The 144,179-nt window shown below is 47.9% G+C and overlaps 1 protein-coding gene across 1 annotated transcript; it reads left to right on the top strand.

Annotated features, from left to right (window-relative positions):
• The first annotated feature begins 71,222 nt into the window (after positions 1 to 71,222).
• On the top strand, positions 71,223 to 131,252 carry LOC141170093 (armadillo repeat-containing protein 1-like). Its single transcript, XM_073655140.1, has 6 exons — positions 71,223 to 71,372; positions 90,245 to 90,336; positions 91,518 to 91,695; positions 91,880 to 92,021; positions 130,801 to 130,877; positions 131,175 to 131,252. The coding sequence occupies exons 1-6, from the start codon at positions 71,223 to 71,225 to the stop codon at positions 131,250 to 131,252; spliced, it is 717 nt and encodes a 238-aa protein (XP_073511241.1).
• Positions 131,253 to 144,179: the final 12,927 nt, after the last annotated feature.

The raw sequence follows: 144,179 nt of genomic DNA, 5'->3' as shown, positions 1-144,179 counted from the left end.
GGCTGTGGGGATTCCAGACCCAGCAGCAGATACCGCAAGGCAGGAGATTGCAGGTCTCCTGGCCCCTATCAGACGCCCGGAGGCTCAGCAGCACCGAAGGACCAGTACCACCAAGGAGGAGCGAGGCATCCACAAGGCCCGAGCTGCCAGCCATACTGGTGAGCACAGCACTTTACACTCAGGGCCGTGGGCTACAACATAGCTATAAGCAAAGAAGCCAAAAGAGTATAGTAAGAACAGCAGGCCTACAACTCCACCTGGCCAGGAGGACTCTATGCTTGCTCCCAGACTGACCAGGCTCTTATCACTAGCCAGTACTCCAGTCCAGGCCTGTCCAATTGCTACCAGTAAAGACCCTGGGACTGCACCATTCGGACTCAGTGGTTATTTCTGCACCGCGATGCCCTGCACAACCACCATCATCCACACACACTGCCCTGAAGCTAATGTGGCACCCCAGGTCTGGTCGCCACAGTGGCAGCAATGTCATGTCTGAGAGCAGGTGGGAGGTTCCCTGGTTGGGGACAATTAGCAAGCAGCACCTCCTGCTTCAGTCCAGGGAGGGGAGAAACCTGCCCTTTATAAACTGGATTTGGGATGGGGTTAGACAGTGAAGCCAGAGACAAGTTCCAGTAAAGTTGCAGATAGGGACAGGTCAGCAGCAGGCTGAGGAGTCCCTGTAGGCAGAGGAGGAACACGAGGCCAAGAGGGGAGCAAGCAGAGCTCATCCTGGCTAAAGACTTGCAAAGCTGGACACTGGAGTCCGAGGCTGTGAGGGTTATAAGCCCAGCAGCAGAAAACCACCACGGAGGGGACTTCAAGTCCTCTGGCCCAAGGAAGCCCGGAGGCTCAGCCACACGAGAGGGACCACTACTGCCCCGGAGGGGTGAGAGGTACGGAAGGCCCGAGTTGCCAGGCATATGGGTGAGAACAACATGGTACACTCAGAGAAGTGGGCTACCACCACACTACAGTGGGATAGCCAACAAAGAGTGAAGTCAGCACGGTAGGCCTGCAAACTCCCCCTGACCAGCGGGATTTCCCAGTTGCTCTCAGACTGACCAGGCCTCCATTGTTAACCTGTATTCCGGATGGGTCCCTTAATACCACCAACAGTAAAGACCCTGACTTGCATGACAGACTCCGTGTGGTTACTGCTGCTCCCGCGCACCATCACCACCAAGATCCCTGTTTACTGCCCTGAGGCTATACTCCTCCCGTGGGGAGTTGTACTATCCTCTGCTGCACCCACAACACTAGCCTCAGCAGTCTGCCCTGCAGCGGCGGTTCACTCTGACCGAAATCCACGGGTGGCGTAGTCGGACATTCAGCATATAGACTGCCATTTGGGGTTGACCACCCTGAGCCACGGGACCGGGTCACCGCCACGGTGACTACAACCCCCAGCATCTACAAAAAGGCCTGGTTCCGGGTTCTCCACGCGGCCCAGGGGGTGCGTCAACTTTGGCGTAGTCGGCAGGATTTCGTGTCCGCCACCAACGGGTACTGCGTGCCTCTGGAAAGACTGTAAAACTTACTTTGGTGGAGTTTCCCGCCATCCGCAGCTGTTTCCCGCCATCCGCGGCCATTTTCCCACCATCGGGCGCCATCTTTGGGACGCCGCGCGGGAAGAAGAGGGGCGTGGACGACGAAAGCACGCGAGAACTGGAGCCCTGCCTTACGCACGGATGCTGCACAAGGTCCTGAAAGGAGCCCAGCGGACGCTGACGTCACCAGGACGCGACGCAAGGTCCTCAACCCCGACGATCGCCTGCGGAGTCGCGGCCTACAGAAGAAAAGCAATGGAAGGTAGGCCATGGTTGACTAGGGGGGAAGAGGATGACGGAAGCAGAGGGAACTGTCACCGCCAGCGCGGCTGCTTCCGCAGTAATGCCGTTCACGATGCCTTATATCCCCGGAGCGGCTTGGTTGCCCCAGTACTCAGGGGAGTCGCACACCCTGAGTGACTTTAAGGAAAGACTGAGCAGTTTGTTTAAAGTGTACCCCCTGTTCGAGGAGCAGAAAGTGAGCATCCTCGTAAGTCAGTTGATTGGTGCAGCCCAGAGAGAAGTAAAAGCCTGGTCAGCCAGAGACAAAGGGACTGTGAAAGAGATACTGGCCCGCCTAAAGGACACTTTTGACACCCGTACTACAGCTGAGATAAAAATGAAGTTTTATGGGTGCAAGCAACGGGTGCAGGACAGTGTACGGGACTATGCTTTGAACCTGCAGGAGGCGCTGAGGGCCATCAAACAGGTAGACCCCGACAGTGTGCGAGATGAGAACAGACTGTTAACTGAGCAGTTTATTGAGGGTCTACTGTCCAGCGCTCACCGGACACAGCTGACCATACTGATAGGCCAGTTAACCGGCGCGGCCCAACGAGAAGTAAAGTCCTGGTCAAGGGACAAGGGAACCGTGAAGGAGATTTTAGCCCGTCTAAAGGACACTTTTGATACCCACACCTCAGCAGAGATCAAAATGAGATTTTATGAGTGCAAGCAGTAGGCCCAAGACAGTATAAGAGACTATGCTTTGAATTTGCAAGAGGCCCTGAGAGCTATTAAGCAGGCAGACCCTGACAGTGTGCGGAATGCAGATAAACTGCTGACTGAACAGTTCACTGAGGGTCTGCTGTCCAACGCCCACCGAACCCAGTTACGCCTGATGGCCCTGCAGAACCCTGAGTTAGACTTTGCACAGTTTAAGGACAGAGCCATCCGGGTGCTCCGAGAACCGGCACCAGGTGGCGCTGTAACCCACAGGCACCCTGCTATCACCTACCACCAGGCGCCCTTGTCTGCAGAGCCTGTGGGAGCTGATGCACAGGCTTTGGACAAAACCCCGGCAGCAGACCTGCACCATCAGGTCCAAGAACTGACCAAAAGCGTTGCCGCACTAACCAGAACTGTGCAGTCGTTACCGGTATCCTCTCCAGGAAAGATCCAGCTGGCCACCAGTCCGGAGGACGTCCCGTGGCGCCAACAGAAGAGGATCCCACCATCCAGAGGGAAGCCAACGGACCGCTACGACCAGGATGGACAACACATCTGCCGCCGCTGCAGCCAGCCAGGACATATTGTGAGGTACTGTAATTTAAACGGGCAAAACCTGGGGCAGAGGGCCAACCCCCAGGTGTAAGATCATCAGGCCCGTCCAACTGGCGTGACAAGTATGTGGGGGGGGGACCGATCTTGCCTGTGGTACTGGATGAGTGCACTGTTGGACACCGGGTCACAGGTAACCACCATCCCCTATGTACTTTTCAAGCGGTACTGGAATGACACAGATATTACCCGCTACCCAGATAATCACTTGAGCATCGTCGCCAGCAATGGTCAGCCCGTGCTGCAGGTGGGGTTCAAGGAGGTGACCATCAAAATTGGTAAAGTCGAACTGCCGGTGCAAGGACTGATCATTGTGGACATTGACCGTCGTGAAAGTCACCCTAAAATAACCTTGGGTACTAACGTTATTGAAAATTGTCTTTCAGAGATAATTGGTACATTACAGCAGGTTGCAATGAATGCCAGCTCCAGCCAGCAGCGTGTCTTACAAAAAGAGATCAGAGCCCTGATGAAGCGGCAACAGGTAGAACTGTCTGGTGGTGAGATTGGTAGCGTAAGGATGAGCGACCCGTTCCCTATCTCCATGCCCCCAAAAAGCGAAATGATGATCTGGTGCCGAACTGCAATCGGGTTAAGAGGTAGAGACTATCAAGCTATGGTAGAACCCATTTACTCAGACAGTTGGCCCACCATTTTGACAGCACGGGGGGGTGGTTGATGTCCGCCATGGGAGGGTACCAGTCCGCATCCTAAATATTGGGGAAAGAGAAGTACACTTGCCCCGGTATGCCACTCTAGCCAAATTGTTCACCATTAACCAAAACTCTGTAGAGGCCGTGGAACCCTTGCCTCCATCTCAACCAGAGGAGGGTAACGGCTCCAAGAAACAAATGGAGGACTGGTGTCAGAAACTGCATGTGGGCACCGACTCCACTCCCTCACACCAAAAACAGGGAGTCTACCGGGTGGTTCAGGAGTACGAAAGAGTCTTTAGCAAACACCCACTAGACTTTGGGCAAGTAAAGGGAGTAGAACACCAAATCCCCACAGGAGACCATCCACCCATAAAGGAGAGATACCGGCCTGTACCCCCTGCACACTATCAGAATGCCAAGGGTATGTTACGAGAAATGAAGGAGGCTGGGGTGATCAGGGATAGCTGTAGCCCGTGGGCAGCTCCTCTAGTTCTGGTAAAAAAGAAAGATGGCACGATGAGGATGTGTGTAGACTATAGAAAGGTCAACAGAATAACACACAAGGATGCGTACCCGTTACCTAGGATAGAGGAGTCTTTGGCTGTATTAAGATCTGCTAACTTCTTCTCTACTTTGGATCTCACTAGCGGGTACTGGCAGGTTCCTGTAGCAGAGTCAGACAAGGAGAAGACTGCCTTCACCACCCCGATGGGTCTCAGTGAATTCAACTGTATGCCGTTCGGACTCTGCAACGCACCAGGGACCTTCCAGAGGCTGATGGAGTGCTGTCTGGGGCACAGATATTTCGAGACGGTCCTACTCTACCTGTACGATGTAATTGTGTATTCCAAGACCTATGAGGACCATCTAAAGCACCTGGCAGAGGTGTTCGATGCCCTGGCAGGTTGCGGCCTAAAGGTGAAACCCTCCAAGTGTCATCTACTGAAGCCAAAAGTACAGTACCTGGGACACATGGTGAGTGCTGACGGAGTAGCCCCAGACCCTGACAAGATCACGGTGATTAAGGACTGGCCAAGATTCTCCAGCATAAAGGAAGTGCGGCAGTTCCTCGGGTTGGTAGGCTACTACCGAAGATTCATCTCTGGGTTCACCAAAATGGCAGCCCCTATGCAGGACCTCCTGTTAGGTCAGTCAAAGACTAAAAGTCAGAAGCAGCCCTTTAAGTGGGACAAGCGGGAGGAGGAGTCTTTCCGCCAGCTGAAGATGGCCCTCACGGGGGGATGAGATCCTGGCCTACCCTGATTACGGCCAGCCTTTTATCCTCCACACCGACGCCAGTAACGTGGGGCTAGGAGCCGTACTGTCCCAGATCCAGCAGGGCAGAGAACGGGTAATTGCTTATGCTAGCAGAAAGCTGAGACCCACAGAGAGAAACCCTGAGAATTATAGCTCCTTCAAGCTAAAGTTCCTGGCAGTGGTGTGGGCAGTCACCGAACGCTTCAAGAATTACCTGGCATCTTATAAGTTCACTGTGTACACGGACAACAACCCATTGACACACCTGGACACTGCAAGACTTGGTGCCCTAGAGCAGAGATGGATGGCCCGGCTGTCCAATTTTGAATTTACCATCAAATACCGGAGAGGGAGCGCAAATGCCAACGCAGATGCATTGTCCAGAATGCCTCACTTGCAGGATGGGGGAAAGGATCCAGAAGAACTGTAAGAAATTGAACTCCCTGCATTCCACCGTCATGGGGTCACCCAGTGTTCCCACTGCATAAAGGAGAAGTGCTCTGCCACCGCTGCGTTCAATCCCTTACCCCACCACGGCTGGGCAGAGACACAAGATAGTGACCCTGCAGTCCACCTGATGAAAGAAATGCTGACCCAGGCTGATGCCCACCTTGATCCGGATGCTCCAGAAGAGACCAAACAGCTGTGGAAGGAGAGGAGCAAGCTGTTTCTCTACAAGGGGAGGCTGTGCCGCAGGACCGTCAACTCTCAAACACACGAGCTGATCTGGCAGGTAGTGGTCCCAAGGCAGGATGCAGCTATGGTCCTAGAAGCATACCATGACAGAGAAGGGCACTTTGGATGGAAGAAGCTGGAGTACCTGTTGCGTGAGCGGTTCTTCTGGGTAGGCATGAGAGGGGCTATAGAGAGATGGTGCAGAGACTGTGGCCCGTGCAACCTAAGGAGGAAGGACCGCGCCAGCCAGAAGACTCCCCTGCAGCCCATCATCACAAAGCAGCCCCTTGAGCTGGTGGTCCTGGACCACGTAAAGCTGGCTCCAAGCAGATCGTGATACGTCTATGCCCTCACAATCGTAGATCACTACTCCCAGTTCCTAGTGGTGGTCCCTGTCAAAGACTTAATAGCTCAGACGGCCGCCAGAGCCTTTCAGCAGCATTTCTGCCGTCCACACGGGTATCCAGAGCAAGTGTTGACGGATCAAGGTCCAGCGTTCGAGGCTGAAGTCTTCCAGGAATTCTGCAACCTGTATGGCTGCAAGAAGATAAGGACAATGCCTTACCACCCCCAAACCAACGGGATGTGTGAGAAAATGAACCAGGTAGTAATAGACCTGCTCAAGACGTTGCCCCTGGAGGAACGCAGCCTGTGGCCTGAGAAACTGCCGGATCTGGTGGACTTGTATAACCATATCCCAGTGGGTTCGACCAACTGCACCCCGGTTTACCTAATGAGAGCAAGACCTGGTAAGCTGCCAATTGACCTGGAGATGGGAGTCCTGACACCCGAGGACACCTCACCAGAAGCAGACTGGAACACAGAATGACAGCAGCAGTACCGGAAAGTACAGGAGAGTGTGGAGCGAAGTCTTTCTCAAGCAAGGGAGAGACAAGAGAGGAATTACAACCAGCATGCTCCTGCTGCTCCCCTGGCACCTGGAGAGCAGGTCTTGAAGAGGAAGAGACGGCTCCTCAAGTTGGATGACGAGTGGGAGAAAGACCCGTACACCGCACTGCCCTCGAGCCATGAAAACCCAAAGGTATGTGTCATCAGTAAGGATGGAGGAGAGACCACAACCACTGTCTCCAGAGACCACCTGAAGAAGTGTCCCGAGCAGCTGCAAAGCGCTGATGAAGACCAAGATAGCCCTCAACCCGCAGAGGAAAGGGAAGAAATGGTCAGTACAGTGCTCGGAGAATTTCCCCGGTCCTGGACACAAATCAACAATGCTATAGTGGTACCCATCCTTACCTTTCTCCAGCCAGCTCCTCAAGGGCCTGCAGAAGAGCAAGTAGTGTTGGAAGAGCAAGTGGCACCGGAGGCAGAAGACTCCATACCAGCAGCCCAGGAGAATCAACCCTCTGCTAGTAGCGAGCCTGCCATGCCCGTGGTGAGCCAAAGAGTACGCAGAAAGCTGCCCAACCTACCCATAACATCTGAAAACACCTCTAGTGCAGACACGAGCACACCCACTACACAGGGAGTGGAAACAGGGGACCCGAGTAGAGTACCACCAGACAGTGGGTTACGTAGGTCCACCAGGAGCACTAAAGGTCAAAGGCCCGCTCGCTGGAGAATCTAAATGCAAAGTATATATCTACCTGTATATTGCAAATGTTTTATGTTTGTTGCCTGGTTACTAATTATGTTTTTCTAGTTACCCGACAGGGTTCATGGACTAACAGGTTATGGACAATGAATAACCGGAACTGTACCTTGTACATAGTTGCACCTGGTAAGGTGCCCTCTTTTGAAGACGACCACAGAACACAAAACCCGTGGAGGTGGCTGAAGACGTGGTCCAGCTCGGGATCATCAAAGCCCTGTAGCCAACCCCAGGGCCTACGTGGAGGGTTTGGGACGGGTCCCTCAAAGTGCATCTTGGGTGACAAGGACACCTGGTCACGGAAGCGCCGTGACCTCTAAAGACTAAACTTCTTGTACATATGTTGTTGTATTATTGTTTATACCCTGTTATGTTGTGTTTTTGCAAAATGTGTTTAGTCCCGGATTACTAAATTTCACTAGGGGGGAATGTGGCACCCCAGGTCTGGTCACCACAGTGGCAGCAATGTCATGTCTGAGAGCAGGTGGGAGGTTCCCTGGTTGGGGACAATTAGCATGCAGCACCTCCTGCCTCAATCCAGGGAGGGGAGAAACCTGCCCTTTATAAACTGGATCTGGGGCGGGGTTAGACAGTGAAGCCAGAGACAAGGTCCAGTAAAGTTGCAGATAGGGACAGGTCAGCAGCAGGCTGAGGAGTCCCTGTAGGCAGAGGAGGAACACGAGGCCAGGAGGGGAGCAAGCAGAGCTCATCCTGGGTAGAGACTTGCAAAGCCGGACACTGGAGTCCGAGGCTGTGAGGGTTATAAGCCCAGCAGCAGAAAACCACCACGCAGGGGACTTCAAGTCCTCTGGCCCAAGGAAGCCCGGAGGCTCAGCCACACGAGAGGGACCACAACTGCCCCGGAGGGGTGAGAGGTAAGGAAGGCCCGAGTCACCAGTCATACGGGTGAGAACAACACGGTACACTCAGAGACGTGGGCTACCACCACACTACAGCGGGATAGCCAACAAAGAGTGAAGTCAGCACGGTAGGCCTACAAACTCCCCCTGACCAGCGGGATTTCCCAGTTGCTCTCAGACTGACCAGGCCTCCATTGTTAACATGTATTCTAGACGGGTCCCTTAATACCACCAACAGTAAAGACCCTGACTTGCATGACAGACTCCGTGTGGTTACTGCTGCTCCCGCGCACCATCACCACCAACATCCCTGTTTACTGCCCTGAGGCTATACTCCTCCCGTGGAGAGTTGTACTATCCTCTGCTGCACCCACAGCACCAGCTTCAGCAGTCTGCCCTGCAGCGGCGGTTCACTCTGACCAAAATCCACGGGTGGCGTAGTCGGACATTCAGCATATAGACTGCCATTTGGGATGACCACCCTGAGCCACGGGACCGGGTTACTGCCACGATGACTACAACCCCCAGCATCTACAAAAAGGCCCGGTTCCGGGTTCCCCACGCGGCCCAGGGGGCACATCACTAACTCTTCCTGTGGGGAGTTATTCTACCTTTGCTGCTATACCACTGGCTTCAGAGGACTGTTCCACAGCGGCGGTCTCTATTAACCGCACTCCACAGGTGGCGTAGTCGGACATTATAAAACCTATATACATCTACTACCCTTGGATTGACCACCTGGGTCACAGACCAGGTCACCGCCACGGTGACTATAACCCCCAGCATCTACAGGCCCAGCTCCGGGTACCCCACCGCCTAGGGGGCGCGTCAACTTTGGCGTAGTCGGCAGGATTACATGCCCGTTACCACCAGGTACTGTGCGCCTTAAAGAACTGTGTCGCATACCGTGGTGAAGTTTTCGCGCCAAATTACCGCTGTTTCCCGCCATTGTCCGCCATTTTCAGGTCGCCGCGCGGGAAGAAGAGGAGCGGAATCGCTGGAAGCGTGCGAAGCCCAAGCCCCGCCTCACGCACTGACGCAGTGCCAGGTCCTGGAAGGCGCCCCAGCGAGCGCTGACGTCAGACGCATGCGACGCCAGGTCCTGGAAGGAGACCATCACCTGCGGAACTGTGGTCTACGGAAGAAAAGTGAAAGAAGGTAGGCCACAGTTCACTAGGGGGGAGGAAGATGCCCAATATGGAGGGAGCTCCAGCCGCAGGCGCGGCCGCTGCCGCGGTAATGCCATTCTCCATGCCATATATACCGGGGGCGGCGTGGTTTCCCCAGTACTCAGGAGAGTCACACACCCTGAGTGACTTTAAAGAAAGACTGAGCAGTTTGTTTAAAGTGTACCCCCTGTTCGAGGAGCAGAAAGTGAGCATCCTCGTAGGTCAGTTGATTGGTGCAGCCCAGAGAGAAGTAAAAGCCTGGTCAGCCAGAGACAAAGGGACTGTGAAAGAGATACTGGCCCGCCTAAAGGACACTTTTGACACCCGTACTACAGCTGAGATAAAAATGAAGTTTTATGGGTGCAAGCAACGGGTGCAGGACAGTGTACGGGACTATGCTTTGAACCTGCAGGAGGCGCTGAGGGCCATCAAACAGGTAGACCCCGACAGTGTGCGAGATGAGAACAGACTGTTAACTGAGCAGTTTATTGAGGGTCTACTGTCCAGCGCTCACCGGACACAGCTGCGCATTATGGTTCTGCAAAACCCTGATCTGGACTTTGCACAATTTAAAGACAGAGCCATCCGGGTGCTACGAGAACCAGCACCAGGGGGCGCCACATCCCACCGGCGCCCAGCTATCACCTACCACCAGGAGGTGGCCCCCTTTTCCCCAGAGCCTGTAGGAGCTGATGCACAGACTCTGGACAATGCCCCGTCTACCGACCTGCACCTTCAGGTCCAGGAGCTGACTAAAAGTGTATCTGCACTGGACAAAACGGTGCAGTCCATGCAAGTGTCCCCTAAGGAAAAGAATCAGCTGGCTTCCAGTCCGGAGGACATCCCGTGGCGACGACAGAGGAGGATTCCACCAACCAGAGAGAGGAACAGCGACCGCTACGACCAGGACGGACAACCCATCTGCCGCCGCTGTCACAAGCCAGGACATTATGCAAGGTACTGTAATTTAAACGAGCAAAACCTGGGGCAGAGGGCCAACCCCCAGGCGTAAGATCACACAGCTGGCGAGACAAGTACGTGGGAGGTTGGCCGGTCCTACCTGTCGTGCTTGATGGCATCCCAATGAGTGCGTTGCTGGACATTGGATCCCAGGTGACCACCATCCCCTACATTCTTTACAAACTATACTGGACTGATTCGGACATCACCCGCTGTCCAGATGAACATTTAAGCATCTATGCCAGCAATGGTCAGCCCGTACCTCAGGTGGGGTTTAAAGAAGCGACCATAAAGGTTGGCAAAGTAGAGTTGCCATCACAAGGAATGATAATTGTTGACACTGATCGCCGATAAAGTCATCCCATGATAACCTTAGGCACTAATGTCATTGAAAATTGTCTTTCAGAAATTATTGTCTTGCTACAGCAGGTTTGCGGAGACAGGCAGTTCCAGTCAGCAGCTGGTTCTGCAGAGAGAGGTCAGAGCCCTGATGAGAAGACAACAGGTAGAACTGTCTGGTGGTGAAATTGGCAGTGTCAGGATGAGTGACCCATTCCCCATTGCCATGCCTCCAAGAAGTGAAATGTTGGTATGGTGTCGGGCAGCAATCGGTCTCAGGGGTAGAGATTACCAGGCCCTGGTAGAGCCCGTATACTCCGACAGTAGGCCCACCATCTTGACAGCCAGGGGGGTAGTTGATGTCCGCAATGGGAGAGTGCCAGTCCGCATCCTGAATATTGGGGAAAAAGAGGTCTATTTGCCCCGGTATGCTACCCTTGCCAAACTATTCACCGTCAGTAACAATTCCATAAAGACAGTGGAGCCCTTACCTCCATCCAAACCGGCGGAGGATAATGGCTCCAAGGGACAGATGGAGGACTGGTGTCAGAAGCTACATGTGGGCACTGACTCCACCCCTCAACACCAAAAATATGGAGTATACCGGGTGGTCCAGGAGTATGAAAGGGTCTTCAGCAAACACCCACACGACTTTGGGCAGATGAAAGGGGTACAACACCATATCCCTACGGGAGACCATCCACCCATTAAAGAAAGGTACCGGCCTGTACCACCAGCACACTACCAAAATGCCAAAGGGATGTTACGAGAGATGAAGGAGGCTGGGGTGATAAGAGATAGTGGTACCCCCTGGGCAGCTCCATTAGTTCTCGTAAGGAAAAAAGATGGCACAATGAGAATGTGCGTAGACTACAGGCAAATTAACCGCATTACACATAAAGATGCATAACCATCACCCAGGATTGAGGAGTCACTAGCTGAATTAAGATCTGCTAATTATTTCTCTACTTTGGATCTCACTAGTGGGTATTGGCAGGTTCCTGTAGCAGAGGCGGATAAAGAAAAGACCGCATTCACAACGCCGATGGGCCTTAGCGAGTTTAACTGCATGCCATTCGGACTCTGCAATGCCCCAGGAACCTTCCAGCGGTTGATGGAGTACTGTCTAGGACATAAGAACTTCGAGACAGTCCTGCTGTACCTGGATGACATCATAGTATACTCCAAGTCCTATGAAGATCACCTGAAGCACCTGGCAAAGGTGTTTGAAGCCCTAGCTGGTTTTGGCCTAAAGGTGAAGCCATCAAAATGCCACCTGATGAAGCCCAAGGTACAGTACCTAGGTCATGTGGTAAGCGCTGAAGGTATAGCACCAGACCCTGACAAGGTTACAGTAATCAAGGACTGGTCAAGACCCTCCACTATCAAGGAAGTGCGGCAGTTCCTCGGGTTGGTGGGCTACTACCGAAGATTTATCCAAGGCTTCACTAAGATGGCGGCACCCATGCAGGACCTCCTAGTAGGCCAATCCAGGAAGGCCAAAAACCCGAAGCCTCCATTCAAATGGGATAAGCTGGAAGACGAATCCTTCAGCAGGGTGAAGATGGCTCTCACGGGAGACGAGATCCTGGCCTACCCTGACTATGGCCAACCCTTCATACTTCATACAGACGCGAGCAACGTGGGGCTGGGAGTGGTGCTGTCCCAGATGCAGCAGGGCAAAGAAAGAGTGATTGCCTATGCGAGCAGGAAGCTCCGGCCCACAGAAAGGAACCCTGATAACTACAGATCCTTCAAGTTGGAGTTCCTCACCGTGGTCTGGGCCGTGACAGAGCGCTTCAAGCATTATCTCGCCTCCTCCAAATTCACCGTCTTCACAGACAACAACCCGCTGACGCACCCAGACACTGCGAAACTTGGTGCCCTGGAACAAAGATGGATGGCCCGACTGTCTAATTATGAGTTCACCATCAAGTACCGGGCTGGGCGCAAGAATGCGAACGCTGATGCGCTGTCCAGGATGCCTAACTTGCCAGATGCGGGAGAAGACCCGGAGGAACTGGAGGAGATAGAGATCCTCGCTTTCCACCATCATGGGGTAACCCAGTGCTCCCACTGTGTAAAGAACAGGTGCTCCGCCAACAGAGAGGCCGCGTTCAATCCATTGCCCCACCATGGATGGGCAGAAACGCAAGATCCGGTTGTCCGCCTAGTCAAGGAGTTGCAGACACAAGCTGACTCACACCCTGATCCTGATGCTCCAGAGGAGACCAAACAGTTGTGGAAGGAGAAGGGCAAGTTCATCTATGAAGGGAAGCTGTGTCGAAGAGCCATTAACTCCCGAACACATGAACTGGTCTGGCAGGTGGTAGTCCCGAGGCAGGATGCGTCTATGGTCTTAGAAGCGTACCACGATGGAGCAGGACACTTCGGATGGAAGAAGTTGGAAGTCCTGCTACGTGAATGGTTCTACTGGGCTGGCATAAGGAAGGCAATCGAGAGATGGTGTCGAGAATGTGGACCATGAAACTTGAGACGAAAAGACCGTGACAGCCAGAGGGCTCCCCTGCAGCCCATCGTCACCAAACAGCCACTCGAACTGGTAGCCTTGGACCACGTGAAGCTAGCCCCAAGCAGGTCAGGCTATGTCTATGCTCTCACCATCATAGACCACTACTCCTGGTTCCTGGTAGTAGTGCCAGTGAAAGACCAGACGGCTCATACAGCAGCCAGAGCTTTCCAACAGCCGCACGGTTACCCTGACCATTTACTTACTGACCAAGGTCCAGCCTTCGAAGCGGAGGTGTTCCAAGAATTCTGCAACCTGTACGGCTGCAAGAAAATCAGGACAACGCCGTACCACCCCCAAACCAACGGGTTGTGTGAGAAGATGAACCAGGTGGTGATAGACCTGTTAAAGACGTTGCCCCTGGAGGAACGCAGTCTGTGGCCAGAGAAGTTGCCAGATCTGGTGGACCTATACAACCATATCCCAGTAAACTCTACCAACTGCACACCTGCCTACCTAATGAGAGCAAGACATGGTAAGCTGCCCATCGACCTGGACATGGGAGTCCTAACACCAGAGACCGCTTCACCGAATGCAGACTGGGATACCGAGCGGCAGCTACAATACCGTAAAGTGCAAGAGAGTGTTGAAAGAAGTTTGTCTCAAGCAAGACAAAAGCAAGAGAAAACTTACAATCAACATGCACCTGCTGTTCCCCTGTTACCTGGAGAGCAAGTCCTTAAGAGGAAGAGGCGACTCCACAAATTGGATGACCAGTGGAAGGTAGAGCCGTACACCATCCTACCCTTGAGTCATGATAACACCAAAGTGTGCCTCATTAGTAAGGATGGAGGAGAAACATCAGCAACGGTTTCAAGGGACCACTTGAAGAAATGTCCCGAGCAACTGCAACACCCTAAAGAAGACCAAGATAGCCCTCAACCCACAGAGGAAGTGGAAGAAATGGTCAAAACAGTACTCGGAGAATTTCCCCGATCGTGGACACAAGTGAATAATGCAATTGTTGTTGTGCCAGTCCTTACCTTTCTCCAACCAGCCCCTCAGGAAGCTGCAGAAGTCCCGGAAGAGTTGGAAGAACAGTTGGCCCCGGAGGCAGAAGTTTCCCCATCAGCAGACCAGGAGAATCTACCCTCTGCTAGTAGCGAACCTGTAGTACCCACAGTAAGCCAAAGAATCCGTAGGAAGTTGCCCAACCTACCAGTGTCACCTCAAAATACTAGTAATGCAGTTCACACTGATCTCACCACACCAGGGGTAGACACAAGGGACCAGGGTAGAGCACTGACAGATAGTGCATTACGTAGATCTACCAGAGCTACAAAAGGTCAGCCCCCTGCTTGTTGGAGAATTAAAAATGTAAAATTTAAGGTATAAGAGAACTAAATTGTATGCTGTATATAGTTACCCGTAGGGGTAAGCCAGAGACATTGCCAAATTTGAAATGTTTTATATGTGTGCACTTAACCTGTTTATCCAGTTACCCGAAAGGGTCCAAAGACTTTTAGGTTATGGACAGTGAATAACTAAGAACTCTCTATTGTAAATAGTTGCACTTGTTAAAGTGCCCCCTTGGTGACAGACCACTGAACAAAAACCCATTGGAGGTGGCCGAAGAAGTGGTCCAACACCTGGATCATTTATGCCCTGCAGCCACCCCAGGGCCTCCGCTGAGGGTTTGGGACGGGTCCCTCAAATTACGTCTTCTTCAGTGGAATGGACACCTGGTTGCAGATCATACTGTAACCTGTTAAAGACTTTAATGCTTGTAAATATTCTAATGTACCTTGTTTATTGTTACCTGTTATTTTGCAAAATATTCCCAGTCCCGGAGTACTGAAATTAACTAGGGGGGAATGTGGCACCCCAGAGGGTCTGGTTGCTACAGTGGTATTGCTTACCTCAAAAAAAGAGGTAATACCATGTCTGGAGGCAAGCAGGGGGTTTCCTGGTCAGGAACACTACACATGCAACACTTTCCTGGCTCCAGGCCAGCAAGGGGAGACCCCTCCCCATGGCAACTGGTATCTGGGGGCGGGGTTAGTTTAGTTAGTGTCAGGGAGTCGAGTTTAGGACATCGAGGAGAGAGGAGCTAGGCACTGGAGCTAAGGAAGCTCGTCCTAGCCAGAGTACACAGAGAACCGGACACCAGAGTCCAAGGCTATGGGGATTCCAGACCCAGCAGCAGATACCGCAAGGCAGGAGATTGCAGGTCTCCTGGCCCCTATCAGACGCCTGGAGGCTCAGCCGCACCGAAGGACCAGTACCGCCAAGGAGGAGCGAGGCATCCACAAGGCCCGAACAGCCAGCTATACTGGTGAGCACAGCACGTTACACTCAGGGACGAGGGCAACAATACAGCTACAAGCAGAATAGCCAAAAGAGTATAGTAAGAACGGCAGGCCTACAACTCCACCTGTCCAGGAGGACTCTATGCTTGCTCCCAGACTGACCAGGCTCTTATCTCTAGCCAGTACTCCAGTCCAGGCCTGTCTAATTGCTACCAGTAAAGACCCTGGGACTGCACTGCATGGACTCTGTGGTTATTTCTGCACCGCGACACCCTGCACAACCACCATCATCCACACACACTGCCCTGAAGCTAACTCTTCCTGTGGGGAGTTATACCACCTTTGCTGCTATACCACAGGCTTCAGAGGACTGTTCCGCAGCGGCGGTCTCTATTAACCGCACTCCACAGGTGGCGTAGTCAGACATTATATAACCTATATACATCTACTACCCTTGAATTGACCACCTGGGTCACGGACCGGGTCACCGCCATGGTGACTACAACCCCCAGCATCTACAGGCTCGGCTCCGGGTACCCCACGGCCCAGGGGGCGCGTCATATATACGTCCTGTCACATCACGTGCCACAATAGTCAACATAAATGAGAGCAGCTGCGCCCTGTTGCTTATCCTCGGTTAATATCGTGTTTGACCAGCAGGATAAGGGGACGCCAGAGGGCTGCAAGGTCCGACCAAGTGTTTTCGTGACAGGCCCCCTTCAGAATTGGAGTGGTGTAGTGTTGAGTGTGTGGTTGGGGTCCTGTGTAGTACTCCATCCTTACCTGGGAGAGGAGATACCACACCTTGTTCTGAGGTGCAGTACCCCTGTGGCGACTGAACCCTCAGGGGCGCCACATATCATCATCATCATGCTCCTCACCTTGGCACTCTCAACTCCCCTGATGGAGAAGCCAGGGCCCACCAGAGGAGTCTGGTTCTCTGGTGGGCTCGTCCAATGCTGCCCTAAAGCAGGCCAGGCTAAAAAAAGTGTGTGGGAAGGTGACAGGAGAAATAGGGGCGGCTGGGGACCGTTTATGGACACCCGGCCGCCCCCAGGTGGCTGGGGACCGAGTGTGGATGCCCGGCCGCTGGGCGGCTGGGGACTGAGTATGGATACCAGGCCGCCGAAGCAGCCATGAGGTAGTGGCCAGCTTCGGCCTACTCCAAACTAAAAGGCCCCATTTTAAGTGCAAGCTAGCAGTTTGGCATTGCAGCCTGGGGGTGGGTGGGTGGCAGGCTGCACACTTACACTTGCATTAAAAGAAAACAAAGCAGATGCTAACTTTTATCATCATCATCATGCTGCTCACCTTGGCACTCTCAACTCCCCTGATGGAGAAGCCAGGGCCCACCGGAGGAGTCTGGTTCTCTGGTGGGCTCGTCCAATGCTGCCCTAAAGCAAGCCAGGCTAAGAAAAGTGTGTGGGAAAGTGATAGGAGAAATAGGGGCGGCTGGGCACCGTTTATGAACACCCGGCCGCCGGGCGGCTGGGGACTGAGTATGGATACCAGGCCGCCAAAGCAGCCATGAGGTAGTGGCCAGCTTCGGCCTCCACCAAACTAAAAGGCCCCATTGCAAGTGCAAGCTAGCAGAATGGCATTGCAGCCTGGGGGTGGGTGGGTGGCAGGCTGCACACTTACGCTTGCATTAGAAGAAAACAAAGCAGATGCTAACTTCTATCATCATCATCATGCTCCTCACCTTGGCACTCTCAAATCCCCTGATAGAGAAGCCAGGGCCCACCGGAGGAGTCTGGTTCTCTGGTGGGCTCGTCCAATGCTGCCCTAAAGCAGGCCAGGCTAAGAAAAGTGTGAGGGAAGGTGACAGGAGAAATAGGGGTGGCTGGGGACCGTTTGTGGACACCCGGCCGCCCCAAGGCGGCTGGGGACCATGTGTGGACACCCGGCCATGGGGCGGCTGGGGGCCGAGCATGGACACCCGGCCGCCGGGCGGCTGGGGACTGAGTATGGATACCTTGCTGCCGAAGCAGCCGTGAGGTGGAGGCCAGCTTCGGCCTCCTCCAAACTAAAAGGCCCCATTTCAAGTGAAAGCTAGCAGTATGGTATTGCAGCCTGCGGGTGGGTGGGTGGTTGGCTGCATATTTGCGCTTGCATTGCAAGGAATGGGGGAGGTACAATTGAACACTGCCCTGGGACAAAGACTTGCACGGGGATAGTTGCAAGTCTGCATCTTCTGATGCGGCAATGATGACTTCTGATGGGCACACTTTTAGGCAGTGACCTGGGTGTCAGATATGCTTCCAGGGGTCTTCCCCATGCTGTTCCCATGTCTTTTCAGCACTGTATGCATGTGCTACACAGCACATGGCCAGATAAGGTTGTAAAATGTTAAAATGACATTTCCCGGTGAATGCATTTGTCACGGTTGAAAGCAATACAAAAGTGCAAAAAAGCATGAAAAATCCTACTTGTGAACATAGCCCAAGGTGTGGAGGAGTATTTTTATTTTTGGTTATTTATTTTACCTTATACACAAGTCTTTACCCTGGAAAGGAAGTTCCTTAACATATTTCACAGGAAAACCGTTTCAGTTTCGTTTTTGAACGTTTTATTGTGAGCCTGTAAAAGTGGCTTAATACCTCTGACCACGTTGTTGACAGCAGTGACCTGGGGGGCAGAAATGCTTCCAGGGGCGATCCCCATGCTGCCCCCATGTCTTTTGAGCACTGTCACTATAGTTTTGGGCACTTTTTAGACTTTCTACAGACTGCTGGGGGAGCCGCCGCAAAAATGCTCGGGTCTCCCATAGACTAACATTGGGCTCGTTGCTCGGGTCGAGCACCCGAGTATCACGGTGAGCTCGACCCGAGCTTCGAGCACCCGAGCATTTTAGTGCTCGCTCAACACTAATGAGAATATGTCAATCATTCAGATCTAGGATGTGTTATTTGAGTGTTCCCTTTATTTTTTTGAGCAGTGTATATACAGGGTGGGCCATTTATATGGATACACATAAATTAAATGGGAATGGTTGGTGATATCAACTTCCTGTTTGTGGCACATTAGTATATGAGAGGGGGAAAACTTTTCCAGATGGGTGATGACCATGGCGGCCATTTTGAAGTCAGCCATTTTGGATCCAACTTTATTTTTTTCAATGGCAAGAGGGTCATGTGACACTTATTTCATGAGTTTTTTACAAGTTTATGACCACTTATAAAATGTGTTCAAAGTGCTGCCCATTGTGTTGGAATATCAATGCAACCATCTTCTCCCACTCTTGACACACTGATAGCAACACAGCAGAAGAAATGCTAGCACAGGCTTCCAGTATCCGTTGTTTCAGACGTTGATACCTTGATATCTGCGATCTGATGGCTTATTCCAAAGAAATCTACATTTTTCTCAATATGTAAATGAGCTGTGAAAAAAAGTGGAAAATCCAGCAACCACAAAATTCATTAAAACATCACATTTATTTGTAGATAAAAACATGAAAAAGTAAAATTTAAAACATGTTAGCCCAACGGTCTACACGAGCTCTTAATCATGGCCCCAACATAGATCCCCTGGAGAATCTGACTCCAGAGCTCAATTTGAATAAAAGGTTCTGTTACCAGTGTGAGACATGTAATGACTGACAGTCTGCTCTCCTGATCTACATCTCTCACACTGGTAATGTGTCCTTTCATTTAAAATAAGCTCAATAAACTCTGGAGGCATATTCTCAGGGAGATCCACGTCCAACCCACAGCTCATTTACATATTAAGAAAAATGTGAATTTCTCTGGAATAAGACATCAGATCGCAGACATGAAGGTATCATTGTATTCTACTTTCTATGACCTACACGCCACATAGACGGCTTAGGTTGGTTGATCCTTCTGACAGACTCCCTTTAAGGCTCCAGAAACAGTGGTGATGCCACAAGTATAGGCACTAAATCATAAGGGATGGCAAACCTTTAGATTCATTTCTGGAACCTCTTGGACATTCGTGATGACAGAAACTGAGAACAAGAGTGGTATATGCAAAAAAAGAGTGGTGTGTCCTCTTTACAGTGGATCTGTCAACGGATTTCACAATTCAAATCATATACATTATTAGATAGATGGCTTAAACCTAGCGAAACAGGTCAGAATGGCTGTATGATACTGATATATTAGGATGGTCATTTTTATGAGTCCACCTACAGAGTTAGAGAGCTCAGAAGCTGTAGTGTTTTTAATCTCCACCCAACCTGACTTGCAGCTGCATCTCAGCAGCAGGAGGAATAGATCCACTTTAAGCCTCTACTGTGAATAATGATGCTACCTGATAATTCACAAGTGTTGGCATCATGGCTTGATTTCACATTGGAGGCCACAGTCAGTGATCTGGCCAGATAAGTTCCATTTAAAAGGATTTTCCAAAAAAGTTATCCAAGATGGCAGCCTTTACATATTTCAAAATGCAACCCATCCTGGGCACGCATTGTTACAGTTTACACCCCTATGACTGAAAGCGGGAGGCTTCCGGGGGATAAACTTAATTTCCTCCCGGCAGACAGGCTCCTAGTGCAGTGGCAACACATGGTCAGAATGCTATTTACCTGCAGATTAAACCCATATCGGCAGGTTAATAGCGTTTTTTCACACAACAGGTTCATTTTAATACGCTGTGGATTCACATGACTTAGAAGAGCACCAACCTGGAAATGAGGTCGAGGGCATGATTCCAATGGCAGTAATGTTCCAATAATTTGAACCACACTACGGGTCCAGCCATATTTCTTACGCTCCAAAATTTGGATACACTACAGAGGAATAAGCCAGAAAAACATACAGTTAGGGAGAAGTCGGCACAGTCAAGTGACCACGCTGGCACAGTTCTGACCTTCTCAGTGGGCATGACATTTCGGTCAGGACTGTGGGAATGAAGTTATGTTACAGGAGCCCCGGGAGAGCTAATGCCGACGCCAAGAGGTGAGTATAGAGGTTATTAACCTCTTTATGACGTGGTACGTAATAGTACGCTCCACGTCATAACCCCCGGATCATCAACCTCATCCATACAGCTGACATGTGCCCGCAACAGCAGCGGGTAGAATCGCGATCTACCCGCGGCTGTTAACTAGTTAAATGCCGCTGTCAATCTCTGACAGCGCCATTTAACCGCGCCGGAAGCGCGTCTTTTACCTGATCATGGGCCACCGATGGGTTGGCATGACAACTCGGGGTCTGCAGCAGACCCCAGTGATGGTCATGGCCAGATTGCTATGAGCTCATAGCAAGTGAGCATTTGTGCTACACAGAGGCGATCTGCTCATTGCCTGTATGTAGCAGAGCCAATCATGCAAGTGCTGTTTCTAGTTTCCCATGAAGACTATTGAAGCAAGCAAAAAGAAAAAAAAAAAAAAAGTTTTTAATAATATTAAAAAAATATAAAAATGTTTAAATCATCCCCCTTTCGCCCCATTTAAAATAAAACAATTAAAAAAAACAAAAAAAAAAACATATACACATATTTGGTATTGCCGCGTTCAGAATTGCTCGATCAATATAAAAAAAGGATTAATCCGATCGGTAAGTGGCGTAACAAGAAAAAGCTTATAAACGCCAGAATTATGTTTCTTTTGTTGCCGCAACATTGCAATAAAATGCAATAACGGGCAATCAAAACATTGGATCTACCCCAAAATGGCAGCAGCTCGTCGCGCAAAAAATAAGCCCTCACCCGATCAAAGATCCTGAAAAATGGAGACACTAGGGATCTTGGAAAATGGTGCCTTTTTTTTTTTTTAAAGCAAACTTTGGATTTTTTTTCACCACTTAAATAAAGAAGAACCTATACATGTTTGGTGTCTACGAACTCGTAATGACCTCGAGAATAATAATGGCAGGTCAGTTTTAGCATTCAGTAAACGTGGTAAAGAAAAAAAAACACCTGTGGAATTGCACTTTTTTTACAATTTCACAGCACTTGGATTTTTTTTCCTGTTTTCCAGTACATGATATGGTAAAACCAATGATGTCGTTCAAAAGTAAAACTTGTCCCACAAAAAATAAGCCCTCACACGGCCATATTGACTGAGAAATAATAAAGTTATGGCTCTGGGAACAAGGGGAGCAAACAACGAAAACGCAAAAACGGAAAATGCTCCAGTCATGAAGGGGTTAATATATTTGGGGGAAACATAGTGATGGAGAAGGGGTTGTCAGAGTAGTGATTCTTCAGTCACCTTCCTGCTCTGCTGAGATTTCACACTGTCTTTGCCATGGAAGGCCCAGGCCCAGGCGCAGATTAAGTTCCCGGCTGACCTACAATAACATGGCTCTATCATTGCCATGGGCAGCGCATGTAGTCATCTCTAAAAGACGTCATTGAGCTGAAAACTCAATCTGCGCATTCGCTGCCCATGGTAATGATGGTGCGAGATTTCAAAAAGAGCAGGAAGGTCACTGAAAAAGCAGGGTCCTATTATTCACAGACCAGAGGGGCCGGGAATCACAGACAGGGAGGAGAAGACAGAGTGTACAGTCCAGCCCCTGTGAACGAGATCTGATTAGAAGAAAACTTCAAATGGGGATTAAAGCACCACTCCAGCAGGTTTTTATTATTGCAGTGCTAATCTAAGGTCCCTGACCCTAGTATAATACTTACCCGCCGTCGTCCTCACCTTTCATCGACGCTGCTCTAGTCCCGCGGCGCCACCTTGTGACCGCAACTTCTGACTGATCGGAAGTCAAAAGGTAATAGTCATAAGATCTTGCATTGAAAATTGACATCCGGATTGTCCAGCAAACACTGGAGCGATCCGGCAGGTCACAAACCGCAGAAGACGACTGGAGCGGCGCTGATAGAAGGTGAAGACGGCGGCTGGTAACAAAAAGATTGGGGGCAGGGACCTTAGATTAGAAGCACCACTACTAAAAAAAACAAAAAAACACTGATGTGGTGATTTAAAGAAGAACAAAAAAGCGGTTTTCTTCACCAAAGGTATCAATTTAATCAATATTACAGCACCATCTAAAGTATGTCTTTACTTTAAATTCCAATTTTGTGCTGACAGCTTCTCTTTTTGGCCCACTCTGTCTTACATGCCAACTACAGTCCCAGTTGGTTCACCCACCAATATGTTTTCATTCAATCATACAGAAATAAATATATACCAGAGCCATATATTATATATCAAAATACATGTCAAATTGTATTCATTACAACAATGCAAAAACATTTTGACTTATTAAAACATGTTGAAAAGTGGGAAACCACAAGATGGCGCCACAATCCCAGCAGAAGTATGAAACAACAGCCTTTTGCATGAAAATGATCTAGATTATCGCTCAATTCCACATATGTCTAACGTATCCATCTCCTGCTGGTATCATAGCTTTCTATGGTTTATAGGGATCTTATCTTGTGGTTTCCCATTTTTAACATGTTTTATATTTTTTTTGTATTGTTGTAATTAATAATATTTGATTATGTTTTCTGATATATATGGTCTTGGTGTACATTTATTTCTGTATAATCGTATGTTTCCATTTGTACTGAACCTGTTACTCCGTCCATGTAGACAATATAGGCTGGTACATTCATTTCTGTTTTTGTGTATTTGTGCTGTGACTGTGGACACATTTGCTAACAATGTGTTTTCATGTCTACTGTGCTGGATATGTACATATATGTGTTTTTTAAACTATATTTAATAAAATCTATATTTTATTCCTTTTATGATTGAACAGCATCATAGTGGGTTGAAAGTACATGTCCACAGAGTTGAACAAAATGAAACGTCAAGTTGAATGAGAAGAAAATGGGCACCAGAAATTGTGGCACCCTATATCTCCACAACAGAGCACGGAAGAAGAAAAATTATAAAATGTAACTTTTTCATCTAAACTTCTGCCATTACATGCAGGAATCTAGAGTTTATAATGCTTAAAGCAAACCTGTCAGCAGGATTTTGCTAAATACCGTATATACTCGAGTATAAGCCGACCCGAGTATAAGCCGTGGCACCTAATTTTACAAAAAAAACCTGGGAAAACATATTGACTCGAGTATAAGTCTAGGGTGGGAAATGTAGCAGCTACTGGTAAATTTCTCCAACCTGGTATGCATAGCCCCCTCATCCCCAATCCTGGTATGCATGGCCCCCTCAACCCCAATCCTGGTATGCATGGCCCCCTCACCCCCAGTCCTGGTATGCATGGCACCCCTCATCCCAATCCTGGTATGCATGGCCCCTTCATCCCCCAATCCTGGTATGCATGGCCCCTTCATCCCCCAATCCTGGTATGCATAGCCCCTTCATCCCCCAATCCTTGTATGCATGGCCTCCTCATCCCCCAATCCTGGTATGCATGGCCTCCTCATCCCCCAATCCTAGTATGCATGGCCTCCTCATCCCCCAATCCTGGTATGCATGGCATCCTCATCCCCCAATCTTGGGATGTATGGCCCCCTCATACCCCAATCCTAGTATGCATAGCCCCCTCATCCCCCAATCCTAGTATGCATGGCCCCCTCATCCCCCAATCCTAGTATGCATGGCCCCCTCATCCCCCAATCCTGGTATGTATGGCCTCCTCACCCCCCAATCCTAGTATGCATGGCCCTCTCACCCCCCAATCCTTGTGTGCATGGCCCCCTCATCCCCCAATCCTATTATGCATGGCCCCCTCATCCCCCAATCCTAGTATGTATGGCCTCCTCATCCCCCAATCCTAATATGCATGGCCCCATCACCACACACATAAAAAAATAAACACTTATACTCACCTTCCTTCCTCACCTCTACTCCAGCACTGCGTCCTGTTCTCCTGCAGCAGCTCATGTCAGCATCTGAGCAGCGGATGGTGTCACAGCCATGCGCCCTCAGACGCTGATGTGAGCTGCTGATGCCAGCATGTTCACTCCTCTCCACGCCGGGACTATGTGCGTTGTACTGCGGTGGTATTCACACTGTGCGGTAATGAGGCACTGACCCAGTACAGTTTAACTTAAATGTCTTTATTCTTGAAAAACTCACAAAGTAAAGGTAAACAATATCCTCCTGATCACAGCCGGGTGGTAACACAGTCCTTCTCCAAACCCGTTACCATGGGCGACGGCACCAACGTGTCACGCTGAGGAGTGCCAGGAGTTTTGCTTCTCTTGGCTCTGTGCTCAGTTTCACACAGGCCTGTGTTGCAAAGCCACCTGCTCTGCAGCTTGTAGACAAAACACTGACACACCCAAACCTTTGCTGCGGGTTTTTAAATGAGAACTGTGGACATGAGCCACATGCAAGACCCGGGCTGGAGGGAGTGGACCGCCCCACTGTCATCCTGTAGTCTACTCCAAGAATAAAAGCCCATGCTGGGTTTTGTTAAATTTAACTTAGCCAAATAGCTTGACCAAGTTCAAACTTTACTTTTATCCTGCACTGCAACCACGGCTATGTCTGTGATTGCCATGCACTCCAGCGGGTTCAAAATGCTTCTATGCACATCCTAGGAGACACATGTCGTCCCTCGCATATGATCCCTCTCACTGCCTCGCAGTGTGGAGAAGAGCGAATATTCATTCTCTTTAGTACTGTGCCCGCTACTAAAGAGAATGAAAATGCTGAAAAACTCGGATTATACTTGAGTATATACGGTAAACTACAGGCATTGTCATGCTGGTGCCGTTACACTGATTAATATGATACCTGAGGTGAAGAAATCCGTCTTGTGGTTCTTGTGTAATTAGTGTTTGCAGTTTTTAGTTAATGATATGCTCGTGCTCTGGGGCAGGACTGTAGGCAGGGTCTTATCCTGGTGCTCAAGGCCAGATCAGCAAGATAAGACCCTGTCTACAGGCCGCCCCTATCTGTCTCTCTTTCTGGCTGTCTCTATGATACAGAACATACTTGTCCTTTGGGGTGGCCTGTGGGCAGATCTGTTCTTGCTAATCTGGCCCACAGCATCAGGATAAGACCCTGCCTACAGTCCCGCCTCAGAGCACAAGAATCTCATTAACTCAAAACTGCAAACAATGATTACACAAGACCCACAAGACGGATTTCTTCACCTCAGGTATCATTTTAATCAGTGCAGCAGCCCCAACATGACACTGCCTGTAGTTTACTTAGCAAAATCCTGCTGACAGGTTTGTTTTCAATTTGTGAAAGGTCCTCTTTAAAAGGAATTTGACACAATTTTTATTTTTGTATTAATGATTATATAATTCATAATAATAATTTACTTTTAAAAACAAAATAAAATGTCGTATTTTTTTTTCAAATTTTTTATTTTTTATTTTAGAATCAAAGAAGAAATACTATGTAACACAGAGACAAATATCGGTTCCATTAATAAAGAAAACATAATCACTGCGTTACACAGTCTTAATACAGTAAATACAGTATTTAACAATTTTCTTTTAACAAACAGAGAAATAATACAAATCGAAACAGGTCAAAACATTCCCAATTACAGGAGAGTATCAGTAATGCGTTAGCGCATCCCTTAAATTTAAGCAATTCCTGAAGTATACCGATGTTGAGTATACATAAGAGAAATCTGAACTACCCGTCCCCCATCAAGCTAGCGCCCACAGGGAAGCATGCACCCGAATCCCCCTACAAAATTTGGCAATATACAGTACAGACCAAAAGTTTGGACACACCTTCTAATTTAAAGATTTTTCTATATTTTCATGACTTTGAAAATTGTACATTCACACTGAAGGCATCAAAACTATGAATTAACACGTAGAATTATATACTTAGCAAAAAAGTGTGAAACAACTGAAAATATGTCTTATATTCTAGGTTCTTCAAAGTAGCCACCTTTTGCTTTGATGACTGATTTGCACACTCTTGGCATTCTTTTGATGAGCTTCAAGAGGTAGTCACCGGAAATGGTTTTCACTTCACAGGTGTGCCCTGTCAGGTTTAGTAAGTGGGATTTCTTGCCTTATAAATGGGGTTGGGACCATCAGTTGTGTTGTGCAGAAGTCAGGTGGATACACAGCTGATAGTCCTACTGAATAGACTGTTAGAATTTGTATTATGGCAAGAAAAAAACAGCTAAGTAAAGAAAAACTAGTAGCAATCATTACTTTAAGAAATGAAGGTCAGTCAGTCCGAAAAAGAAACTGACTCACATGAGGACCGCCCCAGGAAAGGGAGACCAAGAGTCACCTCTGCTTCTGAGGATAAGTTTATCCGAGTCACCAGCCTCAGAAATCGCAGGTTAACAGCAGCTCAGATTAGAGATCAGGTCAATGCCACACAGAGTTCTAGCAGCAGACACATCTCTACAACAACTGTTAAGAGGAGACTTTGTGCAGCAGGCCTTCATGGTAAAATAGCTGCTAGGAAACCACTTCTAAGGACAGGCAACAAGCAGAAGAGACTTGTTTGGGCTAAAGAACACAAGGAATGGACATTAGACCAGTGGAAATCTGTGCTTTGGTCTGATGAGTCCAAATTTGAGATCTTTGGTTCCAACCACCGTGTCTTTGTGCGACGCAGAAAAGGTGAACGGATGTACTCTACATGCCTGGTTCCCACCGTGAAGAATGGAGGAGGAAGTGTGATGGTGTGGGGGTGCTTTGCTGGTGACACTGTTGGGGTTTTATTCAAAATTGAAGGCATACTGAACCAGCATGGCTACCACGGCATCTTGCAGCAGCATGCTATTCCATCCGGTTTGCGTTTAGTTGGACCATCATTTATTTTTCAACAGGACAATGACCCCAAACACACCTCCCGGCTGTGTAAGGGCTATTTGACCAAGACGGAGAGTGATGGAGTGCTACGCCAGATGACCTGGCCTCCACAGTCACCAGACCTGAACCCAATCTAGATGGTTTGGGGTGAGCTGGACCGCAGAGTGAAGGCAAAAGGGCCAACAAGTGCTAATCATCTCTGGGAACTCCTTCAAGATTGTTGGAAGACCATTTCGGGTGACTACCTCTTGAAGCTCATCAAGAGAATGCCAAGAGTGTGCAAAGCAGTCATCAAAGCAAAAGGTGGCTACTTTGAAGAACCTAGAATATAAGACATATTTTCAGTTGTTTCACACTTTTTTGTTAAGTATATAATTCCACATGTGTTAATTCATAGTTTTGATGCCTTCAGTGTGAAAGTACAATTTTCAAAGTCATGAAAATACAGAAAAATCTTTAAATGAGAAGGTGTGTCCAAACTTTTGATCTGTACTGTATATGGGGAGTTAACATTGCTACACGCAACACCCAACGGTGATTGGCTACTCAGTCGACCACTGTGGCGCCCCCCAGACACCAGGGACTAAGAGGCACCCCGTATATTGTGTCCACGGTGCCCAGATCCTCCTAAACTTCTAATGGGTCAGAGAGTCCCAACTCGTCAGTTCCTCCAACCTGAATAGGTCTCTCATTTTACATTTCAATTCATCCAGTGTCGATGGGGTTCGCTGCTTCCATTTAAGGGCTATCAGTGGGGCCAACTCATGCTTTTTGGGGTGGAAGTTATTTGTGGGAAGGGACAAGAGCACCTCTACTGCGGTCAAATCTGTCTCAAGTGGTTTGAGAGAGCCCATAACACCCATAACCTCAGACCAAAATTGTCGAAGGGCCGGACAATACCAGAAGACATGGGACAAAGTGCCTCGCAATCCTTCACACCTCCAGCATTGAGGGGAGCTAATTAGCCCCAAATTATAAAGTTTATCCGGCATGAAGTACCATCGCGAGAGCAATTTGTACGCCATTTCCTGGGATACCACGCATCGTGAAAAACCATGTGAATTGAGGCATATCATTTGTTTATCATGTGCAGAAAGATGGGTGTTCAGTTCAGTCTCCCAGGAGTGTAAGAATAACGGTAGGGCATTGTCTGCCATATTCGTGAGATTAGAGTAAAGTTTAGATACAATTTTCGGAACAAGATGATTGACTTTTGTTAGAATCTCCAACCAAAGCCATTTGGTATGGGGTTGAGATAATTTTTTGGTCAAGTTCATATAGTGGGCAACATGTAGATGTTGTAGATAATTGAGAGGGCGTTTCCCTGCCGCCAATGGCCAACCGTTAACACACGGAATTTTCCCCTGTAGCAAATGTAAAATGGGTTTATGTGGTAGGGAGGACCTGGCTAGACGATAGCTACGACTTGGCGGTAAATTTATTAGATTATAGTTTATTTAGAAGGGACTGGAAACAGGGGAAAGGTGGAGGAGTCTGCTTATATGTAAAGTCATGTCTAAAACCCAGACTAAGGGAAGATATAGGAGAGGGAGAAGAGGGGGTCGAGTCCATGTGGGTAGAGATAGAGGGGGCAAAAAATAATAATAAAATATTACTGGGGGTCTGCTATAAGCCACCAAATATAACAGAGGAGAATGAGAATCTGCTATTAGGACAAATAGACAAAGTAGCAAAACATAATGAAGTGATTGTAATGGGGGATTTAAACTACCCGGATATTGACTGGGAAACAGAAACCTGTAGATCTCAGAAAGGAAAAAGGTTCTTGACAAATATTAAGGATAATTATCTCTCCCAACTAGTGCAGGAACCAACGAGAGGGAGGGCCGTGTTGGACTTAATATTGACTAATAGGCCTGATAGAATAACTGAGGTACAGATAGGGGGGCACCTAGGTAATAGCGATCATAATATTATCGACTTCAAAATGCCCTTCAGTAGGGTTATCAATAAGGGAACAACAAAAACATTAAACTTTAGGAGGGCGAAGTTTGATCAGCTGATAGAAAACCTTCAACTTATTGACTGGGACAAAGTACTTAATCAAAGGAATACGAATAGTAAATGGGAAACCTTCAAAAGAATTCTGAATACTCAGTGCGAGAGGTATATACCGTATGGGAATAAAAGGGCCAGAAATAAGAGGAAACCAATATGGTTGAACAAGAACGTAAAAGGGGCGTTAAATAGCAAAAAAGAGGCATTCAAGAGATTAAAACAGGAAAACAGTAAGGAGGCACTAATGTGTTACAAGGAAAAAACGAGAACCTGTAAAAAACAAATAAAAATAGCGAAGGAAGAAACAGAGAAACGTATTGCTAGGGAAAGTAGATCAAATCCCAAACTGTTCTTTACGTATATAAATAGTAAAAGGATAAATTCGGATAATATTGGACCGATAAAAAGTGAGGAAGGCAAAATCATAGAGAAAGATGAGGATAAAGCTAATCTATTAAATAATTTTTTTTCGACAACTTTCACAAAGGAAATAGAACTAACAAGCGAAATGAGAAGTGACAAGCTTAATCCTCCACTAAGTATAACTAATCTAACTCAAGCTGAGGTACAGAAACGCCTCAGTAACATTAAAATAAACAAATCACCAGGACCTGATGGCATACACCCACGGGTACTAAGGGAACTAAGTAATGTGATAGACAGACCGTTATATCTTATATTTAAGGACTCTGTTGAGACTGGGTCTGTACCACTTGATTGGCGACAGGCGAATGTAGTGCCAATATTCAAAAAGGGAGCAAAAAGTGACGCCGGAAACTATCGGCCGGTGAGTCTGACGTCCGTTGTGGGCAAAATTTTTGAAAGCTTCATTAAAGAGGCAATTACGGAGCATCTTGATGCTAATAATCTTTTAATCCCGAACCAACATGGATTCATGAGGAATCGCTCCTGCCAAACAAACCTGATTGACTTCTACGAGGAGGTTAGCTCTCGAGTAGATCAGGGGGAACCAGTGGATGTCGTGTATCTCGACTTCTCAAAAGCGTTCGATAGCGTGCCACATAATAGGTTGGTATACAAAATGAGAATGATGGGGCTGGGGGAAAATGTCTGCAAGTGGGTAGCTAACTGGCTAAAGGACAAAAGGCAGAGGGTGGTTATAAATGGAATATTCTCAGATTGGGTAAGCGTCACTAGTAGGGTACCACAGGGGTCTGTACTAGGCCCAATGTTATTTAATATCTTTATTAACGACATAGTCAACGGGATAAATAGTAAAATATCAATATTTGCAGATGACACAAAGTTATGTAAAACAATTAATACAAAAGAGGACAGTGCAGACCTACAGAGGGATTTGGATAAGCTGGGTAGGTGGAGCATTAAATGGCAAATGAGGTTTAACGAGGAGAAATGTAAGGTCATACATATGGGAAGGAAAAATGGAAGTCACCAGTACTCACTGAATGGGAAATCATTGGGGAATTCAGAGATGGATAAGGACTTGGGCATCTTGATTGATAGCAAACTAAATTGGAGTGCCCAAAGTCAGGCCGCTGCTGTAAAGGCGAACAGGGTAATGGGATGTATCAGAAGAGGTATAGCTGCAAAGGATGAGAACATTGTTCTTCCACTGTACAAAGCACTGGTCAGACCACACTTGGAGTACTGTGCTCAGTTATGGGCCCCAATATATAGAAAGGATATAAATGAGCTTGAAAAGGTACAAAGGAGGGCAACAAAATTAATAAAGGGAATGGAGGGACTGCAATACCCAGAGAGGTTGGCAAAACTAGGACTATTCAGCCTGGAAAAGAGAAGGTTGAGGGGGGACATAATAAATGTGTACAAATATGTTAGGGGACAGTATAGAGATCTAGCCAGGGATTTGTTCAAAAGGAGGGATATTACGGTAACAAGAGGGCATTCACTAAGACTGGAAGAGAAAAGGTTTCAGCACCAGCATAGGAAGGGGTTCTTTACGGTAAGAGCAGTGAGAATATGGAATTCACTGAGTGAGGAGACGGTAATGTCGGATTCACTACACCAGTTCAAGCGGGTACTGGATGCATTTCTAGATACCAGGCAGATTTCAGCATATACTTAAAAATAAAATAAAATAGTAGGTTGATACAGGGATTTATTCTGACTGCTGGTTTCAGAGTCGGGAGGGAATTTTTCCTCAGGTGAAGATTGGCTAAATCATTTGGGGTTTTTGCCCTCCTCTGGATCAACTTTAGCAATTACAGAACTAACAGGTCGAACTTGATGGACGCAAGTCTTTATTCGGCTTTACAAACTATGTTACTATGTTACTATGTTGCAGTTCATAGGGATCTGTAAAATCCGGAGAGAAGAGGTAGGGGACAAGTCCTATTGGTATTTTATCTAGAAAATTACAAGTTGGTGCTTGGATTGGAATCAGTGCACGTCTGATTTGTAGAGTGGCTAGAAGAATATCTCCCAATCCCTCTCTTGGAAGGGGGCAGTCTGTCCATAAATATTTCAATGCATGTTTTCCAGGAGTTGCATTTCAATGTGCGACTCATGACCCTTCTCCGCCCATCTTATTAATTTTAGCCAATTTGCCAGAAGGATGGCTAGATGATAAAAAGCTAGGTTAGGTAGACCCGCACCTTCCCCGCATTTTGAGCGCATCAAGAGTTTCAAAGGCAGTCTGGCTTTTTTGTATTTCCAAACAAATTTGGCTATTAATTGGTTGAGAGAGTGTATAAAAGAAACGGGGAGCTGGATTGAGATCATGCTCATCACATAGAAAATCTTGGGGAAAACGTAGGACTTAAACACGTTAACCCTGCCGAGCCAAGACAGGAGAGGAGTATCATAGGAACGTAGGAGAGTTTGAGTTTGTCCTTTTCAGTGGGGAGAAATTGTGTTGGAAAAGCGTACTGGCATCGTCCATTATATATATTGTAGCATCGGCGTCTCTGCCCTCTGACAGGCAGAGACGCTGTCCCTCTCACCTCCCCGCTCCCCACGTGGCGTCCTCCAGCGCTCCTCTTCCTGCAGCGGCCGGCGTGCGCTCTATCCCGGGCACTGTGCTTAGGGCGTGCGAGCGCTCCCTCTCTCTTAAGGGGGCCGCGCGCGCCGTCCTAAGGAGTCCCCGGCCAATAGCCGGAGGACCTCCCATATTTAAGGCAGCTCCTCCAAAATGGAGGTGCCCGAGCAAAAGTTGTTGCACAAGTATACTTACCTCTGCTTCAGCCCTCAGGTCCCGTTGCCAGCCTGACTACCTGTCCTGTCTGCCAGCTTGTCTACTCTCCAGCCCGACAGTCTGTCTCCTGTCTCCGGTCATCCGCCAGTCTGTCTATGGGCAAGTCCATCTGCTTACCAGGAAGCACCTGCCAGTTACCTGCCTGCTACCTGCCGTGCCTGCTAACCCGCTCACCTGGGAGCGCTCGCCCGCTACCCGTCTGTTACCTGCTGTGTCTGTCAACCCGCTCACCTGGGAGCACCCGTCTGTTACCTGCTAGCCTACCTGGAGGCTCTGCCGTCACTTGCTGTGACCACCTGCCTGGTAAACCTAGAGACTACTACTTGCTCTGCTGTCACGTACCATGACCACCTGTCTGCTAACCAGAGACTTCTGCCTGTTTGCTGTGTCCATCCGTCATACCGGTCAGTCCCAGCCATCTGACCCATGGGAGCCACCTGCTCTCTTACAAGGTCGTCCCCAGAGTAGCACCTGGTCCCTCTGCCTGGATCCTCCCTGGTCACGGAGTCGTTAGCCGCCGTCCGACCAGGGTCGGTTCGGGTTGATACTTAGTTACGCCCCTCTGGGTCCCTCCTTGCACCGCGGCACAGAGGTTCCACCACCCGGGCCCGTAACATATACCCCAAGATATTTAAGTTTGTGTTGTTGCCATTTAAAGGGGGAAAGGCCCTTCAGGATTTGTACATCCTTTCCGGACGCCGATATATTCAGAGCCTCTGATTTGTCCAGATTAATCTTGAAATTGGAGAGTTCTCCAAATAAGGAGAAGAGCTCAAAAATCTTTGGCACTGCCATTTTTGGGATGGATAGGAGGAGCAAGAGGTCATCCACGAAGGCAGCTGCCCTCAACTCTAAATGGTTGATCCTAAAACCCTCAATCTCAGGCTGTTGCCAGATTGCTTGGATAAATGATTCCATCACTAGGACAAATAAAGAAGGGGAGAGAGGGCAACCCTGCCTAGTGCCATTAGTGATATTAAAAGGCACTGATAGAGTCCCATTCACCCTGACCCTAGCCGTAGGGAAGGTATGTTAAAGATAAGATTCTAAAATCTACTAAAAAACATTATATGAAACTCTGATGTATACTAAATATCTATACTGATATTTTTTCATATGTTATGAATCTTGTTTTGCATATATCTGTTATATTGGATATCATTTATTCATATATACCCACACTTTACTGTATATATCAAGGTTTTCATAATATATTACACACCAAAAGTTTGGACACACCTTCTCATTTAAAGATTTTTCTGTATTTTCTTGACTATGAAAATTGTACATTCACACTGAAGGCATCAAAACTATGAATTAACACATGTGGAATTATATACTTAACAAAAAGTGTGAAACAACTGAAAATATGTCTTATATTCTAGGTTCTTCAAAGTAGCCACCTTTTGCTTTGATGACTGCTTTGCACACTCTTGGCATTCTCTTGATGAGCTTCAAGATGTAGTCACCGGAAATGGTCTTCCAACAACCTTGAAGGAGTTTCCAGAGATGCTTAGCACTTGTTGGCCCTTTTGCCTTCACTTTGCGGTCGAGTTCACCCCAAAACCATCTCGATTGGGTTCAGGTCTGGTCACTGTGGAGGCCAGGTCATCTGGCGTAGCACCCCATCACTCCCCTTCTTGGTCAAATAGCCCTTACACAGCCTGGAGGTGTGTTTGGGGGTCATTGTCCTGTTGAAAAATAAATGATGGTCCAACTAAACGCAAACCGGATGGAATAGCATGCTGCTGCAAGATGCTGTGGTAGCCATGCTGGTTCAGTATGCCTTCAATTTTTAATAAATCCCCAACAGTGTCACCAGCAAAGCACCCCCACACCATCACACCGCCTCCTCCATTCTTCACGGTGGGAACCAGGCATGTAGAGTCCATCCGTTCACCTTTTCTGCGTCGCACAAAGACACGGTGGTTGGAACCAAAGATCTCAAATTTGGACTCATCAGACCAAAGCACAGATTTACACTGGTCTAATGTCCATTCTTTGTGTTCTTTAGCCCAAACAAGTCTCTTCTGCTTGTTGCCTGTCCTTAGCAGTGGTTTCCTAGCAGCTATTTTACCATGAAGGCCTGATTCACAAAGTCTCCTCTTAACAGTTGTTGAAGAGATGTGTCTGCTGCTAGAACTCTGTGTGGCATTGACCTGGTCTCTAATCTGAGCTGCTGTTAACCTGCGATTTCTGAGGCTGGTGACTCGGATAAATTATCCTTAGAAGCAGAGGTGACTCTTGGTCTTCCTTTCCTGGAGCGGTCCTCATGTAAGTCAGTTTCTTTGTAGCGCTTGATGGTTTTTGCAACTGCACTTGGGGACACTTTTTTCTTGCCATAACACAAATTCTAACATTCTATTCAGTAGGACTATCAGCTGTGTATCCACCAGACTTCTTCACAACACAACTGATGGTCCCAACCCCATTTATAAGGCAAGAAATTCCACTTATTAAACCTGACAGGGCACACCTGTGAAGTGAAAACCATTTCCGGTGACTACCTCTTGAAGCTCATCAAGAGAATGCCAAGAGTGTGCAAAGCAGTCATCAAAGCAAAAGGTGGCTACTTTGAAGAACCTAGAATATAAGACATATTTTCAGTTGTTTCACACTTTTTTGTTAAGTATATAATTCCACATGTGTTAATATATAGTTTTGATGCCTTCAGTGTGCATGTACAATTTTCAAAGTCATGAAAATACAGAAAAATCTTCAAATTAGAAGGTGTGTCCAAACTTTTGGTCTGTACTGTATATATTAGATATCTGCACTTGTGTGTCACTATATATATATATATATCCTGAAAGAACTAGCTGGAACTGGTTATAGAAGTGGACTTTCAAACTGTTTACAAGAGGAAGACAAAGCATTCAACATGACACCTCCCAAGAGAATACCCTGGCGAATGAGGAGAATACCTGGGAGGAAACACTTAATCCCATAGGGCAACATAATAAGACTTATCTATACAATGGGCCAGAGACTACTGTGATTGCTCAATTGCCTCAGGGCGACACTCTATTGGGACCTTCCTTTATGCTGAATATATATATATATATATATATATATATATATATATATGTTGTGCTGGAATAATAAACACACCTTTTTCTGCGCCATCTCTCTTCAAGAGAAGTTCAGTATCTGACCCTGTCTGTCCGATATCAAAGCTTCACGTATACACTTGAATAAGTTAATTTGGCAAGGGATAAGCAAAGAGTTGGGGTCCTTTGAACCCCACTTCCACAATTGGCGCAACCAACGTGGGGCACCACACGGGTACCACACCAGGGCAGACCTAATGAAGGTGTCCAGCTGTGGATCGTGGATGACTGGATGGGCCTGCTCACCCCCCTTACACGGTAAGTCTAGTTTTAATTACACTGTAATTACAGGCTTGCTTGTGTTTCCAGTCATTCATAGAATAGCAGAGGGCGCGACTTGGTCTGTTGTGGTAGTCCTTAAGTGGGGGTTGATGTGACCCTGTTGGTGCTATCGAAACCCACTCACATTCCAATCCACTGTAACCTTTGCTTATTCTAATTTGTTTGTGTTTGAGACTGTGACTTAGTGGATGGGCTGTTGTGTGTGACTTATGAACAGAGTACTCTCCTGGTTGTACTCTCACATTGCATCTCCATATACCTCCTTTTCTTGAAAAAAAAAAAGAGAACGCAGGGGGGATGATGTGAGAAAGGGAAAAAGTTTTGCAGTTCTGTATCGCTCCCTAGACAACGTCCTGTTCTTGGTCGATAGAACGCACGAGGGTGGATACAGAAGCTAGGCTGGCCAGCTAGCATCTGCCGTTATTGTTTTTTTTTTATATAAGGATATTATTCTGTTTCATTGAGTCATACTGACACAAGACTTCACTCTGTCTAGTCTGTCTTTCTGTCTGTACTGTGTTAACATTTTTCAGCCATGCAGAAATTCTTGAGACTGTTCACAAAGAAAGCTGAGGTGTCAAATAACAGCTATAGCGCTCAGACCCTAGTGGCTGAGAGGGAAGGGGTTAAGCATATTGCTAGAGCTAAACAGTTAATGGACATTGTAGGAATGAATAAGAGGAAGAGAGAACAGATGATAATGATGATGTATATTACATGTATGTTAAGCCCCATGTTTTCAATGTTGCTTTGAAAACTGTTGAGCCACCACCTTATAATGGCCTCAGGGGGTGGACATGTTCTAGGAGTGATGTGCAAACTTTAGACTCTCGGGACAATTGTTTACATTGTGGAGTTCATAGATCATCCCCCCCCCGACTGACTTTGTAGCCACAGCTCCTTCTCCTCCTCTTGACTGTTCTCGGACAGACACACCACCCGGCTAGAGATATTGTTATGGCAGGGGGAGACAGTATTCAAAGGGAAAGTGATAATATTGTATGACGACATGGTCCTTTCCAGCCAGGAATGGTCACGGTTACAGAATCAGGCGATTTACCCTGTAACACTATTATTCATGCAGTGGGGCCCATCTATGACCCTTCCTATCCAGATAATAGTGCACGAATCTTGCGCCAGACTGTACACGCAGCATTAGACACTGCAAACAAGACTGCTGGCATTAAGACTATAGCACTTCCTTTAATTAGCTCTGGTATCTTTGGATACCCAGTCAGTGCATGTGCAAGGGAGCTAGTACAGACAGTGATAGGCGAGGCCTCTAAGCCTTCTTGCCATCTAACCGAGATCAGCTAGTCAGTAAACAGACTGACACTGTAAGGGTAATGAAAGATGCTTGTCAAACAAATGTGACTCCCATCACACCAGTACCAATTAAAAATGATGTGGATGAAGAATAGTTGCTGCCAGGCCTACCTAGACGACCATCTAACTTAACCCCTAAGCCTATCACGCCACCACCTGCTCTTGGCAAACCAGAACCTATCATGTATGTAAAATTCACACAGACTCAGGCCATGACACTCTGCAACCAATTGCCAGACCCAGAGAAACAACCCATGCCTTTCTACCATGCAGTTTTGGCTATTCAGAAGATATATTCAGCTACATGGCAAGATTTGTCTTCTCTCGTGTATGTTAAAGCAGGAGATGCATATTGGCCTGTAATAGAAAGATCTCTGGATGATGTCCGGTTAGTCTCTGATACTACATGGGAATCGTGACAGGATTTCTGCCAGCAACTTAAAACATGGGCCCAGGAGAAATTAAGCGACCAGTCAACCAATTTATCAGATATTACACAGTAGGAGAAAGAATCAGTGGAAAGGTATGCAGCCAGAATGACTCAAATGTTCCAAGACATGGGCTTCAGTGAACAAATTAAAGTTCAGCAGGGTATTTTAGTTTCTTCCTTTGTTCATGGTCTTAGAGATGATCTTAAGAAATCACCGCAGTGCTCATAGCTAAAGGATTCCAAAAGATTACTCCAAAGCAGAAGAAAGCAGTCACTGCCATGTTAACTACAGATGAAGAAGATTATCCCATGATGCCCAATATCTCAGCTGACCCGTGCTAAGTTCCCTATGGCCAGCCACAGGGACAGTAATACTCCCAGCACCAGACTCCAGTTGTTTATTACCCACCACAACATTCTTATCAAGGAAGGCAACAAAGATCTTTTACTGGCCCCTGCTATAGGCTATAGATGTGGCAAGATTGGCCACATGAGGAATGATTGTAGAACGCCCAGAAATCATTGTAACCCACTCCCGAGATCAAGACAACCCACAAGACAAGATTACAGACAACATCAAGATGCGAGGAATCAGCCTCACTCCCAACAATAGGAATTTGGCGTTCTCGTGTCAACAATGATGTCTAAATCTGGCTTCACGTTTCCCAAGGTACCCTTACAGGTGGAAGGACAAACGCTTGAATTTATTGTTGACACGGGCGCTGCCAGGACTGTTATACGCCAAGATGAGTTACCATTTTCTAATATGACTACTAAAGACTTTATTACGTGCATAGGGGTGGATGGGAAACCTACTAAAGCCCATTTGACTCAACCGGTACAGATTGGACCCTATGAAGAGGTGCTCGCCAGGTTGGTTGTCTCCCCCACCTGCCCTGTTAATCTCCTTGGAGCTGACCTACTCGCCAGATTACGAGCAAATATCCAATACACTTCTACAGGTCTCCAGTTGATTCTACAAAACCCGCGCACAGAGGATATTCTTCAAGATGAAGATATGTGTGTGTTCCAAGCCGTGCCTCTGCTTCTTTTTGAACTAACAATGAGATATGGAGTACCAGACCACATTGTATCCCAAGTACCCGTTCATCTCTCGTCAAAAGGACCAGATGATATTGGGTGCCTCAGGGTACCCCCTGTTTCTGTGCGACTGAAGGAAGGGGCACAATTACCCCGAGTGCCCCAATACCCTCTCAAGTAAATACATGATTCTTCTGTCAAAGAACAGATCTTGGCCCTATTAAAGAATGGTGCTCTCCTCAGATGCGTTTCTCCCTGCAACACACCCTTGTTTCCAGTAAAGAAGAAACCAGTGAAAGGTCAGCCAGATAAACTTAGACTTGTACAAGATCTCAGAGGCGTTAATGATGCAACAGTGTTGGAATCTACAGTGGTCCCAAACCCACACACTCTTCTTTCTGGAGTACCCCCAGATGCCACGCACTTTACCGTTATTGATCTTGCAAATGCTTTTTTCAGCGTACCGCTCCACGAAGACAGCCATTTCTTGTTTGCCTTTACTTTTCAAGAGTCCCAATTCACTTGGACAGTAATGCCACAGGGAGATCAAAATTCTCCAAATCAGTTCACTCAGGCCTTGTTAGTATGTCTCCAACCATGGAAAGATTTACATCCAGACTCTACGCTGCTACAGTATGTTGATGACCTTCTCTGCGCCCCAACCTTCGAGGATTGTGAGAGTCTATCTCTTGATCTCTTTCTACATCTTGCTGCAGAGAACTGTAAAGTCTCCAAGGACAAGGTTCAATGGTGCCACCAGAAGCTTGTCTTTTCAGGCCATTGTCTATTGCAGGGCCTCCGACATTTAACGGATGAAAGAAAACAAGCCATTGTGGATATACCTTTCCCTAAAGGGTATAAACAACTCCAAGCCTTCTTAGGCCTCGTCACCTACTGTAGACAATGGATCCCCAATGCTTCAAGACTCTTGCAACCTCTCTATGATGCCCTAAGAGAAGGTAATCTTATCGCCTATGGTCGTAACATACCCAGGCAGATGTATGACTCCTTTGAGAAGCTAAAAGAAGCCATCATATCTGCCCCAGCCTTGGGCATACCTGTTTATACCAAGCCCTTCTACCTTTTTGTACACAAAGTCAAGGGTAATGCCTCTGGAGTTCTCACCCAGAAACATGGAGGCAGCATAAGACCCGTTGCCTACTACTCAGCAAGGCTTGATTCTGTTGCCAGAGCCACCCCTTCATGTCTCAGAGCTGTTCAGGCTGCACACTTGCTTCTTGACAAGACGGCTGATGTGATCCTCAGACATGAAACCCGTGTTATGGCTCCTCACGACCTCAAGGCTATCCTTGCTCAGACACAGCCAAGATTCCTATCTGCGTAAAGACATGTCGGTGTTGAGTGTTCCCTTTTGCTTCCTGAGAACATCACTCTCCATAGATGTACAGTACTCAACCCTGCCACTCTGCTGCCTCTTTCCAGGGGGGATGATGTGGACAATTCTCCTCCTGTTAACCTCAGGCCCCATTATTTTGACCCAGACGGCCTTGAAATAGAAGATCTCCTTGCGCATGATTGCATTGAACAGATGATGTCAGAAGCACAACATAATTTGAAGATCCAAGAAGAGCCCCTCCCCAATCCAGACCTCCAGATGTGGACGGAAGGCTCTAGGTTTGCTGATAAAGCAGGAAGGTTCCACACGGGCTACGCCCCCGTCCATGTCAGCTCAGAAGACGGAGCTAGTTGCACTCACAGAGGCTTGCAAGGCAGGGGAGGACAAGAAGATCAATATCTATAGGGATTCAACCTATGCTTTTGGTGTGGCACATGAGTTATGTTATCTGTGGAAGAACAGAGGATATCTTACAGCCACCGGGACACCCATCAAACACGCAGGTCTTGTAAAAGACCTTTTGGAGGCATTGAAGTTGCCAGAAGAAGTAGCTGTAATCAAAGTCCAAGCACACAGACGCTTGGATACAGAAGAAGGTAATCATTATGCAGATGAAGCTGCCAAGGACGCAGCCCTTCAGTGGTGCCCAGGGAAAGAGACAGCAGAAGTGGCATGGCAGGAACAACAAATCCCAGCCCAAACAATGGTTATAACAAGAAGTCGGAGACAAATCCAAGATCAGAATGAGAGTGAACATATAACACCACCGTGGACCTTAATATACAAACATCAGGCAGAAGCTGGAGCAGAAGAAAAAGAAGAGTGGAAGAAGTCGGGAGCCAAGCAGGACAAGTATGGCCTATGGGTGTTAGGTCCAAGAGTATGCCTTCCACGAACACTATACCCAGCGCCAATCTCATGGGCCCATGGAGCCACACACCTGGGAAAAGATCAGATGTTCCAAAAGATAAACAAATTATACTTGGCACCTGGAATATCAACACCCATTCTGCGATACGCAAAGGCCTGCTTGATCTGTGCAACTTGCAATCCAGGAAAAACAGAAAAGACTCCACCAAAACATCTGGCAAAACCACTATACCCATTTCAGAGAATCCAAGTTGACCATATTCAGATGCCCAAAGTAGGGAAATATGAATATGTTCTGGTAATAGTGGATATGTTTTCAGGCTGGCCTGAGGCTTACCCAGTCACTAACATGACAGCCCGCACCACAGCTAAGAAACTGATGACAGAGGTTGTGTGTAGGTTTAGGGTACCAGAAGTAGTAGAAAGTGACCAGGGACCAGCATTCACGGCCCAACTCTACAGGGATCTGTGGAGAATGGTAGGAACCAGCTTAGGCCTTCATACGCCTTACAATCCCAATAGTAGTGGGAAAGTTGAGAGACTAAATGGTACTTTAAAGTCCAAATTGTTGAAGATTTATCAGGAGACACAAATTCCCTGGCCAGACGGCCTTCCCATTGCCCTGTACTCAATCAGAAACACCCCGACAGGCCAACACAAACTGACTCCCTAAGAGATTTTGTTTGGAGGAGCCCCAAAGTTGGGAGGGTATTTCCCCCAAGAGATGGTTGTAGGTAGTGATACCCTTGTTAAATATGTAATACAATTGTCCAAAGAACTTGCAATAACACATGCTGCAGTTTTGTCTTCTATCCCAGATCCTGACAGTGATGAGCATACTCACTCAATCAAACCTGAAAACTCGGTGGTCGTTAAGAAGCTTGTCCGGAAGTCCTGCCTGGATCCCAGATACGAGGTCCCATTCCAAGTGATCTTGGTGACACCTACATCAGTCAAAGTCGAAGGGAAGGCCAACTGGATCCACGATTCACATTGCAAGAAGACCCCAGCACCAGCAAGCCATGAGACTATATATCCTTTTCTGCATTGTTTTTGTGAGCGCTCAGAATCCCGAGTCCCAGGTAGCAATTACTAAAATGGGAGGTGTATCTACCTTCTGGTATAATGCCACCAGCATTCAAGTGGCAACGTTTAGATTTGATTATTGGAGCACTGTTCCCTGTTATCATGAATATGCTCCACAAATAGGTATGGCCACCCAATTGAGGGGAGGGCAACAATATATATGTGTAACAGAAGGGGGATGGGGAGAGAGTTGTAGTTCATGGAAAGCGGCTGGGTGGAACACAGGGGCTGATTGGGGGTACAGATCTCAGGTAGCACTAAATAAGCAGGACGCCAAACGAAGATCCCTCCTTATCAGAATAACCCTCACCAAACAGCAGACAACACGTAATTGTGGGAACGTAGGAAGTTGTAACCCCCTAATTTTTCAATATTGACTCTCCCCAACCTGGAGATGCAGGATTATATGTGATGGGAACATATACAGTGCCTACAAATAGTATTCAACCCCCTGCAGATTTAGCTGGTTGACACATGCGGAATTAACTTGGCATTGTGACATTTGTACTGTAGATCAGCCTGGAAGTGGGAAATGCACTGCAGCAAATTTTGGTTTTGTTTTTTTTTTTTTTTTTAAACGTTAAAAGTTAATTCAGAGTGTTATTTATTATTCAACCCCTCAAATCACAAGAATTCTGTTTGGTCCCCCTAAAGTATTAAGAAGTAGTTCAGGCACCAAGAATAATGAGCTTCACATGTGTGGATTAAAGATCTCTTTTGCCAGCCTTTTCTGACAATTTAAGACCCTCCTCAAACTTGTGAACAGCACTCAGACATGGTCAACATGGGAAAGACAACGGAGCATTCCAAGGCCATCAGAGACAAGATCGTGGAGGGTCACAAGGCTGGCAAGGGGTACAAAACCCTTTCCAAGGAGTTGGGCCTACCTGTCTCCACTGTTGGGAGCATCATCCGTAAGTGGAAGGCTTATGGAACTACTGTTAGCCTTCCACGGCCTGGACAGCCTTTGAAAGTGTCCTCCCGTGCCGAGGCCAGGCTTGTCCGAAGAGTCAAGGCTAACCCAAGGCCAACAAGGAAGGAGCTCCGGGAAGATCTCATGGCAGTGGGGACATTGGTTTCAGTCAATACCATAAGTAACGTACTCCACCGCAATGGTCTCCGTTCCAGAAGAGCCTGTATGGTACCTTTACTTTCAAAGCGTCATGTCAAGGCTCGTCTACAGTTTGCTCATGATCACTTGGAGGACTCTGAGACAGACTGGTTCAAGGTTCTATGATCTGATGAGACCAAGATCGAGATCTTTGGTGCCAACCACACACGTGACGTTTGGAGACTGGATGGCACTGCATACGACCCCAAGAATACCATCCCTACAGTCAAGCATGGTGGTGGCAGCATCATGCTGTGGGGCTGTTTCTCAGCCAAGGGGCCTGGCCATCTGGTCCGCATCCATGGGAAGATGGATAGCACAGCCTACCTGGAGATTTTGGCCAAGAACCTCCGCTCCTCCATCAAGGATCTTAAGATGGGTCGTAATTTCATCTTCCAACAAGACAACGACCCAAAGCACACAGCCAAGAAAACCAAGGCCTGGTTCAAGAGGGAAAAAGTCAAGGTGTTGGAGTGGCCTAGTCAGTCTCCTGACCTTAACCCAATTGAAAACTTGTGGAAGGAGCTCAAGAATAAAGTCCACATGAGACACCCAAAGAACCTAGATAACTTGGAGAAGATCTGCATGGAGGAGTGGGCCAAGATAACTCCACAGACCTGTGCCGGCCTGATCAGGTCTTATAAAAGACGATTATTAGCTGTAATTGCAGACAAGGGTTATTCCACAAAATATTAAACATAGGGGTTGTATAATAATTGACCCACACTTTTATGTTTAAAATTTAATAAAATTCAACTGAGCAGCATAACTTTTTGGTTTGTAAGATTTATGCTTCTGTTCATAAAACCTACTCTCGTTTGCAGTTTGAAGGCTCTAACTTATTTGCATCTTATCAAACCAGCTAAATCTGCAGGGGGTTGAATACTACTTGTAGGCATTGTATAAGTGGAGGTTGCTATGGTTGTTCTTATCTCGGGAAGTTTAAATTAGCTGACATGAACTCGCCTGAGTGGCAAACCTATCAGAAGTCATTGGAACCTATAAATCCAAATCGCCTGATGCCTCACATTCTAACTTTCCTAGGAATGACCGCAATCATGAACCCTACTTTTGAAGATGTTTTTGCTATTGAAGCAGGGTTTTCAGAGACTAATGTATGGTTAGAATGGATGAAATATACAGCCAGCCAATATAATAAATCTAATAGCTTTTTGTGTGCGGGAGCTAGACCCCATTTAGGCTCTGTCCCTCTGAATGTACCATCTGAAATAGAAAAATGTTTTCTAAGTTTATTCACTAATCAGTCTTCTGATGACCCTGAATGTGAGAAATGGAAGCAGAAATATCCTATTGTTACCAAGGCACCCAGCCCAGTTAATGGTATTACTATCTACAAAGGTGATTACACTTGTTTTCACAGTGAAGGAACTGGTAGATTCCTAGGGAATTTTGCTGAAGGGTATTGTGCCGAGTTTAGCAATGCCACTAAGAAACAAATCACTAAGCAGATCCAATCTGTGGCAGACGTTTTCTGGATATGTGGAGATAGGAAAATTAGGTCCAGACTTGAAGGTGATTGGAGAGGACAGTGTGCATTGGCCAAATCTATCATGCCTTTCCATATAGTAACAGAAGGAGAGGGTGTCAAGAAATCAGAAGGTCTCCATAGGACAAGAAGAGGAGTGGGAATAAATATCAAATTAAATCTGGATCCCCATGTCTATATTGATGCTATAGGAGTGCCAAGGGGGGTACCAGATGAGTTTAAAGCCAGAGATCAAGTTAAAGCAGGATTTGAATCCTTCGTCATGCCCCTGGTAACTATCAACAAGAATGTAGATTGGATTAATTATCTGTATTATAACCAGCAGAGATTTGTAAATGCTACTAAAGATGCCCTACAGGGTTTGACAGATCAACTAGGTCCTACATCAGTAATGGCATAGGAGAATAGAATGGCCCTGGATATGATTTTAGCAGAAAAAGGGGGTGTATGTAAGATGTTCGGGGACTCTTGTTGTACCTATATTCCAGATAATGTTAGCCCTACAGGCAAAGTAACAATTGCTCTAAAGAAACTTACTAGTTTATCAGAAGAACTCAAAGAAAATTCAGGGATCAAGGGTCCATGGGACCAGTATTTCTCATGGATGAGTGGCTGGCAAAAATGGTTAGTTCAGGTGGGGATGGCAATTCTTGTAATAATGATTATATTAGCGATGATGGCATGTTGTGTTGTTCCTTGTATACGAAAACTAATACAAAAAACTGTGCATCCTATAATGGTAATGACGGATGAGGAAACTAATAACTGGACAGAAGAATCTTTGACAACAATCCTGATTAAACAGTCAGTCTTAAGTAATAAGTCTAACACTTGACTGTGGCAGCTGTATAGTTCCCTTGTTTGTCGTGGTTTGTGTGCTCGTGTCCATCCGGCAGTGTAGCGGACAGGCTTGTCTGGGGAATCCGGCCTCGGCGGGCTCCTCCTACTAGGGGAGGAGAAGTACGTGGGCAGGTCTGTATGTTTGCACTTCGGCTGGAGCGTTCACCCACTGCCAAAGGAGAAGGGAGCTGTGAAAGCAGTATTCATTTTGTTATATCTAGAATTTATATTATTAAATGTAACCCCTATATTCTTTTGTGTGAAAATTTTTGCTATGTATTTCTACAAGTGCTAAGCAGAGAGGGGATCTGATGAAGGGTTTCAAAAATGTTTTTAGGGGAGACTGTTAAAGATAAGATTCTAAAATCTACTTAAAAACATTATATGAAAACCTTGATATATATATATTAGATATCTGCACTCATGTGTCACTATATATATATATCCTGAAAGAACTAGTTGGAACTGGTTATAGAATTGGACTTTCAAACTGTTTACAAGAAGAAGACAAAGGATTCAACATGACACCTCCCAAGAGAATACCTGGGAGGAAACACTTAACCCCATAGGGCAATATAATAAGACTTATCTATACCATGGGCCAGAGACTACTGTGATTGCTCAATTGCCTCAGGGCGACACTCTATTGGGACCTTCCTTTATACTGAATATATATACATACAGTGGTGACCAAAAGTATTGGCACCCCTGCAATTCTGTCAGATAATACTCAGTTTCTTCCTGAAAATGATTGCAATCACAAATTCTTTGGTATTATTCTCTTCATTTAATTTGCTTGCAAGGAAAAAACACAAAAGAGAATGAAGCAAAAATCAAATCATTGATCATTTCACACAAAACTCCAAAAATGGGCCAGACAAAAGTATTGGCACCCTCAGTCTAATACTTGGTTGCACAACCTTTAGCCAAAATAACTGTGAACAACCGCTTCCGGTAACCATCAATGAGTTTCTTACAATGCTCTGCTGGAATTGTAGACCATTCTTCTTTGGCAAACTGCTCCAGGTCCCTGATATTTGAAGGGTGCCTTCTCCAAACTGCCATTTTGAGATCTCTCCTCAGGTGTTCTATGGGATTCAGGTCTGGATTCATTGATGGCCACCTTAGAAGTCTCCAGTGCTTTCTCTCAAACCATTTTATAGTGCTTTTGGAAGTGTGTTTTGGGTCATTGTCCTGCTGGAAGACCCATGACCTCTGAGGGAGACCCAGCTTTCTCACACTGGGCCCTACATTACGCTGCAAAATTTGTTGGTAGTCTTCAGACTTCATAATGCCATGCACACTGTCAAGCAGTCCAGTGCCAGAGGCAGCAAAGCAACCCCAAAAAATCAGGGAACCTCCGCCATGTTTGACTGTAGGGACCGTGTTCTTTTCTTTGAATGCCTCTTTTTTTTTCTGTACACTCTATGTTGATGCTTTTTCCCAAAAAGCTCTACTTTTGTCTCATCTGATCAGAGAACATTCTTCCAAAACGTTTTAGGCTTTCTCAGGAAAGTTTTGGCAAACTCCAGCCTGGCTTTTTTATGTCTCGGGGTAAGAAGTGGGGTCTTCCTGGGTATCCTACCATACAGTCCCTTTTCATTCAGACGCCAACGGATAGTACGGGTTGACACTGTTGTACCCTCGGACTGCAGGGCAGCTTGAACTTGTTTGGATGTTAGTCGAGGTTCTTCATCCACCATCCGCACAATCTTGCGTTGAAATCTCTCGTCAATTTTTCTTTTCCGTCCACATCTAGGGAGGTTAGCCACAGTGCCATGGGCTTTAAACTTCTTGATGACACTGCGCACGGAAGACACAGGAACATTCAGGTCTTTGGAGATGGACTTGTAGCCTTGAGATTGCTCATGCTTCCTCACAATTTGGTTTCTCAAGTCTTCAGACAGTTCTTTGGTCTTCTTTCTTTTCTCCATGCTCAATGTGGTTCACACAAGGACACAGGACAGAGGTTGAGTCAACTTTAATCCATGTTAACTGGCTGCAAGTGTGATTTAGTTATTGCCAACACCTGTTAGGTGCCACAGGTAAGTTACAGGTGCTGTTAATTACACGAATTAGAGAAGCATCACATGATTTTTCAAACAGTGGCAATACTTTTGTCCACCCCCTTTTTTAGGTTTGGTGTGGAATTATTTCCAATTTGGCTTTAGGACAATTCTTTTTGTGTTTTTTCATTGAAGACAAATTACATGAAGATAATAATACCAAAGAATTTGTGATTGCAATCATTTTCAGGAAGAAACTGAGTATTATCTGACAGAATTGCAGGGGTGCCAATACTTTTGGCCACCACTGTATATTGTGCTGGATTAATAAACAGACCTTTTTCTGCGCCATCTCTCTTCAAGAGAAGTTCAGTATCTGACTCTGTCTGTCCGATATCAAAGCTTCACGTATACACTTGAATAAGTTCATTTGGCAAGGGATAAGCAAAGAGTTGGGGTCCTTTGAACCCCACTTCCACAGGTATACAGTGACATGATTGCGTCTATGAAAGGAGGGAGAAAGGCAAGCTTCTGCAGAACACACGCCATATAGCGCCAACTGATGCGATCGAATGCCTTTTCAGCATCCGTGGAAAGTAATATAAGCGGCTAACGATTGTGCCTAGCATAAGAAATTGCCTGTAAGACTTTAGTAGTATTGTCCCTTCCCTCTCTTCCACGAACGAAACCAGCCTGATCAGGGTGAACTAGGTCGGCCAACACTAGGTGTATTCTATTAGCTAAAATTTTGGCCCAGAGTTTGAGGTCTGCATTCAGCAGGGAAATAGGGCGGTAACTGCTGCATAGGGTGCCGTCTCTCCCCTCCTTAGGAAGCACAGTGTTATGTGCCTCTAGAACCTGTGGTGGGGGTACCGAACCCGAGAGGAAAAGGTTAAACAATTCAACCAGATGAGGAACAAATACCTCCGCAAACGTCTTGTAGTATATGATGGGGAAGCCGTTCGGACCCGGGATCTTTCCACCAGAAGTAGAGTCAAGTGCTTCCTCAACCTCTCAAGAGGAGAGGAGAGGAGAGGAAATTGGGGCAAGTAAAACAGAATGTCCCGAAGCGGAAATCTCAGGTAGCGCAAGAGTAGAGAGAAAGTCATGTATGCGGTGGAGTGCTGTAGGAGGGTCGAACATGGAATCATGGGGGTTTAGATTGTACAGGGAGTGATAATATGTGCAGAAGGCCTCTGCTATCCCCTCTGACTCAGAAACTACCCCCCCCCCCTCCGATCGAATCTGCCTGATGAAGCATTTGTCCCTCTGTGCCTTTAGCATTCTGGAAGTAAGTTTGCTACCTCTGTTGCCGTGTAGATATATTTTTTGCTTGCAACATGCATACATTTTGGCTGAACGCACGTTAAGTAAGTCCTTTAGTTTTTCTCTCAGATCCCTCAACTCTGTTCGGACGCCATCCGTTTTCTTTTGTTCATGCAAACGTTCCATGACATTAATTTGATGCAAAAGAGAGAAAATTTCTTCATCCCTTTTCTTTTTTATGTGGGAACCCAGGGAAATCAGTTCCGCCATTAGGACGGCTATATGGGCTTCCCATATCATGGGGGTAAGTTTCTCATTGACCTTATTCTCCCTAAAAAAACCTTTGCAATGAGAAGGTAATCTGGGAAACATTATCAGCGTTACCTAAGAGAGTTTCGTTTAAATGCCACGAGGGTGGGTGCCACGATAGGGAGTCTATTTTAACCGACAGGAAGATCGGGGCGTGATCCGATAATGTTATGGATCCGATCGAAGTAGAAGTGATCAGTTTAATGGCCGAGGATTGGACTTGTAAATAATCGATTCTGTGGTACGTGTCGTGAAGGGAGGAATAAAACGTATAATCCTTTTCACTGGGGTGGGCCAATCTCCAGGAATCTATTAAGTGGATAATTTGCAATTTATTGATCAGTTTTCTTCGGTCTTTGTGAGAAATTGTAGACTTCCCCGAGGAGGAGTCCAAATCTGGTTGTAACGTCAAATTAAGGTCCCCCCCCCCCAAAATTAATAGTCCTTCCATGAACAGTGAGAGCGCGTCCAAAGTGTCCGACAAACACTCCACCTGTCCCTGGTTCGGAGCATAAACGTTTGCAAATGTAATTGGGGTATTGGTCAGAAAACCCTTCACAAAAACGTATCTGCCCTCCGAGTCCGAAATGCTATCTTTTAGGTTGAAGGGGAGTCCCCTCTTAAAAGCTATACTGACCCCCGTAGAAGTCAACCCCGGGCAGCTATGGAACCAAATTGGGTACTTAGAAAAGGACATGTTGGGGGATCGGCCCATCTTAAAATGGGTTTCCTGGAAAAAAAATTACCTGGGAGTGAGCCTTATTCAGAAGGGACAAGATCTGGCCACGTTTGGTGGGGCTATTCAGTCCCTTTGTGTTGAGAGACGCCACAGAGAGCGAACCTTCCCTAACGCCACTAGCCATATTCAGATATATCATCGGTGATCTCAACCTGCAAAATAGACCTGTAGTGGGAATTAAACAAATTCAAAACAGAATTATGTACATAAACAAAGATAGTCTCATCTTCCGCAGGGGGGGGGGGTTGTAAGGACCCAATTGTTGAAGATGAGTTCCATAGCAACCAAGTGGTGTCAAATATAATTCAAGTAATTATTCCCATGTAACAAGAGAGTGACATGTACACATTAAACTGTTAGCTATAAGCCAGAAAAGAATTAAGAAGTAAGTGGCAAGCGCAGCCCTACACCTTCATGGTCCACACCAATAATTGGAGGGGACCAATGTCCGTAAACTCCCAGGCGGTCTAGGTAAAAGTACGAGGAACCCCCACCGTCACCCAAACGCCCCCGAGGGGGAAAAGGACAGCATAGGCGATCTGTCTCTATGTCCATTTAAAGAAAGATGATAGTCACATTCATGTGTGTTGCTGCCTGTTCTCTTGCTTTTTGGCCTTTGGTGATGTCGACTTTTTTTTAATCGACCAATTGTCGGGCTTATCAAGCCGTGGAATGGGCAAACCGATATCAAGTGGCATCCACGAGGGAATGGATAAGGGGTCCATTTGTAAGGGTTCCCAGGCTGCCTCCAGGTCTTCCGGGGTGTGAATGGTGATCTGACGATCCTCCTTAGTGATACCCACCCCAAAAGGGAACAACCACCTGAATCGCAAGCCTTGGCCTATTACTGCATCTGTCAATAGTTTGAGAATTTTTCTCTTGGCCAACGTATTTGGGCAGATATCCTGGAAAATTTGGTAATTGACGACTCCATACGTTAGGGGTGATTTTTCCCTTGCTCCAGACAAAATGGCCGCCGTGTCGACATAGCTGAGGAGACCACAAATTATATCCCTTGGGCGTTCATTAGGTTTTGGCTTTGGTCTAAGAGCCCTATGAACCCTTTCGATGATAACAGCGTCCGCCCTTTCAGTGCCCAATATAGCCGCGAATATCTCTTTGGACACCTTTTTAAGGGATTCTGGTGCGAACGACTCGGGTATACCGCGGAGACGCACGTTTTTTCTCCGGCTCCTGTTCTCCTGGTCCTCTAGCGCCAGATAGACGGAATTGAGGTGTTGCTGGTGGACAAGGATATGGTCGCCAAGGGTGTTAGAGGAGTTTATTAAGTCCGTCTGTGTGTTCTCAAGTGTTTCAACCCTATGCCCTACATGTCTTACGTCGGATCTGAGTTCAGCCAATTCCTTGAGCAAGGGTTGCACAGTAGATTCCAGCAGAGATTTCATATAGGACCTGGAGAGAGGAGCCGAGTCCTCCGAAGTGGACCCGCAGTCCGAGTCACCCGGGCCTTCATCAGAGTGATCATTAACCACAGAGGTCGCATCACTATGGTCCTTTTGTTTGTCTGATGGCTGTGACATTCCCAATTTTTTTTTTTAGGAATTTATCCAAATCTCCCTTAGGTGTGGTAGACAGAGTTGTAGAGGTTTGCCGTTGAAGGCTTTTTGCCCGTATTTTATGATCTGTGCGAACCATCATAAGGTGGCTGATTATGGGCGATTATGGACAACACTTGGTTACATCAGAAATGTCAATATATCAGCATATTTATGTGGCTTTGGGCATAGTTGTGGAGTTTATAAACCCAAAAGTGTAGAGGTGTAGTAACCCAGTTCTTCCAGCAGGTGGAGCTCTCACTCCACAAATTGGTGGGTCCCAGCACTCAAGCAGAGAAGATGTGCATAAGAGAATCTGAAATGGTGTCGGTGCCTGTATACGGTCAAAGCACAATAAGAAGGTCTCAGCTCTTCCCCTCCAGCAGTTTGTCAATACCACAGGGATGTACACCTCCGAGGTTGCTATCCGTATTTGTGTCCTATAGGTGCCGCAGACACTGTAGACTGTTTCCCCACCGGGCAGTTAGGGGTTAAAGAATACACAGTTCAGCTGCTCACAGTTTATATGATGTATTTATCGACCAAGTGCTGGGATTTCTCAGAGCAAATTCCCCTCCAGGCGCTTGGGGGTTAACAGCTCATTAGCTGAGGAGAGCAGTAACAGGAGCAGTGGTAGCAGTATAATGGCGCCTATCCAGCTCCTAAGGCTTTGTGGGCGGAGCTATGCAGGGAAAGATGGCGCCAGGCTCTTGTGTTCCCGGGGAGGCAGAGGCACCCACCACCGGACCTCACCTAGTGCTCCCCACCTGTCCGATGTGGGCACAGAGCCTCCGACACCCGACAATGGCTCCCGCTCTGCTCTGGGAGTAAAGTCGGGTGAACCGTCACAGCCCCCTTGTCCCATGCTCACCAGGCAGCTCGGACCCCGCAGCCGTCCTCCGTGCTGGCGTTCCTCAATTGCCGGTGGACCGGCCGGAGCAATCACCCAGGTTCTCCTGAGGCTGCACAGCTCACTGTCGCGCCGGCAGCTTATCGGGTGGGGCATAGGCGGTGCAGACCGGGCGGGAAGCTCCACTACAGATCCAGCCACGCCGCTCCAGGGTCCCCACTATGTCCTCTTCGGTCCACCTGGCCGTCACCGAGGTAAGAACGACCCAGTGTCCCCACAAGGTGGTAGAGAGGGGACACTGGAGGTTACAGGTGCTGAAGTAGGGAATAAGTCGGGTTTTTAAACACTTTTCGTGGCCTGGGAGCAGGAGCGAAGATCAGGCACGACCCGCCATTAGACTTTTTGAATTTCTAAAATGTCGTATTTTAACCCCTTAATAACATCTGACGTACTAATACGCGTCTGTGCCCTGGGACTTAAGAGCCAGACCCGTATTAGTACGTCATGGCGATCGCGCGCGCACACAGGCTGTGGAGGCGCGATCGCCGCCGGGTGTCAGCTGATTGTCACAGCTGACACCCGGTACTATGTGCAGGGAGTGGTCCTGCACCGCTCCCAGCACATTAACCTCTGCGATGCTGCGATCGAAGTCGATCGCGGCATTGCGGGGGCAAGGGGAGGTGATCGCCGATACTCACCTCCTCTTCCGGCTTCCCTCGCAGTCTGCAAAGGCTTCCCGGGTGTTGCCATGACGACCCGATGTCGTCATGACAACATCCGGGTCACCAGACAGCAGGAAGATTGCTTGGACATGCGCAGTGCATCTCCAAGCAATCTTCACACTGTGCATTTCTGACAGCTTGCATGGCATAGGGATGGTGCTGCATTCCTGTGCCATGCAGGCGATCAGAGAAAAAAAAGTGAAAGTCCCAGAGTGGGACAAAGTAATAAAGTGTATAAACTGTGTGAAAGTGGAAAAAAAAAAAAAATTTGCAAAAATATTAAAAAAAAAATAAAAAAAATAATACACCAAAAATAAAAATATAATGTACCCATCAATAAATATTATTATAAAAAAAAAAAAAAAAAACAATAAAAGTACACATATTTGGTATCGCCGCGTCCGGAACAACCTGACCTATAAAAATGTCCCACTAGTTAACCCCTTCAGTGAACACGGTAAAAAAAAAAAACGAAGCAAAAAACAATGCTTTATCACCATACCGCCAAACAAAAAGTGGAATAACACGCGATCAAAAAGACGCATATAAATAAAAATGATACCGCTGAAAACGTCATCTCGTCCCGCAAAAAACAAGCCACCATACAGCTCCATCAGCCGAAAAATAAAAAAGTTATAGCTCTCAGAATAAAGCGATGCTAAAAAATATTTTTTTCTATAAAATAGCTTTTATTGTGTATAAGCGCCAAAACATAGAAAAATGATACAAATGTGGTACCGCTGTAAACGTACTGACCCGAAGAATAAAGCTACCTCATCAATTTTACCACACGCGGAACAGAATTAAAAAAAAAAAAAAAACAATTCCTGAATTGTTGGTTTTTGTTTATTCTGCCTCCCAAAAATCGGAATAGAAAGCGATCAAAAAATGTCACGTGCCTGAAAATGGCACCAATAACAATGTCAAGTCATCCCGCAAAAAACGAGCCGTCACATGACTGTCTGCCAAAATCTGGAAAAATTATAGCTCTCAAAATATGGCGATGCAAAAACTAGATTTTACAAAAAATGCGTCTTTTAGTGTGTGACAGGTGTCAGTCATAAAAACCCCATATGATTCTGGCATTGCTGTAATCACACCGACCCGAAGAATAAAGTCGTCTAATCACTTATACTGCACAAGGAACAGCATCAAAAATAAACTCTTGGGTTAGGATTGGGCTAGGGTTAGGGCTGGGTTTGGGGCTAGGGCTGTGCTGGGGCTAGGGTTGTGCTGGGGCTAGGGTTGTGCTGGGGCTAGGGTTGTGCTAGGGCTAGGGTTGTGCTAGGGCTAGGGTTGTGCTAGGGCTAGGGTTGTGCTAGGGTTAGGGCTGGGGTTGGGATTTTTTTCAAAAGTAAGAAAAAAAGATGACGATATGGCGACTAGTGTTGAGAGCAAGTGCTCGCTACTTGAGTTTGCATCGGGTGCTCTGGTATGCATTGAGTATCGTGGGTATTTGAGTGACATGCTCGAGTTTCTGCCCCATATGCTTCGCGGCCAAAAAACTTTACGGGGATTGCCTGCCATGCACGAGCGATCCCCGCATGTATTTTTTTGGGTGTCTAATAACCGTGAAACATGCGGAGCAGGGACTCGAGCATGTCACTCGAGCACACGCTGTACATGGTGCATACCTGAGTACCCGATGCAAACTCAAGTAGCGAGCACTTGCGCTCAAGAATAATGACAACTTATTCAATATGATGACCTAATGTAAACAAATTCTGTGCCGTACCTCTGGGTTCAAAATGTTCACTATACACCTTAATAAAATCCTTGAGGGGTATAGTTTCCAAAATGGGGACACTTGTGGGGGAGCTCCACTGTTTAGGCACATCACGGGCTCTCCAAACGCGACATGGTGTCCGCTAACAAATTGAATGGAAAATCGGCTCAAATTGTTAGCGGACGCCATGTTGCGTTTGGAGAGCCCCTGTGTGCCCAAACATTGGAGCTCCCACACAAGTGACCCCATTTTGGAAACTAGACCCCCCAAGGCACCTATCTAGATGCATAGTGAGCACTTGGAACCCCCAGGTGCTTCACAAATTGATTCGTAAAAATGAAAAAGTGAAAAAAAAAACACTTTTTAATTTTTATGAATCAATTTGTGAAGCACTTGGGGTTCCAAGTGCTCACTATGCATCTAGATAGGTGCCTTGGGGGGTCTAGTTTCCAAAATGGGGTCACTTGTGGGGGAGCTCCAATGTTTGGGCACACAAGGACTCTCCAAATGCAACATGATATCCGCTAACAAATTGAATGGAAAATCGGCTCAAATTGTTAGCGGACACCACGTTGCGTTTGGAGAGCCCCTCTGTGCCCAAACTTTGGAGCTCCCCCACAAGTGACCCCATTTTGGAAACTAGACCCCCCAAGGCACCTTTCTAGATGCATAGTGAGCACTTGGAACCCCCAGGTACTTCACAAATTGATTCGTAAAAATGAAAAAGTGAAAAAAAAAAACACTTTTTCATTTTTATGAATCAATTTGGGAAGCACCTGGGGTTCCAAGTGCTCACTATGAATCTAGATAGGTGCCTTTGGGGGTCTAGTTTCCAAAATGGGGTCACTTGTGGGGGAGCTCCAAAGTTTGGGCACAGAGGGGCTCTCCAAACGCAATGTGGTGTCCGCTAACAAATTGAGCCGATTTTCCATTCAATTTGTTAGCGGATACCATGTTGCATTTAGAGAGTCCCTGTGTGCCCAAACATTGGAGCTCCCCCACAAGTGACCCCATTTTGGAAACTAGACCCCCCAAGGCACCTATCTAGATGCATAGTGAGCACTTGGAACCCCTAGGTGCTTCACAAATTGATTCGTAAAAATGAAAAAGTGGTTTTTTTTTCACTTTTTCATTTTTACGAATCAATTTGTGAAGCACCTGGGGGTTCCAAGTGCTCACTATGCATCTATAAAGGTGCCTTTGGGGGTCTAGTTTCCAAAATGGGGTCACTTGTGGGGGAGCTCCAAAGTTTGGGCACAGAGGGGCTCTCCAAACGCAATGTGGTGTCCGCTAACAATTTGAGCCGATTTTCCATTCAATTTGTTAGCGGATACCATGTTGCATTTAGAGAGTCCCTGTGTGCCCAAACATTGGAGCTCCCCCACAAGTGACCCCATTTTGGAAACTAGACCCCCCAAGGCACCTATCTAGATGCATAGTGAGCACTTGGAACCCCTAGGTGCTTCACAAATTGATTCGTAAAAATGAAAAAGTGTTTTTTTTTTCACTTTTTCATTTTTACGAATCAATTTGTGAAGCACCTGGGGGTTCCAAGTGCTCACTATGCATCTATAAAGGTGCCTTGGGGGGTCTAGTTTCCAAAATGGGGTCACTTGTGGGGGAGCTCCAAAGTTTGGGCACAGAGGGGCTCTCCAAACGCAATGTGGTGTCCGCTAACAATTTGAGCCGATTTTCCATTCAATTTGTTAGCGGATACCATGTTGCATTTAGAGAGTCCCTGTGTGCCCAAACATTGGAGCTCCCCCACAAGTGACCCCATTTTGGAAACTAGACCCCCCAAGGCACCTATCTAGATGCATAGTGAGCACTTGGAACCCCTAGGTGCTTCACAAATTGATTCGTAAAAATGAAAAAGTGTTTTTTTTTTCACTTTTTCATTTTTACGAATCAATTTGTGAAGCACCTGGGGGTTCCAAGTGCTCACTATGCATCTATAAAGGTGCCTTGGGGGGTCTAGTTTCCAAAATGGGGTCACTTGTGGGGGAGCTCCAAAGTTTGGGCACAGAGGGGCTCTCCAAACGCAATGTGGTGTCCGCTAACAATTTGAGCCGATTTTCCATTCAATTTGTTAGCGGATACCATGTTGCATTTAGAGAGTCCCTGTGTGCCCAAACATTGGAGCTCCCCCACAAGTGACCCCATTTTGGAAACTAGACCCCCCAAGGCACCTATCTAGATGCATAGTGAGCACTTGGAACCCCTAGGTGCTTCACAAATTGATTCGTAAAAATGAAAAAGTGTTTTTTTTTTCACTTTTTCATTTTTACGAATCAATTTGTGAAGCACCTGGGGGTTCCAAGTGCTCACTATGCATCTATAAAGGTGCCTTTGGGGGTCTAGTTTCCAAAATGGGGTCACTTGTGGGGGAGCTCCAAAGTTTGGGCACACAGGGGCTCTCCAAACACAACATGGCGTCCGCTAATTATTCAAGCAAGTTTTACAATCAAAAAGTCAAATGGCGCTCCTTCCCTTCCGAGCCCTGCCGTGCGCCCAAGCAGTGTTTTTTCCCCAAATATTGGGTATCTGCGTGCCCAGGGGAAATTGCACAAATTTTGGGGTCCATTTTTTCTTGTTACCCCTGTGAAAATAAAAAAAATTGGGTCTAAAGTAACATTTTTGTGAAAAAAGTTAAATGTTCATTTTTTTCTTCCACATTCAAAAAATTCCTGTGAAGCACCTGAAGGGTTAATAAAGTTCTTGAATGTGGTTTTGAGCACCTTGAGGGGTGCAGTTTTTAGAATGGTGTCACTTTTGGGTATTTTCTGTCATAAAAACCTCTCCAAGTGACTTCAAATGTGATGTGGTCCCTAAAAAAATGGTTTTGTAAATTTTGTTGGAAAAATGAGAAATCGCTGGTCAACTTTTAACCCTTATAGCTCCCTAACAAAAAAAAATTTTGGTTCCAAAATTGTGCTTATGTAAAGTAGACATGTGGGAAATGTTATTTATTAACTCTTTTGTGTGACATATCGCTCTGATTTCAGGGCTTAAAAATTCAAATTTTGAAAATTGCAAAATTTTCTAAATTTTTGCCAAATTTCCATTTTTTTCACAAATAAACGCAAGTGATATCGAAGAATTTTTTCCACAATCATGAAGTACAATATGTCACGAAAAAACAGTCTCAGAATCAGGGGGATCCGTTGAAGCGTTCCAGAGTAATTACCTCATAAAGTGACAGTGGTCAGAATTGTAAAAATTGGCCCGGTCATTAACGTGCAAACCAACCGCGGGGCTTAAGGGGTTAAAGGGAACCTGTCACATCCTAGTTGCTATGTACACTGCCCCCATTGCTTTGTTAGTGATGCAATGTGCATCACTAACAAGCTTTTCGCATTAAAATCGGTGGTAGCATAATGATGAACTTTATATACACTTTGTCCTACCAGCTCATATTCAGTCATAGGGGTGTGATCCTGCTATTCAGTCATGGGCAGCACCGCATTCACTCACTGCTGAAGCCACCCATGTATTTGAATACAGCTCCCGGCAAGGTTGTGTCTATCTTGGAGGTGATTTTTTTTGTGAGAGGGAGAAGGCTCGGCCACTTTGTGAATTTTTTTTTTAATAAAGTGAGTTTTTTTATTATCGCTTTCTGTAATATAAAAAATTACACATCACTCTGATTGTTCAGATTTGTTAGAATTCAAATTTTCCTATATGTCCACAAGTCTCAGCCAGTGACGAAGCAGCCGGCAGAATCATCAGAATGCACAGCTCAAAAGTAGCATAAATTATAACAGCAGTGTTTTCCAGTGACCGCGGACATTCCTGTAATAATTTGTCACTTCCGTGTTGTACATTATGGTGACTGTCGGGGGCGCTCTTTTACGCCTCTCTCCGTGGAGCTCCCCCCACTCTTCACAATGTCTGTGCTGCGGACAGGACTGTGGACAAATGGGAGAAGTCACATTCTGGCAAAACTGAACAATCAGCGATAAGGGGAATTTTTTATATTACATAAAGCAACAATAAAAATATAGGTTTCATTAATCATGAAAAAAAAAGAATTTTGCCCAAATCCATAAAATATATAACAGTGTAAAAAATCATTTTTGACTTGTTTTTAATGGAGCAAACATCACATGAGCAAAAAAGCATAAGAAAAAGATTAAAAAGCCAGTAGAGGCGACTAGACAGCAGCGAGTATAAGGATCCTTGAATCAACTCCAATCTAGTGGTGTCAGTGCTGAACTGTCTACATCGGTCTAGTGGTGTCAGTGCTGAACTGTCTACATCGCAGGGGATTTTTTGAGGACCTCACTCCAGCAACTCCGATCTAGTCTCCTCAGCAGTGAAACGTCTAGAGCGGCATTTCTAAAGTGAGGAGCACAAAAAATCACCTCCGATCTAGACACAACCTTGCAATATTCAAATACATGGGTGGCTTCAGCAGTGACTGAATGCGGTGCTGCCCATGACTGAATGTGAGAATCACACCCCTATGACTGAATACGAGCAGGTAGGACAAAATGTAGCATCGGCATCTCTGCCTCCTGCCGGGCAGAAACATCATTCCCCTCAGCGCCGCAGTCCCGGTCCGGCGTCTTCCTGCTCCCCTGCACGTGTTGCGCGCACCGCACGCAGCTTCCCGGGCACTGTGCTTGGGGCGCGCTCCCTCCCTCTTTAAGGGGCCGCGTGCGCGCCGTCCTAAAGAGTCCCCGGCCAATGGTCGGACGACATCCCTTATTTAAAGCACCTCCTCCAAAATGGAGGTGCCTGTGCAAGGTTGTTGTTTGTGTGCCAACACTCTCCTCAGCCCTCAGGTTCCAGTGCCCGCCAGCCTGCCTACCCGGAGCACCTGCCAGGTTACCTGCCGTGTCCGCCTGCTTGATTATCCGGAGCACCTGTCTGACTATTTGCCATACCCACCTGCTTGTCTACTCGGATCACCCGCCGGCCTACCTGCCGTGCTTATCCACTGTACCTGTCAGCTACTGTCATCTGACCCATGGGAGTCATCTGCTCTCACACAAGGTTGGTCCCAGAGTGGAACTTAGTTCACCTGCCCGGTCCCTCCTTGGTTCACGGAGTCGACTAAGCCACCGTGTGACCTGGGTCGGTCCGAGTAGGCACTTAGTTACGCCCCTCTGGTCCCTTCTTGCATCGAAGCACAGAGGTTCCACCACCCGGATCCGTAACAGTTTGCACAGGCCATGGAATCCGGTGGCCCCCAGGCTCCTTCGCTCTCAGACCTGTACCTGGAGGTCTCTCACCAGAGATCCCAACAGGAAACTATCCTGTTCTATCTGCGGACAGTCAACTCCCGCCTGGACACACTGTCCACCCCGACTGTGTCCTTCTCTAACCGAGCAGCACCCACTCCGGCGGCACCTCAACCCAGTGGCGCTAAGGCACCTGGCTTCGGATCCTGGCTTTCTGCGCCTCCATGTTTCAATGGTGACCCTGTCCTGTGTCGGGGCTTCATAAATCAATGCACGCTGCACTTTAAACTTCTGGCAAACCAGTTTGTCTCCGACCGGGCCAAGGTGGCATTCGTCATGTCTCACCTCACCAGAGAAGCGTTGGCGTGGCTTAACCCTCTGTGGCAGAGAGGGGATCCTCTGGTGTCCAATCTCCAGGCCTTCTTCGCGGCTTTCCGGAAGGTGTTCAATGAACCTGAACGAAGATCTTCTACTGCCTCCTCACTTCTCCGACTCCGTCAAGAGAGTCTCTCTGTGGGATGGTATGCCTTGCGTTTCCGCACCCTCGCATCTGAACTAGCCTGAAATAATGAGGCACTGGTGTCCGCCTTTTGGGAGGGCCTTTCTGGACGGATCAAGGATGAGCTAGCCGGCCGTGACATACCTCCCACCCTGGACGACCTGGTGTCATTAGCTACCCGGATTGACATCCGTTTTCTGGAGCGTGCTAAGGAGACGACCTGGAAGAGAAGACCTCCGTGTCTCGCTCCAACCTCCCAAAGCCCAGTCTCTCAACCAGCCATCCCTGGGTGTCTTCTCCAGAGCCAATGCAAAGTGACCAAATCAAGATGGTCAAGTCTCACCCGGAGACATGCCGCGCCGAGGGGTGTTGCTTCTACTGTGGCAGTATAGACCATCTGATCCGTTCCTGCCCAGTGAGACCGGGAAACTCCAGTGTCTAGGACCGCTCGTCCTAGGCAAATGTTCTTCCTCTCCGTCCTTGACTCTGTCCGTTTCTGTCACCAGTGGTGAGACCCGCTTCTTCAAGATTGCCTATTTGGATTCCGGAGCCACTGGAAATCTCATTCAACAGGCCGTTGTGGAGCGTTATCAGATTCCTACCATACGTCTGGCTGAACCTTTGGCTGTTTCGTCTGTGGATAGGAAGCTTCTCCCGGAAACCATCTGGCTTGACACTGAGCCTGTAACTCTTCATGTGGGAATGCTGCACTCGGAGAAGATCTCCATTCATGTGCTGTCCAGTCTCTCTCATCTCCTCTTGCTTGGACTGCCCTGGTTACAGAGACATGAGCATGTTCTGAATTGGAGATCTGGTGAAGTGCTCCGTTGGGGTCAGGAAAGCCGGAAACAGACAGGACTCATGGTTTGTCCTGCTCGAGCCCCGTCTACTCCAGCTAACCTAACAGGCCTGCCGGCTCCCTACTGGTCCTATGCGGACGTCTTTGACAAAAAGGAAGCGGAGACACTACCACCTCATAGGCCGTATGATTGCCACATCGACCTAGTACCTGGTGCTTCACCTCCCCACGGGCGAATCTACCCCTTGTCGCTGGCCGAGACCCGTGCTATGTCTGAGTACATAGAGGAGAATCTTGCTAGAGGATTTATCCAGAAATCCACCTCTCCAGCTGGAGCAGGATTCTTCTTCGTCAAGAAGAAAGATGGCTCTCTGCGTCCTTGTATCGACTACAGGGTTCTAAACCAGATTACCATCAAAATAAGTACCCCTTGCCTCTCATCTCGGAGCTGACTGATCGCCTAAAAGGCGCGAAGATTTTCACCAAGCTCGATCTGGTCCGGATTCGCCAGGGAGACGAGTGAAAGATGGCATTCAACACCCGGGACGGTCACTACGAATACCTCGTGATGCCCTTCGGTCTCTGTAATGCTCCAGCCGTCTTCCAGGATCTAGTTAACGACATCTTCCGAGATCTCCTGTATTCCTGCGTGGTGGTGTACCTGGACGATATCTTGGTGTTCTCCACGGATCTGCCCTCACACCGGAGGGATGTTCGTCAGGTTCTGCTGAGGCTCTGGAAGAATCGCCTGTATGCTGAATACGAGAAATGCCTCTTTGAGCAGACCTTCCTGCCGTTTCTGGGTTATATCATCTCCGAGACCGGACTGCGGATAGATCCCGAGACGGTGTCTGTCGTCTTAAAGTGGTCCCGACCGGAGGGGTTGAAGGTGATTCAACGGTTCCTGGGTTTCGCAAACTATTACCACCTCTTCATTCCTCATTTCTCCTCCCGGACTGCTCCCATCTCTGCGCTCACCCGTAAAGGAGCAAATCCCAGAGAATGAACTTCCGAGGCGGAAAAGGCCTTCGTCTCCCTTAAACAAGCTTCCTCCTCCGCTCCTGTGCTACACCGTCTGAATTGCAACAAGCAGTTCTTCCTGGAGATTGATGCCTCATCCTCCGGGGCCGGAGCAGTGCTCACCCAGAAATCCTCGTCCGGGCGAATGGTGACCTGTGGTTTCTTCTCTGAGCTCTTCTCCTCGTCCGAACGCAACTACTCCATAGGAGATCGAGAACTGCTGGCCATCAAATTTGCGCTGGAGGAGTGGCACTATTTGCTTGAGAGGGCTCTGCACCTGGTGGTCATCTACACTGACCACAGTAATTGTCCACTGAGTTGTATACCTAATTCTATCATGTGTAGTACAGTCTGCTGGGCTGTGTACGTAATCATATCATGTCATACATTCCACAAAGCCATGTACCTAATGTTATGTGTGATACAGTTCATGTATCTAATCCTATCTTGTGAGATGCAGTCTGCAGAGCCATGTATCTAATCGTATCATCTGTGATATAACATTGTGGTCAAAAACAAAAGGTCTCTGGACTGTGATCCTAAACTTCATCCTCCTTTATCCTTTTGCAAACACTCAGAAGAAAGTGGGGGGTGTCAGGCACATGGAGCAGATCCCCATATTTACTGCAGTCATAATGCCTGTTAACACTACATTAGTTTTTTTTGGCAAATATCAGCAACTCTATCCCTACTATTTAATGGTTGAGAATATCAGAACTTTATTTTAGTTATGTTATACTATTAAAACACAAATTAAATATTAAAAAAAAAGTTAAAATTTTTTAATACTTTACATTTTTCAATTGTTGAAAAAAAACTTATCCGTGCACTGCATTGTAAAATCTGTCTGCAGTCCCAGCTCTTGAAAGCTGGCAGCTGCATGCAAACCTTCATGTGACATAATAATACCACACTGGCCAGGACCTACCTGCTGTGCTATCATGGATGTGACGCTAGAACATAGGGCCACATTTTTATGTTGGTTGTTGAAACATTTCTTCACTGTGCGAAGCTGCATGTAGCCACCAATGGGTAAGTGTAGCATTATACTATGGCCATTTAAACTCCCTTCCCCGTGTAATGCATGTGCCAGCTTGGGCAACGTGGTTCTTTTGCTCAGGCACAAAGGGGGTCCCTATTCTGCTAGCTATTGCAATTAATTCAGCTATATAGTGACATTACGTATCTGGGGTACATTACAGTAAGTTATCCATGCCCCTTTCACTACGAAAGGCCCACTATTTAACAAAGTGCCAGAGCAAAAAGGTAAGATGTCACCACATTTTTTGCACAAATACACCCTGCTTCAAATTTATTTTTAATTTTTGGCACCAGAGAAACAGCATTAAAGGAACGATGAATTGCCCCCATAATTTTCTAGATGTTGGCATTAAAAGATAAAGCATTCATTACTATACCTGCATATCAATTCCTTCAAATAGCACATGAGGAAGACGACTTGTAATAGCACGTACAAAACTCTGTCTGCGGGTAAACCGTTCCCATACTGGCACTAGCTGGGAAAAAGAGAATAGAATTTTTCTTTTTAAAGGGTAAAAACAAACAATATTGAGAACATCAGTAGTCAGTAAGATCAGAAATACAGCCATGGCTGCTGACAATTATCAGTGCAGGGATTGTCCTATAAAAGGAAATTTCATGCCTATACAAGAATTCCCACTCCAGAAATTGTAGTTTGTTTGTTTTTTAATTTCACCCTTTTTTTAGTTATCAGTAATGTGCATCTTAAATACTTATTGATTGCTGTCTTCTGCCGTTTCCAGCGCTGCTCCAGTTCTCCCCTGTATCATGTGACTACAGTTCTCCCTTACTGGCTCACACTGCAGACCTTTAGTTCCTTTCTTAATGTAAGTCTATGAGAGCTTCACGCCGAACCTCAAACTTATATTGAGAAAGTGAGAAACAAAGAAACGCTGTTGTGATCCGGCTAGTGATAACTCCGTTCACATGAGACAGGAGAGTATCTGAGCGGTGCTGGAAACGGTAGAAGATGACAACCGGTAGATAAATTAATGCGCACACTTTACTTATAACTAACAAGGGTGAAATATATAAAAAATAGAAAGCTGGAAATGAACTTTAAGAGTGTCTGATTATTGGGGACCTACTGATCTCCAGAACAGGGGTCCAGTGACCCCTTCTCCTTTCATTAGTCCCTGTCTGAATGAGGCTCACAATCCAATTTCCCTGTCTCATACACACACTAGGGTGAATTCCATAGGATGACACTGTATCAGAATGGTTGTGGAGTGTGGGAGAAGAGCAGAGGAAGCTACGGACAGTCAGATATTTCCTGGGCAGCAGAGGACAATCAGGTGAACATCACACAAGTCACCAGCGCAGAGTCCTTCTTACGGATTGACTCTTCACTTCGGTACATACATGGTGCTCCCTGTCGCCTATAACATCTATATGCCATAAAAGCCACATGGTTGGGGGTTGTCTTCGTGAGACCCTCGCCACCCCATGATGTACACTTAGTGATGGCTGACAGGCCTTTACCTAAGTTTAGTTAAACACTTCCTAGAAAGCAGCAGCGCGGGTCTGTGCGTGTCTCTGGTTCTTTCTCACATCTTCCCTTTCCATAGACTTTAAAAGACAGCTGTAATCAGATCCCTCAGTGAGCTATCAGTCTGTCTTGTTTACACTGAGACAGATTTAAAAGGTTTATCCAGTCCAGGACTAAATTATTTTTTTGCTATCAGCAGGTAGTTGCTAACTATCTGCTTGTTGTATCCGGCGCTGGCTCAAAGCAGTCACCGACCGCTTCTGTCGGCGATTCAGCTGCTCCAGGTCAACACAGCACCTCTTTTTCTGGGCTGCTCTGTTGACTGCTGACGTCATGCTGATTGACAGCTGGATTCCTGCAGTTAGGCAGTGAGGAGTCCACTGTCAGCACAGTGTCAGCAGTCAACAGAGAACAGCGGAAGAGAAGCTGCAGCCGCATAATTGGTCTGTGACCCTTCTGTGCCATCGGAGACTGACGCTGGGTGCAGCAGGCAGGTAGTTAGTAACTACCTGCCTGCTTGCTGTAGGCATACCGTAAAAAAAATAATATAGTCCAGGATAACGCCTTTAACAGTATGATAACTTTAGGAGAAAGGGGGAGGAGATGAAGTGGCTCATAAGTGGAGAAAGAAGCACATTTCTCTCAAATACATTACAAAGTTTCTTACACAGCTTATTGCCAGGACAGTGGACCTGGTAAAGGGTTTTTGCTGTATTTTACATACAGTACAGACCAAAAGTGTGGACATACCTTCTCATTTAAAGATTTTTCTGTATATTCTTGACTATGAAAATTGTACATTCACACTGAAGGCATCAAAACTATGAATTAACACATGTGGAATTATATACTTAACAAAAAAGTGTGAAACAACAGAAAATATGTCTTATATTATAGTTTCTTCAAAGTAGCCACCTTTTACTTTGATGACTGCTTTGCACATGTGGCGCCCCTGAGGGTTCGGTCGCTACAGAGGTGCTGCATCTCACCCAGAGGTGTGGTGTCTCACTCTCAGGTAAGGAAGGAGTACGGCTCGGGACCCTAACACCTGCATCCAACGCTACACTACTCCAGTACAGAGGGCAGGGCGAGATTGCTCCTAAGGGAGAGCACAGTCCCTGGTCCCTGGCTGGAATGGGGGGGGGACCACAGTAAGGGGGGAACCATGTAGTGGGTGTGGGTGGAGGAAGAAGATCAGGGGAGCACTGGAGAGATGATATAAGAACAGGAGCCATCTTGTGAAGCGAGGTTCAGTCAGAGGTGGAGAAGTGGAAGGAGCAGAGGCTGTGTAGGAGCTCTGCTCAGGAGGAAGGCCTGGTGAGAGGCCTAGGACTGAAAGGAAAGAAGAGAGGAGCAGGAGAAAGGCTCCAGGAATAAGGAAAGGACCCCAGGGGTACGGGCAGTGCTGGAGGCCACCTGTACGCCCGAATCTATCAGGCGGTGGAGGGGTCAGGCCATACAAAGGGAACCGATCCCTCAACAAGCGGAGGACTCTATGCCTAACTAGAAACCGGAGGCTACAGTATTTTATGTCCTGTAGCCACAAGTCCACACCAGTCTCACCAGAAGGTAGCCATATAGGACCCAGGGGATGGAACAGACGTCACCTGCCAAGGCCTGCGGGTACAGGATTGGGCGCACTAGGGGTGAGGTGCAGGGAGAAGGCCAGAAAGAGAGAGAGAACACACAGAAGGGGGTCCTGTTAAGTACTCCGGAGTTACCTGAGGGTGGACTGAACCCTCCCTGAGTAAGCGCAGCACGTCAAGGGAAGTTACACTGGTACCTGTAACCTGAACTGCAACAACCATGAGTAAAGACCCTGAGGACTGCACTACACTGCCTCTGTGTTTATTACTGCGCCATCAACCCCTGCACTACAACGCCCAGCATCACCTACAACAACATCTACACTGCCCTGGAGCTAAGCTCTACCTGTGGAGAGCCACACCATCCCTGCTGCAGTAACATCAGCAGTAGAGGACCTGCTCCGCAGCGGCGGCTCCCTTTAGCCGCGTACCACAGGTGGCGTCACGAACTTTATACAATCACTATAAATCCCCTATCAATAACCCCTTTTATTGACCGCCCTGGGTCATGGACCGGGTCACCGCCACTGTGACATCCCCCAGCATCTACCGGCCCGCCACCGGGTGCCCCACGGCGCAGGGGTGCATCACACACTTTTGGCATTCTCTTGATGAGCTTCAAGAGATAGTCACCGGAAATGGTTTTCACTTCACAGGTGTGGCCTGTCAGGTTTAATAACTGGGATTTCTTGCCTTATAAATGGGGTTGGGACCATCAGTTGTGTTGTGCAGAAGTCTGGTGGATACACAGCTGATAGTCGTACTGAATAGACTGTTAGCTGCTTTTTTCTTGCCATAATACAAATTCTAAGTAAAGAAAAAACAGTGGCCATCATTACTTTAAGAAATGAAGGTCAGTCAGTCCGAAAAATTTGGAAAACTTTGAAAGTGTCCCCAAGTGCAGTTGCAAAAACCATCAAGCGCTACAAAGAAACAGGCTCACATGAGGACCGCCCCAGGAAAGGAAGACCAAGAGTCACCTCTGCTTCTGAGGATAAGTTTATCCGAGTCACCAGCCTCAGAAATCGCAGGTTAACAGCAGCTCAGATTAGAGACCAGGTCAATGCCACACAGAATTCTAGCAGCAGACACATCTCTTCAACAACTGTTAAGAGGAGACTTTGTGCAGCAGGCCTTCATGGTAAAATAGCTGCTAGGAAACCACTGCTAAGGACAGGCAACAAACAGAAGAGACTTGTTAGGGCTAAAGAACACAAGGAATGGACATTAGACCAGTGGAAATCTGTGCTTTGGTCTGATGAGTCCAAATTTGAGATCTTTGGTTCCAACCACCGTGTCTTTGTGCGACGCAGAAAAGCTGAACGGTTGGACTCTACATGCCTGGTTCCCACCGGTAAGCGTGGAGGAGGTGTGATGGTGTGGGGGTGCTTTGCTGGTGACACTGTTGGGAATTTATTCAAAATTGAAGGCATACTGAACCAGCATGGCTACCACAGCATCTTGCATCGGCATGCTATGCCATCCGGTTTGCGTTTAGTTGGACCATCATTTATTTTTCAACAGGACAATGACCCCAAACATACCTCCAGGCTGCGTAAGGGCTATTTGACCAAGAAGGAGAGTGATGGAGTGCTACGCCAGATGACCTGGCCTCCACAGTCACCAGACCTGAACCCAATCGAGATGGTTTGGGGTGAGCTGAACCGCAGAGTGAAGGCAAAAGGGCCAACAAGTGCTAAGCATCTCTGGGAACTCCTTCAAGATTGTTGGAAGACCATTTCCGGTGACTACCTCTTGAAGCTCATCAAGAGAATGCCAAGAGTGTGCAAAGCAGTCATCAAAGCTAAAGATGTCTACTTTGAAGAACCTAGAATATAAGACATATTTTCAGTTGTTTCACACTTTTTTGTTAAGTATATAATTCCACATGTGTTAATTCATAGTTTTGATGCCTTCAGTGTGAATGTACAATTTTCCTAGTCAAGAAAATATAGAAAAATCTTTAAATGAGAAGGTGTGTCCAAACTTTTGGTCTGTACTGTATGTCCTGAGTATACTCAGCTATGAATCCCCCATGCCCCTCCGTCCTGCTGGAGAGGTCACTTCTCATTTTCTGGCATTGGTGTGTGGTCGCTACGGGCAGCGATATGAAGGAACATGGGGGTGTCAGTGAGCAATCACTGGTACCATATATAAAGTACAACATAAGGCTGGAGCCCCTATACATGTGCGCCAGTCCCAGGCCCGATCACCACTCACCTGCTCAGTGGGCACTCCCAGGTATTCCGACCGCTGGCGAATCAGCTCCAGCAGCAGAGGTGATAGCGGACACAGGATTCCTTCCTCCTGGAAAACAACAATGAAAGCTCACTGACCTGGCTGCAGCGATCTATGCCTGCTGGTGCTCTCTGGTATCAGTCACTTTACATGCAAGCTATTGTTCTCTGTGCTCAGCCACTTTAGGCCGGAAACAGGCTGATTGCAGGGTATATCAGCACTCACCTCACCCCGTCCTCCTGCAGATGTGAAATGTCTGAATGCCGGGGCTAGTGCCAGGCTGAGCGCCCCGGTATGTACGGAGCACAGGACGTCACTCACCGTGTCCGCCCAGGGGTAGTGACAGCTCTCCGTGTCTCCGCGCAGCTCCGGGACAGGACGAGGAGAACGGACGAGACTCATTCAAACCCAGCGCTGTGAGATTACGTCCAACTGTGTGAAGACATGTGACAGATTCCAGAGCCAATCAGCTGCAGGTGTCGCTGTGGGCGGGGTTAGGTAACGGTCGCCGTGTGCTTGAGGCTGGAGAGGTTGTTGTGTGACCCCGGTGTACATTCTGCGTCCAGGAGAGCTGAGCGGCCGGTGAGGTGTAAGTAGCCGTGTATACATGGAGGGTGGCCAGGTGTTGGAGGGCTCACCGCCGCGGTCTCTACAAGCTCCAGCCTCTGGCTCCATGGAAGTGTTCCTGCGTCACAGGGCCAGCATACTTTGCATCCTGTGTGCTCCTATGATGGCTCCTGACTGTGGAGCCGGACTCTGCAGCCTTTCTCACCTGTGATGGAAAAAGGGCAAAACGTTAATTTCTACACCAGCCAAAAGTCTACCACCTGGCCCCTCATGTATGTCTCCCATAGTCATGTGACGCAGGTAGTGGGTCAGCGCTGTGCACATACATATAAAAGTCAGAGCGCTGCGCCAGTCAGAGCGCTGCGTCAGTCAGAGCGTTGCACCAGTCAGAGCACTGCGCCAGTCAGAGCGCTGCATCAGTCAGAGCGCTGCATCAGTCAGAGCGCTGCATCAGTCGGGGGGCTGCGTCAGTCAGAGCGCTGCGTCAGTCACAGCGCTGTGCCAGTCAGAGCGCTGCGTCAGTCAGAGCGTTGCACCAGTCAGAGCACTGCGCCAGTCAGAGCGCTGCATCAGTCAGAGCGCTGCATCAGTCGGGGGGCTGCGTCAGTCAGAGCGCTGCGTCAGTCACAGCGCTGTGCCAGTCAGAGCGCTGCGTCAGTCAGAGCGTTGCACCAGTCAGAGCACTGCGCCAGTCAGAGCGCTGCATCAGTCAGAGCGCTGCATCAGTCGGGGGGCTGCGTCAGTCAGAGCGCTGCATCAGTCACAGCGCTGTGCCAGTCAGAGCGCTGCGTCAGTCAGAGCGTTGCACCAGTCAGAGCACTGCGCCAGTCAGAGCGCTGCATCAGTCAGAGCGCTGCATCAGTCAGGGGGCTGCGTCAGTCAGAGCGCTGCGTCAGTCAGGGGGCTGCGTCAGTCAGGGGGCTGCGTCAGTCAGAGCCCTGCATCAGTCAGAGCGCTATGTCGGTCAGGGGGCTGCGTCAGTCAGGGGGCTTCGTCAGTCAGGGGGCTGCGCCAGTCAGAGCGCTGCGTCAGTCAGGGGGTTGCATCAGTCAGAGCGCTGTGCCAGTCAGAGCGCTGCGTCAGTCAGAGCGTTGCACCAGTCAGAGCACTGCGCCAGTCAGAGCGCTGCATCAGTCAGAGCGCTGCATCAGTCAGGGGGCTGCGTCAGTCAGAGCGCTGCGTCAGTCAGGGGGCTGCGTCAGTCAGGGGGCTGCGTCAGTCAGAGCCCTGCATCAGTCAGAGCGCTATGTCGGTCAGGGGGCTGCGTCAGTCAGGGGGCTTCGTCAGTCAGGGGGTTGCGCCAGTCAGAGCGCTGCGTCAGTCAGGGGGTTGCATCAGTCAAAGCGCTGCGTCAGTCAGGGGGCTGCATCAGTCAAAGCGCTGCGTCAGTCAGGGGGCTGCATCAGTCAGAGCGCTGCGTCAGTCAGGGGGCTGCGCCAGTCAGAGCGCTGCGTCAGTCAGGGGGCTGCGTCAGTCAGGGGGCTGCGTCAGTCATTGGGCTGCGTCAGTCAGAGCCCTGCATCAGTCAGAGCGCTATGTCGGTCAGGGGGCTGCGTCAGTCAGGGGGCTTCGTCAGTCAGGGGGCTGCGCCAGTCAGAGCGCTGCGTCAGTCAGGGGGTTGCATCAGTCAGAGCGCTGTGCCAGTCAGAGCGCTGCATCAGTCAGAGCGTTGCACCAGTCAGAGCACTGCGCCAGTCAGAGCGCTGCATCAGTCAGAGCGCTGCATCAGTCGGGGGGCTGCGTCAGTCAGAGCGCTGCGTCAGTCACAGCGCTGTGCCAGTCAGAGCGATGCGTCAGTCAGAGCGTTGCACCAGTCAGAGCACTGCGCCAGTCAGAGCGCTGCATCAGTCAGAGCGCTGCATCAGTCGGGGGGCTGCATCAGTCAGAGCGCTGCGTCAGTCAGGGGGCTGCGTCAGTCAGGGGGCTGCGTCAGTCAGAGCCCTGCATCAGTCAGAGCGCTATGTCGGTCAGGGGGCTGCGTCAGTCAGGGGGCTTCGTCAGTCAGGGGGCTGCGCCAGTCAGAGCGCTGCGTCAGTCAGGGGGTTGCATCAGTCAAAGCGCTCCGTCAGTCAGGGGGCTGCATCAGTCAAAGCGCTGCGTCAGTCAGGGGGCTGCATCAGTCAGAGCGCTGCGTCAGTCAGGGGGCTGCGCCAGTCAGAGCGCTGCGTCAGTCAAGGGGCTGCGCCAGTCAGAGCGCTGCGTCAGTCAGATCGTTACGTCAGTCAAGGGGCTGCGTCGGTCAGAGCGCTGCGTCAGTCAGGGGGCTGCTCCAGTCAGGGGGCTGTGCCGTGTGTGTACCGACATGTGCAGAGAGGTCACCCGCTTTGTCACACGTGCCCAGCTGATTATCTGCTCATCTTTGTGTTTTCTGCTCTCCAGCTCGGGTCAGAAATGGACGCTGTGTCTGTCGTCACCTATTTGCGGACCCTGGCTTCTGAACCACAGAACAGATCAAGTATTGTGAGGGAGAGGAGTTGCCTGGCCGGTCTCATCCCTTTTCTTAGCCACCAGGACACACAGATGTTTGAAGCGGCTCTTGAGGTAAGTGCTGGGGGCGGTGGTCTAAGGAACACAAGCTCCAATTGAAGTCATTTCTTTATTAACCTCTTAAATGGAATCTGTCCCCCCCCCCCCCTAAAAAATGTATTTTAATGGATAATGCAGTGCTGTAGGGGACTTGGCCCCTATAAAAACCATGTTAGTCCTTACATGGTCCTGGTGCAGTGCCTGAGAAAATAACTTTTAATTGATGTGCAAATGAGGAGGCTTTGGGGCACCATTGGTGTGGCCAAGAGTTGGGTGCACTAGTACCAGGGCTGTGGAGTCAGTTAGCCAAACCTTCTACTCTCAATTTCCATGACACCGACTCCCTCATACATGGCTCATGTTTAAGTGATAAATTTACTGTAGCACAGATTCATCTCAGCTAAAAGTCTAGACCAGTGATGGCAAATCTTTTAGAGACTGAGTGCCCAAACGGCAACCCAAAACCCACTTATTTCTCACTGAGTGCCAACACGGCAATTTAACCTGGGGCAGGTGTGGACATTACAGGAGACTTGCAAAATACACACACACAGCCCCTCTGCAGAATATATATATATATATATATATATGCACACACAGCCCCTCTGCAGAATATATATATATATATATATATATATATACATGCACACACGCACACAGCCCCTCTGCAAAATATATACACACACACATTGCTCCTGTGTAAAATACATACACACAGGGCCGGCTCCAGGCTTTTGAGTCTCAGTGGGCCCCTTTAACACATACCATGATTCATGATGCACAGATACCGCAGAGAAATATAGGTTTACATTCTGGTTTATATTCTGCAGAGGGGCTGTGTGTGTGTAACATACCTGGCGGCGTCCTTGCATGGTGGTCCATCTCCCACTGTGCAAGAGGGCGCACTTGATCTCCTGTCCAGAATGTCTCTCTGGCTTCCCTCCATGCTGTCTGTTTGTGTCTGTTTCTGCTGCTTAAGGGCGGCGCCCGATCACTTCCTGCTTTTTGTACCTGCTGTGGGGCACACCCCTTGTGCGCCCTCAGCCTATGGCTGTCTGTCACCTGGTATATAGCTCAGCAGCTCCCATCTATCCCTGCCTGAGCATAGTGTTTCCTTCAGTGTGTGCTTGCACTCTGAAGGTGCCAGGTCCCGTTCCTTGTCTCCTGCTTTTTGTATCAGTTCCCGTGTCTGAACTTAGTCCTGTATGTCTCCTGCTTTGCGGTATCAGTTCCCGTGTCTGAACTGAGTCCTTTCTGTGTTATCTTGTCTGTCCTGTCTGAACACGCTCCTAGCCTGTTCCTCCCGCCTTCTAGTGGCCGATTACCTAGACCCGCTCCTGTATCTTTTCTGTCCTGTCTGAACACGCTCCTTGCCTGTTCGTTCCGCCTCTCTGGGGGCCGTATTCCCAGACCCGCTCCTGTATCCCTCTGCAGTGTCGGTCTCCTCCGTACACTCAGTTCCAGTCTGAACTCTCTCCTATCCTTTACCTGTTTTGCCTCTATGTCCGATGTCCGTTCCCTTCCTTTTTCTGCAGAGTCTGAACTCGTACCTAACTCCTGCTTGTTGTCTCTGTACTCCCGTTTGTGAGTTTGTGGTCCTCTCGCTACTTCACTGCAAGTACCCTGTGGGTATCTGGCTCTGTCTTTCCCTTCCTGTCTGTTCCGTGTGAACAGAGCCCTGTGCCTCCCTGTCTGCACTCTAGCTGTGCTTGCCTGTACCCCTCTGCCTGTATTGTTCCTGTGTCCCGGTGTGTACTGGGTCCTATCTCGCCTGTGTTCCTACCTGCTAGTGCCTCCCTGTCTGCACTCTAGCTGTGCTTGCCTGTACCCCTCTGCCTGTATTGTTCCTGTGTCCCGGTGTGTACTGGGTCCTATCCCGCCTGTGTTCCTACCTGCTAGTGCCTCCCTGTCTGCACTCTAGCTGTGCTTGCCCGTACCCCCCGGCCTGCATACCCGCCTGCCTGCATACCAGTCGTGCCTGCCTATACCTACCAGTCTGTGTGCCAGCCTACCAGTCTGTTCCTGTATTCCCCTGTGTGGGTCAACAGCCGTGTCCGGGGTCTGTCCTGGAGTAGCACCTGGTCCCTCTGCTCGGTTCCTCCTTGGTGCACTGGCGGCGTATGCCGTCGTGCGACCCTGGTCGGATCGGGTGAATACCTAGTTACGCCCCTCCAGGCATTCACTCTCCGGCACGGTCCAGTGGAATCACTACTAATCACACGCACACGCCGCTTAGCCCGGGCGTGTGCATAACAGTGTGCATGTGTATATATATATATATATATATATATATATATATATATATATATATATATTCTGCAGAGGGGCTGTGTGTGTATATACAGTACAGACCAAAAGTTTGGACACACCTTCTCATTTAAAGATTTTTCTGTATTTTCATGACTATGAAAATTGTACATTCACACTGAAGGCATCAAAACTGTGAATTAACACATGTGGAATTATATACTTAACAAAAAAGTGTGAAACAACTGAAAATATGTCTTATATTCTAGGTTCTTCAAAGTAGCCACCTTTTGCTTTGATGACTGCTTTGCACACTCTTGGCATTCTCTTGATGAGCTTCAAGAGGTAGTCACCGGAAATGGTCTTCCAACAATCTTGAAGGAGTTCTCAGAGATGCTTAGCACTTGTTGGCCCTTTTGCCTTCACTCTGCGGTCCAGCTCACCCCAAACATCTCGATTGGGTTCAGGTCTGGTGACTGTGGAGGCCAGGTCATCTGGCATAGCACCCCATCACTCCCCTTCTTGGTCAAATAGCCCATACACAGCCTGGAGGTGTATTTGAGGTTATGGTCCTGTTGAAAAATAAATGATGGTCTAACTAAACGCAAACCGGATAGAATAGCATGCCGCTGCAAGATGCTGTGGTAGCCATGCTAGTTCAGTATGCCTTCAATTTTGAATAAATCCCCAACAGTGTCACCAGCAAAGCACCCCCACACCACCACACCTCCTCCTCCATGATTCATGGTGGGAACCAGGCATGTAGAGTCCATCTGTTCACCTTTTCTGTGTCGTTCAAAGACACGGTGGTTGGAACCAAAGATCTCAAATTTGGACTCATCAGACCAAAGCACAGATTTCCACTGGTCTAATGTCCATTCCTTGTGTTCTTTAGCACAAACAAGTCTCTTCTGCTTGTTGCCTGTCCTTAGCAGTGGTTTCCTAGCAGCTATTTTACCATGAAGGCCTGCTGCACAAAGTCTCCTCTTAACAGTTGTTGTAGAGATGTGTCTGCTGCTAGAACTCTGTGTGGCATTGACCTGGTCTCTAATCTGAGCTGCTGTTAACCTGCGATTTCTGAGGCTGGTGACTCGGATAAACTTGTCCTCTTGGTCTTCCTTTCCTGGGGCGGTCCTCATGTGAGACAGTTTCTTTGTAGCGCTTGATGGTTTTTGCAACTGCACTTGGGGACACTATCAAAGTTTTCCCAATTTTTCACACTGACTGACCTTCATTTCTTAAAGTAATGATGGCCACTCGTTTTTCTTTACTTAGCTGCTTTTTTCTTGCCATGATACAAATTCTAACAGTCTATTCAGTAAGACTATCAGCTGTGTATCCACCAGACTTCTGCACAACACAACTGAAGGTCCCAGCCCCATTTATAAGGCAAGAAATCCCACTTATTAAACCTGACAGGGCACACCTGTGAAGTGAAAACCATTTCCGGTGTCTACCTCTTGAAGCTCATCAAAAGAATGCCAAGAGTGTGCAAAGCAGTCATGAAAGCAAAAGGTGGCTACTTTGAAGAACCTAGAATATAAGACATATTTTCAGTTGTTTCACACTTTTTTGTTAAGTATATAATTCCACATGTGTTAATTCATAGTTTTGATGCCTTCAGTGTGAATGTACAATTTTCATAGTCATGAAAATACAGAAAAATCTTTAAATGAGAAGGTGTGTCCAAACTTTTGGTCTGTACTGTATATATATATATATATATATATATATATATATATATATATATATATATATATATATATATATACAGTGCCTACAAGTAGTATTCAACCCCCTGCAGATTTAGCTGGTTGACACATGCGGAATTAACTTGGCATTGTGACATTTGTACTGTAGATCAGCCTGGAAGTGGGAAATGCACTGCAGCAAATTTTGTTTTTGTTTTTGTTTTTTGTTTTTTTTTAAAACGTAAAAAGTTAATTCAGAGTGTCATTTATTATTCAACCCCTCAAACCACAAGAATTCTGTTTGGTCCCCCTAAAGTATTAAGAAGTAGTTCAGGCACCAAGAATAATGAGCTTCACATGTATGGATTAAAGATCTCTTTTGCCAGCCTTTTCTGACTATTTAAGACCCTCCCCAAACTTGTGAACAGCACTCAGACATGGTCAACATGGGAAAGACAAAGGAGCATTCCAAGGCCATCAGAGACAAGATCGTGGAGGGTCACAAGGCTGGCAAGGGGTACAAAACCCTTTCCAAGGAGTTGGGCCTACCTGTCTCCACTGTTGGGAGCATCATCCGTAAGTGGAAGGCTTATGGAACTACTGTTAGCCTTCCACGGCCAGGACAGCCTTTGAAAGTGTCCTCCCGTGCCGAGGCCAGGCTTGTCCGAAGAGTCAAGGCTAACCCAAGGACAACAAGGAAGGAGCTCCGGGAAGATCTCATGGCAGTGGGGACATTGGTTTCAGTCAATACCATAAGTAACGTACTCCACCGCAATGGTCTCCGTTCCAGACGAGCCCGTAAGGTACCTTTACTTTCAATGCGTCATGTCAAGGCTCGTCTACAGTTTGCTCATGATCACTTGGAGGACTCTGAGACAGACTGGTTCAAGGTTCTATGGTCTGATGAGACCAAGATCGAGATCTTTGGTGCCAACCACACACGTGACGTTTGGAGACTGGATGGCACTGCATACGACCCCAAGAATACCATCCCTACAGTCAAGCATGGTGGTGGCAGCATCATGCTGTGGGGCTGTTTCTCTGCCAAGGGGCCTGGCCATCTGGTCCGCATCAATGGGAAGATGGATAGCACGGCCTACCTGGAGATTTTGGCCAAGAACCTCCGCTTCTCCATCAAGGATCTTAAGATGGGTCGTAATTTCATCTTCCAACAAGACAACGACCCAAAGCACACAGCCAAGAAAACCAATGTAGCACCCTGAGGATTCGGCTGCTACAGGGGTATTGCACCTCAGCCAGAGGTGTGATATTCCACTCCCGGGTAAGGATGGAGTGTGGAACTGAGCTCAGTTAGCTGCATGCACTACATACATCCCATTTCCGAGGGGCAGGCCGACGGTACTCCCACTTAGAAATGTGCAGGTACGACCGTGTCTGTACCTGGCTGGAGTGGGAGGGGGGTGGAACATCCCTGTAGTGTAGGGGCAGATAGGGGGAGCAGTCTGGGTAAAGATAGGAGCTCATTGGGTGCTGGTCACCTGAGCTCACACATAGAGGGTTATAAAAGGTGGGAACCATCTAAGATCAGGGTCAGTTGTCAGAGGACCAGTCAGAGAGTCTGAAGAGAGGTCCAGAAGAGCCTGCAGAAAGAGAGAGAGGAGAAAAAAGAAAGAAAGACCCAGAGGGGGAGAAAGCAAGGAACTCTGAGACCCCAAATCCAAACATCGGGTGAAGAGTTGGCAACAGGGTACCGGATCCCAAACTGGTGGGGGCTACAGCATACCTCAGCCAGAGACCGGAGGCCGTGGGCAGCATCTGCCACGGCCACCCACCATATCCACCCGGAAGGCAGACCACGAGTAGGGTCAGGGAACCCAGGGCCAAGGGTTTCCCAACAAAAGGCCCGAGGGAGCTGGACTTAGGTGGATCCCTGGTGGGGAAGGCCAGAGACGAGGACAAGACAGAAGGAGGGCTCAGGGCCACGCTCCGGACTTGCTTGGGGGTTGGCCGAATCCAGGACCTGGTGGGCGCAGCACGGCTCGGGTGGTCACTCAAGGCCGGAGTGGCCAGCACAACAGCAGTAAGTAAAGACCATGAACTGCACAGCCCGACTCTGAGTCTTTATACCATCTACACTGCACCACCACAACCCCCATCCTCTGCACCTGACCCCCTGAGGCCATACCCCTCCCGTTGGGGGTTATACCACCTAAGCTGCACCAACACCATCAGCCTCAGCGGACCCTGCTGCAGCGGCGGCCGTAGTGACCGCAATACAACGGGTGGCGTAGTCGACATAAAGAACTTAGTAACATCAGTAAGGACTGCCACACACACTGAGCTTGACGCCCTGGGCACGGACCGGGTCACAGCCGCTCGGAGACTACAACCCCCATCTGATCCGGCTCCGGGTATTCTCCCTAAAGAATATGGCCCAGGGGGCGCGTCAACTTTGGCGTAGTCGGCAGGATTACGTGCCCGCAACAACCGGGTACTGCGTGCCTGAAGAAAAGTACACCGTTACCTCAAAAAGAAGTCTCCTGCCGGTTCCGGAGGGTCCCCGCCATCGGACCCCATCACCAGTCGATTCCCGCCGGTTGTCCGCCATTTGCAGCTTTTTCCCGCCATCTGCAGAGTTTCCCGCCACTGGGAGACGATTCCCGCCATTTCCAAAGATTTCCCGCCTTGGAAGAGCGGACGCCATTATGGGCGTGCCAGAGGATGGCAAGAAGCCGCCTCCCATCGTGGGCCAGGTCGAAGAATGGCGCCAAAAGCGGAAACCGCCCCCACCAACAGAGACTGTGATGCTAGAGGTGTCCATCAGCGTGAAAGAACTGCCCCTGGAGCTGACAATCACCAAGTTGCCTCGGGACCGCCCTCAAAGTGGGAGGAGACAGAAGAAAAGAACGAAGATGGGTGCCGCCTGGAGCAGTCTGGAGAGAGCGCACCCGGAGACAAGAAGCCTAGAGCTGAGTCCAGAAAAAGCTTACCCGGAGATGGAAGGAGAGCAGAGCAGCACCGGCCCGCTGGCCAGGAGCCTGCTGGAAACAGCGGAAGGAGAGCAGAGCAGCACCGACCCGTTGGTCAGGAGCCTGCTGGAAACAACGACCCCACTAGGCCTAGTGGAGGTCCTAGCACAGCTCCCCCGAGACCGGGAGTGTGCGCAGACCGCGCTGGAGGGCCTCGCAAGGAGGATGGCCCGGGTGCAGCGAGAGACGTTGGCGGAGTGGAGCCGAGAGATGGCCCAGCAGACCGAGACCCGTCAGCGGAGCACGCCACCCAAGACGAGGAGACCGACCGCCTCTGAGGATGGCGCAGGAGGACTGAAGGCCGGAGACGGCGCCGAAAAGGGAGCCGAACGGACGGAGGCAGGTAAAGGGGACGTCTTTACCCCAAACCGGGAAACCGCTTACCTGCCCCAGCTCCCCGTCGCAGAGCCCGAAGTACCCCCTGCCGTGCCCGTAACCGCAACGTCACCGCCGCAGACTAGGCCTCAACCGGAAGCCGCGGCCGCGACCCCTGTGACGTCACACGCCTCGACCCCGAGCGTGGCCAAGCAGGAAGTACCACCAGCCTGGTCGCAAGGCCTAGTACCCCCGGGCGCGGCATTACCAACAGCGCCCCCTACCTCCGCGGAGCCACCGGCCTGGTCGCAGGGCCAAGTAGCCCAGGGCGCCGCCGTCCTTACGGTGCCCTTCACTTTCCAGGTGCCCCAGGCCTGGCCGCAAGGCCTGGGCAACCCGGGCGCCACCACCACAGCGCCCGTAACATCAAGAGTGCCGCATCTGGGAGAAGACCTGTTCGCCCAACACACATGGCCGGACGGGCGGCCCTTCATCTGGCCCAGGGAGTACTACGAACGAGAGCTCCAAAAGAAAGCAAGGGCCATGTGTGAACCCCTGATCCCGGCTCCGAAGCCCGTAAAAAGGACCTCGCCCCCGCTGGAGGAGGCACAGTTTGAGTGGGACCCCACCGGAGAAGATCTCATGGGGTTCACTCAGGAGACCCGGGCAGCTGCAGCGGAGCGTGCAGAGTGCTGCCGGCAACAGCTCGAGGTCTTCGAGAGGGAGCGGAGAGAGAGGCGGGTCCGGGAACAGCAAGCCCAAATAAAGAGCGCGGAGCAGAAGAGCCGGACCAGGAGGAGTCCCCGTGCAGCTCATGGTCCCCCTTCCACCGGGACTGTGATCAAGTTTAATATGCAGCACGGGTGGGGCTTCATCCGAGACCACCATACCCCCGGCGACGTCTTTGTAACCCGCAGAGACGTAGAGAGCCATCTGCCGGAGGGGCACAGAGGTCGTGACCTGTATATAGGGGACGAGGTCACCTTCACCCGGCACAAGTGTGCCAAAGGACCCTACGCCCTCCATGTGCATCGCCTGACGGAGGAGGAGCTGCGGTGTGAGGAGGAGCAAGAGGACCCGGACGGGTCTGAAGCTAAAGTTAACCATAAAGAAAGAGCAGGAGGACGTCGTCGTTGAGTACGGCAGAGTAGAAGCTGTATATAGTTACCCGTCGGGGTACCAAGAACTGTTGCTGCTAATATAGTCCCCGTTGGGACCAGCATGTGTGAACTGTTCCTGTGTGTCCCCTATCCATACCAGGCTGAGGACTGTGAACAGCCATTCCTGTTTCCTAATACCTGGCCGAGGACTGAGAGCGGCCACTATCCCCTTGTATATAGTTGCGCTTCCTAAAGCGCCCCCTACTGGTTTTACAGGAAAACCACTTCCAAGAAAAGAGACTGTCGCGCTTTGCCCGGTCATAAGTTGCACAGTGACCGGAGGAGGAGCCAGAAGCAAGCTACGAGAATGTTGTATATGAAAAAGTTATATATATATATCTATATAATGTTTTATATGATGTTTTATATGTTTTGTTATGTTATTATGCAAAAATTGTATGTTTTGTGGTGTTTTGTCTTGCAGCCCGAGGACGTGCTGTGATTTACCAGGGGGGAATGTAGCACCCTGAGGATTCGGCTGCTACAGGGGTATTGCACCTCAGCCAGAGGTGTGATATTCCACTCCCGGGTAAGGATGGAGTGTGGAACTGAGCTCAGTTAGCTGCATGCACTACATACATCCCATTTCCGAGGGGCAGGCCGACGGTACTCCCACTTAGAAATGTGCAGGTACGACCGTGTCTGTCCCTGGCTGGAGTGGGAGGGGGGTGGAACATCCCTGTAGTGTAGGGGCAGATAGGGGGAGCAGTCTGGGTAAAGATAGGAGCTCATTGGGTGCTGGTCACCTGAGCTCACACATAGAGGGTTATAAAAGGTGGGAACCATCTAAGATCAGGGTCAGTTGTCAGAGGACCAGTCAGAGAGTCTGAAGAGAGGTCCAGAAGAGCCTGCAGAAAGAGAGAGAGGAGAAAAAAGAAAGAAAGACCCAGAGGGGGAGAAAGCAAGGAACTCTGAGACCCCAAATCCAAACATCGGGTGAAGAGTTGGCAACAGGGTACCGGATCCCAACTGGTGGGGGCTACAGCATACCTCAGCCAGAGACCGGAGGCCGTGGGCAGCATCTGCCACGGCCACCCACCATATCCACCCGGAAGGCAGACCACGAGTAGGGTCAGGGAACCCAGGGCCAAGGGTTTCCCAACAAAAGGCCCGAGGGAGCTGGACTTAGGTGGATCCCTGGTGGGGAAGGCCAGAGACGAGGACAAGACAGAAGGAGGGCTCAGGGCCACGCTCCGGACTTGCTTGGGGGTTGGCCGAATCCAGGACCTGGTGGGCGCAGCACGGCTCGGGTGGTCACTCAAGGCCGGAGTGGCCAGCACAACAGCAGTAAGTAAAGACCATGAACTGCACAGCCCGACTCTGAGTCTTTATACCATCTACACTGCACCACCACAACCCCCATCCTCTGCACCTGACCCCCTGAGGCCATACCCCTCCCGTTGGGGGTTATACCACCTAAGCTGCACCAACACCATCAGCCTCAGCGGACCCTGCTGCAGCGGCGGCCGTAGTGACCGCAATACAACGGGTGGCGTAGTCGACATAAAGAACTTAGTAACATCAGTAAGGACTGCCACACACACTGAGCTTGACGCCCTGGGCACGGACCGGGTCACAGCCGCTCGGAGACTACAACCCCCATCTGATCCGGCTCCGGGTATTCTCCCTAAAGAATATGGCCCAGGGGGCGCGTCAACTTTGGCGTAGTCGGCAGGATTACGTGCCCGCAACAACCGGGTACTGCGTGCCTGAAGAAAAGTACACCGTTACCTCAAAAAGAAGTCTCCTGCCGGTTCCGGAGGGTCCCCGCCATCGGACCCCATCACCAGTCGATTCCCGCCGGTTGTCCGCCATTTGCAGCTTTTTCCCGCCATCTGCAGAGTTTCCCGCCACTGGGAGACGATTCCCGCCATTTCCAAAGATTTCCCGCCTTGGAAGAGCGGACGCCATTATGGGCGTGCCAGAGGATGGCAAGAAGCCGCCTCCCATCGTGGGCCAGGTCGAAGAATGGCGCCAAAAGCGGAAACCGCCCCCACCAACAGAGACTGTGATGCTAGAGGTGTCCATCAGCGTGAAAGAACTGCCCCTGGAGCTGACAATCACCAAGTTGCCTCGGGACCGCCCTCAAAGTGGGAGGAGACAGAAGAAAAGAACGAAGATGGGTGCCGCCTGGAGCAGTCTGGAGAGAGCGCACCCGGAGACAAGAAGCCTAGAGCTGAGTCCAGAAAAAGCTTACCCGGAGATGGAAGGAGAGCAGAGCAGCACCGGCCCGCTGGCCAGGAGCCTGCTGGAAACAGCGGAAGGAGAGCAGAGCAGCACCGACCCGTTGGTCAGGAGCCTGCTGGAAACAACGACCCCACTAGGCCTAGTGGAGGTCCTAGCACAGCTCCCCCGAGACCGGGAGTGTGCGCAGACCGCGCTGGAGGGCCTCGCAAGGAGGATGGCCCGGGTGCAGCGAGAGACGTTGGCGGAGTGGAGCCGAGAGATGGCCCAGCAGACCGAGACCCGTCAGCGGAGCACGCCACCCAAGACGAGGAGACCGACCGCCTCTGAGGATGGCGCAGGAGGACTGAAGGCCGGAGACGGCGCCGAAAAGGGAGCCGAACGGACGGAGGCAGGTAAAGGGGACGTCTTTACCCCAAACCGGGAAACCGCTTACCTGCCCCAGCTCCCCGTCGCAGAGCCCGAAGTACCCCCTGCCGTGCCCGTAACCGCAACGTCACCGCCGCAGACTAGGCCTCAACCGGAAGCCGCGGCCGCGACCCCTGTGACGTCACACGCCTCGACCCCGAGCGTGGCCAAGCAGGAAGTACCACCAGCCTGGTCGCAAGGCCTAGTACCCCCGGGCGCGGCATTACCAACAGCGCCCCCTACCTCCGCGGAGCCACCGGCCTGGTCGCAGGGCCAAGTAGCCCAGGGCGCCGCCGTCCTTACGGTGCCCTTCACTTTCCAGGTGCCCCAGGCCTGGCCGCAAGGCCTGGGCAACCCGGGCGCCACCACCACAGCGCCCGTAACATCAAGAGTGCCGCATCTGGGAGAAGACCTGTTCGCCCAACACACATGGCCGGACGGGCGGCCCTTCATCTGGCCCAGGGAGTACTACGAACGAGAGCTCCAAAAGAAAGCAAGGGCCATGTGTGAACCCCTGATCCCGGCTCCGAAGCCCGTAAAAAGGACCTCGCCCCCGCTGGAGGAGGCACAGTTTGAGTGGGACCCCACCGGAGAAGATCTCATGGGGTTCACTCAGGAGACCCGGGCAGCTGCAGCGGAGCGTGCAGAGTGCTGCCGGCAACAGCTCGAGGTCTTCGAGAGGGAGCGGAGAGAGAGGCGGGTCCGGGAACAGCAAGCCCAAATAAAGAGCGCGGAGCAGAAGAGCCGGACCAGGAGGAGTCCCCGTGCAGCTCATGGTCCCCCTTCCACCGGGACTGTGATCAAGTTTAATATGCAGCACGGGTGGGGCTTCATCCGAGACCACCATACCCCCGGCGACGTCTTTGTAACCCGCAGAGACGTAGAGAGCCATCTGCCGGAGGGGCACAGAGGTCGTGACCTGTATATAGGGGACGAGGTCACCTTCACCCGGCACAAGTGTGCCAAAGGACCCTACGCCCTCCATGTGCATCGCCTGACGGAGGAGGAGCTGCGGTGTGAGGAGGAGCAAGAGGACCCGGACGGGTCTGAAGCTAAAGTTAACCATAAAGAAAGAGCAGGAGGACGTCGTCGTTGAGTACGGCAGAGTAGAAGCTGTATATAGTTACCCGTCGGGGTACCAAGAACTGTTGCTGCTAATATAGTCCCCGTTGGGACCAGCATGTGTGAACTGTTCCTGTGTGTCCCCTATCCATACCAGGCTGAGGACTGTGAACAGCCATTCCTGTTTCCTAATACCTGGCCGAGGACTGAGAGCGGCCACTATCCCCTTGTATATAGTTGCGCTTCCTAAAGCGCCCCCTACTGGTTTTACAGGAAAACCACTTCCAAGAAAAGAGACTGTCGCGCTTTGCCCGGTCATAAGTTGCACAGTGACCGGAGGAGGAGCCAGAAGCAAGCTACGAGAATGTTGTATATGAAAAAGTTATATATATATATCTATATAATGTTTTATATGATGTTTTATATGTTTTGTTATGTTATTATGCAAAAATTGTATGTTTTGTGGTGTTTTGTCTTGCAGCCCGAGGACGTGCTGTGATTTACCAGGGGGGAATGTAGCACCCTGAGGATTCGGCTGCTACAGGGGTATTGCACCTCAGCCAGAGGTGTGATATTCCACTCCCGGGTAAGGATGGAGTGTGGAACTGAGCTCAGTTAGCTGCATGCACTACATACATCCCATTTCCGAGGGGCAGGCCGACGGTACTCCCACTTAGAAATGTGCAGGTACGACCGTGTCTGTCCCTGGCTGGAGTGGGAGGGGGGTGGAACATCCCTGTAGTGTAGGGGCAGATAGGGGGAGCAGTCTGGGTAAAGATAGGAGCTCATTGGGTGCTGGTCACCTGAGCTCACACATAGAGGGTTATAAAAGGTGGGAACCATCTAAGATCAGGGTCAGTTGTCAGAGGACCAGTCAGAGAGTCTGAAGAGAGGTCCAGAAGAGCCTGCAGAAAGAGAGAGAGGAGAAAAAAGAAAGAAAGACCCAGAGGGGGAGAAAGCAAGGAACTCTGAGACCCCAAATCCAAACATCGGGTGAAGAGTTGGCAACAGGGTACCGGATCCCAAACTGGTGGGGGCTACAGCATACCTCAGCCAGAGACCGGAGGCCGTGGGCAGCATCTGCCACGGCCACCCACCATATCCACCCGGAAGGCAGACCACGAGTAGGGTCAGGGAACCCAGGGCCAAGGGTTTCCCAACAAAAGGCCCGAGGGAGCTGGACTTAGGTGGATCCCTGGTGGGGAAGGCCAGAGACGAGGACAAGACAGAAGGAGGGCTCAGGGCCACGCTCCGGACTTGCTTGGGGGTTGGCCGAATCCAGGACCTGGTGGGCGCAGCACGGCTCGGGTGGTCACTCAAGGCCGGAGTGGCCAGCACAACAGCAGTAAGTAAAGACCATGAACTGCACAGCCCGACTCTGAGTCTTTATACCATCTACACTGCACCACCACAACCCCCATCCTCTGCACCTGACCCCCTGAGGCCATACCCCTCCCGTTGGGGGTTATACCACCTAAGCTGCACCAACACCATCAGCCTCAGCGGACCCTGCTGCAGCGGCGGCCGTAGTGACCGCAATACAACGGGTGGCGTAGTCGACATAAAGAACTTAGTAACATCAGTAAGGACTGCCACACACACTGAGCTTGACGCCCTGGGCACGGACCGGGTCACAGCCGCTCGGAGACTACAACCCCCATCTGATCCGGCTCCGGGTATTCTCCCTAAAGAATATGGCCCAGGGGGCGCGTCACCAAGGCCTGGTTCAATAGGGAAAAAGTCAAGGTGTTGGAGTGGCCTAGTCAGTCTCCTGACCTTAACCCAATTGAAAACTTGTGGAAGGAGCTCAAGAATAAAGTCCACATGAGACACCCAAAGAACCTAGATAACTTGGAGAAGATCTGCATGGAGGTGTGGGCCAAGATAACTCCACAGACCTGTGCCGGCCTGATCAGGTCTTATAAAAGACGATTATTGCAAACAAGGGTTATTCCACAAAATATTAAACATAGGGGTTGTATAATAATTGACCCACACTTTTATGTTTAAAATTTAATAAAATTCAACTGAGCAACATAACTTTTTGGTTTGTAAGATTTATGCTTCTGTTCATAAAACCTACTCTCGTTTGCAGTTTGAAGGCTCTAACTTATTTGCATCTTATCAAACCAGCTAAATCTGCAGGGGGTTGAATACTACTTGTAGGCACTGTATATATTCTGCAGAGAGGCTGTCTGTCTAGAATATGTATGCGGCCGACCGGGCGCAATCAGCAGAGCGTTGTTTAAATTTGCCGCCAAAATCACTGATTGGTCGCGGCCGGCAACCGCGACCAAGCAGCAAAACGCTGTTTAAATTTGGCGGCAATATCGGTGATTGGTCACGGGTGGCGGCCGCGACCAATCAGCGAACTGTGTTAGTGAGGACCGGAGAGCTTGTTTAAATTTGGCGATAAAATCGCTGATTAGTCGCGATCGCGACCAATCAGCAAAACGGTGTTTAAATTTGGCGCCAATATCGCTGATAGGTCGCGGCCGGCGTTCGCGACCAATCAGCAGAGCGGGGTATAAATTTGGCGCCAATAATGCTGATTGGTTGCGGCCGACGACCGCGACCAATCAGCAGAGCAGTGTTTAAATTTGGAGCCAATGTCGCTGATTGGTCGCAGCTGGCGGTCGCGACCAATCAACAGAGCGGTGATTAAATTTGGCGCCAATATCGCTGATTGGTCGCAGCTGGCGGTCGCGACCAATCAGCAGAACGGTGTTTAAATTTGGCGCCAACAATGCAGATTGGTTGCGGCCGGCGACCGCGACCAATCAGCATAGCGGTGTTTAATTTGGCGCCAATGTCGCTAATTGTTCACAGCTGGCGGTCGCTCATCAAGAGAATGCCAAGAGTGTGCAAAGCAGTCATCAAAGCAAAAGGTGGCTACTTTGAAGAACCTAGAATATAAGACATATTTTCAGTTGTTTCACACTTTTTTGTTAAGTATATAATTCCACATGTGTTAATTCATAGTTTTGATGCCTTCAGTGTGAATGTACAATTTTCAAAGTCATGAAAATACAGAAAAATCTTTAATTGAGAAGGTGTGTCCAAACTTTTGGTCTGTACTGTATATATATACACATACACACAGACACAGTCCATTTGCAGAATATTATATAAATATATATATATATATATATATATATATATACACACATACACACACAGACACAGTCCCTCTGAAACCCACACAGACACACACTCTGACTAAAGTAGTCCCCAGTCCCCACACACTGCCTCTAGCAGCAAGATTGTGCCCCCTTTCACATTTCTGCATATAATACACACAGACACACACAGTAGCCCCCAATCACCACACACTGTCTCTAGCTGTGCCCCCTTTCACATTGATGCATATAATGTAATGTTCGGCTCCTGCTGGAGCGCTCACTAGCGCCTGTGCTCAGCCTGTTGTCTCTGCTCCTCTGCGGCCCCGGCGCAGGCAGCAGTGTGATGAGGTCAGGAGCTGGATGACGTCATCACACTGCTGCATGTCGGACCCGGGGCTGACAGCCGCTCACTCCTCTGCCTCAGTCCCAGCGCAGCACTGTTCAAATGTGTTCGCGCCTAAAATACGCAAATGCATTTGAACATGAGAGCGGAGTGACGTGCGGGCGGTAGCGGCGGGCCTGGCGTGCGTGCTCATAGAGAGGGCTCCGAGTGCCACCTATGGCACATCTGCGATAGGTTCGCCACCACTGGTCTAGACCCTTAGATCAGGAATAGAACAGACATTTATAGAACATTTCATAAGTTTCCCAAATTCTTATGAAAAAATATTCCCCACAAACTGCATTGAACTACTGTACCCAATTTATTATATATTTTAGGAGTTGGAGTCGGTCCATTTTATACTGATTCCGACTCCACAAACCCGACTCCACAGCCCTGACTGGTACGCCTGCTCATTTCACACTGGACGCCTTTCCCTGCTTCTGATTCACAGTGCTCGCTTCCCAGAGCAAGCACTCTGAATGTTGGCGGCGTGTGTGCGTGCACACTGACACTGCCTGTCCCTGGCCGCACACCCGGAAGTGTAGTGCATGGCTTCAGAGTAGAGGAGAGGACAGAGCAGGTATGTGTGGCTCCTAAGTTTACTCAGAGAGTATTTGCTCTCTGCTGTGAGAGATGCACCTACCTGTGCGTGTGACGCACCCCCTGGGCCATATTCTTTTTAGGGGAATACCCGGAACCGGATCAGATGGGGGTTGTAGTCTCCGAGCGGCTGTGACCCGGTCCGTGCCCAGGGTGTCAAACTCAGTTGTATGTGGCAGTCCTACAGATGTTATTAAAAGTTCTTTTGTGTCGACTACGCCACCCGTTGTGTTGCGGTCACTGTGGCCGCCGCTGCAGCAGGGTCCGCTGAGGCTGATGGTGTGGTGCAGCTTGGTAGGATAACCCCCAACGGGAGGGGTATAGCCTCAGGGGGACAGGTGCAGAGGATGGGGGTTGTGGTGATGCAGTGCAGACGGCAATTAAAGACAGAGTCGGGTTGTGCAGTTTAGGGTGTTTACTTACTGCAGATGTTGTACTGGTCACTCCAGCTTCGAGTGACCACCCGAGCCGTGCTGCGTCCACCAGGTCCTGGATCCAGCCAACCCCCAAACAAGTCCGGAGCGTGGCCCTGAGCTCTCCCTCTGTCCTTTCTTCAGCCGTCCCCACCAGTGATCCACCTAGGTCCAGCTCCCTCGGGCCTTCTGTTGGGCGACCCTTGGCCTTGGGTTCCCTGACCCTCCACGTGGTATGCCTTCGGGGTGGATGTGGTAGGTGGCCGTGGCAGATGCTGCCCACGGCCTCCGGTCTCTGGCTAGGGTGTGTTTTTGCCCCCACCAGTTTGGGTTCCGGTACCCTTTTGCTGACTCCTCACCCGGTGTTTTAATTTGGGTTCTTGGGTCCTCTCTGTTTTCCCCTCTGGGTACTCCTTCTCTGCTCCTCTCTCACTCTGGGCCAATCTTCTCCTCTCTGCTTGCAGACTTGCTCTCTTGTTCTGCATCTGACTTGTTCTCTGCAACTGACCCTGATTCTAGTTGGTGCCCTCCTTATATATCCCTCTATGTGTGAGCTCAGGTGACCAGCACCCAATGAGCTCCTATCACTACCCAGACTGCACCCCCTATCTGCCCCTACACTACAGGGATGTACCAACCCCCTCCCACTCCAGCCAGGGACAGACACGGTCGTACCTGCACATTTCTAAGTGGGAGTACCGTCGGCCTGCCCCTCGGAAATGGGATGTGTGTAGTGCATGCAGCCTACCGAGCTCAGTCCCACTCTCCATCCTTGCCCGGGAGTGGAATATCACACTTCTGGGTTGAGGTGCAATACTCCTGTAGCAGCCGAATCCTCAGGGTGCTACACGTGCATGCAGACACCTGTCAATCAGGGCGGCAGGTGGGGTGAAGCCACCGGAGACCCGCCTGTCCAGCTAGTCTACAGCGTGGTCTCTGGTGGCTTTTAAAGTATGTGTTTCTCTGCAGCGTTTCAGGGCTAAACATACTTGGCCGAGATAATACAGTCAGTGCCAGATGCATGCTGCCCATGGATTGGGCGGTATGTGTCAGCTGACAGGTTCACTTTAAGACTGGCTTTGTACATGTCAATCTTAAAGGGAATCTGTCAGTAGGTTTTTGCTATGTAATCTGAGGGTAGTATAATGTAGGGTCTGAGTCACTGATTTCAGCGATATGTCACTTATTGTATTGAAGCAACAACACACAACTTAATGAGTGTTTTATCAATAGAAGATTAACGCTACAGGACTACAGGTCTGGTGCCAAGTGGTCAATGCCACCCCTACCACTGATTATTATCAGTATGCAATGTACAGAGATACCTGCTAATCGGGGGTGTGGTGGGATTATCCCTCTGAGCTCTGCTACATCTAAAGACGTTGATTATATCACAACTGCTGCATCCAGTAAGCGAGGTGACATTCTGCTAAAATAGAGGTCTCTTTGCCTACATTATGCTGCTCTCAGATGAGGTAGCAAAAACCTACTGACAGATTCCCTTTCTGGGGATGGTGTGTTACCTAAGCAGCAGGGCTGTGTAGGTGGAGTCGTGGAGTCGGAGCCCATTTTGGTGTAGTCGGTGTAAAATGGACCAACTCCGACTCCTAAAATATATTATAAATTGGGTACAGTAGTTTAATGCAGTTTGTGGGGAATATTGTTTTATAAGAATTTGGGAAAGTTTTGAAATGTCCTATAAATGTCTGTCCTATTCCTGATCTAAGGGTCTAGACTTTTAGCTGAGATGAATCTGTGCCACAGTAAATTTATCACTTAAACATGAGCCATGTATGAGGGAGTCGGAGTCGTGGAGTTGGTGTCATGGAAATTGAGGAGTCGGAGGTTTGGCTTACCGACTCCACATCCCTGTGCATGATTGCTGCAAAGTATGTTTTCCTCTTGACCCTCCCTTGTTTCCGAGAAAATATAATTTTAAATGACGTCCAGGAACCATAAGGAGAGAGATGTGATTAGTCTGATGAGAAAAGGGACTCCCTCAGTCATCTGGAGTGGGGCGGAAAGAAGCCATCAAATTAGCTGGGTCTCTCCCAATAGTCCCCGGCTGGTTTTTCAAACCTACCTGTCTGCAATCGCACAGCCAGGCTCTGATTCATCCTGCCCGTGGTTCGAGCAGCATGAATCGAATGACAGGCCCCCTTTAATATTGACAAGCCTGCCCAGGATTAATTTGTGGTAACAAAGAATTGGCCATTCATTAGTTACATAAAATAGAACATAATTGGGGGAACACTATAACTTTCACACTTGAAGCCAATTTTCTATATAACGGTATTACATCTTTTACAGGCAATTCACTACTTGTGTGAAAATCCTAATCACTGTAAAACACTGAGGAGTGAGCTAGGTATGATGGTGAGCCTGGAGAACATTAAGAACAGGTAAACTCATTGCGTGTAATGCTGGGGCTGAGCTTGTGTACAGCTGTCGTGAAGTATTAGCTGGTAGTAGTGGTGTCCGTACAAAGTGAGTGTACATCCAGCAGAAATGCTGTCACTGTAATGCCCTGGATGTCTGGGCACATGGGCCTGTGTTTTTGGGTAGTCCTCACTGCATTGTATGCCTTGGCATATGTATCCTTGTTTGGACAACTCTCTCTGTAGCCAGTCTTTTGATGATCTTCATATTTTCCATACAAATTGTCATGAATTAAATGTAGCCCACCATTAGCTCTAGTGTGTGCACTAGACAAGCGGGTGTTGTGTATCTAGAACAATTTTCCATTTTGTAATATTTAAAGGGGTCTTCCATTTTCAGGAAAGTTGTCCTTACACGCAATTTATTGTAATAAAAACGAACTGTATTATGCATCCTCGAAGGGTCCAGTGCTGAGTGCTGCTTCTCCGGGTGTCTGTTATTGTCTGCAGTGCCGTCATCACGTCGGCAGCGCTGAAGCCAATCAGTGACCTCAGCGGCTTTGTCCTTGTAGACAGCATGAGCCGCTGACCTTACTGATTTCCTGCAGCGTTGTCATCGTGATGTCAGTGCTCCAAATAATAAAATAAGAGCCATGGTGAAGACTCAGCAGTAAGTAAAGCACAGTTTATTTGTTTCACAACAAATTGTACCTTGGGACACAACTTTCCTGAAAAAAAAACAGCCAGACAAATAATAATAAACTCTTTAATGTTTATTAAAGGGGTTGTATCAAATTTGCAAGTTAATATTGCAAAGTGCTTGTAAAATCGGGGCAACTTTGCAATTTACTTATACTTTCCTCTTTGTTAAGAACAGATGGATTTTTCCTTCTAGTTTACAGCTTATCGCCTAGGTTATTGTCCACTTCTGCAGTGGCCGATTTCCTTGGCTGCACTGATGGCGGCTTTTCCAATGCGGAAAGTGTGTTTTTTGGGTGAGCTGCTCAGTCATGCCGCTGGAAAGAACCGTCAGTCTTCAGAAGCGCACTGCTCCCTAGGAAGCCAGGAGGCCGAGAGGTGGCGCACTTCTGAAGAAAGAGGATGATACAACCCCTTTAATCAGTACTTTTTATAGTGACCTTTTCCAGAACAAGATGACAACAGAGCTCTCCTGTGATATATGGATAAATTCTATTTTTTTTCAGTGACACAAGTAATCGTAGTAAAGTACTCACCCATCAGATTCACGTGTCATTAGGTGTGCCAGGTCACTTGCATACACCAGAAACCAAGAACAAGCAAAACAACCTACAGTTCTTCATTCCAAGTGCAAACAAAAGAGCCAAAACCATAACACTCCACATCCATGGACTTGATGATCTGGTAACGGTCATCTGTTTGATATTGCCATACTGCACACAGAACTTATTATAGCTTCGATCCACTTTTTAAAAGGGCTTCCAAGATTTTTTTTTTAAAGAATGGCTTTAAATATCTCTCTATTCAGGTAAATATTAAGCTGCAAAATTCCGCCTAATTTATTTTAATTTTTTTTTTTTTTTAGTAGGAAGAAGTGACCACTATAGACTTTCATGATAGGAGATACCTATGTGAAGAAACATTATTAAAGGTGAAATGTGTCATCAGCTTTACATTTCAGACAGCAATCAGAAGGTGCACTGTGCAAGTGGAGCCAGACCTGGCCACAGAGGTAGGAGAAAATGAAAAAATATTTTCTCATAACTTAGGATTGCTGTTTTGTGGAGAAAAAAAATTACACTGCGGTCGCACCAATTTTCATAAAAAACAGTGGGAGGGATTGATGTAAATTGTAGCGGAAATTTGCGTCAGTTCATAAATGTTGGAGTTTGTGTTGGCGCACATGCAGCACAAGATGTGCCAAATTTATTATGAGGCATATACCATATTTTTCGAACTATAAGACGCACCCCAAATTTTGGGGTGGAATATAGAAAAAAATATATTTTTATAAGATGGGGGTCCGTCTTATAGTCTGAATAGGTACAGTATCTTACCTGGGGGGCAGTGGAGCGAGGGTCACAGGAGGCAGGGTCCTTCAGGAATCTGGTGCTCCAGCAGCGGGGAGTTGTGGTGGAGCAGGATTGCAGGGCCCTCTGTGGCGCCCCTGAGGGTTCAGTCACCACAGAGGTACTGCGCCTCACCCAGAGGTGTGGTATCTCCTTCTCTCAGGTAAGGATGGAGTACTGCCCGGGACCCCAATACCTGCTCTCAATACTACACTACTCCAGACCGGCTGGAAGGGCCTTATGCACTTGTTTTGCTTCCCCGTCTCTGGCTGGAGAAGGGGGAACCAAAGAGAGGGGGAACCATGTAGTGGGTGTGGGTGGAGAACGTAGTTCAGGGGAGCACTTTAGGAAGATATAAAAAGGGAAGCCATCTTAGAAACAGCATTCAGTTCAGTCGGAGAGGAAGCAAGAAAGAAGAGGGGAGCAGAGTCTCTTCAGGAGCTCTGCTCTATAGTGGGGCCTAGTAAGGAAGGCCCAGGAGGGGAGCAGAGGAGTAAGGCTCCAGTAAGGAAAGGGATTCCAGGGGTACGGAAGAAGCAGGAGGCCACCCGTACACCCGAATCTGCCAGGTGTCAGAGGGATCAGGCCACAAGAAGGGAACCGGTCCTTGGACTGGCCGAGTACTCCATGTCTCAGCCAGAAAACCGGAGGCTTCTGCACTTCCAAGGTGCAGTTGCCATACTCTCATCTAAGCCACCGAAAAGGGCACCAAGTAGGTACGGGAACCCCAAGTTGCCCAGAGGGATCTCAGAGTACCCGTTCGGGACTTTGTTTGCGAGGCGCAAGGCAGGAGGGAGAAGACAAAGCGCGGGAAGTCGGTCAAGAAAGGAACATACAAAAGTGGGGTCCCGTTAAGCGCTTCTGATATACTAGAGAGAGTGCTGAACCCCTTTCTGGCAAACGCAGTGCGACGCGGGAGGCTGACACCTGTACAGTGTACCTGAGGAACCTAAAAAGAACTGTGAGTAAACTCGGATGACTGCACTCCACTGCCTCTGTCAGTTATTTTCGCTGTGCCATCTCTCCTGCACTACAACCCCCAGCAGTACCATCAACCCTGCACTGCCCTGGGGCCCGCTCCACCTTTGGGGAGCCGTTCCAACCCAGCTGCCCTATCAACTGTCCCAGAGGTCTGCAGCAGCATTGGTACCTATTACCAGAAACCACAGGTGGCGTCACGAGACAAAACAGCTATTCGTCCCATCAAGTGACAAGCCCCTTTTCAAGATTGACCCCAGAGTACGGGCCCGGGAGCCGACTGCCGTGACATCCTAAACAAGGTAAAGGCCCGGGTACCGAGTCCCCCATATCCCCTGTGCGAGTCACCTCCATTCCCTCCCTCAGGAACCTGGCAGCTGCAGCAGAAGAGTTGGCTGGGGCCCGGTGACTGGCTGGGGCCCGGTCCATGGCTGGGGCCCGATCCATGTCTGGGGCCCGGTCTATAGCTGGGGGCCTGGCTGAGGCCCGGTCCATGGCTTGGGGCCTGGCTGAGGCCTGGTCCATGGCTGGGGGCCTGGCTGAGGCCCAGGGCTTGGCGATTGGGCCTGGCTGCGTGCTGCTGAGGCCTGCCTGGGAATCGGTAGTGGTGGTAGCGGCAGCAAAGGAGGAGGAGGTGAGATGCTGCTGGCTGGAGGCCGGCACGGGTTCGACTGGATGCGGGCAGTGTCAAGCTGCGGGCTGTGGCTGGTGAGCGGCGCAGGTTTCCGGTGTGTGCGGCCATCTTCCTGAAGCTGCTATCTACATGAAAATGGCTGCCCGAGCTACAAGCCTGCGGATCACAGCTTCAGGAAGATGACCGCGCACACCGGAAACCTGCGCCCTCACCGGCCCAAAGCCAGACACTTCCCGTATCCAGTCCAACCCGCGTCTGCCCCCAGCCAGACACCCGCAGCATCTCACCTCCTTTGCTGCCGCCACCACCACCGGGTTCTTGAAGGAGGGAGGCCCCGCTATCTTGCTCCACCACCACCGCAAGTACGCAGCGTTTGGAACATAAGTCGCACCCTCCATTTTCCTCCCAAATTTGGGGGGGAAAAGTGCATCTTATGGTCCGAAAAATACGGTACATCTGAGTAAGCTTGATGCTTGTTAATCCAGTAAGCAAGCTTCTGTTTAAAGGGGTTCTCCTCCAAGAACGTAATAAAATGGCCCCGTCACATAATTTAAATGCAACCCTTTCTACTCATCAGGACTGGCTGCAGTCTGAAAAAAAAACACTGCTCCTGAGACCTGTGTGTCAACTGACAGAAGCTGTATCGTACGCACACATACTTACAGGAGCTGAGGGGAAGCCTGTGACTGAAGAAGAAGAAAATCTTCTCTTCAGCTGACTGGGCACAGATGACTGAGACTGCATACGAATATCCTTTGTATTCAGTCAGCCAAGAAGATTTCTTTTTTCTTTCTATTCTCTTCTCTCGATTTCTTCGCTCTTCCTGACATGTGACTAGGACATGCTGTGTTTGAATTGTTATTGCGATTTCATTACATTCCTGGAGCACCCCTTTAACAACCTAGTCTATGAAACTTCACTCAACTTTTTTTTTTTTTCTCCTCGCCAAAATTGGAAAAAAAATAACCTGTCAAAACAGGATGCCTATCCTTTCGCTGTACCTTTTATTGTGCAAAGTAAATGATCCATCTGGAGCTTGCTCTTGTAGCCTTTATCATGTGTCCTGTTTCATCTGGTTTTAAAAGTAAATCTGACAAAAAGTACTTTTTAAAAGGGTGCAAGAAATGAACTGGATTTTGCTAGAAAGGGTTCACAGATAGAATAGTGTTAGTTACGGAAGCTGTCTTGTCCAGTGTTGCTATTAACCTGCAGATATAGGGTTAATATTGTTATGAATGTTCCCTGCCATAGTGCTGAAAGTGCAGGGCCTAGGAGAAAATGTAACTTTATTTCTCCCAGGAGCCGCAACTTTCAGTCATGAAGGTGTATTAGTAGAAATGAGTCACTGCTCACAGCACTGAGCGGAGCGGCTGTGTCCAGGCCCCGGCACTGACTGACTGCTAGCTTTGCACTGATGCATTTCTGAGTACGGGGATGTGCCATCTCTTTTAATGCTGTGAGTAGTGACTGTAATTGTTCCAGTAACGCCTGCATGACTGAAAGTCACCAGCACCTGGGAGAAATAAAGTCTATATTCTCCTGGGAGACTCGCTGCCGCTGGGCACCTGCTAACTAGTGTTGAGCCACCCCCGTAGTGTTCGAGTTCGGTTCGGTTCGTCGAACACCTTCGAACACCGTTAAAACCAATGGCAGGCAAACAAAAACACATAGAAACACATAGAAAACACCTTCAAAGGTGTCCAAAAGCTGACAAACTGCTCTGAAGACACAACTAACACATGGAAAAGTGACAAGTACATATAGTCATGCGAAAAGAAAAGAGGTGGAGGAGTAAAAGGAGGGGGAGACACAGATATAGGCATGTCATGCCCTTCTAAAATCCAAAAAGTGAGAAGCCGACACGTTCAGTCCGCTCCTGCCCGTGCCACCTCCGTGTCGCCGGGTTTGTGCCAGAGTCGCGGTGAACCCTGACGGCCAGCCCCCCTCTCCCAATACTGGTGCCTGTCCGCTAGTGGGTCGAACGAGCCCCCCTGTGGTGGAGGCAGCTCTAAGCTTTTTAATTTAAATTGTCTCTCTAATTTGAATGAATACACTTTAAATCCATTTACAACGATCTATTGGAGGGCAAGTCTCATGCCAGCAGCCGCGTAATTCCAGCTCCAGTAGCGTCCACTAAAGCTGCTGCAGTTAAAAAGCTTTTATAAGGATCGAGCTCGGCTGTCCACCGCAAGGGCATCCTACTGCCAGTCCCAGCCCCTATGCCTTGGGGTGCCTCCTGATGCTCTTCACTGAGTATCCCGTGGTCCCGAAGCATTTCCTTTGAAAAAATTAAGTGTCAAAACTACAGGTGGTGTAGCTTGCTTAACAGCCGGGATAATCCGCTGACTAGCAGACACTGCTACTAGGCACAAAGTATTTCCTGGGCTAGATGCAGTTAAAAATTTGTAATTAGATACTCTCGTTGGATGCTGAGAAAGCATTCCATAGAGTCTCCTGGCACGCCATATATGATTCTCTTAAAAAGCTTGGGGTAGGGGTCTAGGGGACCCTTTTATAGCCAAAATCACGGCCCTGTATCGCAATACGTCACCTAGGCTGAAGATAAATGGAACTGTATTACCCTGAGGGCTCGGTTGCTACAGAGGTATTGCACCTCACCCAGGGGTGTGATATCTCACTCTCAGGTAAGGATGGAGTGTGGATCAGGACCCGACACCTGCATGCAATACACCACATTGCCGTGGGGCAGGGCGACCAATATGCCCCTGAGATGGGCACGACAGTCCCTGTCCCTGGCTGGAGTGGGGGGAGAAAACACTGAGGAAGGGGAACCCTGTAGTGCAAGAGCAGGGAGGAAGCAGTTCCTGGGTGCATTGAGAAGGGAGTATAAAAGGTGGGCACCATCTTAGTTCAGTGCAGAGAAGTCTGAGCAGAAGTGGCAGGGAGCAGGGGCTCTGCATGAGCTCTGCTCCAGAGGCGGGCCTAGTAACAGAGGACCAGGCCTGGAAGAGGGAGAAGGAAGGAAGGGGAGCGGAGAAGGCTCCAGGAACGAGGAATGAAGGGATCCCAGGGGTGCGGACGGGCGAGTCGCCACCGCACGCCCGAATCCACCTGCGTGGAGGGGTCAGGCCAAAGGGGGAGACCGGTCCCCGAAACTAGTGGAGGCAGGAAACGACCCTCAGCTAGAAACCGGAGGCTGTGACATTTTATGTGGCGCAGCCCCTCGCTACACCCGCTAGGAAGGCACCACATAGGGTCAGGGAAACTGGCGCCAAGTTTACCAAGAGGAGGCCCGAGGCAGCCGGACAGAAGGGTTGGTAAGAAAGGCCAGACAAAGGACACACAAAGGGGGTCCTGTGAAGCGCTCCAAAGTTATCTGGGAGTTGTCTGAGCCCCTCACCTGGTGAGCACAGTACGAGGTGGGCAGCCGTTACCTGCAGACGTGGTCTGGATAATAAGAACTGTGAGTAAAGGCCCTGGACTGCATCACTGACTCCGTGTCGTTACTGCTGCTGCCCTGCACCATCACCCCCATCCTCCGCATACACTGCCCTGAGGCTATACTCCTCCCGTGGGGAGTTATGCTACGCTCTGCTGCACCCACAACACCAGCCTCAGCGGTCTGCCCTGGAGCGGCGGTTCACTCTGACCGCAATCCACGGGTGGCGTAGTCGGACATTTAAACATCAAAACCACATAAATAGTTCTGCCACTGGTTTGACCGCCCTGAGCCACGGAACCGGGTCGCCACCACGGAGACTACAACCACCAGCATCCACCAAAAAGGGTCCGGCTCCGGGTGTCCCAAGGCCCAGGGGGCGCGTCAGAACATTTTCATCACCTTTCACAATCACCAATGGGACAAGGCAGGGATGTTCTCTGTCCCCTCTCTTATACATCCTAGTGACGGAGCACCTGCTCTCATCAATTCGCCATAACCCCAATATTAGGTGGATTGAGGTGGGAGGCACCGACTACAAGTGCTCTCTATTTGCTGATGATGTCCTAGTATATATCACTCAATCACATATATCCATCCATGCTGTTATGGCTGAAATAGATCACTTTGTTACATGGTCAAATTTTAAAATCAATGCAGCGAAGTCTGAGGCCCTCGATGTCTCCCTCCCCAAATCCATATAGGATTCCATCCAGTCCAACTTTCCCTTTGCCTGGCCCTCACAGGGTATCAAATACTTAGGAATTCCTATTCATAGAGACCTCTCCCATCTATGTTATCTTAATTTTGGGCCCTTTATTGAACAACTCCATACAGACAACGGTTGGCAAGTTAGAACTGTAAGATTCACTACGTGAACCACTGGTGTTTTGTGGAAAAGCACATGTACACTGTGTTCCAAATTATTATGCAAAAAGTGTTTAGGAGTGATAAGGGAAGAATTTGTTTGTTTGTCAGTTAAACTCATTGATGGTGATGTGTGTCAGGGCTCTTTATATCACTGTAAGCAATTGCAGACACCTGTGCTAATTAGTTTGGCAGGTGTGTCCAATGAAAGGCAAGACTACTTAAGAAGGCTGTCTCACATTATTAAGCAGCCTACATTTTCTGCCAAAATGGGAAAGAAAAAGGATGTGTCGGCTGCTGAGAAGCAACAAATTGTGGAGTGTTTAGGTCAAGGCATGACTACAATCAACATTGTGCGATGATCAGGATGAAGTGTCTTGGCAATCAAGAAGTATGTAGCTGATTCACAGTACACACGTATGCGTGCTGATAAGGGCAAATTGAGGACTTTTTCCTACAAGCAATTACGTCAGGTTAAAAGAGCAGCAGCAAAAAAGCCTTGTCATAGCAGCAGACAAGTTTTTGAAGCTGCTGGTGCCTCCAACGTCCCCCGAACAACAAGATGCAGGGTCCTTCAGAGGTTTGCAGCTGTGCATACGCCATCCTGTCGACCTCCTCTATCCACTTCACACAAGCAGAAAAGGCTTCAGTGGGCCAAACATTACATGAAGACTGATTTCAAAACTGTTTTGTTCACGGATGAGTGCCGTGCAGCGCTCGATGGTCCAGATGGATGGAGTGGAGGATGGCTGGTTGATGGACACCCCACGCAAACACGGCTACAGCGCCAACAAGGAGGAGGTGGAGTAATGTTTTGGGCTGGAATCATGGGGAGAGAGATTGTCGGCCCCTTTAGGATCCCTGAAGGCGCTAAAGATGAACTCCATAATGTATGTGGATTTTCTCAAACAGCACTTCCTGCCATGGTTCAAGAAGAAGAACCGTGTATTTCACAGCAAGATCATTTTTTTGCATGATAATGCACCATCTCATGCTGCACATAAAACATCTGCATCTCTGGCTGATATGGGCATAAAAGGGGACAAACTTATGGTGTGACCCCCATGCTCCCCTGACCTCTACCCCATTCAGAACCTCTGGAGCATCATCAAAAGGAGTGTCTATGATGGCGGGAGGCAGTTCACATCTAAGCAACAGCTCTGGGAGGGTACTCTGTCCTCATGCAAAACAATTGAAGCAGAAACCATCCAAAACCTGACAAATTCAATGGACGAGAGAGTTCAGAAGCTCCTTTCGAACAAGGGGTCCTATGTGAAAATGTAACATCACCTAGAATAAAGTTTTGAGTTGAAAACTGTTTGATTTCAGTTTCTAATAACCTGCTAATGCTTATAATTTCAAAAATGACCATTTTTTTGGTCTTTATTAAAATGAAAAGGTTGATCGAAAAGTTTGGCGGATCTAAGAGTGTGGCAACCCAGTAGTCATGATTACTTCGAATTCTGACAATATGAGGGTCATGCTGCAGGTAGTGCAGCAAGAAGGCACTTATGTGTCTTGCGCATCTTGGAGCCCCAAAATTATTTTCCGGGCTAGATGCAGCTAAAAATTATTATTAATTTTAAATCTGGTGGAGCTTAGTATAGATGGCCTAATAGGATCAGTGCTGCACACTGCTACAAAGCCCAAATTATTTTCCAGCCAAGATACAGATAAACATGATTAGTAATTTTAAATCTGGTGGAGCTTATTATAGATGGCCTAATAGAATCAGTGCTGCACACTGCTACAAAGCCCAAATTATTTTCCAGCCAAGATACAGATAAACATGATTAGTAATTTGAAAGCTTAAAACGGTTGGTAGGGTGATTTTAACCAATCATCCATCTTTTACTCTCCCCAGGATGACACAGGGGTAGAAAAGTCGTTTCGGATCCATGATTTTTTCATCTTTATGAACGTGAGTCTGTCTACATTATCAGTGGAGAGCCGCGTGCGCTTATCTGTCAGCACACCACCAGCAGCGCTGAACACACGTTCAGACAGAACGCTGGCTGCGGGGCATGACAAGATCTCCAAGGCGTAAGTGGCTAGCTCCGGCCATTTATCCAGATTGGAAGCCCAAAAAGAGCAAGGGTCCAGTGACACAGTCATGGCTTCAATGTTTACTTGGAGATACTCCTGTACCATCGTCTCTAGGCGTTGACTATGTGTCAGACTTCTTGTCTCCTGTGGCCTTGCAAAGGATGGGCTAAAAAAGTGGTGAAATGATTGTGCAAAATTGATGTTACCAGCAGATACTGTGGTTCTGTTATGGTTTGAGTGCTGAACACTTGACGGTCCCACGGTTGGCAAGTTGGAACTGTGAGATTCACTACGTGCACCACTGGTGTTTTGTGGAAAAGCACATGTAAGATTCTGCAACAGTCTCTGCTGATACTCCTGCATGCGTGCATCCCTTTCTATGGCAGGAATAATTTCTGCAAATTTACTTTTGTACCGGGGATCTAACAGTGTGGCAACACAGTAGTCAGGATTATTTCTAATTCTCCCAATTCGAGGGTCATGTTGCAGGTAGTGCAGCAAGAAGGCACTCATGTGTGTTGCGCATCCAGGAGCACCAAGTCCCTGTTGTGTTGGTGGCGAGGTAACAATCATGCTTCCTTCCTCTGTCCTCTCTCCCCAACCTCGCACAACAGAAATGTGATCAAGGTCTCCCTCATCTGATGAGTCTTCCATCAGTTCGTCCTCCACTTCTTCCTGGGCTCCTGCACCTTCCTCACTAGTTTGGCTGCTACCATGCGCCCTGGTAAAACCATCTCCCCCACCCTCACATGCCTGCCGCCTTGGTGCTGCCGACCGTCTGGACCTTGCAGATGTTAGCCCTTCTGCATACAACTCCTCCTCCTCTACTTCCTCCACCTCCTCTTGTGCCACCACCTGACTCCGAATTCTGTTTAACATGTGCTCCAGCATGTAAATCACCGGAATAGTCATGCTGATAATGGCATCGTCAGCACTAAACATCTTCGTCGCCATTTCAAAACTGTGCAGAAGGGTGCATAGGTCCCTGATCTGAGACCACTCCTCCAGCGTGATTTGCCCCACGTCTGGATCTCGTTGGCCCAGGCTATACGTCAGAACGTATTGCACCAGGGCTTGTTGGTGCTGCCACAGTCGCTGCAACATGTGCAGAGTTGAATTCCACCGGGTAGGCACATCGCATTTTAGCCGGTGAAGTGGCAGGCCCAACGACTTCTGTAGAGATGTAAGTCGCTGAGCTGCGGGATGCGAACGGCGGAAGTGAGCACACAGCGACTGTGCCCTCTGCAGAAGGTCATCTAGTCCGGGATAGTGGGCTAAAAATTGCTGGACAACCAGGTTCAACACGTGAGCCATACAAGGCACGTGTGTGACATTGCCCCGGCGAAGGGCCGCACCCAGGTTTGCAGCATTGTCGCACACGGCCTTCCCTGGTTTCAGGTCCAGTGGAGACAACCATTCATGAAATTGGTTCTCCAGAGCTGACCACAACTCCTCAGCTGTGTGACTCACATTTCCCAGACATTTCAAAGTAAAAACCGCCTGATGACGTTGAGCCCTACTGCCAGCATAGTAAGGAGGTGTGCAGGATCCCTTCTGCGCAGTTAGAAAGCTTGTGGCATGACCAGACAGGCTTTGGGTGCAAGTGGAAGACCGAGAGGAGGTTGAGGAGGCAGAAGCAGTGGAGGAACTTTGACATAAAGAGGATTGACACACAACTCGTGGGGACGGCAAGACTTGGACAGCAGCCCCTTGTCCTGCTGTCACCATAGTTACCCAGTGCCCAGTCAGCGACATGTAACGCCCCTGTCCATGCCTACTCGTCCAAGTGTCTGTGGTGAAATGCACCCTGTCACACACAGAGTTTCTCAAAGAAGCGGTGATGTTGTGTGCGACATGCTGGTGGAGCGCAGGCACACCTTTCTTTGAGAAGTAGTGCCGACTGGGCATCTGGTACTGGGGCACTGCGACGGACATAAGGTCTCGAAAATCCTCTGTGTCCACCAGGCGGAAAGGCAGCATTTCTGTAGCCAAGAGCTTGCAGATGGTGAAATTCAACCTCTTAGCTTTCTCATGGCTAGGAGGAAATGGTCTTTTACTTGTCCACATCTGAGGGACCGAGGGCTGGCTATTGTGCATAGACGGGGTTGATAAGGGTGTCCACGACAAACTGCCGGTCTGTGAGGAAGATGCAGGCGGACATGTTAGGTTGCCTTGATCCAAAGGTGGTGCTATCGATGTCGGACAGCGCTCAACACCAGCTGGTGTTACCACCTCCAAAGAAAATGATGACCTGCCAATCACGCTGGCTGTTGCGGGTAAAGAGGTGGCAGGTCTGCGCCCCAAAACAGGTGTGACTGCTGTCCCCCCAGTCACAGAGGATGAAGAGGCCGCGGATGCACAAGATATGGCAGACGGTGGTTGGCCCGGCCGGCTAGGCCGCATTGTAGCACACTGAGCTTCCCACTGCAACTTATGCTTCATGTCCATGTGCCGGTTCATGCATGAAGTACTCAAACTATGTATTTTTTGGCCTCTACTTAGCTTTTGCTGACAAATGTTACAGATACCACGAGTTGGGTCATCTTTATCGATCTGAAAAAATGCCCAGGCTATGCAAGGCTTAGCACCCATGCGACCTGAAGAGCCACCACGACTTGTGGTGATAGGCAGAGTTGTGTTTGAGGATGCAGTTGTTGACGTGCTTCCAGTACTACGTCTCTGTCCAGGAAGGCGCAACCTGACCTCGTCGTCACTAGCATCTTCCTCCACCTCCTCTGCTGACCTCATCTCTTGGCTGACTGTGGGTTGACAGTAAGTGGGATCTCCAACCTCATCATCATCACCCTGTGCGTTATCACACCCGTCGTCCTCAGAGCCAACCTGTTCCTGCCCTGACAAAAAACTAAAGTTGTCGCTCCAATCAGGTATTTGAGTCTCATCATCGTCTTCCTCATTGTCTCCACCAACAGGAGTTACAGTTTGGGAATGAGGGTCTACATTATGGTCAGAACCTTCTGCGTCTGGTCCTAGATCCGACTCATAAAGATTCTGGGCATCAGTGCAGATCATTTCCTCGTCTGGATTCACAGAAGCGCTGGAGTCGACCTCTGATTCCCAGGCTACAGTATGAGTAAACAGCTCTGCAGACTCAACCATCTGTTCTACCTCATACTCAGATGGGCAGCTGGAGATTTGGGAGCTGTGAGGAAGCAAGTGCGATTGGGGTGACACCTTTGAGGACTGGAGTATTTGTGATGTTGAAGTTGATGTGGAGGAGAGCCCACTTAAAGGAGCACTTGATATCCGTTGAAGCACCTGCTGTTTTTGTGCCTCATCTGGAATTTGTAGCGATTGGCGTGGCCGTAAGAAAGGGATCTTATCACATTGTCCGCTAAAAGAAGTAGACATTTTAGTTTGGCTGGAAGATGGTCTTTCTTCTGCAGATGTTACTGTTGCTTTAACACCTACCCCACGGACACAACCTTTTTTCCCCTTCCCAACACGCCTATTCCCCTTTCCACCAGCAGCAGGCCTTTTTCCACTCATTTTGGTGGTTAACTAATTCACAACTCTGGAGTTGTTTGCACAAAAAAACAATGGATGGGAACCGAGCAGAGCTGAGTGGCCAAACTGTGGTATTAGGCCAAAACTATTGGCTGGGTTAGATGCAGAAAAAAATTATATTCAATTTGCAACCTGATGGAGGTCAGTATAGATGGACTAATAGAACAAGTCCCACACACAGCTAGAAGCCCAAATATTTTTTCAGAGGTAGATGCAGAAAAAAAATATATTCAGTTTGCAACCTGATGGAGGTCAGTATAGATGGACTAATACAACAAGTCCCACACACAGCTAGAAGCCCAATATTTTTTCAGAGCTAGATGCAGAAAAAAATTATATTCAATTTGCAACCTGATGGAGGTCAGTATAGATGGAGTAATAGAACAAGTCCCACACACAGCTAGAAGCCCAAATATTTTTTTCAGAGCTAGATGCAGATAAAAATTATTTTTAATTTGCAACCTGATGGAGGTCAGTATAGATGGACTAATAGAGAAAGTCCCACACACTGCTAGAAGGCCAAATATTTTTTCAGAGCTAGATGCAGAAAAAAATTATATTCAGTTTGCAACCTGATGGAGGTCAGTATAGATGGACTAATAGAGAAAGTCCCACACACTGCTAGAAGGCCAAATATTTTTTCAGAGCTAGATGCAGAAAAAAATTATATTCAGTTTGCAACCTGATGGAGGTCAGTATAGATGGACTAATAGAGAAAGTCCCACACACTGCTAGAAGGCCAAATATTTTTTCAGAGCTAGATGCAGAAAAAAATTATATTCAGTTTGCAACCTGATGGAGGTCAGTATAGATGGACTAATAGAGAAAGTCCCACACACTGCTAGAAGGTCAAATATTTTTTCAGAGCTAGATGCAGAAAAAAATTATATTCAGTTTGCAACCTGATGGAGGTCAGTATAGATGGACTAATAGACCAAGTCCCACACACAGCTAGAAGCCCAATATTTTTTCAGAGCTAGATGCAGAAAAAAATTATATTCAATTTGCAACCTGATGGAGGTCAGTATAGATGGAGTAATAGAACAAGTCTCACACACAGCTAGAAGCCCAAATATTTTTTCAGCGGTAGATGCAGATAAAAATTATTTTTAATTTGCAACCTGATGGAGGTCAGTATAGATGGACTAATAGAGAAAGTCCCACACACTGCTAGAAGGCCAAATATTTTTTCAGAGCTAGATGCAGAAAAAAATTATATTCAGTTTGCAACCTGATGGAGGTCTGTATAGATGGATTAATAGAACAAGTCCCACACACAGCTAGAAGCCCAATATTTTTTCAGAGGTAGATGCAGAAAAAAATATATTCAGTTTGCAACCTGATGGAGGTCAGTATAGATGGACTAATACAACAAGTCCCACACACAGCTAGAAGCCCAATATTTTTTCAGAGCTAGATGCAGAAAAAAATTATATTCAATTTGCAACCTGATGGAGGTCAGTATAGATGGAGTAATAGAAGAAGTATCACACACAGCTAGAAGCCCAAATATTTTTTCAGAGCTAGATGCAGATAAAAATTATTTTTAATTTGCAACCTGATGGAGGTCAGTATAGATGGACTAATAGAGAAAGTCCCACACACTGCTAGAAGGCCAAATATTTTTTCAGAGCTAGATGCAGAAAAAAATTATATTCAGTTTGCAACCTGATGGAGGTCTGTATAGATGGATTAATAGAACAAGTCCCACACACAGCTAGAAGCCCAATATTTTTTCAGAGGTAGATGCAGAAAAAAATATATTCAGTTAGCAACCTGATGGAGGTCAGTATAGATGGACTAATACAACAAGTCCCACACACAGCTAGAAGCCCAATATTTTTTCAGAGCTAGATGCAGAAAAAAATTATATTCAATTTGCAACCTGATGGAGGTCAGTATAGATGGAGTAATAGAACAAGTCCCACAAACAGCTAAAAGCCCAAATATTTTTTCAGCGGTAGATGCAGATAAAAATTATTTTTAATTTGCAACCTGATGGAGGTCAGTATAGATGGACTAATAGAGAAAGTCCCACACACTGCTAGAAGGCCAAATATTTTTTCAGAGCTAGATGCAGAAAAAAATTATATTCAGTTTGCAAACTGATGGAGGTCTGTATAGATGGATTAATAGAACAAGTCCCACACACAGCTAGAAGCCCAATATTTTTTCAGAGGTAGATGCAGAAAAAAATATATTCAGTTTGCAACCTGATGGAGGTCAGTATAGATGGACTAATACAACAAGTCCCACACACAGCTAGAAGCCCAATATTTTTTCAGAGCTAGATGCAGAAAAAAATTATATTCAATTTGCAACCTGATGGAGGTCAGTATAGATGGAGTAATAGAACAAGTCCCACACACAGCTAGAAGCCCAAATATTTTTTTCAGAGCTAGATGCAGATAAAAATTATTTTTAATTTGCAACCTGATGGAGGTCAGTATAGATGGACTAATAGAGAAAGTCCCACACACTGCTAGAAGGCCAAATATTTTTTCAGAGCTAGATGCAGAAAAAAATTATATTCAGTTTGCAACCTGATGGAGGTCAGTATAGATGGACTAATAGAGAAAGTCCCACACACTGCTAGAAGGCCAAATATTTTTTCAGAGCTAGATACAGAAAAAAATTATATTCAGTTTGCAACCTGATGGAGGTCAGTATAGATGGACTAATAGAGAAAGTCCCACACACTGCTAGAAGGCCAAATATTTTTTCAGAGCTAGATGCAGAAAAAAATTATATTCAGTTTGCAACCTGATGGAGGTCAGTATAGATGGACTAATAGAGAAAGTCCCACACACTGCTAGAAGGTCAAATATTTTTTCAGAGCTAGATGCAGAAAAAAATTATATTCAGTTTGCAACCTGATGGAGGTCTGTATAGATGGATTAATAGAACAAGTCCCACACACTGCTAGAAGCCCAATATTTTTTCAGAGGTAGATGCAGAAAAAAATATATTCAGTTTGCAACCTGATGGAGGTCAGTATAGATGGACTAATACAACAAGTCCCACACACAGCTAGAAGCCCAATATTTTTTCAGAGCTAGATGCAGAAAAAAATTATATTCAATTTGCAACCTGATGGAGGTCAGTATAGATGGAGTAATAAAACAAGTCTCACACACAGCTAGAAGCCCAAATATTTTTTCAGCGGTAGATGCAGATAAAAATTATTTTTAATTTGCAACCTGATGGAGGTCAGTATAGATGGACTAATAGAGAAAGTCCCACACACTGCTAGAAGGCCAAATATTTTTTCAGAGCCAGATGCAGAAAAAAATTATATTCAGTTTGCAACCTGATGGAGGTCTGTATAGATGGATTAATAGAACAAGTCCCACACACAGCTAGAAGCCCAATATTTTTTCAGAGGTAGATGCAGAAAAAAATATATTCAGTTTGCAACCTGATGGAGGTCAGTATAGATGGACTAATACAACAAGTCCCACACACAGCTAGAAGCCCAATATTTTTTCAGAGGTAGATGCAGAAAAAAATATATTCAGTTTGCAACCTGATGGAGGTCAGTATAGATGGACTAATACAACAAGTCCCACACACAGCTAGAAGCCCAATATTTTTTCAGAGCTAGATGCAGAAAAAAAATATATTCAATTTGCAACCTGATGGAGGTCAGTATAGATGGAGTAATAGAACTAGTCCCACACACAGCTAGAAGCCCAAATATTTTTTCAGAGCTAGATGCAGATAAAAATTATTTTTAATTTGCAACCTGATGGAGGTCAGTATAGATGGACTAATAGAGAAAGTCCCACACACTGCTAGAAGGCCAAATATTTTTTCAGAGCTAGATGCAGAAAAAAATTATATTCAGTTTGCAACCTCATAGAGGTCTGTATAGATGGATTAATACAACAAGTCCCACACACAGCTAGAAGCCCAATATTTTTTCAGAGGTAGATGCAGAAAAAAATATATTCAGTTTGCAACCTGATGGAGGTCAGTATAGATGGACTAATACAACAAGTCCCACACACAGCTAGAAGCCCAATATTTTTTCAGAGCTAGATGCAGAAAAAAATTATATTCAATTTGCAACCTGATGGAGGTCAGTATAGATGGAGTAATAGAACAAGTCCCACACACAGCTAGAAGCCCAATATTTTTTCAGAGGTAGATGCAGATAAAAATTATTTTTAATTTGCAACCTGATGGAGGTCAGTATAGTTGGACTAATAGAGAAAGTCCCACACACTGCTAGAAGGCCAAATATTTTTTCAGAGCTAGATGCAGAAAAAAATTATATTCAGTTTGCAACCTGATGGAGGTCTGTATAGATGGATTAATAGAACAAGTCCCACACACAGCTAGAAGCCCAATATTTTTTCAGAGGTAGATGCAGAAAAAAATATATTCAGTTTGCAACCTGATGGAGGTCAGTATAGATGGACTAATACAACAAGTCCCACACACAGCTAGAAGCCCAATATTTTTTCAGAGCTAGATGCAGAAAAAAATTATATTCAATTTGCAACCTGATGGAGGTCAGTATAGATGGAGTAATAGAACAAGTCCCACACACAGCTAGAAGCCCAATATTTTTTCAGAGGTAGATGCAGAAAAAAATTATATTCAGTTTGCAACCTGATGGAGGTCAGTATAGATGGACTAATAGAGAAAGTCCCACACACTGCTAGAAGGCCAAATATTTTTTCAGAGCTAGATGCAGAAAAAAATTATATTCAGTTTGCAACCTGATGGAGGTCTGTATAGATGGATTAATAGAACAAGTCCCACACACAGCTAGAAGCCCAATATTTTTTCAGAGGTAGATGCAGAAAAAAATATATTCAGTTTGCAACCTGATGGAGGTCAGTATAGATGGACTAATACAACAAAGCCCAAACACAGCTAGAAGCCCAATATTTTTTCAGAGCTAGATGCAGAAAAAAATTATATTCAATTTGCAACCTGATGGAGGTCAGTATAGATGGAGTAATAGAACAAGTCCCACACACAGCTAGAAGCCCAAATATTTTTTCAGAGGTAGATGCAGATAAAAATTATTTTTAATTTGCAACCTGATGGAGGTCAGTATAGATGGACTAATAGAGAAAGTCCCACACACTGCTAGAAGGCCAAATATTTTTTCAGAGCTAGATGCAGAAAAAAATTATATTCAGTTTGCAACCTGATGGAGGTCAGTATAGATGGACTAATAGAGAAAGTCCCACACACTGCTAGAAGGCCAAATATTTTTTCAGAGCTAGATGCAGAAAAAAATTATATTCAGTTTGCAACCTGATGGAGGTCAGTATAGATGGACTAATAGAGAAAGTCCCACACACTGCTAGAAGGCCAAATATTTTTTCAGAGCTAGATGCAGAAAAAAATTATATTCAGTTTGCAACCTGATGAAGGTCTGTATAGATGGATTAATAGAACAAGTCCCACACACAGCTAGAAGCCCAATATTTTTTCAGAGGTAGATGCAGAAAAAAATATATTCAGTTTGCAACCTGATGGAGGTCAGTATAGATGGACTAATACAACAAGTCCCACACACAGCTAGAAGCCCAATATTTTTTCAGAGCTAGATGCAGAAAAAAATTATATTCAATTTGCAACCTGATGGAGGTCAGTATAGATGGAGTAATAGAACAAGTCCCACACACAGCTAGAAGCCCAAATATTTTTTCAGAGCTAGATGCAGATAAAAATTATTTTTAATTTGCAACCTGATGGAGGTCAGTATAGATGGACTAATAGAGAAAGTCCCACACACTGCTAGAAGGTCAAATATTTTTTCAGAGCTAGATGCAGAAAAAAATTATATTCAGTTTGCAACCTGATGGAGGTCTGTATAGATGGATTAATAGAACAAGTCCCACACACAGCTAGAAGCCCAATATTTTTTCAGAGGTAGATGCAGAAAAAAATATATTCAGTTTGCAACCTGATGGAGGTCAGTATAGATGGACTAATACAACAAGTCCCACACACAGCTAGAAGCCCAATATTTTTTCAGAGCTAGATGCAGAAAAAAATTATATTCAATTTGCAACCTGATGGAGGTCAGTATAGCTGGAGTAATAGAACAAGTCCCACACACAGCTAGAAGCCCAAATATTTTTTCAGAGGTAGATGCAGAAAAAAATTATATTCAGTTTGCAACCTGATGGAGGTCTGTATAGATGGATTAATAGAACAAGTCCCACACACAGCTACAAGCCCAATATTTTTTCAGAGGTAGATGCAGAAAAAAATATATTCAGTTTGCAACCTGATGGAGGTCAGTATAGATGGACTAATAGAGAAAGTCCCACACAATGCTAGAAGGCCAAATATTTTTTCAGAGCTAGATGCAGAAAAAAATTATATTCAATTTGCAACCTGATGGAGGTCAGTATAGATGGACTAATAGAATGATGCTATGCCCAAAAGATTTTACTTCACTAGGTGCAGTAAAAAAATTGGTATTCTATACACAGGTGGTATATCTTGCAACACAGATAGGCTACTCCACTGACTAACACACTCTGCAATAGGCCAAAAAGGATTAGCTTTGCTAGATTCAGCCAAATGCTGTGAAAAAACTTGCACAGCACTGGCACAGACCTGCCAGGCAAAAACTGATAGGAACTGATGTAACCTAGTCCTGAAAAGGACTCCAATTACAATTAGTCTTTACTCCCACAACCTATCTATTTAAGAGCACAGACCTGCCTGATAAAAGTCGTAGGAAATGCTGTAACCTAGTCCTTAAAAGGACTGCAATCACAACTATTCCCTACTCCCAAGCTATCTGTAGATTTGTGCGAAAATTGGCTTGAAATTAACAAGGTATAGCGCACACAGCAACAGCGGTGCCGTCTAACACGCAGCTGCAGCAGTGAGAAAATGGTGGCGACCGGGAAAATGGCTTGGTCTTATAGGGCAAGGACATGTGACATACACTGCCAATGACACATGCCCTTGCTTGTGTGAAAAAAAGCAGTTCGCTCCGTGTGTGCGCTGCTGATAGGCTGACAGATTGCACCTCCCCACTGTAAATGCGGGAAAGAGAAAAAAAAATGGAGATCTTCATTATTCCTGCAGAGATCCATCCCCTGCCCCTCCCCCCACCCCGCTGTACACTCAAACTGCGTATTAACATTAATTTTCATCATTACTGAGAAAAAATCCAGTTATGATTTTGGTGCACGAACCGTTATCGAACATAACCTCGAACAGCCGAATTTTTCTCAAATCGTTCGTGTTCGCCGAACGGCTCGAACACCGCCCAAAACAGCTCGAATTTGAGATTGGCGAACAGTTCGAGTAGAACAACGCTCATCTCTACTGCTAACCTGCAGGTTAATAGCATTATTCGACCTGACAGACAAAGAAAACCTGATCTTCCAATAGGTTTTTTTTTTCTATCTAGATCTATTTTCTATTAAACAAACACCGCTTAATTCCTTCTAGAAATATGTATGAATAACTATGTAAAGAAAGAAAGTGGGGTTTAGGGGCGCTGGTGGATATAGTCAGTATTACTTGCAGCAAGAAGTGAGGGGCACCATATACCCCATAGGTAATGGATCATTGGTCCTCCCTGCTCTCCGTCTTCAACTTCAGTCACATGACCAACTAGGACCTGACGCTACACAGGTCCTGATACACAGACGCTGCTCTACTTCCGGACGCTGCACGCTGATGCCGGAGTCTCCGGCCGGGACTCCGACATCCAGCAGCTCCTGCCTTTCTCTGCCAGCAGTACACCTCCGCACTGCATCAGGAGGAAAGCCGCAACACCACGGATCAATAACTACTTAAGGTACCGCACTGCCTCACCAATGTTTTCAAGACAGCTGCCTATATAGGAACTTCCGCCTATGGTACACACTATTGAGCCAATAGGCTCTCTGGACACTACAGGGAATTCTTATGCCTAATTCTAAAACTGAATAGCCAACCAACGTTTGTACCTCAGACTAACAGGAACAGGAATCCTGCAGCCAAAATACAGCGGGATCTGGCCAACCAGCCCCCCTGGTATAATTAAATATACCACCTAAACCAGCCAGTGGTAATTCTATTCTATATTTTATAACTATATAACATCAGTACGAGGGATAAATATATCCTTACTAATTAATTCACTTCAGGTCCCTACAGGTTAACACAGTGAAATTGTGGACTAAACTGTGACCGAAGTAGTCATACTTACCATAGAACAAGCCGTTGGGTAGAACTGAACCAAATAGAGTTCATCTAATCAATCATCATTTCCTTACTGGTAACGTATTTTACCCTATCGCAATTTGTGTATTATATGTTTTGTCAGGTACATGTCTATTTGCCCAGATCATAACTAATATTACCATTTAGTCCCCACAGTAAACTACCTCTCTAGCCATACAAACACAAGTGGCTCCCCGGAACAACAGGATCAATAATCAAAACCCACTCTTCAGCCAACTAAAACAGGTAATTATCTAGATTTACTGTGTGGCGCCCTGCTGCGCATTGGTGCCACAGAACCCAGAAGGGTGCATGGATGGACTTCTCCACAAGAAGCCCTCACACATTCACACACCTCCACCCTACCACCTCACTCCGGCAGAGGGTGCCCGTTAGGGATATATATATATAGGGAGGGTGGAGCCAGGCAGCTCAGTTTGTGTTTTAGTCTGAAGTGAGTTCAGACAGGTCCTACTCAGCCACAGAGAGGGACAGAGCTCAGAGTTGAGCTGAGAGCGTGCTGACGCTCAGAGAGCAGAAAAGAGGCAGCACGCTGGCTGCTGTGCTTAGGCCAGCCAAGGCCTACAGCACGTGTGAAGGCCTAGTGAGGGCCCTGAGTGGCCGAAGGCGAGAGCAGAAGGAAGAAGTAGCGAGGGGGCAGAGGAGCATACCAGGCTCACCCCGATATATATACCGGACACCGTGTCCGCGCCTACAGGGACCCTTTACACCTGGTAGGAACCACCGGAACCCCTGGAGGACTACAGGTCCTAGGTTCACCAAATGCTGATTACAGGTCAGCAGGTGCAAAGAGAAACAGTAACCAAGCTAGGCCTAGCTCCAGACAGGTCAGAAGCTTAGCGAGTAAAGTCACGGATGAGGAGGCCCTATACCCGCTCACTGGGGAGAGTCCAAAAGTGCGCCCTTCACCCGGAGTACCCTGCACCGTGCCTGCACCATCACCAGTAAAGGTACTGAAGCTTACCCCCGTGTGAGTGTCTGTCTTTCCTCCGGGACCGTCCTGCCGTCTGTTCCCTGCACCACCATCCATTACACCCCACGCTGCCCTGGAGCTATATCTACCTGTGGAGAGCCACACCATCCCTGCTGCCGTAACACCAGCTCCAGAGGACTGTTCCGCAGCGGCAGCACCCCTTAGCCGCATTCCACAGGTGGCGTCACAAACACTTTCTCAAATCCCCTATAAACTATTCCCCCTTTTACTGACCGCCCTGGGTCGCGGACCGGGCCATCTACCGTGATATTCCCCCAGCAACCAGAGGCCCGGGTGCCGAGTACCCCATGGCCCAGGGGGCGCGTCAGCCTTGGCATCACGAACAGGATTCCGTGCCCGTTGCCACCGGGTACTGTGCACCTCAAAAGACTGCAATACTCACTGTGGTGAAGGTTTCCTGCCATTCCCGAAATTTCCCGCAATTGTCCACCATCTTCCTGTCGCCGCGCGGGAAGAAGAGGGGCGTAACCGTGGGAATCGGAGAGGCGTAACCGCTGGAAGCGGGCGAAGCCCAGGACACGCCCTGCCCCTGACGTCGAACCAGGAAGCGTCAGGTCCTGGATGGAGTCCAGAGGACGCTCTGACGTCAGACGCGAGCGACGCAAGGTCCTGGAAGAAGACCGTCGCTCGCGGAGCTGCGGCCTACCTGATAAGAAAGTGAAGAAGGTAGGCTCCGGTTCACTAGGGGGGCGCAACCATGGCCGATGACCAGCAAGCCGCCAGAGCACCGGTTAACGCTGCTGATGCCCAACCTGTGCCCGGCGCTGCACAGGCCGGAGCGGCCGCTCCACCAGCAGGGGTCGTGACTCCGTTGATACCCATGGCCCTACCGTATATCCCTGGAGCGAAATGGCTTCCCCAGTATAATGGCAAACCAGACACCCTGTCCGGATTCAAGAGAAAAATATGCGGTGTGCTAGACATGTATTCTATGACTGGTAAACAGAGAGCCGCTGCTGTGCTGGGACAATTGACTGGTGCCGCAGAGCGGGAAGTTGAAACCTGGCCAGCCGCAGACCAGGAATCAGTATCCATAATCTTTATGAGACTGCAAACTGTGTTTGAAAACCACACTGAGACAGATCTCCGGATGAGGTTCTACCACTGTGTCCTGAAACCTGAGGACAGTGTCCGAGACTACGCCTGGCGCTTACAGGAAGCCCTGCGGGCCCTGAAACAGGTTAGTCCAGCCAGCATACAAAATGAAAATAAAATGCTGATGGAACAGTTCATCCGGGGGTTGAGGTCCCAGGAGGAGAGCAGAACTGTACGGTGGTGGGTCTTAGATCATCCAGATGCCACCTTTGACACCCTTAAGGACATGGCTATAAAGGGTCTGCAGCCACTGGAAACATCAGATACTGCTATCCAATGTTACCAGGGCGGGGCCACCCCAGTGTCCGCAGCACCCACTGCTCCTTCATTAACGGCTGGAACAAAGATGCAAACAATGCCTCCTAGCGAGTTGGACAGCCTACGCTCTGAAGTGCGCCAGTTAAGTAAAACCCTGGCCACTGTCCTGAGCACCCTGCAGCTACAGGAGGAGCCCGAGCCGGAAGGAAGGATACTATTCGCCGACAGCCCTGAGGATGTCCCCTGGATGAGAAGAAGAAGGAGGACAACGCCACCCCGTAGGAGGACAATGCCACCCCGGAGGAGGACAACGCCACCCCGTGGAAGGACCAATGACCAACGTCGCCCTCCAGGAGAACTCATCTGCTACCGCTGCCAGAAGGCAGGCCACACAGCGTGGAACTGTCCTTTAAACGAGCAAACCCTGGGGCCGAGGGCCGACACCCAGGAGTAAATCAAGCAGGCCCATCAAGCTGGTACCATCGGTTCGTGGGAGGAAGACCTTTCCTGTCCATTGTGCTGGATGGCATTGCGACACCTGCCCTGCTGGACACTGGATCTCAGGTAACCATCATACCTGATGTCCTCTACAAAGGGTACTGGTTCGTAGACGAACTCCAGTCGCCAGCCCCGAACCTTTCCGTGTATGCCTCTAATGGCCTTCCTCTTAACCTGGTAGGGGTTAAGGATGTGACAGTGAAGGTGGGGAGAGTGGAACTAAAGGACCAAGGACTGATTGTAGTGGAGTCTAACCCTGGTGATACAGACTTGTATATGATACTTGGTACAAATATAGTCGGTAACTGTTTGGGAGAAGTGTTGTTTTTGCTCCAACAGATTGCTGACACCGCCAAACCAGGGCAGAGGAAGGTGCTCCAGAGAGAGATATGAGCCCCCCTGTACAAGCAACAGGTAAAGCTAACAGGTGGTGAAATTGGTAATGTACGGGTGACAGACCCGATACCCATTGTGATTCCCCTGATGAGTGACATGCTGATTTGGTGTTGGGCATCAATAGGTCTCAAAGGACAGAACTACCAGGCGGTAGTGGAGCCCATTAGCTCAGAGCACAGACCTACACTCTTAACTGCCAGGGGGGTGGTTGATGTACGCAATGGGAGGGTACCCGTACGTCTCCTAAATTGTTGGGAGGATGAAGTTAAATTACCTTAGATACGCCACTGTTGCCAGGTTGTATACCGTGAATGATGAGGCCATACACACGGTGGAATCTTTGACCCCACCAGATACAGTGGAGGAAAATGACTCCGAAGCTCAGCTGGAGGATTGGTGTCAACAGCTCCATGTTGGAACTGACGCCACTCCTGCCCATCAAAAACAAGGTGTATACAGGGTGGTCCAGGAATACGAACAGGTATTCAGCAAACACCCACTTGATTTTGGGAGGATTAAAGGGGTACAACACCATATACCCACAGGTGACTATCCACCCATCAAAGAACGTTACAGGCCCATACCACCAGCACACTACCAGAAAGCGAAGGAAATGTTGCATGACATGAAGAAAGCAGGGGTGATAAGAGATAGCCGTAGCTCCTGGGCAGCTCCCCTGGTCATGGTCAGGAAAAAGGATGGAAGCATGAGGATGTGTGTAGATTACAGACAGCTAAACCATATAACACATAAAGATGCATACACTTTGCCCCATATAGAGGAATCCCTGGCTGCATTAAAGTCTGCAAATTACTTCTCTACCCTTGACCTCACTAGTGGGTACTGGCAAGTAGCAGTTGCTGAGGAGGACTGGGAGAAGACGGCCTTCACTGCCCCGATGGGACTCTGCGAGTTCAACAGTATGCTGTTCGAACTCTGCAACGCCCCTGGAACGTTCCAGAGATTAATGGAGTGCTGTTTGGGACACCGTAACTTCGAGACCATGCTGCTATACCTGGATGATGTGATAGTGTACTCCAAGACGTATGAGGACCATTTGAAGCACCTGGCAGAGGTATTTGAAGCATTGTCCCGGTATGGGATGAAATTGAAGCCTTCCAAGTGCCACCTGCTCAAGCAGAAGGTCCAGTATCTGGGGCACATCGTCACTCCAGAAGGAGTAGCACCAGACCCGGAGAAGGTCACTGCCATCCAGAAATGGCTGGAGCCGAAGAATCTCAAGGAGGTACGTCAGTTCCTGGGATTGGTCGGGTATTACTGGAGGTTTGTAAAGGACTACACCAAGAAGGAAGCGCCTTTGCAAGATCTCCTGGAAGGACAGTCCCACAGAGGCAAGAACCCCCCCTTCCAGTGGGGTAAAGAGCAGACTGAGTCCTTTACAGTGATGAAAGAGATCCTGACTGGCGAAGGAATCCTGGCCTACCCTGACTACAGCCAACCATTCCTGCTGTACACTGATGCCAGCAACGAGGGACTAGTTGCTGTGTTAAGCCAGAAGAATGTGATTGCCTATGCCAGCAGGAAGCTCCGTCTGACCGAGAGGAATCTAACTATAGCTCCTTCAAGTTGGAGTTCCTGGCCTTGGTCTGGGCCATCACTGAACGATTCAAGCACTACCTGGCCTCCACAAAGTTCATGGCCTATACTGACAACAACCCCCTGACACATCTAGAGACAGCCAAGTTGGGACCCATGGAACAGCGTTGGATGGCCCGACTGTCAAACTATCAGTTCACCATCAAGTACCGGGCAGGCCACAAGAACGCCAACGCCGATGCCCTATCCAGAATGCCTCACCAGTCAGACACTAAAGAAGAAGTGGATGACCTGGAGGATATTGAGCTACCTGCTTTCCACAGAAATGGGATGGTCACGAGCAGCGCACCTCCAGGAGGTATCGTGGTAAGACATTAAACCCTTTACCTCATCACAGCTGGAAGGAGACCCAGGACAGCGACCCGGTTGTCAGCTGTATCAAAGAACTGATAACCCAGGAAGGTTCCTCCCTGGAGAAGGATGCTCCTCCCCAAGCCAAGCAACTGTGGAATGAGAGAAGCCGGCTGTTCATCTATAGAGAGAAGCTGTGCCAAAGGTATGTCAACCCTAGGACCCATGAGATGGTATGGCAGATCGTAGTGCCCAGGACAGACATCCAGATGGTATTGAAGGCCTACCACGATCAAGCAGGGCACTTTGGCTGGAAGAAGCTGGAAACCCTCCTGAAGAATCAGTTTTATTGGGTTGGAATGCGGAGCTCCATAGAGAGGTGGTGTCGGGATTGTGGACCCTGTAGCCTCAGAAGAAAAGACTACAGCAGCCAGAAGGCACCCTTGCAGTCCATCAAGACAACCCAGCCCCTGGAGATTGTCGCTCTGGACCATGTCAAGCTGTCACCCAGCAGGTCAGGCTACTCGTATGCCCTGACCATGGTGGATCACTACTCCCGGTTCCTGATGGTAGCCCCCGTCAAGGATCTGACGGCAGAAGCTGCAGCAAGGACGTTTCAAGCCCACTTCTGCAGGCCCCATGGATACCCGGATAAGGTGCTGATGGATCAAGGCCCTGCCTTTGAAGCCGAGCTGTTCAAAGAGTTTTGCCATCTGTACGGGTGTAAGAAGATCCGGACTACACCGTACCACCCCAAACCAATGGATTATGTGAAAAGATGAATAACATAGTCATCGACCTGTTGAAGACCTTACCTTTAGAAGAAAGAAATCAGTGGCCAGACAAACTACCTGATCTGGCAGATCTGTACAATCACATAACTGTGAGTTCCACCAATTGTACTCCAGCGTACCTCATGAGAGCAAGACCCGGAAAGTTGCCCATGGACCTGGAGCTTGGAGTGTTAGAGCCGGAAGCAGATATGTCCACTGAAGACTGGGAAGCAATGTGACAGGAGCAGTACAGGAGAGTACAGGCCTGTGTCGAAGACAGTCTAAGTAGGGTGAGAGATAAGCAGGAAGCACAGTACAACAAGAGTGCACCAGCCGAACACTTGACACCTGGAGAAGTTGTGCTGAAAGGAAAAAGAAGAAGCCACAAGCTTGGCGACCAGTGAGAAAGGGAACCTTACACTGTGTTGAATTCCAGATTCAACAATAGGAAAACCTGTCTAATTAGCAAAGATGGAGGAAGAACAACTGCAACGGTATCAAGAGACCATCTGAAGCTGTGCCCAAGTCCGCTGAAGCCCCAGGAGGAAGTGCCTCTCACTGTACCGGAGGAGCCTAAAGAAGAAGTACTCCATACTGTCTTAGGAGATTTCCCGGCAGATTGGCCTCAACTGGATGGAGCGGTAATAATACCTATGCTACACTTCTACCAACAGCCAGAAGACTCTCCACTACAAGTAGGACCTGTAAGTGCCCCGGAAGAGCCTGCTCAGGAAGAATCCCCGGAAGAAGGATCACCGGTAGAAGCAGAGCCAGTAGGCACAGTAACCAGGGTACTTGCCAGTTCCGTAGAGAGGTTAAGGCAGTCTTGCAGTCCACCAACACATAGAGCGGAAAATAGCGCAAGCATCCACACTACACTCATCCCAGTACTACGTAGGTCATCGTGTAGCACAAAAGGTCAGACCCCTGTCAGGTATAGAGAGTGAATAGAGAAACGCTGACAGTGTAAATAGTTACCCAGTAGGGTATTGCATAATGTTTATTATATAAACTGAAATTAAATATATGTGTTTATTTGATTTCCCGTCAGGGTATATATATAAAGGACTCGGTGGCTGAGGACTGTGAGCAGCCCAAAAACTGTCATGTACCTAGTTACACTCCCTGGAGTGCCCCTTTGGTGACCACGGAACAAAAACCCATTTGGCGTGGCGGAAGACGTGGTCCAGCACCTGGATCACCTATGCCCTGTAGCCATGCCCAGGGCCTACGTTGAGGGTTTTCAGGCGGGTCCCTCATGTTCTTTCTTCGGTGAAATGGACACCAGGTTACGGGACTTACTGTAACTGTATTAATGTTATTCATAATTGTTATTATTGTATTATAATGTTACCTGTAACATTCAAGAATAGAGCCTCCCATAAAGGGAAGAATTGTTATTTGTTAACCTGTTTTGAAAAAAATGCTTCAGTCCAGGAGTACTTAGTTTTACTAGGGGGGATGTGGCGCCCTGCTGCGCATTGGTGCCACAGAACCCAGAAGGGTGCATGGATAGACTTCTCCACAAGAGGCCTTCACACATTCACACACCTCCACCCTACCACCTCACACCAGCAGAGGGAGCCCGTTAGGGATATATATAGGGAGGGTGGAGCCAGGCAGCTCAGTTTGTGTTTTAGTCTGAAGTGAGTTCAGACAGGTCCTACTCAGACACAGAGAGGGACAGAGCTCAGAGTTGAGCTGAGAGCGTGCTGATGCTCAGAGAGCAGCGAAGAGGCAGCACGCTGGCTGCTGTGCTTAGGCCAGCCAAGGCCTACAGCACGTGTGAAGGCCTAGTGAGGGCCCTCAGTGGCCGAAGGCGAGAGGAGAAAGAAGAAGTAGCGAGGGGGCAGAAGAGCATACCAGGCTCACCCCGATATATATACCGGACACCATGTCCGCGCCTACAGGGACCCTTTGCACCCAGTAGGAACCACCGGAACCCCTGGAGGACTACAGGTCCCAGGTTCACCAAACGCTGATTACAGTACCAGGGCTAAGAGTCACGGAGGCCCCAGCGTCCAAGGAAAGTGATCTCCAAGAGAAGGCCCTACCACCAGGTCAGCAGGTGCAAAGAGAGACAGTAACCAAGCTAGGCCTAGCTCCAGGCAGGTAAGAAGCTTAGCGAGTAAAGCCACAGATCAGGAGGCCCTATACCCGCTCACTGGGGAGAGTCCAAAAGTGCGCCCTTCACCCGGAGTACCCTGGACCGTGCCTGCACCATCACCAGTAAAGGTACTGAAGCTTACCCCCGTGTGAGTGTCTGTCTTTCCTCCGGGACCGTCCTGCCGTCTGTTCCCTGCACCACCATCCATTACACCCCACGCTGCCCTGGAGCTATCTCTACCTGTGGAGAGCCACACCATCCCTGCTGCCGTAACACCAGCTCCAGAGGACTGCTCCGCAGCGGCGACACCCCTTAGCCGCATTCCACAGGTGGCGTCACGAACACTTTCCCAAATCCCCTATAAACTATTCCCCCTTTTACTGACCGCCCTGGGTCACGGACCGGGCCAGCTACCGTGATATTCCCCCAGCAACCAGAGGCCCGGCTGCCGAGTACCCCACGGCCCAGGGGGCGCGTCAACTGTACTAAGATAAAAGAGGGGCCAAACAACGTCCCTTAATCCAGTTGTTTTTTCCCTTTCAGCTGGTCGCCCTGTATACAGCTGACCAGAGACGCCTACCTACTCTCAAGTAGAACATACACACCACCTAATTGTGCTCCAGGTATATACGGTCCACTTCCTCAAAAGGTAACCTGATAACTCATCTGAAGCAGCATATTATAGCAATTGTATATACCCTTCACAGGTACCCACACGCCTAGGATCACTCAGAAAGACCCACTAAAGTGAACCTCAGCCCTCAATACAGTGGTACCTCATATTTTCAACAGCCAAAGATTCCCCAGCCAAGATTCCCCTTCCCTCCCCTCTGCCCATGCAATTTATCATCCCTATCTATGAATTTTAATTATTGCTTTCTATGAATTTTTACTTCTAAATTTAATAAACCGCTTTTATCAACCAATCCTCTTGTATCTTTCCTGAACTCAGTACACTAGCGCAGTAGTCCTTTAACAAATGTATGAATAACTGGCTTGCGCACACTTGACTCTGCCCACTTACCAAGAGTCGTACACCATGTACAGTAGTCAGATTAATAGAAATATAGCACAATGCAGAGTTATGGGACTTGTTTTATGCAGCATGGAGATATGTCAGAAGAGCGGACAGCTAGCTGTAGACGACATGATACTGTCTTGTCGAATTCAGATTCTCATTGTTCTGCCATGTGGAAATAATGGTATCCTTCAAAAAGCAGGTGCGTTATGAATACAAAACACTTAAAGTGAACCTGTAATAAAAAGAAAATGCAATGCGATCTGAGCGCACCAGGTTATAGAGAAGGAGGAGATGAGCAGAATGATATGTGATTTTGTGAGAAAAGATTCAGTATAACCTGTGATTTATTCATTTATTTATAGCTCTGCTCTCCCTGGGACTTCCGGGACTTCCGGTCCAGTGGGCGGTCCTATCAGTGACTGACAGTTATTTCTCTATGCACACTTATACACAGATAGCTGTCAGTTATTGATAGCCCCGCCCACTGGACCATACATGCCAGAAAGAGCAGAGTATTAAATGATGAAAACACAGGTTATACCTAGTCTTTTCTCACAGCACTATACATCAATCTGCTGAGCTCCTCCTGCTTTATAACATGATGCCTGCAGATTATACTGCATTTTCATGGTGACAGGTTTACTTTAAGGTATGTGCACACAGAGTTTCATTTGTATAGTAAAACAACTTGCTGTTCATATGTTCAGTCTTTTGAACATGTTTTTCCTCTTCAGGTTTTAAAAAACACCTGGTGGGAAACAAAGTGCATCTCACTTCTTTGTAAGCGTTTCCTGATGGAAATCACTCCAAACTAAGCGCTATCCAATCAAAAGACTGCAAAACTTAGGAAAATACCTCTGCTGAAATGATTCAAAGCTGCTACAAGAAAATAATCTACGCGTTGTTTGGCGAGTGTTTCAACACGTTACAGATACTCCATGTGCACATAGCCTTACTCTACCAATTGATCAGTTTAATTACAGAAATTAACATTGTGTTATTTGTGCACATTTTAGCAAGCAAGAAAAGGAAGCTCTGACAAGAGGCACAGTCGATCTGCTAGCTAGTTCTATGCATTCAGCAAACAAAGATGGAAAAGTCATGGAATTATGACAATCACAGGATGGATAGATATGTTACTAGCACATGTTGACAAAATGGAAGCAAATTTTTCAAAACCGCTCAATTTATTCAGCATGGAGTATGAGTGCCACATGCAGAAATACAATTACACACCTCAGCTGCTATCAGGGTAGTTATTAATGGTTGTCTGAGAAATGTTCTGTTACGCTGAATACACTTAGGCACTCAAATCATCAAGATCCACTGCTGGCAGCTCCCTTTGTAATAGACAATGACATCCCAGATGTGCTTGATGAAAGACATTTCCAGAGACCCTGCAGGCCATTGCAGCATGTTTAGGCCTCATAGGTTTCTCAAAATGGCATGAGCAGCATGGGTCCTGGTGATGTCCTGTCCATTGTTTAATTTGCATATCATTAACATATCTGTCAATCCTGTGATTTCCATAATTCTACGACTATTCCTTCTTAGTGTTGCAATTTCAGTGTTGGGGAGTGTATATTCTAGTGGGGTATATCCTCTTACGTAATAAATATTTCAGCTTCTACAGAGCTGAAGTGTGTTAGGAAGTCGTCATGGTTACAGTAATCTTCTTACAACATTTGTCATTTTCTTTTTGCACCCTCTCCCCATGAATGTGACTCGCCCAGGGGGATATGGGAGAACTCGGTACCCGGGCATTTACCTTCATTGTAGGATGTCATGACAGTCGGCTCCCGGGCCCGTACTCTGGGGTCTCTCTTGAAAAGGGGCTTTGTCACTTGATAGAACGGTTAGCAGTTTTGTCTTGTGACGCCACCTGTGGTTTCTGGTAATAGGTAACCAGCGCTGCTGCAGACCTCTGGGGCAGTTGATAAGGCACCTGGGTTGGAACGGCTCCCCACAGGTGGAGCGGACCCCAGGGCAGTGTGGAGGAAAGGGATGCAGGTGAGTGGGGGCCAGGTCGGATCAGGGGGAATGACGGACACGCACACAAGGAGATTCACTTTGGTACCTTCCCTGCTGTAAATAACAGGTACGGTCCAGGGTACTCGGTAGGAAGGGTGCACTTCTGGACTCTCCCCAGTGAGCGGGTATAAGGCCTCCAGGTCTGTTTCTTCCTCTCTCTAAGCTCCTGGCCAGCCTGCAACTGGGCCTAGCTTCTATGCTGTTTCACTCTCTCACCTGTCGGCTTGGTAGTAGGACTTTCTTCTGGCTACCACGATCCCTGGATGCTGGGGCCTTCATGGTTCCTAGTCCTGTCAATGGATTTAGCTTCAGGTCGACCAGGGACTTGTAGACCTCCTGGTATTCCGGTAATCCCTACTGGGTGTAGAGGACCCTGTAGGTGCGGACCCGGTGTCCAGTTTGTATTCTGGGGTGAGCCTATGATGCTCCTCTGCCCCCTAGTCACTTCTCTCTGCTTTGCCTCCGGCCACACTCGGGGCCCCCTCAGCCTTCAGCACGTACTGTAGGCCTTGGCTTGCCTCAGCACAGCAGCCAGCGTGCTGCTTTTTCACTGATCTCCTAGCGTCAGCACACTCTGACTACCTAACTCCACCCTCCAGTATATATATCCCTAACAGGGCTCCCTCTGGTGGTATGAGGTGGAAGGGTGGAGGTGTCTGTATGTAGTGAGGGCCTCTTGTGGAGAAGTCCATCCATGCACCCTTTTTGGTCCTGTGGTACCCGTGAACAGCAGGGTGCCACGTTCCCCCCTAATAAAATTCAGTACTCCTGGACTGAAGCATTTTGTAACAGGTTACAACAATAACAATTATAATAACAATAATATATTTTCTTACAGTTACAGTGAGTTCCATAAAACAGGTGTCCATCTCACTGATGAAGATGCAAATCGAGCAGCATGAGGGACCTGTCCGAAAACCCTCAACATAGGTCCTGGGCGTGGCTGCAGGGCATAGGTGATCCGACGTTGGACCACGTCTTCCGCCACGCCAAACGGGTATTTGTTCAGTGGTCATGTGTTGCATACAATCAATAAGGGCACTTTAATAAGTGCAACTATTTACATGACAGTTTTTGGCTGCTCACAGTCCTCAGCCTACAAGTCTTTATACCCTTATGGGTAACTGGGCAACACACATATATAACTTTTTCAGTTCACACAATAAATAATAGTAGGCAATACCCAACTGGGTAACTATTTACACTTTAGGCATTTTGTATTTTAATCCCTAAACCTGGCAGGGATTTGGCCTTGTGTGCTGCATGTGGATCTTCGTAGCACTGGAGTGATACTGGTGTCTGTGTATGCACTGCTAACCTATCAGATCTACATGTAGGTAAGTTATAGAAATGCCTCAATCTCTCTATAGGACTGGCAAGTGCACTGTTTACTGGGCCTTCAGGCTCTGCTTCAACTGGTGACCCTCCTCTTACTGGGGACTCTTCCTGTTCCTGAGCAGGTTCTTCTAGGGCGCTTACAGGTTCTACTTGTGGTGGAGGTTCTTCTGGTTGCTGATAGAAGTGTATCACTGGTATGATAACTGCTCCATCAAGTTGAGGAGAGTCCACAGGGAAGTCTCCTAGAACTGTATGAATTACATCTTCCTTGGGCTCTTCCGATGCTATTGTGGCGCCCCTGAGGGTTCAGTCGCCACAGAGGTACTGCACCTCACCCAGAGATGTGGTGTCTCCTTCTCTCAGGTAAGGAGGGAGTGCTGCCCGGAACCCCAACACCCGCATTCAACACTACACTGCTCCAGGCCGGCTGGAAGGGCAAGATGCACTGTGTTCTGCTGAGCCCTGTCCTTGGATGGAGTGGGGTGAACCAAAGAGAGAGGGTACCAGTAGTGGGTGTAGGTGGAGGATGCAGAACAGTGGAGCACTTATAGAGGAGGTGTATATAAAGGGGGGCCATCTTAGAAAGAGTTAGTTAGTTAGTTAGTGAGTGTGGACTCAGTGAAAGGAGAAGAGGGGAGCAGAGTCTCTTCAGGAGCTCTGCTCCATGAGTGGGGCCTAGTAAGAAGAGGCCCAGGAGGGGAGCAGAGGAGGAAGGCTCCGGTAACAGAAGGGATCCCAGGGGGTACGGTGAGTGCAGGATGGCACCCGTACGCCCGAATCTGCCAAGTGTTAGAGGGATCAGGCCGCAAGAAGGGAACCGGTCCCTGGACCAGCAGTGTTACTCTAGGTCTCGGCTGGAAAACCGGAGGCTTCTGCACTTCCATGGTGCAGTTGCCACAGTCTCAACCTAGTCACCATGAAGGGCATCAAGTAGGTACGGGAACTCCAGGTTGCCCAGAAGGACTTCAGAGCACCCGATCGGGACTGTGTGTGGGGAAGCGCAGGGCAGGAGGGAGAAGACCCAGCGCGGGAAGTCGGTCTAGTAAGGAACATAAAGAAAGCGGGGTTCCGTCAAGCGTTCCTGATATACTTGAGAAAGTGCTGAACCCCTTGTCTGGTAGACGCAGTGCAACGCAAGAGGCTGACACCTGTACAGTGTACCTGAGGAACTTAAACAGAACTGTGAGTAAACTCGGATGACTGCACTCCACTGCCTCAGTCAGTTATTTTTGCTGCGCCATCTCTCCAGCACCTCTAGCCCCAGCATCACCACCATCAATACTACACTGCCCTGAGGCCCGCTCCACCTGTGGGGAGCCGTTCCAACCCAGCTGCTCTAACAACCGCCCCAGCGGTCTGAAGCAGCGCTGGTACCTATTACCAGAAACCACAGGTGGCATCACGAACACTTCCTAAGAACTACAAATCCCATATAAAAATATTTTCCTTCCCCTTTTTGTTGACCCCCCTGGGCCACGGACCTGGCCGCCGCCACTGTGACATTTCCCTTCCCCAGCATCTATAGGCCCGGCACCGAGTGACCCACGGCCCTGGGGGCACATCACTATAAGAGGTACTTCTTCCTCCTGTGTCTTCAGTAGACCTGGGCACAATTTCAAGTGGTCTCTTGAAACTGTTGCGGTTGTCTAACCTCCATTTTTGCTGATCAGGCAGGTTTTGCTGTTGTCAAATCTGCAATTTAACACGGTGTAGGGCTCTCTTTCCCACTGGTCATCGAGCTTGTGACCTCTTCTCTTCTTCACTTTAGCACTATTTCTCCAGGTGCCAAGGGTTCTGCTGGTGCATGCTTATTGTACTGTTCTTCTTGCCTTTCCCTTACTCTGTTTAGACTGTCTTCGACACAGGCCTGTACTTTCCTGTACTGCTCTTGCCGACTTGTGTCCCAGTCTTCAGTGGACATATCTGCAGTAGGTTCTACCACTCCGAGTTCCAGGTTCATGGGCAATTTTCCAGGTCTTGCTCTCATGAGTAGAACTCACAGGTATGTGGTTATACAGGTCTACCAGGTCAGGTAGTTTATCTGGCCACTGGTTCCTCTCTTCCAAAGGTAAGATTTTCAACAGGTCTATGTTGTTCATTTTCTCGCACATACCGTTGGTTTGAGGGTGATAAGACGTAGTCCGGATCTTCTTGAATCCATACAGATGACAGAATTCTTTAAATAGCTCAACTTCAAAAAGGCAGGGCCTTGATCTGTGAGCACCTTTCCAGATATCCATGGGGTCTGCAGAAGTAGGCTTGGAACGTTCTTGCTGCAGTTTCTGCTGTCAGATCCTTGACAGGGGCTACCACCAGGAACCCGGAATAGTGATCCACCATAGTCAGTGCATAGGAATAGCCTTATCTGCTGGGTGTCAGTTTGACGTGATCCAGAGCGACAATCTCCAGTGGTTGGGTTGTTTTCATGGACTGCAAGGGTGCTTTCTGGCCGCCGTAGTCTTTCCTTCTGAGGCTACAGGGCCCACAATTCCAGCACCACCTTTCTATGGAGCTCCGCATTCCAACCCAATAGAACCGGTCCTTCAGCGGGGTTTCCAGCTTCTTCCAGCCAAAGTGACCTGCTTGATCCTGGTAGGCCTCTAACACCATCTGGATGTCTGTCCTGGGTACTACAATCTGCCACGCCATTTCATGGGTTCTGGGGTTGACATACCTTCTGCACAGCTTCTCTCTGTAGATGAACAGCCGGCTTCTCTCATTCCACAGTTGTTTGGCTTGTGGAGGAGCATCCTTCTCCAGGTGAGTACCTTCTTGAGTTATCAGTCCTTTGATGAGGCTGACAACCGAGTCACTCTCCTGGGTTTCCTTCCAGTTGTGATGAGGTAAAGGGTTTAGTGTCTTACCACGACATCTTCTGGAGGCGCGCTGCTCGTGGACCATTCCATTTCTGTGGAAAGCAGGTAGTTCAATTTCTTCGAGATCGTCCACTTCATCCTCGGTGTCTGACTGGTGGGGCATTCTTGACAAGGCATCAGCATTGGTGTTCTTGTGACCTGCCCGGTACTTGATTGTGAACTGGTAATTCGACAATCTGGCCACCCAACGCTGTTCCATGGCTCCCAACCTGGCTGTTTCCAGGTGTGTCAAGAGGTTGTTGTCAGTAAAGGCTGTAAATTTAGTTGAGGCTAGGTAATGCTTGAATCTTTCAGTGATAGCCCAGACCAAGGCCAGGAACTCCAGCTTGGAGGAACTGTAATTCTCCGGGTTCCTCTCAGTAGGGCGAACCTTCCTGGTGGCATAGGCAATTACCTTTCATCTGCCGTTTTGCTTCTGGAATAGCACAGCTCCCAGTCCCTCGTTGCTGGCGTCAGTGTACAACAGGAAAGGTTGGCTGTAGTCAGGGTAAGCCAGGAATTCTTCACCAGTTAGGATCTCCTTCATCACTGCAAAGGATTCAGCCTGTTCCTTGCCCCACTGGAATGGGGGACTTTTACCTCTCTTGGACTGTCCTACCAGGAGATCTTGTAAAGGTGCTGCCTTTTTGGTGTAGTCCTTTATGAACCTCCTGTAGTACCCGACCAGTCCCAGAAACTGACGTACTTCCTTGATGTTTCTCGGTTCAGGCCACTTCTGGATGGCAGTGATCTTCTCCGGGTCTGGTGCTACTCCCTCTGAGCTGACTATGTGCCCCAGGTACTGAACCTTCCGTGTGAGCAAGTGGCACTTGGAAGGCTTTAGTTTCATCCCATACCGGGACAATGCTTCAAATACCTCCACCAGGTGCTTCAGATGGTCTTCATACGTCTTTGAGTACACGATAACGTCATCCAGGTATAGCAGCACTGTCTCGAAATTCCGGTGTCCTAAGCAACACTCCATCAACCTCTGGAACGTTCCAGGGGCGTTGCAGAGTTCAAACGGCATACTGTTGAACTCGCATAATCCCATAGAGGTGGTGAAGGCTGTCTTCTCCCGGTCTTCCTCAGCAACAGAGACTTGCCAATACCCACTAGTGAGATCCAATGTGGAAAAGTAATTGGCAGATTTTAGTGCAGCCAGGGATTCCTCTATACAGGGCAAAGGGTATGCATCTTTATGTGTTATTCGATTAATTTGCCTGTAATCTACACACATCCTCATGCTACCATCCTTCTTCCTGACCAGGACCAGGGGAGCTGCCCAGGGGCTACAGCTATCCCTTACTACCCCTGCCCTTTTCATGTCATGCAACATTTCTTTCGCTTTCTGGTAATGCGCTGGTGGTATGGGTCTGTAATGCTCCTTGATGGGTGGCTGATTACCTGTGGGTAGGTGGTGTTGTACCCCTTTGACCCTTCCAAAATCAATTGAGTGTTTACTAAACACCTGTTCATATTCCTGAACCACCCTGTAGACACCGTGTTTTTGATGGACAGGAGTGGCGTCAGTTCCAACATGGAGCTGCTGACACCATTCCTCCAGCTGAGCTTTGGAGTCATTGTCCTCCACCGTGTCTGGTGGGGTCAAGGGTTCCACTGTGTGTATAGCATCATTATTCACAGTATACAATCTGGCAACAGTGGCGTATCGTGGCAATTTGACTTCTTCCTCCCCCCCATAGTTTAGGAGGCGTACGGGCACCCTTCCATTGTGCACATCAACTACCCCTCTAGCAGTTAGGTCTGTGTTCTGAGTTAACGGGCTCTACTACCGCCTGGTAGTTCTGTCCCCTGAGGCCTATTGCTGCCCTACACCAAATCAGCATTTCACTTAGCGGGGGAATCACAGTGGGTATTGGGTCTGTCACCCGTACAATACCAATTCCACCACCTGTTAGTTTTACCTGTTGCTGGTACAGGAGGGCTCAAATTTCTTTCTGGAGCACCTTCCTCTGCCCTGGTTTGGCAGTGTCAGCCATCTGTTGGAGTAAGAACAACACTTCTCCCAAACAATTACCAACAACATTTGTATCAAGTATCATATATAAGTCTGTATCGCCAGGGTTAGACTCTACTACAATCAGTCCTTGGTCCTTTAGTTCTGCTCTTCCCATCTTCACTGTCACGTCCTTAACCCCGACTAGGCTAAGAGGAAGGCCATTGGAGGCATACACAGAGAGGTTTGGGTTTGGCGGGTGGAGTTAATCTATGGACCAGTACCTTTTGTAAAGGACATCAAGTATGTTGGTTACCTGTGATGCGGTGTCCAGTAGGGCAGGTGTTGCGATGCTGTCCAGCACAATGGACAGGAAAGGTCTTCCTCCCACGAACCGGTTGTACCAGCTTGATGGGCCTGGTCGGTCTACTCCTGGGTGTCGGCCCTCGGCCCCAGGGTTTGCCCGTTTAAAGGACAGGTCCATGCGGGGTGGCCTGCCTTGTGGCAACAGTAGCAGACGAATTCTCTTGGAGGGCGACGTTGATCGTTGGTCCTCCCACGGGGTGGTGTTGTCCTCCTTCTTCTCCTCATCCAGAGGACATCCTCAGGGCTGTCGGCGAGTAGGATCCTTACATCCGTCTCGGGCTCTGTCTGTAGCTGCAGGGCACTCAGGACAGTGGTCAGAGTTTTACTTAGCTGACGCACTTCAGAGCGCAGACTGTCCAGCTCGCTAGGGATGCAGGTGAGAGGGGGCCAGGTCGGATCAGGGGGAATGACGGACATGCACACAGGAGATTCACTTTGTACCTTTACTGGTGTAAATAAAAGGTACGGTCCAGGGTACTCGGTAGGAAGGGTGCACTTCTGGACTCTCCCCAGTGAGCGGGTATAAGGCCTCCTGGTCTGTTTCTTCCTCTCTCTAAGCTCCTGGCCAGCCTGAAACTGGGCCTAGCTTCTATGCTGTTTCACTCTCTCACCTGTTGGCTTGGTAGTAGGACTTTCTTCTGGCTACCACGATCCCTGGACGCTGGGGCCTTCGTGGTTCCTAGTCCTGTCAATGGATTTAGCGTCAGGTCGACCAGTACTTGTAGTCCTCCTGGTATTCCGGTAATCCCTACTGGGTGTAGAGGACCCTGTAGGCGCGGACCCGGTGTCAAGTTTGTATTCTGGGGTGAGCCTATGATGCTCCTCTGCCCCCTTATCACTTCTCTCTGCTTTGCCTCCGGCCACACTCGGGGCCCCCTCAGGCTTCAGCACGTGCTGTAGGCCTTGGCTTGCCTCAGCACAGCAGCCAGCGTGCTGCTTCTTCACTGATCTCCTAGCGTCAGCACACTCTGACTACCTAACTCCACCCTCCAGTATATATATCCCTAACAGGGCTCCCTCTGGTGGTATGAGGTGGAATGGTGGAGGTGTCTGTATGTATTGAGGGCCTCTTGAGGAGAAGTCCGTCCATGCGCCCTTTTGGGTCCTGTGGTACCTGTGAACAGCAGGGTGCCACAAATGTACATGGATTACACAATTGTTCTTGTTCACAATGTTTAACCTCGGCAATCGCAGAAACAAAAGTTCTGAAGGCACAGCAGGTGATCAAGAATGACTATGGTAAAGAGGTACGCTCAAACACATTTTTAGCTGATGGTTTGGTATCTAAAACAGTTAGGCTTGGGCTAGCCAGCAACTCTGCTCACATAGCCAAAGACATTTGTGCAACTTACTGTTGTGCTGTTTTAGAGATGTGGTTTGACTGACAAAAGCCACAGGCAGGTTGCCATAAAATCGCATGTGACTTCTGCTTTAGTTCATTTGCTTGGTCTGGTACCTGGACACCGAAAGAACCTGTTGCTCTAGTAAAACCAGAGTGAGTGTTCCCATGTGTGATCACTGTCTTCTGTGCTCCATTTGCGTAGGTTTATGTACCGCTGCTAACTACGAACAATCAAGTGGAAAAGAGCCAGTGCTTGTCAGACTATTTGCTGGAAGAGTAAAGTCCTCAGAAAGATCTAGAAAAAGCTCTAGGTCATCCAGCAGCAAAGGATGAGATCCAAGGAAGCTGGTTATTATTTATTGGTGACGTACAGGAAACGTTCAGCTGTGTTACTACCCGGAGAACTGTGTACATATCGTCCTATATGTATTTTATATGTGATCTCCTTACAGATGAACAGAACACTAGAAGTTTCCTTATCTTTCCATTCATTTTTAACAAGAGACTACCTGAATCTGAGATACACAACAGGGTCCTCCTTAGTATTCTTATAGCTAGAAGATTCTTGGAAATTAGCAGTGGCATTCTGTAAGATTATTTTAAGAAAAAAAAAGTATGTTATCCATGTAGTGAGACTTCAGTCTAAAGTCACGTTCTCTTCGTGCTGTTATTAAAGTCATTAGACCCACAGACCAGTATTGTGCAAAAAAAATGTGCCCCTATTAAACTAGTATAAAACCACTTTAAGGATCTATGTTCATATTGTACATGATGCCATGGTCTCAGGTTAGCAATGTATTGCTCTTCTAGCACTTATTACTGTGCTGTGCATTCTGATGTCAGTTCTGTATGCATGTCTGTTCTCAGCATATTAATAAAATATTGGCATTGTTCATGTATGATTCATAATTTGGATTGGTGCATTTTGTTAGCGGTGGAACCCAAGTGTGTTACAGCTCATCAGAATAGAAATTTAATTGGAAGAACAGTGTTAAGACATTCAGCAGAAACCATTTCAATAGTAAATGGGGAAGAACTCTCAAAAATTCTCCATTAAATGTCACTTGCTTAACCCAGCAGGAAGTACGGCGGCGTCTAAAAACCACTAAAGTTGACAAATCCCCGGGCCCGGATGGGATACACCCGCGAGTACTGCAGGAATTAAGTAACGTCATAGATAGACCATTATTTTTAATCTTTAAAGATTCCATAATAACAGGGTCTGTACCACACGACTGGCGTATAGCAAATGTGGTGCCAATATTCAAAAAGGGGACAAAAACTGAACTTGGAAATTATAGGTCAGTAAGCTTAACCTCTACTGTGGGTAAAATCCTGGAGGGTTTCCTAAGAGATGCTATACTAGAGTATCTGAAGAAGAATAACCTCATGACCCAATATCAACATGGGTTTACAAGGGAACGTTCCTGTCAAACTAATCTGATCAGTTTTTATGAGGAGGCAAGTTCTGGACTGGACCAAGGAAATGCAGTGGATGTTGTGTATATGGACTTTTCAAAAGCTTTTGATACGGTTCCACACAAAAGGTTGATACATAAAATGAGAACAACGGGGATAGGGGAAAATATATGTATGTGGGTTAAGAATTGGCTCAGTGATAGGAAACAAAGGGTAGTTATTAATGGAACACACTCAGACTGGGCCTCAGTTAACAGTGGGGTACCACAGGGGTCAGTATTGGGGCCCCTTCTTTTTAACATATTTATTAATGACCTTGTAGGGGGCATACAGAGTAATATTTCAATATTTGCAGATGACACTAAACTCTGCAGGGTAATCAATACAGAGGAGGACAATTTTATATTACAGGAGGATATATGTAAACTAGAAGCTTGGGCTGATAAATGGCAAATGAGCTTTAATGGGGATAAATGTAAGGTAATGCACTTGGGCAGAGGAAATAAAATGTATAATTATATGCTTAATTGTAAAACACTGGGCAAAACTGTCACTGAAAAAGACCTGGGTGTATTGGTGGACGACAAGCTCACGTTTAGTGGCCAGTGTCAGGCAGCTGCTGCAAAGGCAAATAAAATAATGGGAGGCATTAAAAAAGGCATAGATGCTCATGAGGAGAACATAATTTTACCTCTATACAAGTCATTAGTGCGACCACACTTAGAATATTGTGTACAGTTTTGGTCTCCGGTGTATAAGAAAGACATAGCTGAACTAGAGAGGGCGCAGAGAAGAGCGACCAAGGTTATTTGAGGACTGGGGGGTCTGCAATACCAAGACAGGTTGTTACACTTGGGGTTATTTAGTGTGGAAAAAAGAAGGCTTAGAGGTGATCTTATTACTATGTACAAGTATATGAGGGGACAGTACAAAGACCTTTCTACTGATCTTTTTACTCTGAGGCCAGAGACGGGGACAAGGGGGCATCTTCTACGTCTGGAGGAAAGAAGTTTTAATCATAATCATAGATGGGGATTCTTTACTGTAAGAGCAGTGAGACTATGGAACTCTCTGCCACATGATGTTGTAATGAGTGATTCACTATTAAAATTTAAGAAGGGCATGGATGCCTTTCTTGAAAAGTATAATATTACAGGTTATATATACTAGATTCCTTGATAGGGCGTTGATCCAGAGAACTAGTCTGATTGTCGTATGGAGTCGGGAAGGAATTTTTTTCCCCAATGCGGAGTTTAGTGTTTGCCACATGTTTTTTTTGCCTTCCTCTGGATCAACATGTTAGGCTATGGGTTGAACTAGATGGACTTAGTCTTCCTTCAACCTTAAAAACTATGTTACCATGTTACTATGTATACTATGTAAAATTGGTGCAGAATAAAGGGAAACAATTTTGGAGGAGATGTAGATTCTTAAGAGCTGGTTATTTTCTAAACTGGTCAAGATAACAACCTAATATAGGTCCTAGAAGGATTTTATGAGCTACACCCATGCGGCAGCTGGAGTGGTGTAGAAGCATGACAGCTCAAACAGTAGAAATCTCCTCTGAAGAGATAAATCGTGTTACTATAAGCTAGTCTGATGGACGAATCCTGGCGCACATCACATACTTAAACCTTTTACTGGCTACTGTCAAATTTGAGAGACTAGGTATAATATGATTTGGGTACTTTTCAGGGTTTGGGCTGGACTCCCTTTATTTCCAGTGAAAGGTACAGTTGCATTTTACAGAATTTTCAATACAAGTTTGAAGATGTCTGAAGCTTTGTGCCAAAACCAAGGTCCAAAATGACATAGATTGAGGTCAAGGCTTTGTGCAGGCAACTCAAATTCCTGTACTCAAAACTTATCAATCAACTAAGTGAAGCATTGGCACAGCACCGACAAACCAAAACATCCCATCAGTCATCAGCGCCTGACCTCACAAATGGTGTATTGGCCACAAATTTCCATAGTCACTTTACCATCTTGTAGAAAGCCTTCACAGACAATGGAGGCTGTTATAGCTGCAAAAAAAAGAAGCCAACTACAGGTGTATCTCAATCAATTTATAATCAAAGTATTGTCTGATCTCATCAGACAGTACTCACAAAGGTGAACACCACCAAAAGGGAAAAGAAAGGGAAAAGAAGGGAAAAGGGTGTGAGTAAAAGTGAAATTCTTTATTAAATAATAATATTAAAACCTAGTAAATCATACATCCCATTAGGGATGTATAATGGATCATGATTATATAAATGGAGTCATGATCCACTAAATTCCCTGATCAGTTCCCTGATAACCTCTGTACAAGGGCCCATTACACTTATATCTACTAGACCTGCCACACTTTTGATGTCACCTTATATAATATGGGGAGTGTATCCAATGGGCTAGAATAATTTTTTACTATTGAATTCACACTGGCCATATGAGCCTTTATTTAATAAAATCTCTCCTGGCTGAGGATACTAGTACAATTCAGCACACTTTTGATATAATCTATGGCATCTATTTTGTAAGCATAAACCCAGCCATCAATTATAAGGGACATTGGCTAGGGGCTTATTTTACTAATAATTTGATTTACTGTCTGACTCTATCAGAAATTTAGTGGATCATGACGCCATTTATATAATCATGATCCATTATAATGATTTACTAGCTTTTAATATTAATATTTAATGAAGAATTTCACTTTTACTCACACCCCTTTCCCTTCTTTTCTCTTTCCTATTTGTTCATTTTTTTTCTCAATAAATTTAGAATATCAACAAAAAGTTAATTTATTTCAGTTCTTAAATGAAAAAAAAGTGAAACTCATATACCATATAAAGCAGGGGTGGGCAATTCATTTTCCCGAGGGGCCACATAAGACTGATGGTTGTGGAGGGCCGAACCAATAGGCTGAAATTAATTTTGCTCCATATTGATATCAATATATTAATTATAATTATTAGATTAATATTAATTGCATGACTTAATATTGAGCAGAAGTACGCTGACATCCCATTACATACCGTTTGAACACGAATACAACCCCTTCTATATACCGTATGAGCCCCATAGCCTCCCCACGTCCAGCAACAGACCCTCATAGCCTGCCCATGTCCTGCAGCAGACCCCCCATAGCCTGCCCATGTCCTGCCAAACATTCCATACACATTAAAAAAACACATATTCACCTTGCTCCCATTCCCCCGGTGCTGTGCCTCTCCTCCTGCAATGATGTCATCGCGTCAGCTGCTTCACACGCTGATTGGCGGGGGAAGGGGCTGGAGGCCCCTCCTATACCAATGCACTCAGCGGTGCGCACATGAAGACACGGTCAGGCGGCGGTGACAGCAGGGGGCAGGTATGGTGCGGTCCATGGGCCACTGCTTTAGTCCTTAAGCTCTCTCAGTCTGCGGGCCGGACTGAACAGCCAGATGTGGCCCGCGGGCTGCACTTTGCCCAGGTCTGATATAGAGTCATTACAAACAGTGATCTATTTCAAGTGTTTTTCTGTTAATGTTGATTATGGCTTACAGCCAATGAAAACACAAGTCATCTCAATAAATTAAAATAATTAACAAAAACACCTGCAAAGGCTTCCTAAGCATCTAAAAAGGTCCCTTAGTCTGTTTTAGTAGGCTCCACAATCATGGCGAAGACTGCTGACTTGACATGTCCAGAAGGCAGTCATTGACACACTCCACAAGGTCCCAGAGTTCCAATATTCATTTGGAAATCAAGGTCCCAGAGTCTGGAGGAAGAGTGGAGAGGTACACAATCCAAGCTGCTTGAGGTCTAGTGTGAAGTTTCCACAAACTGTTTAATCAAGACCAAAGTCAGCGCAGCCGTCTACGAAGAAATTTTAGAGCACTTCATGCTTCCCTCTGCCGACAAGCTTTTTGGAGATGGAACTTTCATTCTCCAGCAGGACTTGGCACCTGTCCAAACTGCCTAAAGTACCAATACCTGGTTTAAAAACAACAGTATCACAGTGCTTGATTGGCCTTCAAACTCGTCTGACCTTAACCCCATAGAGAATCTATGGGGTAATGTCAAGAGGAAGATGAGACACCAGACCCAAAAATGAAGATGAGCTGAAGGCTGCTATCAAAGCAACCTGGGTTTCCATAACACCTCAGCAGTGCCACAGGCTGATCGCCTCCATGCCACGCTGCATTGATGCAAAAGAAGCCGCGACCAAGTATTGAGTGCATTTACTGAACATACATTTCAGTAGGCCAACATTTCGGATTTTAAAATCATTTTTCAAGCTCTTGTTATAAAGTATTCTAATTTACTGAGATAATGACTTTTGTGTTTTCATTGGCTGTAAGCCATAATCATCAACATTAACAGAAATAAACTCTTGAAATAGCTCACTCTGTTTGTAAAGACTCTATATAATGAGTTTCACTTTTTGCATTGAAGAACTGAAATAAATTAACTTTTTGATATTCTAATTTAGTGAGATGCACCTGTGTGTATTAACTTTTATTACCTTTTGACTATATGAAGTAGAAGATGATGGTGGCAGGTCCTTCAGAGTGGGTGGGGGGCTGATTTTTCTCGCACCTTTAATCCATTAAAAAGCTGTGCTATTAACCCGCTAAATGTCATTTTCATGTTAAGACATTTTTCGAGTTTTGGAAAACCTTTTGTCCAGTGTCTGCAGTCTGTTAAAAAGCCTGTCCTTTACTCGCCTTTCTCTGACTCCCCGCATTGAAGCTCCACTGTTGATCTCGGTCAACTCGAGGCGGATTCGCTGTGCTCAGTTGACTGCTGTGCTGTTGGCGTGATGTCAGCATTGTAGACAATAACAAACACCGAGAGCAGTGTCGGAGATTTATTTAGTATTTTTTAAACTGCAGCTGTGGAGTAGGTTTTTAAGAAGCAAAAACGTCTTTTTTTAAAGTGACTCTGTCAACACAGCATGACTGTTCAAACGAAGTAGAGGCGCTTGCTGTACCCTTGGCGTGGCCAATCAGTTCAGTGCACCTTTTCACCTGCTCCTCTATCTTCATCCTTCTCTGGATTTATGATGCCAGAGTTGTGAATCAAAGAACATGAGGCTGGATATTGATAGAAAACAAGCAGGTGGGAAGGTGTATTTAAATGTTTGGCTCCGCCTTGTAGCACTGAGCTGCAGGATTTAGTTTGGACAGTCATTCTGTGCTGACAGTCTGTTTAACCCCTTAAGCCCCGCGGGTGGTTTGCACGTTAATGACCGGGCCAATTTTTACAATTCTGACCTCTGTCACTTTATCAGGTAATTACTCTGGAACGCTTCAACGGATCCCCCTGATTCTGAGATTGTTTTTTCGTGACATATTGTACTTCATTATTGTGGAAAAATTTCTTCGATATCACTTGCGTTTATTTGTGAAAAAAACGGAAATTTGGCGAAAATTTTGAAAATTTTGCAATTTTCAAAATTTGAATTTTTAAGCCCTGAAATCAGAGCGATATGTCACACAAAAGAGTTAATAAATAACATTTCCCACATGTCTACTTTACATCAGCACAATTTTGGAACCAAAATTTTTTTTGTTAGGGAGCTATAAGGGTTAAAAGTTGACCAGCGATTTCTCATTTTTCCAGCAAAATTTACAAAACCATTTTTTTAGGGACCACATCACATTTGAAGTCACTTGGAGAGGTCTTTATGACAGAAAATACCCAAAAGTGACACCATTCTAAAAACTGCACCCCTCAAGGTGCTCAAAACCACATTCAAGAACTTTATTAACCCTTCAGGTGCTTCATAGGAATTTTTTGAATGTGGAAGAAAAAAATGAACATTTAACTTTTTTCACAAAAATGTTACTTTAGACCCAATTTTTTTTATTTTCACAGGGGTAACAAGAAAAAATGGACCGCAAAATTTGTTGTGCAATTTCCCCTGGGCACGCAGATACCCAATATTTGGGGAAGAAACACTGTTTGGGCGCACTGTAGGGCTCGGAAGGGAAGGAGTGCCATTTGACTTTTTGATTGTAAAATTTGCTTGAATAATTAGCGGACACCATGTTGAGTTTGGAAAGCCCCTCTGTGCCCAAACTTTGGAGCTCCCACACAAGTGACCCCATTTTGGAAACTAGACCCCCCAAGGCACCTTTCTAGATGCATAGTGAGCACTTGGAACCCCCAGGTGCTTCACAAATTGATTCGTAATAATGAAAAAGTGAAAAAAAAAACACTTTTTCATTTTTACGAATCAATTTGTGAAGCACCTAGGGGTTCCAAGTGCTCACTATGAATCTAGTTAGGTGCCTTGGGGGGTCTAGTTTCCAAAATAGGGTCACTTGTGGGGGAGCTCCAATGTTTGGGCACACAGGGACTCTCTAAATGCAACATGGTATCCGCTAACAAATTGAATGGAAAATCGGCTCAAATTGTTAGCGGACACCACATTGCGTTTGGAGAGCCCCTCTGTGCCCAAACTTTGGAGCTCCCCCACAAGTGACCCCATTTTGGAAACTAGACCCCCCAAGGCACCTTTCTAGATGCATAGTGAGCACTTGGAACCCCCAGGTGCTTCACAAATTGATTCGTAATAATGAAAAAGTGAAAAAAAAAACACTTTTTCATTTTTATGAATCAATTTGTGAAGCACCTGGGGTTCCAAGTGCTCACTATTCATCTAGATAGGTGCCTTGGGGGGTCTAGTTTCCAAAATGGGTTTACTTGTGGGGGAGCTCCAATGTTTGGGCACACAGGGACTCTCCAAATGCAACATGATATCCGCTAACAATTTGAGCCGACAATTTGTTAGCGGATATCATGTTGCATTTGGAGAGTCCCTGTGTGCCCAAACATTGGAGCTCCCCCACAAGTGACCCCATTTTGGAAACTAGACCCCCCAAGGCACCTATCTAGATTCATAGTGAGCACTTGGAACCCCAGGTGCTTCAAAAATTGATTCATAAAAATGAAAAAGTGTTTTTTTTTTCACTTTTTCATTATTACGAATCAATTTGTGAAGCACCTGGGGGTTCCAAGTGCTCACTATGCATCTAGAAAGGTGCCTTGGGGGGTCTAGTTTCCAAAATGGGGTCACTTGTGGGGGAGCTCCAAAGTTTGGGCACAGAGGGGCTCTCCAAACGCAATGTGGTGTCCGCTAACAATTTGAGCCGATTTTCCATTCAATTTGTTAGCGGATACCATGTTGCATTTAGAGAGTCCCTGCGTGCCCAAACATTGGAGCTCCCCCACAAGTGACCCCATTTTGGAAACTAGACCACCCAAGGCACCTATCTAGATTCATAGTGAGCACTTGGAACCCCAGGTGCTTCACAAATTGATTCATAAAAATGAAAAAGTGTTTTTTTTTTCACTTTTTCATTTTTACGAATCAATTTGTGAAGCACCTGGGGATTCCATGTGCTCACTATGCATCTAGATAGGTGCCTTCGGGGGTCTAGTTTCCAAAATGGGGTCACTTGTGGGGGAGCTCCAATGTTTGGGCACACAGGGGCTCTCCAAACGCAACATGGCGTCCGCTAACAATTTGAGCCGATTTTCCATTCAATTTGTTAGCGGACACCATGTCGCGTTTGGAGAGCCCGTGATGTGCCTAAACAGTGGAGCTCCCCCACAAGTGTCCAAACTATACCCCTCAAGGATTTTATTAAGGTGTATAGTGAACATTTTGAACCCAGAGGTACGGCACAGAATTTGTTTACATTAGGTCATCATATTGAATAAGTTGTCATTATTCTTGAGCGCAAGTGCTCGCTACTTGAGTTTGCATCGGGTACTCAGGTATGCACCATGTACAGCGTGTGCTCGAGTGACATGCTCGAGTCCCTGCTCCGCATGTTTCACGGTTATTAGACACCCAAAAAAAAACATGCGGGGATCGCTCGTGCATGGCAGGCAATCCCCGTAAAGTTTTTTGGCCGCGAAGCATATGGGGCAGAGACTCGAGCATGTCACTCAAATACCCACGATACTCAATGCATACCAGAGCACCCGATGCAAACTCAAGTAGCGAGCACTTGCTCTCAACACTAGTCGCCATATCGTCATCTTTTTTTCTTACTTTTGAAAAAAATCCCAACCCCAGCCCTAACCCTAGCACAACCCTAGCCCCAGCACAACCCTAGCCCCAAACCCAGCCCTAACCCTAGCCCAATCCTAACCCAAGAGTTTATTTTTGACGCCGTTCCTTGTGCGGTATAAGTGATTAGACGACTTTATTCTTCGGGTCGGTGTGATTACAGCAATGCCAGAATCATATGGAGTTTTTATGACTGACAGCTGTCACACACTAAAAGACGCATTTTTTGTAAAATCTAGTTTTTGCATCGCCATATTTTGAGAGCTAGAATTTTTCCAGATTTTGGCAGACAGTCATGTGACGGCTCGTTTTTTGCGGGATGACTTGACGTTGTTATTGGTGCCATTTTCAGGCACGTGACATTTTTTGATCGCTTTCTATTCCGATTTTTGGGAGGCAGAATAAACAAAAACCAACAATTCAGGAATTGTTTTTTTTTTTTTTTTATTCTGTTCCGCGTGTGGTAAAATTGATAAGGCAGCTTTATTCTTCGGGTCAGTACGTTTACAGCGGTACCACATTTGTATAATTTTTCTATGTTTTGGCGCTTATACACAATAAAAGCTATTTTATAGAAAAAAATATTTTTTAGTATCCCTTTATTCTGAGAGCTATAACTTTTTTTATTTTTCGGCTGATAGAGCTGTATGGCGGCTTGTTTTTTGCGGGACGAGATGACGTTTTCAGCGGTATCATTTTTATTTATATGCGTCTTTTTGATCGCGTGTTATTCCACTTTTTGTTTGGCGGTATGGTGATAAAGCATTGTTTTTTGCTTCGTTTATTTATTTTTTTTTTTAACGTGTTCACTGAAGGGGTTAACTAGTGGGACAGTTTTATAGGTCAGGTTGTTCCGGAGGTGGCGATACCAAATATGTGTACTTTTATTGTTTTTTTTTAATTTTTTTTATAATAATATTTATTGATGGGTACATTATATTTTTATTTTTGGTGTATTATTTTTTTTTTTTTTTATAATATTTTTGCACATTTTTTTTTTTTTTCCACTTTCACACAGTTTATACACTTTATTACTTTGTCCCACTCTGGGACTTTCACTTTTTTTTTTCTGATCGCCTGCATGGCACAGGAATGGAGCACCATCCCTATGCCATGAAGGCTGTCAGAAGTGCACAGTGTGAAGATTGCTTGGAGATGCACTGCGCATGTCCAAGCAATCTTCCTGCTCTCTGGTGACCCGGATGATGTCATGACGACATCGGGTCGTCATGGCAACACCCGGGAAGCCTTTTCAGACTGCGCTGGAAGCCGGAAGAGGAGGTGAGTATCGCCGATCACCTCCCCTTGCCCCCGCAATGCCGCGATCGACTTCGATCGACTTCGATCGCAGCATCGCGGGGGTTAATGTGCTGGGAGCGGTGCAGGACCGCTCCCTGCACATAGTACCGGGTGTCAGCTGTGACAATCAGCTGACACCCGGCGGCGATCTCGCCCGCACAGCCTGTGTGCGCGCGCGATCGCGATGACGTACTAATACGGGTCTGGCTCTTAAGTCCCAGGGCACAGACGCGTATTAGTACGTCAGATGTTATTAAGGGGTTAAAGAGATCCTGGCTTTGTAATACTGATGAAAATTGTTACGGATCCGGGTGGTGGAACCTCTGTGCTGCGGTGCAAGGAGGGACCAGAGGGGCGTAACTAAGTATCAACTCGGACTGACCAAGGTCGCACGGCGGCTCAATCGACTCCGTGAACCAGGGAGGGACCGAGCAAAGGGACCAGGTGCCACTCTGGGCCAGACCTTGTATGAGAGCAGGTGACTCCCACGGTCAGATGGCAGGGACTGACAGGTACAGCAGATGAGTACGGCAGGCAGGCTGACGGGTGGTCCGGGTAGACGGACTGGCGGACACCACGGGTAACTGGCAGGAGCTGCCAGGTAGACAGGCTGGTAGGCATGGTAGGTAACAGGCAGGAGCCTCCAGGTAGGCAGGCTGGTGGGCACGACAGGTAACAGGCAGGCGCCTCCAGGTAGGCAGGCTGGTAGGCACGACAGGTATCAGGCAGGAGCCTCCAGGTAGGCAGGCTGGTGGGCACGACATTTAACAGGCAGGAGCCTCCAGGTAGGGTGGCTGACAGGCACCACAGGTTACTGGTAAGTCCTCCGGGTAAGCAGACTGGCCAAGCCCATAGACAGACTGGCAGGTTGGACCGTAGGCAGACTGTCGGGCTGGAGTGTGTACTGGCTGGCGGAGACAGGTAGCAGGTAAAGGCTCCGGGTAAGCGGACTGGCCAAGCCCATAGACAGACTGGCGGACTGGGCTATAAGCAGACTGTCGGGCTGGACTGGTAGTCAGGCTGGCAGACTGGACTGGTAGTCAGACTGGCAGCAGGATCTGAGGGCTGAAGCAGAGTTTAGTACACAGAGCAACAACCTTGCACGGGCACCTCCATTTTGGAGGAAGTGCCTTATATATGAGAGGTCCTTCGGTCATTGGCCGGGGACTCTTTAGAACGGCGCGCGCGGCCCCCTTAAGAGGGAGGAAGCACGCACGTGCTCCCTAAGCACAGTGCCCGGAAAGATGCGCCCGCCGACAGCAGCAGCAGGGGAGCAGGAAGATGCCGGGCCAGGAGCGCGGCGGTAAGGTGGGACGGCGTCTCTATCTGTCTGGGGGCAGAGACGCTGATGCTACAGCACCCTCCTCCTTTACACCCCCTCTTTTTTAGGCCTGTAAGAAATTCTTTAAGAAGAAGAGGGGTGTGGATGTTCTCCCTGGGGTCCCAAGTTCCTCTCCTCTGGGACAAACCTCTTCCAATCCACCAGAAAAAAGGTTTTTCCTCTTACCCTTTTGGTGGCCAGAATGTTCTCTACCTCATAGACGTCCTCAGCGGAGACCGCAGCTGGGGTGGTACCTGGATCGTCTTAAAAAGAATTAAGAACAACTGCTTTGAGGAGAGATACGTGGAAGGAGTTGGGGATCCGTAAGGTGGCTGGGAGTTTTAACTTGCAGGCCACTGGATTGATTTGCTTGAGGACTTCAAACGGACCGATGAACCGCAGACCCATCTTATATGAGGGTATTTTGAGACTAACATGTTTGGATGAGAGCCAAACCTTGTCTCCCGGACGGAATTGAGGCGGATCCAGACGTCTCTTATCGGCATGTCTCTTCATCCGCTCGGAGGATTGAAGAATTGCGGATCTAGTGTCCTCCCAAATGGTAGAAAATTCGTTGACCAGAGACTCCGCGGCAGGATTGTCCACTGAAGCTGAGACGGGAAACGGAATCCGGGGGTGTTGACCGTAGACCACAAAGAATGGGACTTAGAAGAAGATTCGCTCTCATGGTTGTTATAGGAGAACTTGGCCCATGGTAGAAGCTCTACCCAATCGGTATGGTGAGCATTGACGAAGTGCCGGAGGAAGCTGGTAAGGATCTGGTTGATACGTTCCACTTGGCCATTGGACTGAGGATAATAAGCAGAGGAGAAATCCAGGGAGACATCCAGCAGCTTGCACGTAGCTCTCCAGAAGCACAAAGTGAACTGGACCCCGCGATCAGACACAATGTGGAGGGGTAGGCCGTGGAGACGAAAGATGTGATGGATGAAGTCCTTAGCTAGCACAGATGCAGACGGGAGACCAGGCAGAGGGATAAAGTGGGCCATTTTAGAAAAGCGGTCAGCGACCACCCAAATGATAGCACAACCGGCAGAAACAGGGAGATCCGTAATAAAGTCCATAGCATTGTGTTGCCACGGGGCAGCAGGTACGGG

Source organism: Phyllobates terribilis, unplaced genomic scaffold (assembly GCF_046119375.1).
Source record: "Phyllobates terribilis strain yellow unplaced genomic scaffold, ASM4611937v1 Scaffold_1__5_contigs__length_1240528914, whole genome shotgun sequence".
Taxonomy (NCBI): domain Eukaryota; kingdom Metazoa; phylum Chordata; class Amphibia; order Anura; family Dendrobatidae; genus Phyllobates; species Phyllobates terribilis.
This window is presented reverse-complemented; position numbering and strand designations above follow the sequence as displayed.

What these genes read in the sequence shown, in the direction of transcription:
- LOC141170093 (XM_073655140.1), top strand. Translation starts at nt 71,223, where the DNA reads ATGGACGCTGTGTCTGTCGTCACCTATTTGCGGACCCTGGCTTCTGAA. An exon ending in CTGGAGAACATTAAGAACAG is followed by an intron (nt 90,337 to 91,517) that starts GTAAACTCATTG and finishes ATTTTTTTTCAG; the next exon opens with TGACACAAGTAATCGTAGTA. An exon ending in TCCATGGACTTGATGATCTG is followed by an intron (nt 91,696 to 91,879) that starts GTAACGGTCATC and finishes TTTTTTTAGTAG; the next exon opens with GAAGAAGTGACCACTATAGA.